Source organism: Squalius cephalus (genome assembly GCF_949319135.1).
Source record: "Squalius cephalus genome assembly, chromosome: 2".
Taxonomy (NCBI): domain Eukaryota; kingdom Metazoa; phylum Chordata; class Actinopteri; order Cypriniformes; family Leuciscidae; genus Squalius; species Squalius cephalus.
The window spans coordinates 8,059,152-8,203,330 of NC_137123.1; the positions used below are offsets into that span (position 1 = coordinate 8,059,152).

The window sequence follows — 144,179 nt, forward strand, 5'->3', positions numbered from 1 at the left end:
TAATGCAAGGGCTAGAAATCTATTAATCTTTTGCTGATACTTCCTTAGCTGTGTCTGAAACCGCTCACTCGTTCACTAATCCCTACATAGTGAATGGCAGTTGAGTGCACTACATCAGCAAAGAATTCGGACGCTGACATAATTATCACGCGCCAAAGAGCTCGGACAATTTGTCATAAACATTACCTACCCATCTTTAATATTTCCTTTTTTTGGCTGTATGAATTGTATGCAACAATTGTATGTATGTATTTTTCACGTTTATTGCGTTATTTGATTTAAAAAAAGATAATAAAATCACTTGCTTGTCATATTTATTTACTTTTTACATTTATATGTGAAAATAAAAGAGAACAAAACACTACACAACACATTTGTTTATTCAAATATAGATATAATGGTATATATAAATAAATAACCAGGCGTCTGGTCTTATAAATGATTGTTTTCTAACTCGCGTGCACCGTTGCCATGGTGACATTTGTTTATTTTTCATTCGCGCTCTATCGCCTTATCGCGTTGGATTGTGTTGGATTGTGGGAAATAGTGTCTCAGCAAGTGTACATCGTATGTACACTCGAATTCAGAGAGGATTGTGGGTAAAAGTAGTGAAGAATGTAGGGAATGATGTCGTTCACTCAGAATTCGGACACCACTACAAAATGGCCAACACCCTAAATAGGGCACTATATAGTGGATAGGGAGCGATTTCAGACACAGCTCTTGTCATCATGGAGAGCGCAGTTCACGATTGCATAGCAACGACAGACGCCACAGGAGAACAAGCGTTGTTGAAAGGAGACAGCGGCGCGCTCGCGCTTTCCACTTGTTTTTACACATCTAATGTGCGTTCCATTCGACAGGGTCCATACGCAGTGTTCACTGCTCCCCTACTCCCTGAGCACAGTATATCAGTTGAAGTGGACTTCATTGACAATAACCGCTCATTTGCAAACGTCATCAAAGAAAGTCAACGTGGTCGCGCATATTATGATATAACATAAATATATATAGGACTACATTCATATTTCAATTTTTATTATTATATTATATATTTACAATTATATTGCACTATTTTACAACTACCTAAAATAAAATCACTTTACTTCACAAACTAGCTAAGCTGCCTGCATTCACTGAGGTAAATTATAATCATCAAAAATAGTATATGTAATATTCACAACAATAACCGTTAAAAATACTGTCATTTGTATAACAATGGCGAAATGTATTGCACACATACGTAAACTCCTCCATCGTTATGACCGTTCTGACTGGTGATGACGTGGTGCGCGAAATGACAGTTGGGTGTGTGATCATCGCTCTCCACTTCCTGTGAAGTGATGTATCGATGTTCCCTTATTCCCTATGCCGTGCGCAGTGCCCTTCGAACTGAACATGTTCGCTCCCTTCGGATTAGAATCTAACTTAAGATGGCGGAATACCCTGTGAAGTCCACTTCGCAGTCCACAACGCACCTCTAGAGCGACGTTGTTGATTGTTTGAGCATGTGACTGCGCGTTTCTCCTTGTTTTCTATTGTTATGCGCAGCATATTTCCCGTACGCACAAACACAGCCACAGACAATTAATTGTTTGTTCGGTTATCGAAGAAGAGCATGATGTATTTTGTATAAAGTTTTTTTTTTTTTTTTTTTTTTTTTATTAACTGCTTTGAGGATTGGAAATGCACAATTCATGCATACAAATCTGTATATATTAATAAATGAAGATGATTAAAATAGACCAATGTAAAAAACGAAATTCACGCCTGCATTTATTAAGACAAACCTGGTAAAAACGAATGCAGTATACACTGACTTGGCTGCTCTGTGAAATGTAATACAACAGTGCCACCTACTGTCTAAATGCATTAACATTAAAAGGTGAAACTCTTGCATAGACATAGGTAAATGGGTTTGTCTATTAGCCTGAAATAAAAAAAAAATAAAAAAATTTCAGATCTTGTGCTTCCTCACACTGGAGTCCCGAGTTCATGTATAAAGTTTGGTTTCGATACGTGACAGAGTTCCTGAGATATGGACAACTTCCTGTTTGGCGACTACGCCGCTGATTTCGTTTGGCTGTGACGGGCAAACGCTTCCGAAAATCAAAAATCCTTCTAGTAACTTTTGTGAGGCTTGGTCCAAGGATCATGTACGTCCAGTTTCGTGAAGTTCGGACCAAATTTGTGACCTGTGAAACTTTAGTTTAGCTTTCTGTTCAATCCAATATTGCGGACAAACGACATGGACTCGTGATGTCATCTTCGCGAGCAACTTAAACCGGTACTGACCGTACGTTTTAAAGTTGGAACGGTGTCTCTGTCTCAAAGGGCCTAGGCGCAGGAGCTGACCAAATAGCTGGGGGGGGGGGGGGTTGCCAAATTATGTAAAATTTGTATCGATGTATCGATGTTCCCTTATTCCCTATGCCGTGCGCAGTGCCCTTCGAACTGAACATGTTCGCTGCCTTCGGATTAGAATCTAACTTAAGATGGCGGAAAACCCTGTGAAGTCCACTTCGCAGTCCACAACGCACCTCTAGAGCGAAGTTGTTGATTGTTTGAGCATGTGACTGCGCGTTTCTCCTTGTTTTCTATTGTTATGCGCAGCATATTTCCTGTGCGCACAAACACAGCCACAGACAGACAATGAATTGTTTGTTCGGTTAGCGAAGAAGAGCATGATGTATTTTGTATAAAGTTTTTATTTTTTATTTTTTTATTAACTGTTTTGAGATCTGGAAATGCACAATTCATGCATACAAATCTGTAGATGTTAATAAATGAAGATGATTAAATTAGACCAATGCAAAAAACGAAATTCATGCCTGCATTTATTAAGACAAACCTGGTAAAAACGAATGCAGTATACACTGACTTGGCAGCTCTGTGAAATGTAATACAACAGTGCCACCTACTGTCTAAATGCATTAACATTAAAAGTGTGAGGTGAAACTCTTGCATAGACATAGGTAAATGGGTTTGTCTATTAGCCTGAAAAAAAAAAAAAAAATTTTAAATCAGATCTTGTGCTTCCTCACATTGGAGTCCCGACTTCATGTACAAAGTTTGGTTTCGATACGTGACAGAGTTCCTGAGATATGGACGACTTCCTGTTTGGCGACTACGCCGCCGATTTTGTTTGGCTGTGACGGGCAAACGCTTCCGAAAATCAAAAATCCTTCTAGTAACTTTTGTGAGGCTTGGTCCAAGGATCATGTACGTCAAGTTTAGTGAAGTTCGGACCAAATTTGTGACCTGTGAAAATTTAGTTTCGCTTTCTGTTCAATCCAATATGGCAGACGAACGACATAGACTCGTGATGTCATCTTCGTGAGCAACTTACAGCGGTACTGACCGGATGTTTTAAAGTTGGAACGGTGTCTCTGTCTCAAAGGGCCTAGGCGCAGGAGCTGGCCAAATACCTGGGGGGGGGGGGGGGGGGGGGGGGGGGGGGGGTTGCCAAATGATGTAAAATTTTGGATTTTTTTTTATTTTTTTTATCTTGTACATCCTCACATTGGAGTCTCGAGTTAATGTACAAAGTTTGGTTTCGATACGTGTCAGCGTTCCTGAAATATGAACTACTTCCTGTTTTGGCGACTACGCCGCCGATTTCGTTTGGCTGTGACGGGCAAACGCTTCCGAAAATCAAAAATCCTTCTAGTAACTTTTGTGAGGCTTGGTCCAAGGATCATGCACGTCCAGTTTCGTGAAGTTCGGACTAAATTTGTGACCTGTGAAAATTTAGTTTCGCTTAAAGTTGGAACGGTGTCTCTGTCTCAAAGGGCCTAGGTGCAGGAGCTGGCCAAAATTTTTCTCCCGGGAATAATAATAATAAGAAGAAGAAGAAAACTTAAGAAGAACAATAAGTGTGCTGCTTTCAGCAAGCACACTTAATAATAAGAAGAAGAAGAAGAAGAAGAAGAAGAAGAAGAAGAAAACTGAAGAAGAAGAAGAAGAAGAAAACTTAAGAAGAACAATAAGTGTGCTGCTTTCAGCAAGCACACTTAATAATAATAATTGTTATTAGACCCACCCAGGAACGTCTCAGTGTTGATAAGTGGATCTGGTGTAATAGTGGAGGGAGATTCAGTGACTCTGAACTGCATCAGTGACTCAAACCCTCCTGCTCTGAACTTCAGCTGGTTTAAGGAGAATGAACCCTCAGCTGTTGGATCTGGACAGAGTTTCAGTGCACTACAGAGTGGACGCTTCTACTGTCAGGCTCACAATCAACATGGATCTCAGAGATCAGACGCTGTAACTGTCACAGGTGAAGCTTTTATTAACACACTTCATTCTTAGTTTTTAGATTTAATTATGATATTCTCCCTCTTTCAGTTCGTCGCGGGGCTGGTTGGCTCATCTGGTTGGGGATCCCAGTGGGATGTGTAGGAATATTCATCATCATCATCATCATCATCGTATTGTATAAAATGTAAATATAAAATGATCAACAAAGAGTAATATAATTAGCTTTTAATTAATGCAGAAGTACATTTGATTATTAAATGAAACAGTGAAATGGCTTGTTTCCATTTGTTTTTTAACAGTCAGAAGAAAAGGATAAACTGCAGATCTGCAATACACGAGTATGAGGTGAGACGGCCAAAGAACCACAGAATCACAGGCTACCAATAAATCAATTAGAGCTTCTTTATACACACAGAACATATATTACCACAATTTTACAGGATTGTATGTGAGAACACACACTATGGAGTGATTACACTTTTGATTGTCATGCAAAATCTCTTGTTTTGTGGTGATAGTCCTTTTCTCTGTTTCCCTGTAGAACGATGATCCCAGTGCAAACACATATGCAGCTCTTGACCTCAAGACCAGATCATCTGACCTCTACGACACACTCACAGTAAGAGAAATATCAAAAACTACATGTGCAAAAGAGCTGCATTCAGGGACGTCGTTTGGCCTATTTTAGGGGGGCTGAAGCCGCGTCAATTTCGCTGCAAACTTTTGCTTTTATGCGCGTCAATTTAGCTCTGGACGCGCAAATGGATTCAAAATGTCCACGCGTCCAACTAGACGCGGTAGACGTGAATTTGACGCGCTATTCGCGTTTGGTGTGAACGCACAGTAATGGTGAAAGGAAGATTGGTAAGTGTCGTGATACAGAGTGAAATTGTAAGTTGTTTTTAATTACCTGCTTACCTTTAGCTACGTTTTCTTGAGGTAAAGTTAAGGGGATATTTTGGTTTGCTATGGAAAACTCAGAGTGAACAAGCAAAATACAAGAAATGGTTAACTTAGCATGACATAAGTGTAGCTCTAGATGTGAGAGCAAAGATTTTGCAAACACAAGTTACAAATACCCTGGGGGCTAAGCCCCCCCTGTCTTCCAATCCTAGTGACGTCCCTGGCTGCATTCAAAAGTCAAGTAATCAATAATCAATGTGTTTTTCCCATAGACTGTCCATCCCAGACCTGATGTTCACCAGTCGGGCTCTTCTGAATATGACAATCTGTCCGTAAGTTTCTCAAGTCTTCTCAATTTCATCAACAAATAAAGAAAATGTCCTCAGTAGTCAATCAACTAGTCAATAGATACTAAACAGTCTTTTCTTTCTGTTACGAGATGGATTATACGAGTCGATTCACTGACAGAAATATATATATATATTCTCAGATTATTTGTACCATTTGTAGTGTTGATTTATGTAAATGTGTGTCTTATTTCTGTTGTAGCCACAGCAAGACGCCACAGTAAGATGAAGCACAATCTAAACTTTACTCAGCTTTTGTCCCATCACTGGACAGATCCACATCACAACTACTATACTGGCTTCATACCCAGCAAGCTAAACACATCCACTCAATAAACAGTCTTGACACCGGAGTCGTAGTTCAGATTTACTGAATAGTGTAAAACTGTAAAACAATATAAAAACAAAAAGAATACATAAACTGTCACAAATGATGAGTCCAACAATGTACAACAGGAAAAATTAAAACAAAATGTTCACACAATATAACGCAGAACTTTGAAAACAATTACTTTTATATGCACTCCCTCATAAACATACAAAATGCCACAATCAAGAATAATTAAACTCCACTTACAGGCAGTGCCTCGTTTAAGTGTTGTTGTTGCTATGGACTGATGGTAAATTCAACATGCGCTTGTTCTTTTGAACCCAACCCCCGAAACTGAATAATACCAATCAGTGCAGAATATATAAAGACCAGCAGGGGGAACAAAAACGCTAAGACAGGCAAAACCTTCTTTAAACGCATCTTCAGAGTTTCCATTCTGCAGAAAGCAATGGATTATATTTGTGTGACATTAATAAACAGTCAATGTGTAATTAATACATGAGTTTAGAGTTGTTTCTGTAATATTTTATACATTTTATCTGTGTATTAAAGAGTGCATGTGACAGATTTATTCCGTTTCAAATAAAATATTAAATGATAAAAAGGTATGAAGACTCAACATTCTGTTTCATATCTGTGTTTTAAAGTGTGTATTAAACTGGCCAAGGCACGTGATTTCAGAAAACAAGGCTTTGTTAGGTCATACAATGTGAAACAAAATTTAAAATTCTGATAATTTGATGCTAAAACAGTGGTTCTCAAACGTTTTTGATCATGCCCCCCTTTAAACCTTTAACAAAATCTGGCACCCCCACCTCAAACTACCAAATAAATTCACAAAAAGTTAAGAAAATTGAAAGATTTGTAACTGAAAAACCTGCAACGAGAAACACCTGCAATAGTTTCAATGTCACTGTGTCTACATGTGACGCGAGCAGCGAAACGCAACTGAAGACAATAGAAACCATCTGCACTGGATCTGGCGGGACAAGACAAATCCCAGACACGAAGCTGATGCTCACTTCTATTTATGACATACGCTACTTCTGACACGAAGAACAAATGGATTTGCAACGGTCACTTTGTCGCATCAAGTGTAGACAGCTTTTAACTGTTGCAGTGCTTACAGCAGAAAAAAAAATTATTTACAGTCTGGTGCAAAAAGTAGTTTTGGTCTATATAGCTAATTTTTCCCTTCATGACAACTGTGACAAATGTAATACTAAAAAGTTAAGGGTCAAGAGTCCAACTAAAGCAAATGCTAACCACCATCGTGGTGACTTTAAAATACAATTGTTGATTTCATTAAAACGGATATTAAATTAAGTCAATCTGGTTAGTAATAAGTGAAGCTGGTAATGCTGTTTGTGGAGTTGTTTAATCCTCCTCTGCTGAGATCTTCACAGATTTAATGTCTTCTTTTCTCTTCAGTTGATTTCATCGAGAGCCCTATTCGGACGGGACTAGTTTTCCAAACGACGTTTGAGTTACAATTCTTATCAACCTACGTCTGTGATTTCATGTACGGATTCGGACGGGACTAACATCTCTGTGTTTATTACCGAGGTAGGAGTGTCTGTGTTTTACATGTGGGCATTGCAGAAGATCACGTGTTCAGAATGCGTGGATTGCGTATGAAATATAAAGTAAAACGTCCTAACGTATTTAGTGTTTTGTAAACATTTTATAAAAATTGTAGTATAAAAAAACTAAACCTACATTTATCATCATGATTTTATAAATGGGTTCTTACAATAAACCCACTGGAATAAAAAGTTTTAACTTATATAATTTATACGTTATGTAATTAAGTGCAGAAATGAAAGTAATCTTACCTGAAACTGATATTACAGTAGCCAGTCTTAACAGTTTACGTGATTTGGCTCTTCTTGTTGATTTCATTTTTTTATTTCTTCGCAGTGTACCGAACACATCTACATCCATTATCGGTGCGCAAAAAGCAGAAACTTGAATACTGGCGCGATAGCGAGAGATTGTACGGTAGTTCACGTTGACCAAACACACAAGAAAAAGCGTTTTGGAAAAAAACATTTTCGGCAATCAGACATTCGCATTCGGACGGGATTAGATTTCTCTGAGGACCGCCGAGTTTGACGAAAAACAGTAGGTAATTTGCTCTGGAATTTTTACAGAGGTCGTGTGAGAAAAAGACAGACATGGCAGATTCGGACAGGATTAAAATCTCAAAGTACGTCTGTAGCCCTATTCGCACGGGATTAGTATTATCTGGGGACCTCGTGTGATTTAGAAATGACCCCCCCACGTCTGAATTTCATGTGGCGCATTCGCACGGGATAACCGAAGCCTGTGATTTTACTCGAATTTACTGACTTATCTCCCGGATATGATGTCAATAGGCTTGCTTGGAAATGACTTGTCGTTATTATAGGTCTAGCTGTATGATTTATCATAAACAGAAGAATGTTCCTCGCCGCATGCTGCTATGCAGTGGCGTAACTTTAAAAAGTGGGTGGGACGGGGGACGGGGGGATTTATGAATGCTAAATCATAAATCGATGTAGGCCTATGTACAATAACATTATGATGTCCAGCAATTGATTTAAATAGTGCATTGGGTTTAATTTGTTGTTTAATGAGAATTTTCACGTGAATAAATACATAAATCCGTTAGATAAAAAAAGTGTAGGCTATTAAAATGGTCTAGTGGTAGAACTTTTGCCAAGCGTGTCAGAGGTTCTGGGTTCTAATCCACACTCGTATAGGTTTTTCTTTTTTTTTTTCGTTTTCATACGTTTGTATGCATTTTGTTTTGTAATTTCACCAGAACGAATAGAGTCTCCACAACGGATTGAAGCGCACGTCCGAGTGAAGACTGTGCGCGAGCCACAAGAGAACACAGTATCCGCGCCACTGATCGCAGCGGCAACGAGCACTTTGATCACTTGATTTCAAAAACAACACATTTCAGCGCTAGATCGCCTCTTACAAACTAACTAAATGAATGCTCTGCTAGTTAACTGTAGATGTTTTATTTATTTGTATTGGTACATTCGTGCCGCGAGATGTTTCAAAAATGGTGGGGACATGTCCCACCCGCAAATTACGCCTATGTATGTCATTCATCTCCATCTAATCATGGTTTTCAGCTTTCTCTTTCTGATAATTGTATAGTTGTATCGTATCATGGTGTATAGCGATATGACCCAGCACCCAAAATACTATCAGAACACTCCAACACAGCCTCCATTCTTCACGAAAGATGGATAAAAAAGCGCACAGGAAACAAAAACCTTGAAAAAATTATATACACCCTGTTAAATCACAGAGATGCCGATTCGCACGGGACTAATATTATCACAGGACCTCGGTGTTCAGCGAAATATGGTAGGTCATTTGCGGGGGAATTTTTACTTTACAAATTACAGACATGGCCGATTCGCACGGGATTAAGATCACAGACAACCTCCGCAATTATTACAAATTACTAGAGGTCGCCAGGTAATACTAATCCCGTGCGAATAGGGCTTGTGAAACAGAAATTTCTCTAACGTCCCCCTGTGAAACTAGTCCCGTCCGAATAGGGCTTAAGACTGTGTCTGAAGTCAGTTGTAGTTCTTGTGTTTCTCTGTTCTTCAGTGATTCTGCTTGTTAACAGCAGGTGTTCATAATTAATGCTCAATCACCACTTAATTATCTCATTAACTTCAACACTGCTTCAATGGTACTTTAACTCTGTAGTGTGCACACATATGAACACTGAGAAGTGTTAATTTAACATGGGCGTTTTTCTGTGTACTATTACATAAATCTTACCCGTTTCATTTACATATGACTGACATGTATGAATCACATTCAGTTTATTAATACAATTACATAAATCTTATCTGTTTCATTTATATATGACTTAAAAATATGAATTACATTCAGATTATTAATTGGTTTATGTTAAAACTATGTAATGGATGGAAATTCTATATGCAATTTAAATACTGTAGCGACAATGGGTAGAAAGCAACCACCAACTAATCTTCTTTTTGAATATTAATTCAAATTCTCTACTTCTCGATGACTGAGGGGGGAAGATTTGTTCAGAACGTCTCATGATCATCACCGGTCTGACTAATTGAAGGAGCCCCCAGCACTAACACATAACTGGTCAATGGCTAGCTTTGTGGCCTACTACGGACTGGTTAAGATAAAGACAGTGCCCGCATTCTCCACCAATATAATGTAGGATATTTGTAATTTGTAGTGATTACAATTTAGCTCAAAGGAATTATTAATTAATTTATAGGGAATTCAAAAGAGTCACTTATTACAACCGAGCAAATGACTCGTTCGCGGTTCATTTGAACTGGCTGTAACTATCAACTCTGCAACGGATATAAATATCCGAACTATAGTGAAACACTATATAGTTAACAAGGTAACTTAGATCAGAAGTTTAAGACATTAAATTTGTAAGCAAAATAACACAAGTAATATTTCTCTTTAAAATACAAACAAGACTTTATTGATTATTCTAACACATACAACTAATATCTAACACAGACACACACATTCATACGCGTTGCAGAAAGAAAGAGAGTAAGGAAAGATTAAGTTTTTAAGAGTGAGTTTAAGAGTGAGATGATGTAATCCCAAGTTTCTATGCACTTATAAAACACAACCTGAATGAACCATCAATCATTAGTTTAACCCTTTTATCGTTTCCTAGGTTATTAAATCAGTATCAAATACACCAGTTCAGTTTAAGAGTCTGGAGGCAGTACTTGCTTGTCTTTGCTTTTGGGGATTCCCTTTTGTTGCGTGTAAAGGGTTTTCCCGGTCCGTTCTTTGGCTGGTCTCCGCGTGCCTGATGTCTGGGTCACGTGGTCAGCCACGTGGCGTGCTGGCGGAATGAAAGTCTTTGTTTGAAGTTGGCTTTGCAGAAGAAACGGGGCTCGAAATCTTGTCGCAAAACTTAACTTAGAACCGAGACTCACAACGGAAAAGAAAGGAAACTAAGAAAAGAAAGGAAATTGAGAAGAGTAGATGATGGCTTGAATGAAGCTGTTTAACCCATGTTCTTCAGATCTTGATTTGGGTTATTTCGTCTGCGCGTTTTACATGGTTACTGGTCTGTCTTAGATCTTCATCTCCCGCTGCATTTTTGGTTCTGCACTAAAACTCTAAACTTTGTTCTGGTGTTAAGATTTTAAACTCGAATGTCCGCCCAGCCTCCTGGATCAGTTCTAACCAATTAGACACTGTCTTTGTTTAGGAGGTGGCGTTCTCTTCACTTCTTATCATAAATCAAGCTTATCTGTGCTCTCCTTACTCTCTAAGCTCTAGCAAAGAGTACAGAGGCCACAGCTAAGACATTATTACTATTATAAGAATCCGAAACATTTTCCACAGATTTCAATCAAGCCATCCTTTGAATTAAGAACATACGATAATATTGATATGAAACACAACACATTTTCATTCAAACATCTAACAATAATAACAATTACATGAATTGTATGGCATCTAAGCATATCAGATACACCCATCTATTGTAGGAACAATATAGAATCATGTCGTTGCATGATGCTTGATCTATAAGTCCATTGAAAATTGTTCTTGAATGATTTTATTTATGTTATAGGTAAAATCTCAGCTCTGTGGTTTGAAACTATTTTACACCCTGAGGTCTATCAGAGGTCCTTAAGGAGGGGTCTGGAATGTTGTGGGCTCGAGCAGCTTCTGCTGTTATCTTGATCGGGCTGAATTGTGCTATCTCTGAGCCAATCATTCTTTTCCAAGCTATCTTACATTGACCAGTTCTTTCTTTAGTTGGGCTCATCTTCTTTGAAGCTTGCATGGCCATAAAGTTCTTAGCTGGGGGTTTTCGTTGGTCAACGGAGACTGGCTGGCTGGAGCCTTCTTTTATGGCTCTGGGGTTGGTGATTTGGTGTCTGGAATGTTCAGTTCTGTGAGAAATTATGTTTGAACAATTCACCTGGAAGATTCATTTGTGTTTGTTTCGCACTCAATCCTACAATACATAAATCTTATGTTTAGACTTTTTTTTTTTTTTTTTTTTTTGAGTGTGTTCACGTTGGCCTAATTGGATTAAATTGACATTTTTAATGTTTTTGTTTCGTTTACACTTTCATAGAGGACATCACAGCAAAATAACTATGTAGGGCTAGCACAAGATGGGAAAAGTTTTATTAATTCTTGTTTACTTGTGTTCATTTAATTTATTTTTATTTTAGAGCATTTAATGTGCTTCTTAACAATATTTTATTTATTACACACAAGTTAATTTTTTTTTTTTTTTTTTACCCATCAGCCCTCTGTGTCTAAATAAGAAATAAAAGTCCCAGAGTTAAAAAATGTGTAAAACGAGCCTTTGTGTGACTTGGTATGACTTGATGACTAAGTTGCGACTTGACTTGACTTGACAAAGAGTATGACTTGACTTGACTTGACTTGACCCTTACAACAGAATGACTTGGCTTGACTTTGACTTGCAATGTTAAGACTTGGACTTGACTTGAGACTTGAATTTAGTGACTTACTCCCACCTCTGCATAGCAGACTCCCCAGACCAATGTTAAATCTTAAAAGATTGAGCTTGGTCTGGTGATAGCCAGACTAACAGCGTACGTGAACGTGCTGATGACTTATGTGACTTATTATGTCTGCGTGAACAACTTGCGCAGTGGAATGCAAACACACATTGACGACAGGGAACATATGCGATAGGACCGTTCGGACCGAACGATACGATTGAACGAACATTTTATGGTCCTACGCCTTCCACAGATGACATATATTTATTAGGGATGTCCCGATCCGATCCACGGCAACGGTATCGTGCCGATACTGGCCCAGAACGCTAGATCAGATATCGGAGCGGAGAAAAAAAAAGATCCGATACCTATGATCCGATACCTATTAGGGGTGGAATGGTACATGTATTCGTATTGAACGTACAGTACGTTTGGTATGTGCGTCACGGTTCGGTGCATGGATTTACACGGAGAATACATGGTATAAAAATAAATAAAACTTGCATGCACATTAATTAATGTAATGCGGATCTACTGTTAGATACGCGCAGACTTTAGGGACACCTAATCTGTAGCCCCGCCTTTATGGCAAGCCAAGAGGCTCAAAAATACGCCATAGATTAATCGCGTTTAAAGGAGAACTCTGGTCAATTTTAACATTGAGCTCTTTTTTTTTGTAAATTTGGAGTGCTGTCAATATAGAGAACAACGACAAAAATCAGTGTTGCCTACACCTTGTTATCCTCTTTTTAAAATGTTCACCCTGTTGACTTCAATGGGGCAAGTTTTAAACCTGCTTTTAGCCTCTTAACATCCTTGATGTGTCATTACAAGTGCACAGCCAATGTGAGTGAACACAGGTGAATCTGACTGCAGTAGATGTGAAAGATATGAATAAAAATGATGTTATTTCAGCCAGCGCACATACCTGTATTTACATCCTGTTTTCGGTCGAAGTCCATAGTAATCGATTGTCGAGTTCACGCGCATAGGTTTAGTTACCTATGATCACGCGCGTGAACTCGACAATGTTAAAACATAAGGTGCAAGGGGACCAAAATCAGCAAATGACAATAAATAAATAAATAAAAATAACATAGCCTAGTTATTTCTTTCCCACATTTGAGTCATTATTCTTAAAATAAATGTAAATTATGCTTGCAACAATAGCTGTAGGTTAATTGGCCTGGATTGGCCAGCCGGAACCGGGAACACTTCCCAAAAATCCTGATGTACTCGTTACATCATGAGAAGAATGGCATCTACGCTAATTTTAGTGTCTGTGTTTATCCCGAGGTTTTCCTGCAGCCTGCCGGATCCAGGCCGTATCCAGATCTGACGAAGGACCTTCGCCTGGACCGATGACAACGCAGTGCTGAAGTGCCAACTAGTCTCTCCCTATGGAGGATCCCACTACCACTATACAGATAAGGCGTTGTCGGGAAAATTCGTTTCGCATTCCTACCCCAAAGCAACAAAATAAAATAAAATTCTTTATCAAAATTTATAAGGAAAGACAAGTACTTTGTTTAGGCTTGGCTTGTAGGGAATTCCAAACCTGCATATATTCAAACGCACATAACTATAGAACCCATTCTAAATGCGCATGTGAACGCCATCAGCGTTTCTCACAGGATCGCGTTTAAAGTCTGTGTAGAGGGAATGGTGTCGTCTTAGCGGCCCCTAATTTAATAACAAATGATCGTTGCGACGGAAGCAAATCAATCAAAACTAACTTTAGATGGAAATAACTTAACTCTGCTATAAAGCCAAAACAATCTCTGTTACCTTAAATTATACGCTTATCTCTGTAAAGCTGCTTTGAGGCAATCTACATTGTTAAAAGCGCTATATAAATGAAGATGACTTGACTTGACCGGCGACTCAAAACGGGGGTTGGAGGTAACGGAACAAAAAAAAATTACACTGCCTACGTAGCTTCTCTGCAGGGGCGGCGCCAGAGAATTTTTAATGCATGTGCTGAGGGGGTGCTATAGATCATTGACAGGGGGAGCTGCGCAAAACTTGGCCACTAAATATTTAATATTCAATTATTTTAATGATCACAATTAAAGTTTTATTAAATTGAACAAGCGCAACATTCAGCATTCAGCACAATCAAATATTCTAAAAGATGTAGGCTATTATTAATAATAATGGTATATCAACATAATATCTCCTTATTTCGACATAATATGTGTGCGTGCAACAAGCAAGATGTGCATTTGTAAATCCGGTGATGCGTGCATTGATTTTTATTAATAAACTAGTGTTTTCTGACTGCTGCAAAGATGAAGTTGACGATCGCCATATTCGTAGTGAACGCGCCTAGAGAGAAATGCACATAATAGATTACATAATCAGAGAGTAGCCTTTTTCTTTTCTTTTTTCATTTTGAATTATTTCGTTTAAAGACATTTCAAGCTTTGTGTATTTGATGTATTTCTCATGTCTGTGTGAGGCATACACTGAGTTTCGTTAAGTTAGGATGAGATGTGCTCCAGTTAACGTGCAATGCAAGTGACCGCGCGGGCGCCTCCATGATTATATTGTCCGTTATATTTTTTTTATATTTTTTATATATTCTTATTCATTAAATCCAGGCAATTGGTTGATGAAAAATTGATTAAAATTAAGATACAATTTATACAAAATGAAATTCACTTTAAAGAAAGGCTTTCTACAAAACAAAACTTAATGAAGTGGTCAAAATCATGTCTGAACCACTCCATGTCTCATATTGCGCATCCTATCTTATTCGTGCTGTTCACTTTTCATAAATCAACATAAATGGAAAAAAATAGCATTATAATATTTTAACAAATATGAAACTAAATGCGCTTATTTAATGGCTACAACAGTAGGCTATAGTAGGCCTACAGACTCTCTATTTGTACAAATTGCTGCACATTCATTTAATTCTGAATTTTGCACACATAAGTTGAAAGGCATTTGTTCAAATCAAGTTTACGGATAATTGTGCGTGCATTTATTAATCATTATGATACTAAAATCATAACAAAGTGGGCTATGCTATGCACAAAAAAAAAATTCCCCCCATAGAAAACCATTATAAGAACGCTTAATGTGGCTTAATGCAGATTAGAATGTCCCCTTATTATGTCGAAATAACGAGATATTATGTCGATACTACTTCTGTGTTCACCATGGTCTCCACATTCTTGATCAGCGGAAACGATTTTTGCTTGTTTGGGATCTGACTGGCCAGCGTATTTGAAAAAGTTAAGCAAACTTTGCTGTCTTTTTGACATTTTTCCCCTGAGTGAAACGATCGAGGCTAACAGCAATCTCAACTAGCACAAGCGGGCAAGTCATGTGTCACCCATGTTCACATGTTCCGGCGTGTTCCGGTTCAAATTAAGCCCTGTGTGACACCCTTTTAAAATGTGAAAATCCTATTATTTTTGCTTTATTGATTTGAATGTTCTTTAATATTTTCTTTAATTTCAGTTTATTATTTTAATACATAAAATTAATAATTCATTGGGAGCATACGAATTGGATTACCACAAATGATCCGTGCTGAATTCGTCTGGTCTGACTCAGTTTATCATTGATTGGGAGAGAACAGTTCAAACTTACTGGCTGTGGAAATCAGTGGGCGTGTCTCATTATACTATAAGCAAAACGTCGTAAAATAGCGCGTGCTCTGTGCAACCAAAACGGCGTTTTTTACGGCGTCATATGGCGAGATGAACGGCGTAAAATGCGGTGCTTTCCATGCACACTAAAACGCCGTCAAATACGGCGTCATTGACGTATTTTGCGCGTCTTTTACGGCGTTTGTAATTACAACGGCATATTTTACGGCGTCCAATACGGTTTAAAACGCCGTATTTGACGGCGTTTGGCTTTAAACGTGATTAATCTATGGCGTATTTCTGAGCCTCTTGGCTTGCCATACGCCTTAGCTCTGAAAGCGCGTCTATTTCGCTTCAAACGCTCGCTTTATCATTATACCGGTACGTGCGCGGGGCGTCCTATTCGCTTTGGACGCGCGAATTGATTCAAACGGTTCAAGCATCGAACTAGACGCGATAGACGCGAATTTTACGCTCTATTCGCGTTTGGTGTGAACGCAGCAAAATGAAGAGGCTGCGATGTCAAGATTGCAATGCTGAAATGTGTGTGTGTGTGTGTGTGTGTGTCAGAGAGGGAGAGAGGGAGAGAGGGAGAGAGGCACGGGCGCGATCGAACAGTGGAAACATAAAAAAATACTCCGTCATTTTGCATACAGGACATCATTAAAACTGCAAAAAGTGTTTAGCCTACTTATATTTGTGTAAAACACAACATTGTGCTTTTGTCAAACTGTAAACTCTTGTCAAACTGTAACCTACAACTGTCACGCAACCAAAATCACACAAACACACACACACACACACACACACACACACACACACACACACACACACACACACACACACACTGTTTAAAAGCAAAAATTATCTCATCTTTTGGACATTCATCATTGCATTAGTTTTCATTTCTTGTCTAAAACAGAGCACTAATCTGTTTATTTTGAAGTTACACATTCTACATTGATTAAAAAAGAAAATCAAATGTGTTTTTAATGGTAGTATTATTTTATACAGAAATAAATTATTTATAATTCAGATGAGAATAACGTTAAAGTTAATTAAAATTTTAAGGAAACAAATATATTGATCTGAAATATAGCTAATTAATTTTAATTTCATTCAGGTACAATTACCAAACATATCTCAAGGTCTTTTGAATAAAGGGTGACAGTCTTTCATTATCAACTGATGTTGTGGACTATATACTGGAGAAGTATTTGTTCTCCATCTGAGTGAGATGTTTTTATGTGGCTAATTGAGCAAAGTGCTTCCATATATTTTATTATTATTAGTATTAGTTCAAGAATAAAATAAAAATATCGGATTGATATCGGTATCAGCAAATAGCCAAAGCTGCGGCATCGGTATCGTATCGGAAGTGAAAAAGTGGTATCGGGTAATCCCTAATATTTATTGTCGCTTGACATAGTGAATGCTATCAGGATATGAGGAGACTTTCAACCGGCATAACAAAAAAAAAATTCTGCAGAGAATCACCAGCACCTTTAAGTTATATTTACTCAGAATATTAAATACATTTCAGCTTTATAGTTATTTGTCAAGTTGAACATTCATGTTCATTTAACCTAATTTGTTTTGTGTTTCTTAGTTCAACCAAATAAATCATTATATCCAAATTGTTCTTTTATTTTAATAGTAAATACTTAATTTAAAATATTTCAGTCATGTTTCGGATGACAATTTTGAATTCCCATTTAAGTACATTTTTACTGCAATTAAGAAGTTGCATTGGAAGACATGCGAACATTTAACTGCAAGTCAAATCATTTAAATATCTTAAGGTGAGGAAATAGCTTAATTTAAAAACTCCACAAACAGCATTAACAGCTTCACTTATTACTAACCAGATTGTGGTTATGATGATCAGTGTTTGCTTTATTTGGGCTCTTCATCCTTGACTTTTTGATTTACTTATGGCAGCTGTAACAGTGTGTTTATAAAACACATTTGTTGTGGCAAAGAAAGCCAAGGTGGAGTTAGATTAGATGATGTTGGTACTAATTGATAATGATATAACTGTCATAAAGTGGTCACACTAGTATTATTAATGCATACAAATTTTGTTATGTTTACTCTGTGATAATGCAGCGTTAGCTCCAGCAGTGTTATGCAATCTGATAATTTGAAGAATTTTAAAAATATGCCAAACAACCACAATCCACCACCTCCTGTCACTTCTCTCTTTTTTATTTTTGCCAACAAACTGAAGGCAAAAAGAACATCTCTCAAGGATGTCAAAAAATAACTCTCTATGGTCGAAGTGACAACATCCAGTCTTACTCAATATGTTTCAAAATTATTCAGAAAATGTTTCCAGGAAGAAACCGTGGCCAGTATAAACAGCCAGTTTTATTTTTATATGATTTATAAACATCTCTTCATATTAAACATCTCTTCAGTTTTAATATGTGAAAAAGCAAGCAAAACTGTAAATACGTTAATATCTGACAATATGTCAATAAATCTGAGATTCACTGATCAATTAAAGTGGTGGACCAAAAAATGATGACAAAAGTCATTAAACCCAAAATGCCTGAACAATAGGAGATGAGGATTCCTTTTGTTAAAGAATCTGGGGTTTAATGACTGTTTTAGATTATAATACATGCCATTGGATCATGATGAAAAGTTGTCTGAAGTTTCTCACACAAGGGCAGGACCCAAGAAAGAGGAAGGAACGATTTCTGCCTGCATGGGGATTTTAAAACTGTGTTAATCGTGTGAAATCAGTTTAACTCCTGCCCGGCATCAGACTCCCCAGAACACGGTAAGAGTTACAATGGTAAATATGTGAATATAGTCAGATTAATACTTCTGTGGAAACCTCTGGCCTATTCAACAGGAAATATTCTCATTGAAATCTAATGCATGGAAATGTTTTGGAAGCTAAATCATTTTTTTCTAATCATGTGTGTGTTAAATTGTAGTGATGTCAGTCAGAATGGCTCCTCATCTTCCTCTGGTGATTCTGCTCATGATTCACAGTGAGTCATTGGAGAATTAAACATAATTAACGTTACATAGTCACTTATTATATAAACCTGTTTTTTTGTGACTTTCTTTTGCTTGGATCTGCCAATCATTGAACCCCCTTTAATTTTTTGCATTAATCAGATATACATTGTCATTTATACCATGGTCTGTCTGAATACTTAATTCTTATTGGCTGAAAGATATGCAATAAAACCGTTTAATGGTAGTTCCTTGTCAGTTTAATCACTGTTCTATATTAATGCGCTGCTTTCATTAAACTCTAAACTTCATTGCTATAGAGAGATGCTGCACAGATGCAATCATTCACACACACACACACACACACACACACACACACACACACACACACACACACACACACACACACACACACGTCTCTCTCTCTCTCTCTCTCTCTCTCTTTCTCTCTCTCTCTCTCTCTCTCTCTCTCTCTCTCGATAGGCCAATTCATTCACATAAATGTTATAATTCAATCAAATAGTTCATATAAAAAATAGTTCACCCAAAAATGAAAATTAGCCCATGATTTACTCACCCTCAAGTCCTCCTAGGTGTATATTACATTCTAAATTAAATCATGGGCTTATTTGAATTTTTGGATGAACTATCCCTTTAATGTGTGTTTCAGGAGTTTATGGCCAGTATGATCCGCGTGTGAGTTACTGTCCTTTAGACATCTGTGCACTAAAGGACTCAACAGTGAAAATGACATGCAGTTTTACATACACTGGATATTATATTACGAAAGTGTTCTGGACCAAAGCTGCTGTAAAAAAGGGTGAAGAGTATCCAGATCTGTCTAATGACCCTGAATACAGTCAGAGGCTTCAGTATCTGGGAGATAAACAGCAAAACTGCACCGTCAGACTGAGTCATGTGACACTGAAGGATTCACACATGTACTACTGCAGTTTCATCACTGATCAATACAAATGGACTGGTAACCCTGGAGTGACTCTTACTGTCACAGGTGACTTTGATGAGGTTTATCTCTTCTTCTGTGCATTATGTTGAATAATAATCAGTGTATGACAGCAGCACTAGATATAATGTGTGTGTTGTGTTCAGATCTTCAGGTGGAGTCTCCTGAGAGAGTGACAGAGGGAGATTCAGTCACTCTGAGATGTAAAAGCAGCTGCGCTCTGACTGACAGAGCAACATTCATCTGGTACAGAAACTCACAGCCATTAACTGAGAGAAGAGACAGAAACAATGAACTCCTGCTGCAGTCAGTCAGAAGAGAGGATTCAGGCAGATATAGCTGTGCTGTAGACGGACACACTCACATCTCTCCTGCTGTTCAGCTCAATGTCATGTGTGAGTATCTTTTTATTAGTATTTAATTTAGTGTATAAGAAAATTATACAGTTCAGAGGTGGTGCTAAGAACTTTTTTAAGTGCATCAATATCTTTAATACCCTGTATTTTATTGATTTTTTTTTTAAATTTAACCTTAAATCTATACATTTACCCCTGGTTTCACAGACAGGGCTTAAGACTAGTCCTAGACTAAAATGTAAGTCTGAGCTGTTTCCACTGAAATAAACTTGCACTGACTGATCTTAAAAATATATCAGTGCCTTTTTAGTTTTAAGATGCACATCGGTAATGTTTTTTTCTAAGCATGTTTATAAAAATTACTTAAATGTCCTAATTGATCTATGGTCTAATCCTGGCTTAGTCTAAGCCCTGTCTGTGAAACCGGGCCTTAAAGTCTTATATTGTAGTCTTAACTAGTTATTAAGCAGATGTTATCAGTCTTTCTAAACATCTTCGTTATTATCTTGTCAGCACTTTGAATCGAAACCTGCAGACTGACATTCACATAGACATATGCACCCAGCCAGCACAGCCATGTGGGGCCCAAATGGGTTTGACCTGGGCTATCTAACAGGGACCCAGCCAGTTTTGTCCTCGGTTTCCATGTAGGCCCCACATGGGTTTGCCCAGATGAAATGAACACTGCTTAGTGTGCACAGTACAGGCTGTTAAATGTAACACTTAATCAGTGTTGGAGGTAATGAGATAATTAAGTGATTGAATAATGATTGTGTATTAATGATGAACACCTGCTGTTAACAAGCATAATCACTGAAGGAAAGAGAAACACAAGAGCTACTTCCAGCCACTGCCTTGGATGAAATCAACTGAAGATAAAATACATTAAATCTCTCAAGATCTGATTAAACAACTCCACAAACAGCATTACCAGCTTCACTTATTAGTAACCAGACTGACTTTATTTCTGTCAGACATCTACAGAAAAGAATTAAGAAGAGGTTTAGATGTTGATTACTTATTTGAAAGTAATAGTTTGATTTGATGTTACCACTGTGGCGATCAGTGTGTGCTTTAGTCAGGCTCTTGACTTTTTAACATTAGTTTTTCTCAGTCAGCTGTGTCTGTTTGTTATGGCGAGAACAGCAAGAGAAAATATAATCAGATGCTGTAAGCTGATTGATGATAAGAGTATAGTCATCATATAGTGGCTTAGCTCATTGATTATGTGTGAGGTTTATACTGGTAGTATGCTATTCATTTTTTTTATTGTTGTGAATCTAAAGCAAGAGAATAATATAATTTAATCAGCATCATAGCTCCCAGAATGCATTGCACTATGAAGCATGTCACCATTGTTGAGATTCATATGCTGATTCTTGATGTCTGTGTGCGAGTAAATCTCACAGGAGCCCAAAATATATAAATGGTGTGTTAAAAATCATTTGATGTTCTGATTAAATTCTATTATTCTCTTGCTGTAGATTCACAACAATAAAAAAAAAAAAGAATAACATACTACCAGTATAAACCTCACACATAATCAATGAGCTAAGCCACTATATGATGACTATACTCTTATCATCAATCAGCTTACAGCATCTGATTATATTTTCTCTTGCTGTTTTCACCATAACAAACAGACACAGCTGCCTGAGAAAAACGAATGTTAAAAAGTCAAGAGCCTGACTAAAGCACACACTGATCGCCACAGTGGTAACATCAAATCAAACTATTACTTTCAAATAAGTAATCAACATCTAAACCTCTTCTTAATTCTTTTCTGTAGATGTCTGACAGAAATAAAGTCAGTCTGGTTAGTAATAAGTGAAGCTGGTAATGCTGTTTGTGGAGTTGTTTAATCATATCTTGAGAGATGTGATGTATTTTATCTTCAGTTGATTTCATCCAAGGTTGTGGCTGGAAGTAGCTCTTGTGTTTCTCTTTCCTTCAGTGATTATGCTTGTTAACAGCAGGTGTTCATCATTAATGCACAATCATTATTCAATCACTTAATTATCTCATTACCTCCAACACTGATTAAGTGTTAAATTTAACAGCCTGTAGTGTGCACACTAAGCAGTGTTCATTTCATCTGGGCAAACCCATGTGGGGCCTACATGGAAACCGAGGACAAAACTGGCTGGGTCCCAGTTAGATAGCCCAGGTCAAACCCATTTGGGCCCCACGTGGCTGTGCTTGCTGGGCATCTATGGGGCACTATCATACACCCGGTGCAATGCAGCTCCAGGCGTGACGCAGGTGTTTTTTGCCAGGCCCGACGCAGTCATGATTTTCGCGTCCTGCGCCACGTTGTTTAAATAGCAAATGCATTTGCACCCATGGGCTGCTGGTCTGAAAACCAGGTGTGTTCAGGCACATTGCTGGCATGTTGCTATTTTGAGAACCTGAAATAAATTGAGCCATTGACCTACTGGAACCTGGTCTAAAGTCAATGGCATAATATTTTTTTTGTTATTTAAAGAGCGCGTTAGTAATGTGTGCGTATAGGCCGGTCCACAACACGCATACACTCTGTTTATTACAAACACAGGGATGCTGTGTCCATAAGGATATGATGGAATCCGACTTGTCCCGTAGATGGTCTGATTCAGCTTTAACATCGCGCATGAGCCGTTTGCTCTCTAGAGATGTGTTCAGACTTTCCACTTGCAAATTGCGTCATGTAAATAGCGAATCTGCCGTGACCGCAACTGGATTTTAAAGGGAATGGGAGATGAGACTTTGATAGTTTTTTTGCATGTTACGCCCAAAACACAGCCATGCTTTTGTGCTTTTAAAAATGTGAACGAAATGGAAAAGAGCACAGCGTGTCAAGACGAACTTGAAAATAGAAAAAGAGGCATCTAGATGTCTGTGTAATGCATTATGTTTAGATCGAAAACAATATCTTTGTCATCACCACTTTGCTAGGGTGAAGAATTTGGTAACTCTTTAGATTACAGCCCGGAAAGTACTACATAATTAAGACGAATTTACAGCGTAACTTTCGGTAATTATAGTGTATGAAGTACGTCCATGTAAGTATAAGGGAACAATATGCAAAATTTGGGGAATAAACCAGGAGAATTAAAAAATATATATTTATACCGTAAGTATTGTAGAACTAAGGGGTACTTATTCTACTATTACACTGTTAACCCTTGCTGTAAAAAAGGCCAAATTCTGACAATATCATACCATTTTCCATTAAAACAGTAAAATACTGTAGAAAACAAAACTAGCCTACAGGAATATACTGTGAATTAACATTGCTCAAAATCGACACTCAGAGGCTGTTTTCACAATTACACCCTATACCCTCATTCACTATTCCCTACATTAGTTCACTAATATAGTCCACTTGAATGAAAAGAAGTGAGTGAACTGAGACACTGATGAACACCTGATAAGCAGAATCACTGAAGGACAGAGAAACAAGAACAGAAAAAAGAGAAACACAAAAACTACAATTGACTTCCAGGAACACTGTGTGAAACCAGTTTACGATTATTTCTTTCATACATGTACAAAAGTTCTTGTTGAGAATTAACAGAGATATAGTTAATAATAAAGTTTGTTGTCACCATGATGGAGATCAGTATTTGCTTTAGTTGGTCACTTGTCCCTTGACTACTTACCATTCATCTCTCTCTGGCTGCTGTAACAGTGAGTTTATAAAACACATTTGTTATGGTAAGAAAGTGTCAAGAGGAAGATGATCAGGTGTTTTTGGATTTTGTGATGATGTCACAATCAGCCTGGACATGTCTGATTCTCTGATCTGTAGGATAATATAAAACTCCCAGCATGCACTGCTGCATGAATAAAAATATATATATATTGCCACAGTTGTTGAGATTCATGTGCTAAATTGTGATATCTCTGTGTTTCTAAAAGACAGTGTAGCTCTGTTTCTCTGGTTATGAATGATGTGTTAAAAAAAATGAATCATTGTAATTTATTGTTGTGGTTTCACAGTGGTGGTAATGTAACACTTTTGATTGAGAATGAATTCCTTAGTGAATGAACAGGCAATACGATGATTTCGTCATCATAATCATTATAACCGCAATCATTCATAAACTGTGTGTGTGCACAAGTGTGACTTGCAAAAACACAGCTCAAGCAGCAAAAGAAAAACTAATGTTTTAGCATCAGCATCCCAACTAAAGCAAGCACTGATCTCTATAATGGTAACTTCAAACCAAACATTTTCAATTAAACATCTTAATAACAACTTCTGTAGATGTATGAAATAAAGTCATACTGGTTAATAATAAGTGTAATAATGTGTAATGGCTGGAAGTCAGTTGTAGGTCTTGTGTTTCTCTATTTTCTGTTCTAACAGCAGGTGTTCATCACTAATGCTCAACAATCACTTACATATTCCCTTAATTATCTCACTGCAACACTGTCTCAATGTTACTTTTACTCTTTGTAGTGTGGATTTCCCTGTGGGGTTGAAAGGGTTAACAGTGTAAGATAAAAAGACACACCCACAAAATGTATTTTACAGTAATAAACTGTAAGTTATAAAACAGGTATATACTGGCAACACTGTTGCCAGTAGTTTACTATAAAATGTATTTTTTGGGTCACCATTGTGCAGAAGAGTAGAGCCTGTGCTTCAGTCCAGGAGAAGATCTACAAACATTGATGATTTGCTGCATGTTGCTTTATTTAACAGGCGGTGACTGTGTAGTTGCTGGTCCAGTGGAAATCTCTTTATTTACAAAAGTTTTTTTGTGGTTTCAAATAAAATAAGTTCACAGTAATACTTTGCTCACGTTATTAATGCATTATAAATTTTAGTTAATGCACTTAAATGACAGTTGGTCAATTTAAGGCAGTCGGTTTCTGCAAGTGAAATTAGTTAACTCGAGTTTTAGTGCATTTTTACAGTAAAGAACTGCACAATTAACAGTAAATTACTGGCAACAGTGTTGCCAGTATTTTACTGTAAAAAAACCCGGTAAGGTCTAACAGTGTATGGAAGAGCAAGATGAGTGAAAAAGGGTAACTAATTCATCCGTGCTAGAGGAGAACGATGCCGCTGTTGCAATAGTAGAAGCAACATTTTCACTCAAAAAACTATCAGAAAACTGAGCTGCAGTGAGAGGATGTATCTGGCGAGAGTAAAAGTCTCCTCTGTGGCGTTGTGCATTCACGTCAGTGATAAACGCACATAACGTTACACCCACACACACACACACACACACACACACACACACACACACACACACACACACACACACATTCACAATTACTCATTCTAACTCTTTCCAGATACGCTTAGAGCGAGCGCTTTTCTTTTGTTCCTGTTTTGTATGATTATTTTTTTATATGATTTACATATGGGTGTAAATGTGATATCTTGAGTTATATTTTGCATATCATGGACTATTGATTACTGCGAGCCTACAACACTCGACCTACATCAAAGACATTGTGATTCGTTATTGTAACCTCCAGGGACGTCGTTAGGCCTATTTTAGGGGGGCTGAATTCAGCCAGTGGGCATTCAGTGGGCATTCAGTGGGCATTTGATGTCAATTTAACATCAATATGACATCAAATTGATGTCAAAATTACGTCAAGAAATTGGTCAAAAATGAAAGTCAAATTGACGTCAAAGTGTCGATGTCAATTTGATGTCAAGATTTTGACCTCTGTTGATGTCATTTTGCCAAACAAAAAGGTGAAATGCATGGCCGTACACTTATTACCTGCTTCACTTAAACTAACCAGATTTACTTTATTTAATTTCCAGTTTAATGAAATCATATTTTGTATTTTAAAGTCACCATGATGGTGGTTAGCGTTTGCTTTAGTTGTGCTCTTGACCCTTGACTCTTTAATATAAAAATTGCTCTGCCTGCTATAATTGTGTGTTTATAAAGCACAATAGTTATAGTTGAAAAAGCCAGCAGAAACTGAGATCAGGAGATGTTAGCTGTGTATTGATGAAATCATCATGTAACTGCCTGAATGTTCAGTGTCTAATGCTTTGATTATATGGGACTTGTGGTTTAAAAGCGGTTTTATTCATGATACAAGTAATTTGATTCTACAGCATATCTAGCAGTGTTGTTTATAAAATAATATACTTGGTTTTTAATAACTATTTAGTGCACAACAACCTTTCATCTATGGCATTACTTAGACGCACACAGACATCAAGAAACAGCATATGAATCTCAACAATGGTGACAATTAGGGCTGCAACAAACGATTATTTTGATAATCGATTAATCTAACGATTATTAGAACGATTAATCGACTAATCATCGATTATTTCGCCGACTAATCAGTAAGATTGGAACGATTATTCAGCTTTTTCAATTAGTTAAAACACTGAGTTATACATATTCTAACTATAATATATAAAAAAAGAAAATCACTTCAGCTTTTGAAATGTTTTTTTTTAATGATCTTTGAGTCAACTAAACAGGTCATTCTCTTTAAGTTTTCAGATTTCTGTCCAACTCAAATCACACACAAATGCTCTAAGCATTGGTTAAATATTATGTTCTCTTTCAATAGAAAAAAATAAACAAACAAAAAATCAGCTGCATTACAGACAAACTTAAACTGCAAACAATTATTATAAGAATAAAATAAAATAAAAAAATTGACATGACAATTGAGCTGACAGAGACATTCTCATTCACCTTTTAATTTACAGTATAAAAAATTAGCTGACATGATATTCTTCATAACATCTCATTTTGTAAGTCTTCATGAATATGGAACAAAATACAGGCAAGTGATAAGACTGTAATACCTAATAATAAAAACAGCCCTGACTACTAAGCTCGATCAAGCTTTATTCTATGCAAAAATAAATCATCACATTACTGTAATTATATTATTATTGTTAATATTATTGCTATTATTGGTATTGCATTCTCTAATAAAGAGATTTACTGCTACTGTAGATATTTAGCTCCAGCTGGAGAACATTCACCTATAGCCTACCTCTCACTGGCTCGTCTTGTGCCGGGGTGTTTCCTCTTTAAGTGCTTTAACATGCATGTTGTGCTCCCGTGAAAAGCAAGTTACGCCTTGCATATATTGCACATGACAGCATTCTTGGTTTGAAGTTTTGTGAAACTTTCACACACCTTGCTAGTTCGGATTCGTTTGCACTCCGTCATAATTCGCGCTGTGTTTTCTTCTACCGCAATAGCATTTGTAACGGCTGCATTACACTCTAGCGCTACAGCGTCGTAGCGGTCAAATCGCGATATTGCAGGCCCTTACATTAGGTCACGTGAGATCAAACGACTACTCGACAACAAAGATATTTGTCGACAATTTTTTATTGTCGACGTTGTCGACAATGTCGACTAATCGTTTCAGCCCTAGTGACAATCAAACAAAATATCCAGATAATCAGATCAACTACAGCTGCATAATGTATTAATGCCGCAATGAATGCTGGGAGATATGGGTGAGTTTTAATTGGTGGTTCCCAGCATGCACTAGCCTGGCTAACGTCAGACCACTTTCTCTTTGAGACGTGGTCTGGGAACCACATGTTCATTTTCTCGTATTTGAGGTGTGGTTTACGAATGCCCAGAGCCGTTTATTGGGCGCTACAAATGTCTATCAAATGCGCCTGTACATAGCCAATTGTTTCAAATTATACCAGATGACGTATGTAGAGCGACAGATATTCAACGAAGAAGACGACGATGGGTCAGAGATTTATGTGTACACCAGAGAGTCCTGCACGGGTCCGATTTTGTAAATCCGCACCCGACCCGTTTTCCAACAGCAGCACTAATAAAAATCTGCACCGACCCGCTTAAAATAGAACCGACACCCGACTCGCACCCGAAATAAAATCAGTTTAGACTATCACATTATAGACACAATTACAAAAATGTTTATTGCCAGGTCATACATAAGTTATTGCACGACAATTAACATAAGGACAACTTCAGCCGAAGCTGTCAAAAGGCCGATACATGAAGAACATGGCTAACGTTACCACACAAATCGAACAGACGCGGCTACAACACTACATGCCACGCAATTTCGTCTAGCCTAAATCTGACAATTTTGGGTTCAAACACGCCCTGCACACCACACATACTTAACAGTGTTAAATATGAAAAATACCGTTCGATAGAGCTGCTTTGTTACCAGTTATCTGCGTGCTTCCTCGGGGATGAAGTTCCACATTTGCGGCTATCCAACACAAAAATGTTTGCAGCAAAGCCTTTCACAATATTTTCTTCAGATAACTCCAAATTTCTCCCACACACTGGACTTGACTTTTGATGACGTATTGTCGACAACTTTACAATCTCCACTAGCTATTCTTTTCTTCAACTCCTCAGAATCCATCTCGACGACTGCAAGCAGATCGCGCGCGCGGTTATGATGAATTTTTAAAAGTGGAAGTAGCCTAGGTAACGTTATAGATCCTGGGAGGGCGTGGCGCGTCGGCACAAATAAACTGATGTGGATTTTAAATTATTTTATCAACTTGAAATACAGGCATATTTTTGTAGATGTGTTCCTAAAAATATGCATATATTTTTACGTCTGTCATGTTGGATCCATAGATAAACAAACTGCTTCGGTGTGTCGCATATACTTCGTCATCGTCTTGCTGCTCCCTCCCCGTTCTGTGATTGGTTCCCTATTTCAGGGGAAAATTTAGTCCATGGTGTCCAGACTGCCTTGCAGCGTGAATAAAATCGCGTTGCTCAAGGCAGTATGGGGAAACCCAGGCTAAGCATGCACTGCAGCATGAAGCATTTCATTGATTGTCACCATTGTTGAGAGTCATACACTTATTCTTGATAGCTAAGCAATAATGTTGAGTTTAATGCATTAAATGTTTTTTAAAATCCTTTATTAATTTAAAAAAAACGTTATTCTCATGCTGTTAAATTAAATGGCTTCTATTAAAATACAACATTAAAATCACAAGTCCTATATAACCAAACATTAGACACTGAATAAGATCAGCGATTCAGGCAATTACATGATGATATATTCATCATCTTCAATAAACTGCCAACATCTCCTGATCTTCATGGCTTTTTTAGCTACAACAGTTGTGCTTTATAAACACACAGTTATAGCAGCCAGAGAAAATTTTATATTAAAGAGTCAAGGGCCAAGAGTACAACTAAAGCAAACGCTAACCACCATCATGGTGTCATCAAAATATGTTTAATATATTTTAAACTATTTAAATATTATATTTATTTAAACCGGAAATTAAATAAAGTAAATCTGGTTAGTTTTAAGTGAAGCTGGTAATAAGAGTACGGCCATGCATTTCACCTTTTTGTTTGGCAAAATGACATCAGCAGAGGTCAAATCTTGACATCAAATTGACATCAACACTTTGACGTCAATTTGACTTTCATTTTTGACCTATTTCTTGACGTAATTTTGACATCAAGATGCCCGCTGGGAAGCTACCCCAAAATGTCCCTAAGCCCCCCTAAATGATAATAAGAACAACAATAACAATTCGATTTATCAATAACCGTATCCTCATTCATATTTAGACGCAACAAATGATATATATCCAGCTACAAAAAATAGCCGAAAAGTCGGACAGAAGAGCTGTCAACTCTCACGCATTCACCGTGAGACACACGCAATTGACACTTTTCACGCCACACATCGATTTTCTCACGCACAGAAAAATCGCGAAGCAAAGAGGACACGGAGGCCGACAGACTAGACAGAGCAGGTTATGGTTTATGATATAAAAGAATCTCAGCTTTCAGATTCTGTCAATTTTATTACGAAATTCAAACAATAAATATCGTTTTGGCGTTTGTAAATGTTACGTGACAGATCCCTAGCGCACGTGAACCGATCATCTCTAGCTAATCGTAAAAAAACACGAACACTGTTGAAAGATACAGTAGTAGGCTACAACTTACCGAAATGTATATTCCTCATACATAATATCGATCAATCAGTGTTTTTTATCAGCGTGAAGAGGTCAGTAACATAGCTGGAGAACAATTATGTCACATTTACCTCAGGAAAGCCATTAAATGACCATAATAGGTTAGCACGTAGTTGGCAAGAAAAAAAGAGCTATAGAGAGTATTTTGCTAAATATGTGTTCTATATTACATATAGTGTATTTTTACTTATATCATTAAATAAAGTTGTTGTTATTATAATTAAAAAACGCATTATATTTAATTTGAGTTATTTTTAACCTTAAATAATACTATCTGATAGGGCTGTCTGTATGTTTACAGCATTGGGTGAGTTTTTATCTTGAGAAAAATCTTGAGTACCTAATATTTATCCAAATGAGTCAATATTAAATCAAATCACAATAATTGAATTGAATTGAAATAGTAAAAAAGCGTAGCTTACCAGAAATTGTACCATGCACCATAAAATTTACATATTATTTTACACTTATGCTATAAAGCCTGAAATGGGCACTTTTTGTGACAGCAACCCTATCATTTTCACCAAGCCTATCAAAGATATGGCTTAACTTCAGAATTTGAACTAAAATCAGTATTCTTATGATTGCTCTGAACATTTCTGACTAAGTTCAGCAAACATTAAATTACTTATTCATAAACGTAAAAAATAAAAAAATAAAAATATATAGGTGTGACGGGGTTGAGACTACAGGGTTGAAGATGGTAACGGGGTTGAAGAGACAAATACAGCTAAACATTGTTTTTTACTCAAATTCACTGTAAGATTTTCTATAAACACAAGTTACAAATACCCTGGGGGCTAAGCCCCCCCCCCCCCCCCCCCTGTCTTCCAATCCTAGTGACGTCCCTGATAACCTCTGTTGTGAGAAATGTTTTTTTTTTTTTTTTTTTGTAAAAGAATAATAGAAATATTTACACTAAATCTTTCTTGTGGGATGTTTTGTGAAGAAGGTTAATGCTTATACAATTTATTTTTGTGTAACTGGTGGCTTACGAGCTATCCTGGTATAAATAAACCAATAATTTATATTAAAATCTATATTATTTTACCTTTATAATGTGAGTGAATCTTCACAAATATCAGGCGCATTTGACAATAATCAGGGGCTTAAGCCACAAAAGTAGCTACTCACCAATTGCAGATTACAAGAGGACAATCTGTCCTTATTTTAGAGGACTTGTAGGAAACCACGCAATTCATGCGGATTAGGTGATGTTTTTTTGCGATTAACTTAAGGTTAATTTCTTCAATGTTTTGCAACTGCTTAAGGTTGAGTGATCATGACAGCATTTAGATTGTGTTATATCTAACGTTAATAGAAAACGTAACTGTTTTTATTTTTTCCCCCATCTTCAAGTTTGCAAGACGTGTGCCATTTGGAACCTCATTATGTTGTAATTCTAGGTTTGTATTACATTTACGTTGTCTTTGCCAGTCGTATTTTTACTCAGTGTAACAGCACGTATTTTTCAGTTCAGCTACATTCAATTTGACCAATCAGAGCCAAGCTTTTCAAGTCGAAGTCGAATCACACTCAAAGAGATGAATACTGCTATCAGAAATTACTGGTAAGTTTTAGTTGCTGTTTGCATAAATAAATAGCTCACTGTTTTTTTTTTTTTTCCTAGTTGGATAGGTCTCATGCATTTGCTAATATGACGTGTACGTGTAATACTGACGTTAACCGCTGTAACATGATGCTGATACTGATTTCTAGCAACTTCAGCACTAGTCAAAGTCTAAAGTCTTTGATAAATGTGTTTAAAATCTATGTGGAGAGATTTGTCTCTGTCTTAAAACAACTATAAAAAATTGTCCAATGCATCAATGCAAAAAACAGAATTATTATAACATGTACAACATGACATTAATTTTATTTGTATTTGCAAAATGAAGCTGTGTATTTATTTCTGATTACCTGAACATTTTGGCTTTATTGTTATTTTGTAAATGATCTTTGAAAAGTTAAAAAAAAAACTGACCAGCCAATTATGGAAGTGTGTGATTGGTGTTTATATTTGTTCAAGCTTGACAACCTTATTGCCTTTTTGATAACTTTCTATGGCTGCGTTTACACTTTTTGACATTAACATGCGACCTGTATCCGGAAGTTGTCCACTTACACATTTAAAAGGCAAGTGTAAACGCGCTTCTTTATTTGCAATCAATTTCCAATCAGTAGCCTACACACTTCCATAATTGGCTGGTCAGTTTTTTGCAAACTTTTCAAAGATCATTTAAAAAATCTTATTATAGATTAGGCTAAAGATGATAGATTTATTATAATGATAGAATGATGATGATAGATGATACTCTATTATTAATAGAGTTAAAGATGTTTAATTTATATCATCTTTTCTCTTAATCTGGTGTCCTGCTTCAGACCTAATCCGATCAGTTATCCAGATACAGAGGCTACTTAATGTGAACAAATGTAAACGCGCCATGCCTGACTGATATATAAATATGTATATATGTATGTAAATCTCTCTCTTTTTTTAAATATTAATATTTGTTGTTTTTTAGACCAGCTGCTATACAAGAAAAACTGAAATCCGAGTGCAGTGACAAGCAAAGAGTAGAGTAGTAAGTATGGTTTAATCTCATATCACCTCTGTTATAGAGATTTTTGAATCAGGCTTATTGAAAGGCTATTCGGTCAGTCTTGGTAGGAAAATGTTAGCAAAATGTCCATTTCAGGTGTCTAATTTGTGCTCATTCATGTAAAAACCTGTTTATTTAATTGATTTTTGGGAAAGCTGCAAGTCATTTGTCCTGGCTTACAATATTTTACACAACTTCTAATTTCCTTAAATCTTTTTAACAGAGGTGAAGTGTATGTGTTTCTGTACATCACTTTTTTTTGCTCTCAAAGTCAAAGAGGGCTGACTAAAACATTAATACTAAAAATAAAGATTAGCATTTGTTGTACATTATAATTATTATTCTTGTTGGCTGGGTATACTTTTTCAGTTAAACAGTTAAATTGCCCTTTTTTGCTGTGATACAGTGACATACCATAGACTTCACAGTTGTTCAAGAGATATTTTATTAACTCCTTTTCTGAATTACATTAACATTTTATATTGAATGTCTACTGTTAAAATATGAACTAAGCATTACATGCCATGTTAAAGAATTCCATTTTTACCAGGCGAAAATGACTTACAATTAAATGTATTAAATATGTACTTAAGTATGTTTTTAGAACAAAACAAATGTACTTTAATGCATTTATAATACATTTAACAGTACGTCTTTTTCACCTTGTATGTACGTACAACAGAGGGGAATGTCAAAACATCATACTGTGTTGTAATAAAACACGTCTAGGTTACGACCTCTGTTCCCTGAGAACAGGGAATGAGACACTGCATCGATGACGCTATGGGGAACGCCCTCCATGTGAACCGGTGTTTGAAAATCTGCAATTTACGGCAATAGAATTTAACTGCCGACAGCCTATGACACTACTAATGCGACTCAGAAGTATTAAAGAGGCGCCTAGAGAACATCGTTCCCCAATAGCATCATCGAAGCAGTGCAAGTTCCCTTTTGAAAGGGAACAGTTACTTTTTTAACAGAGGTTAATTTAGCTTTAATATAAAAATAAACTCCTCTTTTTCCCCTTTCACAGACACTGTGATCAAACAATTTCCAACACGTCTGAGGTGCGAGCACTGATTCGAAGGAAATGCAACGAGGCAAACTCAAAGACCAATCACTCCAATTCACTTGAAGGATGAAGATGGTTTGAGTTGTAACAGTACTGTAACTGTTTGCAGCTATTAATGACTGCACTTTATTGACTGTAGTTAGGTTTATTGACTTGAGTTAGTTGTTTTGTTGTTGTTTATAATTGTTTATAAATTTATAATTATAATTTTATGTTAAGGTTTTTTTTTTTTTTTTTACAGTTTACATATGCTGCTGTACTGATGTACACTGGGTGTAGTACGTTAAAGGGATACTCCACTTTTTTTGGAAATAGGCTCATTTTACAACTACCCCAGAGTTAAACAGTTGAGTTTTACCGTTTTCAAATCCATTCAGCCGAGTTTCTGATATTTAGAAGAATATCAGTAACCAGACAGTTTCTGGTCTCATTGACTTCCATAGTAGGAAAAAAAATATACTATGGAAGTCAATGAGACCAGAAACTGTCTGGTTACTGATATTCTTCTAAATATCAGAAACTCGGCTGAATGGATTCGAAAACGGTAAAACTCAACTGTTTAACTCTGGGGTAGTTGTAAAATGAGCCTATTTCCAAAAAAAGTGGAGTATCCCTTTAAAGTTTACTAGCATTCAAAGTGTGTGTGTGTGTTTTATACAAATATTTTTTACTGTGTTTTACGGAATGATAATTTTTCACTTAATTAAAATATATTATTTTCATACTGAATGGTTTTATAAAAATGTATTTTTATTAGAGGTGGGCATAGATTAATTTTTTTAATCTAGATTAAACTAGATTAAAATGGCTCATTTGAATTCTGCCGAAGGCATTCAGAATATGTGTGCTACCCAAATAATGACTATAAAAGTAAGTCTTTGAGAACGGGTTTCTCAAGCCAGGTGGCGCATTAGACCAGGGGCTCATCTCCTGTTTCCAAAATGCATCACAAACTGCTTGAGAAAGCTGTTCTACTCATAGACTGTAAAAGGTTACTACTGTACTGTTACCGTCCGTAGGCAACATTAAGTCAAGTCAAGTCAAGTATATTTGTATAGTGCTTTTCACAATACAGTTTGTATCAAAGCAGCTTTACAGTATTAAATTAAAATAATACAACAAGGTTTGTTTCTAGTGGAATTTATTGATTGATAAAATTAAATTAAAAATCCCCAAAATATCCCCAACTGAGCAAGCCAAAGGCAACAGTGGCAAGGAACCGAAAAACTCCATCAACTCATAGGCCTAACATTAGGTAGGCCTATGTTATTATCAACTACTATGGGCTATCAATTAGGGATGGGCGATATGGCCTAAAATCCATATTGTGATATACATTGCAGCCTCTTGCGATAACGATATATATTATAATAAAACCATTTCAGAACAGGTTACACAGACCCTGCTAAACAACTGCTATTTTTTTTTTTTTTTTTTTTTTTTTTTTTTTTTTTTAAAGGGTGTATGTAGTTTTGAGAACATATATTGTGCAAAACTGTAAGTATACAACATAAGTCTCTGCAGCTAGTGTACTTAAATTTTATTTATCTGCAAAATTAAGTAGGTCTAATGTTTATTATGGCTTGGAGCTTATGAAACCCCAAATTTAAAATTAGAATATTGTCTAACTGATGTCTTTTCAGTTAAAAATAAACACAACAACGATTCTTAAAATCGGGCGCTTTTAATAAAAAGAGATTATGTGCTACACCACTCACTAAGATATATTGGGAATAATACGCGCGCGCTGGTATTCAGTGATATTTCGTTTTGAATTTGAGGTGGTTGAACGGATTAGTCGTGTGTTAACTTACCGAACTGTTACTCCACACACTCTGTCTATATAGTTTGCTGCTGCTCGTCGGACGGCTTAAATCCGAACCAAGTCCAAATAATGGATGTTGCACCGATCTTTTTCACCAGCTTTCACTTTCAACCGTGTTTACTTAAGATGACGACGCCATACTGCCGGGTGTTCCTCGCGGCCGCGGGTAGATTGCGTCATATTGCTTGTGTAGCTTGAGCCAGCTCCCAACCCAACTTGGAGAATATAACGGCGATATTTTTTTTTTATCGCCCGATAAGAGTCTCGCGTTAATGTAGCGCGTTAATGCCGATAACGGCCAACCACTATTTTTTATTATACTAATAGTGGCTCTTATAGTGTTCTTCTAATACATTATTAATAAGCTGATATTATATTTCAAATATACTGGGAACACATTGATGTGAAGCTAAAAATATACTTAAGCTGTAGTTCTAAAACATATTTAAAGTGTATTAAAAATACAATTTAAAGAAGTGCCAGTCATTTGACCCTTTTTTTACGATTTTTTTTACAATGAAGGTATATGATCGTGATTATTCAGGAAATGCCCTTAAAATAACAGTGTTTTTCAGTTTATTTAATTTAGGATGTTTTACAGTTTTTTGGGGGGCTGACAGTCATTTGACCATTTTATCATTCAACGGTTTTGTTTCTGTTAAATTACAGATTATATTTGTAATTTTACATACATTTTAATATAATTTAAGAAAACAGAAAAAATACTGTATGAAAAATACAATCAATTTTCTGTATAAAAAATGTGAATTACTGTAATTTGTCATTAATGTCACAATACCTAAAATAACAGTTGAATTTTTATTTTACAGATATTATTTGTAATTTTACAGTGTTTTGAGTACAATTTAAAATGAAAGAAAATGATCGTCAAAAAATCACAGTTATTTTCTGTAAAATTAGGATTTTTTTTTTTTTACAGTGTAGTATATCACTTGCTAATCATTTATGAAAGGGCGAAGGCCCTATTGTTTCCGGAAGGATTTTTTTTTTTTTTTTGCCTTTTTGACACTTTTGGGGCCCTTAACATGCTCAAAAACTCTTGAAATTTTGCACACACGTCAGAACCTGCGGCCATCAGGGCCGGGCTGAAGTTGGTACCGGGGCGTGGCAGGGGGGCTCGACAGCGCCCCCTGGAATGGGGTCCGAAAACTTGGTCCATAAATCAAACACGCTTGCATGTAATAATATGAAACTCAGTACACATATAGATCTCATCAGGCCGAACAACTTTCGTGCTCCAAGTTTTACAAAAGCCCAACAGAAAGTCAGTTATTATACGTTGTTTGGAAAACGCATACAATGGAATGTGAAATACTCCTCCTAGGGATTTCATCCGTTCGCCACCAAACTCGGTGTGAATAAAGTCAAGACACTGAGGATGAATTCTTACTAACGGATTTTTGATATCTCGAACGGTTTGGCCGTGGCGAGGAAACTAATTTATGGCGAAAAAATGAAACAGGGAGTGTGTTATAACTTCTGCATACATTAACTAATCTTGATGAAACTTCAGCAGTGTGTTCGTTGTAAGAGGCCGATCACATGGATGTGACTATTGTGAGTAAAAGTTATAGCGCCACCAACTGGCAGCAGGAATGTGTCACTTTCAAAATGCTTTGAAATCACCCTCTTATTTTTACCCGATTTGCTTCAAACTTTATGTGTACAATGTAGACACACAGCAGATGTAGAACTGTGAAAGGATTATTAATATCTTAGATACTGTTGCCGTGGCAACGCATCAAACTTTTAAATTCTTTTTTTATGCTTTTGAGACTCTTAACATACTTGAAATTGCATGAAACTCGACAGACACATCACACTTATTATCCAGTAGACGTGCAAAGTTTCAGAAACGGGCGTGGTGAGGGGCTCAGTAGCACCACCTTTAGTCAAAAATGGGGGCTTAGTTTTACCTAGAATCACAAAACTTGGTACGTATATTGTTCTCATCGAGCCGGACAACTTTCTAATTTACAGTTATTAGCTGCAACCAACAGAAAGTCAGATATTTTGGTCTAAATATGGATTATATTTTTGCTAAATCAGCCTCTGAGTTTTTAGTTACTCCTCCTAAAAGGTTTATTTTATTCCCACCAAACTTTTTCAACATGATAAAAATATATTAATGATGCTAAATTGTAAACGGATATTGAATATCTCAAACTATTTTGCTATGGCGAGGGATTAAATTAATGTCAAAAAGGAAGCAGGAAACATCTCATCACTAAAGCAAACACCCATCACCATAACGGTGGCTTACAATTTGAGATTTTCTCCTTCAGTGATTCTGCTTGTTATCATCAGGTGTCTTCAATAATGCTCAACCATCACTCAATTAATCACTTAATTGTCTCATTAAATTTAACACTGCTTCAGTGTTACTTTAGTACCATGTAGAGTGGGACCATATGTGCTCTGAGCAGTGTTAATTTAACACAGCGGAATTTACTGTGTAGCATGTATCAGGCCTCCTCTCCTTTGAGAGTCATCCTGCTGAGACTTCCATGCAGACAGCATTGCAGATAGTAGTACAGAATAGGGACCCTCTTCGTTACAGAGAGTTTAGCCTTCCTCTGTCTGAGCTCTGCACTATGAATTATTCACATTTGAATGAGTTCTGGAGACCATGAGGGCGTGAGTGTACAGGCTTCCTCTGCTCTCTGAGTCATTCTGCTGAGGCCTCCGCCTCCCATAGGTCTAAACAGGTTTGTGGCTTCAGCATTAAGCGTGATAGCCTCCCTGGCATGGGGGTTGACTTCAGTCCCTCCAAAAGTAGCAGGCCAGGGCCCATAGGCTCTGAACCATACTCCCTTAAAGGAACCCCACTCTAAAATTGGGTTGTGGTATCCATACCTTTGAGCTGGTGCTCAGGCAGTGGCCGTAGAGAGGAATGCTACTGTTAGCCTGACGTGTAAGCACACAGCAAAAAGTCCAGTGTTAAATTAACTCTCCTGGGAGTTTATATGGCTCCAGAGTCAGTGTTAAAATATGAGTGTTAAATTAACACTCAAGAGTGTTAAAGGTAATGAGCTCATTAAGTGATTCATTGAGTGATAATTGACCAATATTGAAGACACCTGATGTTAACAAGCAGAATCACCAAAGGAGAAAATCTAATTTTTTAAGACATTTTTTGAGTGTTTGTTTTAGTTGGGCTCTTGACCCATAAAGCTTTAACTTTAAATGTTGTTTGGCTGTTGTATCTGAGTTATAACTCTCAGATGAACAAAGATAAAAGGTGATCAGGTGGTGTTGGTTATGATTTGATAATCATAATTTGACCTGAATATCAACTCTCATTTAGAGAGTCAGATTTACCTTGTTGATTACAGCAGCCTCTTATTCTACAACAAATGATTTTTATCATTATCAATATGATCCAAAATATTTCTTAAAAATTGTTCTGATAAAAATACTTAGAAAATAACTTTATTTGGACACACAGACATCAATAATCAGCCTGTGAATCTCAACAATGGTGACAATAATAAAGCATGTTGCAGTGCATTCTGGGTGCCACCAATCAAAACTCATTCATGGCTCCCATCATGCATTGCGGTATGAATAAATTATGATCTGAATTGTCTTTGTAATTTCCTTTTCCTAATTGAATATTCTGTTTGTCACCATTGTTGAGATTCATACACTGATTCTTGATGTCGGTGTGTGCCTAAAATAAATGTTTGTTTTATCAGAGATTAGACTCTATATGAGATCAGTGATTCAGGTGAAATTATGATTATGTCAAAACATAACCAACAAAACCTGATCAACTTTCTCTTTGTTTATCTGGTAGTTATAACTCAGATACAACAGCCAAAGTTAATCTAATGTTTACAGTTTAAGGGTCAAGAGCCCAACTAAAGCAAGTTCTGATCACCATAACGGTGTCTTAAAAAATTAGATTTTCTCCTTTGGTGATTCTGCTTGTTAACATCAGGAGTCTTCAATAATGCTCAATCATCACTCAATTAATCACTTAATGAGCTCATTAACTTTAACACTCTTGAGTGTTAATTTAACACTCATATTTTAACACTGACTCTGGAGCCATATAAACTCCCAGGAGAGTTAATTTAACACTGGACTTTTTGCTGTGCAGTAAGAGGTGTTGTGGCAAATTCAAAATCTTTCTTGGCTCAGGTCTCAAAGAAGTTTCTCAGAGTCGAGGTTCCAGGTCAGAAGAAATAACTTTATTGTATAAACAACAAAGGAGAAGCCAGCTGGACATCCTGAAGTTACAATATCCAGCACCCATTTTTTATACTTTTTTCATATCATCATGTCTCCAATAGATACCCTCAAATCTATCTCTTCCCCTCTGTCACGCCTGGTGACCTTGACATAATTATCTCTATTGGTCAAACATCTTAAAACCTTACATAATGGTGTTCTGTTTCATACAGTATTTTGACACCTTGCATTTCTTATGCAAACTGGGTATTTTTCCATTCTCTCATCCTTTTCAGACCTATTTTTTCATGCTTGTCATTTTCATTGCATCATACTTAGACATGAATCAAGGGAAAATTCTTCAACATATCCCCCCTTTGGGACTACCTTCATTTCTGTCCCAGAATGTATCTACATGAATAAGCCTCTCTCTGTTATCTATCAATCATGGCCAATATAGACCATCCATCTTTCTTATCAATAGGCCCACTCACGAAGGTACACCCTGGAGGAATAGTGAGACCAAACATCTCCGCCCCCACTTGACTAGAGCGGAGTAAAAGATCCCACCTTCCTTTTCTATTATCAGTCTTGAAGTGATAGATTACTTCAAACATTAGATTGTTCAGCATAATCAACATTTCTCAGTGTACAGACTTAAAGTTAGGATTGTCCCACAGTGCCAGAGGAACTGCACAGGCGCTTCCGGTGGCCTGGAGTGCTATCTGGGTTGCTCCATCGTTGCCAGAGGTGCCCTGGGCACTATCTGGTGTTGAAGCAGACAGCGGGTATTTAAACCACCAGTTGAGTCTGCCCTTGCTGGTCCGGCAATTGGTGACCGCGCTTGTAATTAATTTCTCTGTTTTACCCCGTAAAAACATCTACCAGTAGTCTGATGCACGAACTTTACTTTTGATTCATAAAAGCTTTAAAATATTAAAATAACTCTTTTATAGCGAGTATGGTGATTAGTAAGTGATAAAAATAGTAAAAACATTCTTATCTTTTCCATTTATATCTGGTTGCATTACCTCGTACCACGGGCAATGACCTGCTTCAAATCTTGTATCGTCCCCTCTCATTCACATATTCATATTTGTGACAGTTAGTGTGATTATATGTCAAAATATTCTCAGTAGGATTATAAGTGTAAAAAGAAAATAAACACTCAGGAAGGGGTCCTTTATAAAAAATCAAAGAAACAATTAAAAACCCCTCTAACTAACTCCCTACTCTACCCACGTTCTAATGATCTGTCTAATTTTACCCCAAAAATAAAATACAGTGTGGCTACCTCCCTCTCTATCAAAAACAGAGTCAAACAGTTGAGAATCAAAATAATAACAAGGTACCCCTTTCCCTACTCTTCCATGGTCAAGCATGCGCCCTTAAAATAGCATAATGAACAACGCGCAACGCGCACTGACTTTAGACTAGGTTTTTTCTGGTTAGTGGCGCAATTGTTTTATGGAACAGCAAAATAGCACCAGGGATTGTTTGCGCCGGAACACGCCTCCTTTTTTTGCTCTGAACCGCTTAGGGAGCGCAAGTTCATTCCCTAGTTTAGCGACGTGCTTCTGTGGAGAGAAAAGCGCGCTTTGCGCGGGTGCAAAATAGGAATGAAACATAAGTCGGTGTACAAAGTCAATTGCGCTGGGTGCAAGATAGGGCCCCATGTGTGAGTTCATGATGATTTAGTAAATGTGACATTAAATCCTCTAAACATTGTCTGTCATGTGAAAGTTATTGTGATTTCTGCTTTAGACACACCACAGAATTTATCAGTGTCATTCTTAGTTTGTAGGTTTAATTATGATATTCTCCCTCTTTCAGATCATCGTGGTACTGGTTGGTCCGTCTGGGTAGTGATCACAGTGGCATTCATCATCATCATCATCGTATTGTATACAATGTAAATAAAAATGTATCAACAAAGAGTAATATAATTTGCTTTTAGACTAATGCAAATGTACATTTGAATATTACACAAAACAATGAAATGGCTTGTTTCATTTCTTTTTGACAGTCAGAAGAAAAGGATAAACTGTAGATCTGCAAATCACGAGTATGAGGTAAGATGGCCAAATAACCACAGAATGATACTAATAAATCAATTACAGCTTCTTTGTACATGTATACAGCAAAATCCCCAGTGTTAAATTAACACTGCTCAGTGTTTATATGAGTCCACACTCACCCCTAATTTCCACCAACTGCTGAACGGCTGCGGATCCGCTCCGGAACGGCGGCGGAGTTAATAGGTTTCCATTGATGTCAATGTGTGTATTTTCACTGACTGCGGAACAGCTGCGTTCTGACTCCGGCGAGCCGCAGCCCTCCGGAGCAGATACGCAGAGCTTCTATTTTTGCCGGATGCCGGAGAGCTCCGCAGCAATTCAGCACATATATTGCGCGATCATACGTGAATTTGCGAGATCTCGTAGGTCCTCATGACTTCAGCTGTCAGTCATGGCTATTCCGCAACAAATCCGGACTTGATTTTAAACCGTGTTTTTGAGACTGTCTGGTATTGAAGGACGACGGAGCATGGAGCCGACACGCTGCTGGTGGAAATCCAGGGTAAGAGTGTTATAAGTAACAGTGAAGCAGTGTTAAAGTTAGTGGGCCCTATTTTGCACCCAGCGCAATTGACTTTGTACACCGACGTATTCCTATTTTGCAGCCACGCACAGCGGACTTTTCCCTCCACAGACGCACGTCGGTAAACTAGGAAATACACTTGTGCTCCCGGGGGTGGTTCAGCGCAAAGAGGAGGCGTGTTCCGGCGCAAACGTTCCCTGGTGCTATTTTGCAGGTTTAGACAACAATTCCACCACTGACCAGGAAAAACCTAGTCTAAAGTCAGTGGTGCATTGCGCATGTTATTCATGCTATTTTAAGGGCGCATGCTTGGCCATAATCAATGTAGCTTGTGCACAAACTTTGATTCTCTCATCTACACAGAAGCAGCAGTTTACATTTTTGCAAAGCATACATTATTCCTATATGATTTGCAAAAATGTAAACTGCTGCTCCTGTGTAGATGAGAGAATCAAAGTTTGTGCACACGCTACATTGATTATGGCCAAGCATGCGCCCTTAAAATAGAGCCCGACTAAAGCAAACACAGATCCCCATCATGGTGACTTACATTACAGTTTTCTGAATCTGCTTGTTAATATCAGCTGTCTTCAAAAATGCTGAACCATCCCCCCTCAATTATTCAATTAATTAACTCATTGGGCTCTATTTTAACGATCTGAAACGCAAGTGCCCAACTAAACCATCAATAAAAATAAAACAAAAACAAAACTTTTTTTTTTTTAGCATAATAATCACACTGTTCGAAAAGGGATAGATAGAAGCCCTAGGCTTATCAAGACCTATAAGTCCTAATATGTTTCCTATAGGAAATATATATGTAGAGAGTACCCTTTTTAACCTTTTCAATGAAATCAAAAGGATTTCACAGACATCAAGAATTAGCGTATGAATCTCAACAATGGTGACAAACAGATCACCTCTCTGAACATAAGATCATTATTTATTCATGCAGAAATGCATGATGGGAGCCATGATTGGGTTTAGATTGGTGGTACCCAGAATGCACTGCAACATGCTTTATAATTATCACCATTGTTGAGATTCACAGGCTGATTCTTGATGTCTCTGTTTTGTTTGTTTAGTTGTATGAGAATAACTTTTAAGAAATCATTTGGGTTACATTGTAAAAGTTAAAAATATTATGTGGTACAAGGACAGTACTGCTATAATTAATAAAGTAAACTTAACCCTGAAATTGGGCTATATATGAGTTCAGTGACTCAGGTCAAATGATTGTGAAATAATGATTATGTTAAAACACAACCAACACCATCAGATCACCTTTTCTGTTTATTCATCTGGCTGTTATAACTCAGGTACAGCAGCCATACTAGATCTAAAGTTAATGATTTAAGGGTCAAGAGCCCAACTAAAACAAACACTGATCAACATAATGGTGACTTGAAATTACGGTTTTCTCCTTCAGTGATTCTGCTTGTTAACATCAGGTGTCTTCAATAATGCTCAGTCATCACTCAATTATTCACTCAATTATCTAATTAATGTTACTTATAACACTCTTTTTAAATGTGGATTATATAAACTCTGAGCAGTGTTAATTTAACACTTGGGATTTTGCTGTGTAGAACATATACATATATATATATATATATATATATATACATATATATATATATATATATATATATATATACATATATATATATACATATATATATATATATATATATATATATATACATATATATATATATATATATATATATATATATATATATACATATATATATATATATATATATATATAACACAGGATTGTACATTGTTTTATGAGTAAAGACTCTGGAGTGATTACACTTTTGATTGTCATGTAACAATTTAAAATATTTTACATGATTATTATTATTTTTTTCAAAATGTAATATGGTGATAGTCCTTTTCTCTGTTTCCCTGTAGAACGATCCCAGAACTGATCCCAGTGAAGGCTCATATGCAGCTCTTGAGCTCAAGTCCAGATCATCTGACCTGTACAACACACTCCCAGTAAGAGAAATATCAAAAACTACACGTACAAAAGAGTTTGTGCATTCAAAAGTCAAATAATCAATAATCAATGTGTTTTTCCCATAGACTGTCCATCCCAGACCTGATGTTCACCAGTCGGGCTCTTCTGAATATGAGAATCTGTCCGTAAGTGTGAGATCCTCAGGGTCGTCTCAATATCATCAATAAAGAAAGAAAATGTCCTCAGTAGTCAAACAACTAGTCAATAGATACTAAACAGTCTTTTCTTTCTGTTACAAGATGGATTTTATGAGTCGATTCACTGACAGAAATATATATATATTTTTTTTTTTTCTCAGATTATTTGTACTAGTGGTGCAACGGATCATCATTGATCCGTGATCCCTTCGGATCAATATCTTCGGTTCGACACACACGTGATCCGCGGATTAATTTATGAAAAAAAAATTTTTTGCTCATGTTCAGTCCACACAGCGTGGTCATGACGAGCTGAGGAACGGAGGAGCTTGAACGCCCCGCGTCATTTAAATCCCCTGTATGGGAGCATTTTGAGCCGCGCGGAAAACGTGTGCATGCTAGAAATAGAACGGACGCCTATTTTTCACACGACACGCAAGCGTTTCCAGGCAAAATAGAATAGGAAAAGATGTTTATATGTCATTTTGACACGAATACATAATAAATGTCATTTTGATGTTTGAAAGTGTCTACACAGTAAAAACCCCATGCAGTGTTAAATCAACACTGCTCAGAGCACATATGGTCCCACTCTACAAAATTAACACTGAAGCAGTGTTGAAGTTAATGAGATAATTAAGTGATTAATTAAGTGATTGGCCATTAGTGGTGACACCTGATGTTAATAAGCAGAATCATTGACGGAAAGAGAAAAAACAATAACAGAAAAAAGAGAAACACAAGAACTACAACTGACTTTGAGTCATTACACATTGTTGCATTTATTATTACCAGTTTGACTTTATTTCTGTCATACATCGACAAAAGTTCTTGAGATTCAACAGAAGTTTAGACGGTAATGTTTAATGGAAGTTTTCTTTTCAAGTCACCATTATGGTGGTCAGTGTTTTCTTTAGTTGGGATCTTGACTCTTTTCATTTTGTTAATATTAGTTTTTCTCTGACTGTTCCATCTTTGTGTTTATAAAGCACAATTGTTACTGCAAGAGAAAACATGACCTGCTCACAATGGCCCTCATTTATCATTCTTGCGTAGAAATGGGCGTATATATTGGCGTAAAATTATGCTTACACTCCTCTCATCGCCTGATTTATGAAGCTGTGCGTACCTTTGAAATCCAGGTGTACGCAATACCTGCCCTTGATAAATGCCGCAGCTGAAAACGATCGTCATTAGAATAACACGCCCTTATATATTCAAGTCTCCGCTTCCCCCACGCCCTCATTTTACGCCATGGACACACGGAAGACGGCAAAGAAGAGAAACTTCTCGAACGTTGGATGAGCAAATGACCTATCACAATGCATTATTTTACAGCACTTGTTTTGAAACAATTAGCATTTAGGCTTGTTTGAGATGAGCAAAATCTGCGCAGAATCGATCACCGGTGATCAGCGCGAGATGCATGCCGGTTAGAAATGTGTCCGAGTGCGGTCCGCCTTGCTCTGATGTCATGCTGACGTATGTCAAAAATCTCTCGCGAGCGCAAGGCGCACCTGTCGGATTCTGCAGTCGAGCGCAGTTGCTCTCCACTGACTGCGCTGATCAAAAGCATGATGGGAAACGACTTGCTGACGACACAGCTTAATGCTCATTGGTTTAAACAACTGTGATGTATTGTTCTCTTTTAAAATGTTTGATTTTAAAACTCTGATATCATGTTTTATGTGTATACATTATGTGTGAATATTCCCAAACTATCTAACAGTGCGATCTCTATGGGTTATGCAATGTATTTTTTTTTTAAAAAAAGAAAAAAAAACATGTCTGTATTAGGGCTGGGCGATATATATCGTGAGATTGTTATGCGCATCTCATCAGTAAAGCCGGTTCCTTGATTAGTAGTAAATCGCCATCACCTGCTTTCAGATGAAGCGACATTTACTACAAAGAGCCGTAGTTAACTGACAAAAACTCCAGTGTTAAATTAACACTCAAGAGTGTTAAAGTTAATGAGATAATTAAGTGATTAATTTAGTGATGATCGATCTTTATTGAAGACACCTGATGTTAACAAGCAGAATCACTGAAGGAGAAAATCACAAATTGTAAGCCAGCGTTATGGTGATGGGTGTTTGCTTTAGTTGGGCTCTTGACCCTTACACATTCACTTTAAATTTTGTTTGTTTGCTGTTATTGGTTTATAACAGTCAAATGAACAAAGAAAAGTGTGATCTGATAGTGTTGGTTATGTTTTGACATAATCATGCTGTGATCTGAAAAATGAAACTTATTGAGATAGTTTGGTTTAACTTGTTAGGAGCATCACTGTGATTCTACAGCATATGATTATCAGTATTTTTCATATAACCAAAAATATTGAATAAATATTGTTCTGATCAAAACACTTTCAAATGAATTTGTTTAGACACACAGACATCAATAATCAGCCTGTGAATCTCAACAATGGTGACAATATTAAAGCATGTTGCAGTGGCTGCCACCAATCACAACTCATTCATGGCTCCCATCATGCATTGCGGTATGAATAAATTATGATCTGAATTGTCTATGTAATTTCCTTTTCCTAATTGAATATTCTGCTCGTCACCATTGTTGAGATGCATAGACTGAATCTTGACGTCTGTGTGTGCCTAAAATAAAGATTTTTTTTTAAAACAACTTTTAAGAAATCCTTTATATTATATCTAAAATTCTGGATATTTATGCAGAATCACAGTTATGCTGTAAACAACAACATAAATCAAAAACATAAAGTTCAAATAATGATTGTCATAATATAACCAACACCATAAGATCACTTTGTTTCTTTGTTCATCTGGCTGTTATAACTCAGATAACAGTCAAACAAAATCTAAAGTTAATAATATAAGGGTCAAGAGCCCAACTAAAGCAAACACCCATCTCCATAACGATGGCTTACAATTTGAGATTTTCTCCTTCAGTGATTCTACTTGTTAACATCAGGTGTCTTCAATAATGCTCAATCATCACTAAATTAATCACTTAATTATCTCTTTAACTTCAACACTCTTGAGTGTGGACTCATACACTCCCAGGAGTGTTAATTTAACACTGGAGTTTTTGCTGTGTACAAAGAGCCGTAGTTAACTGACAAGCTGAGCCATATCGCATTAATTATCGTTGGCGATACGTCCGCGATATTAATGCGATATGGCTCAGCTTGTCAGTTAACTACGGCTCTTTGTAGTAAATGCCGCTCCATCTGAAAGCAGGTGATGGCGATTTACTACTAATCAAGGAACCGGCTTTACTGACGAGAGGCGCATAACAATCTCACGATATATATCGCCCAGCCCTAGTCTGTATTAAAGAAAAAAGACTGATAAACATGTATTTGGAATGGAATTAAATAAGTAGGCTACTTTGGGTGTCTTGTTCATTATATTTATTTTCATATAAAAGCAACAGAACTTAAATTCCATCCAGTTTATTAGCAACACTGTGCACGAGCGTGAATCCCGCGATATCCATCTTTGATCTCACAGGTGTCAGATCCACTGCGAGAAGAGAGATCTGTCCGGCTTGCCTGCGCTTTTTTCACTCCTCCTCTCACTGCAGCCGCCTACTCTCGCCTACATTTCAGGCGAGGCAAGGCGCATCTCAAACAAGCCTTTTAATTTCGTATCACGTCACATGTATTGGGGTGTACAATAATGATGATGATGTGATGTGGAGTACCATTCATTCACATTAATAATTGCATGACAATTTGTAATATTCTTCTTATTATTTATGATTTTTATTATTAATGACGCTTATTGCTATTTAGAATAAGAATGTCGTTATTATTATTTTTATTTGTATTATTATTATTATTATTTAAAAGAAGAAGAATGTCATTTTTATTATTTTGTCAGTCTGAATTTTTTTTTGGTCATTGAAAGCCTTTAATTACTGAACAAAAAAAAGAGGTATACTTTGCCTGTAGTGTTATAAAGTTGTGGATGGTTGTCTTTTTAAAAAAGTCTTTTGTCTTTTATTTTTCGTGTTCGCATTTATGAGGAAAAAACATTGTTACGAGACAGTTATCCATTACGGACGTGAGCGCTCTGAAAGCGGCATGCTTTAAAGTCGGCATGAAATCAAATTTGACAAATCTTCTTTTTATATGTAATATTGTAGTGTTTATTATAAATGATTTATCTGTGCACTTCATTATTTTTTTAAAATTCATGTACCCTTATAATCTTTAATCAAATACATTACCCTTCCCTCCCCCCTCGAAACGACCTCTCTTCTCTTTTGGTCACGTGCCATGGCGAAAGGGTGCGGCCAGAGCCCATGAGGATGCGGCTATCGAGATGCACTCGAGGGTGAACGTGACTGATAACAGAGAATGTCTAATAAGGCTGATAACTTGACTTGACTCATCTTGGTTCGCGGGAATAATAAAATAAAATAAAAAATCCTTCATGGGAGGGTAACGGTGGGGAGTCCGGTGGAAAGAAATCCTCCACAACTGAATGTAAACTGGCATTCAAATCTGCCTCGATTTTGTTTGCAACGCCCAACCTCCAACGATCCAATCAATTTCCGAAGGACGAAATCAAGCCCCGCCCTACATTTTTTTCTAATTTCAGAAGTCGTTTCACTCGGATATACGTCACAACAAGGAAAAAATTACAATCTCAAGCACAAATCCTTTCTTTAAAGCGAATTTCGTTTTGTATTAATTGTATCTTAATTTTAGTCAGTGTTTCATTATCCAATTTTCTGGATTTAATAAATAAAAAGTAAATAGCAGAGATAATCACGGAGGCGCCAGCGCCTGAACTGGATAACGTTAGCTATATCATCCATGAACCGAAACTCAACGTATAAGGTAGACTACTCGCCTCACACACCTAAAAAAAAAGAAATATATCTATTATCTACAGAAATCTCTACTTTTAAACAGAACCATTCAAAACAAAATAAAATGATGTAATCTGTATGAAATGTGTATTTCTCTCCGGCGCGTTCACGACTCGCGATCTTCGCAGTAGTGAACGCGCCGGAGAGAAATACACATTTCATACAGATTACATCATTTTATTTTGTTTTGAAACAAATCCCTCACACTCAATTTTTCATAACTCGCCTGTTTTTATTGGTTTATTAAGCACAAACAGGCGAGTTATGAAAAATTGAGTGTGAGGGATTTGTTCACTTCACACAAAAAGATCTTGGAATGAGATGGCTAACTGTAGCCTAGCGTTTAGTCCACTGTCTAATTTAGAGATTTTTTTTTTTAACCGACTACCGACAACTTTAATCGGTTAACGTTGATACGGTCAACCATCGGTCAAACGGTCATCGGTTAACATCCCTATGTTTTTTTTTTTGTTTTTTTTTTTACAGTGGGTCATAACCTATCATATCTTTTAGTTTGTCAGTGCGTTTTGTGGTGTTAGGAATTGTTTTTCTGCGCATTTCCACACTAACTCAAAACGTGCGTACATGTACACCACCTCCTGAGCTGGCGTAGGATTTGAGAGTGCCGTACACCAACGTCCATATTGATAAATCTCAAAGTCACCGTGGTTTTGGGTGTACGCCAGGTGTACGCTGGAAATTTGGTGTACGCACTTTTGATAAATGAGGGCCAATATGTTTTGATGATAATGACATTTTCATCATGTAGTGATCTGATTCACTGATGTCATTCAGAGTCTAAATCTTTGACTATATGCTTGATGTCTCGTTTTATTATTGGTGATTGTAGCTCTGAGATTCTACAGTTTGAGATCCAACAGCAATATGAAACATTTTGAAAATACTTTGTGCAAAAAAGTTATTGTGTTAGAACACACAGACATCAAGAATCAGCATATGAGTCTCAACAATGGTGACAATAAACAAACTAGTGACAAACAGATCAACTCTGAACATCACAAAACAAGATACTAAAGTCAGAACAAAACAATAGCAAAATAAAAGCAAACAGAAAAAACAATGAAAATTACAGGACAATTCAGCTGCATAATTTATTCATGCTGCAATGCATGATGTGAGTCATTGATGCGTTCTGATTGGTGGCTCCCATCATGCACTGCAACATTAAGCATTTGTTTGATTGTCACCATTGTTGAGATTCATATGTAGATTCTTGATGTCTGTGTGTGATTTTAAAACTTTCAGATCATTAAAATATTGTTGGAAGTAACTACTGTAGTGAAAAAATCATAAACATGTGGATAATCAGTTTATAATGATGGGTGCCATCATTGAATCAGGTCACTAGTAATTTCATCATCAAATCATAACCAGGGCTGCATTTCCAAAAGCATCTTAACCCTCTATGGCATGACTTTTTGTTTTTTGGGAAAAAAAATCTTTCACCCCATTTTTTGGGAGCTTGGGGGTCCTTGATAACATATCCATCATAAAATGTGCCCCCCCTCCACCCCTGAACCAGATATGGGTTTGTTGCCTCAGGGCAACACTGTGCTACGAGGGTACTAAAACTCAAAGGTTTTCTACATAAGTGGAATAAGGGAAAACAAGCAATATGTGCATTAGAAAATGATTTATTTTGACAAACATCAATCACAAATGGTTTTAACCTATCACAAACATCAAATAATCAACAAAAACAACTATTACTACTAATTACAACTAACACCCCCCATAACACTTTATGTATACATTTTCATTTTCATATGAACATTTACACCAAACACTACACATACACATACATATGGAGGGTGTTAGTTGTAATTAGTAGTAATAGTTGTTTTTGTTGATTATTTGATGTTTGTGATTGTTTTTTTGTTTTTTTTATTGTTTTTTCTATGTTTATGTAACATAGGGTGCTTTCACACTTGCATTTTTGGTACACACCTGGGTTCGATTGACATCAGAGTTTGGTTTGATTGGATGAAAAACTCACCCTTTCCGAACCATACCCCAGTCTGAATAAAAAGTGTGGTCTGGTGTTCACGTGAATTGTGGAAGTGACGTATGATTTAATAAAACTTTGTGTTTGTGTGTTCTCACTCCCTTTTCTGGCAAACGTGACTGACGCACTGCATACTTTGGGGTGGTGGGGGGGGGGGGGGTTACTCTTAAGCAATTAAAATGTCTTTTCCGTTGTTTTTTTAATTTGTTTTTTACAGTTAAAATTACAGGAAAAAAATACAATCACAACTAACACCCCCCATATGTATGTGTAGTGTTTGGTGTAAATGTTCATATGAATATGAACATTTATACATAAAGTGTTATGGGGGGTGTTAGTTGTAATTAGTAGCAATAGTTGTTTTTGTTGATTATTTGATGTTTGTGATAGGTTGAAACCATTTGTGATTGATGTTTGTCAAAATAAACTAAATAAAATAAACCTTCTAATGCACATATTGCTTGTTTTCCCTATTCCACCTATGTAGAAAACCTTTGAGTTTTAGTACCCTCGTAGCACAGTGTTGCCCTGAGGCAACGAACAAAAAAACACAGTTTTAGTATATAAATAAAAACAAAATAAATCTTTAAACAATCAAACATACTTCTTTACATACTGATGCCCATGCATATATTTTTTAATAAAACAATATTTTAACTTAAACATGTTAAAAAGTGATATTTATCTTACTAATTGGTGGCACTCTGTAGCATGTGGTTTTGCTTCATTAAAGCACAGCTCCACCCCCCCAAAAAAGGTCACACCCACTTCATTCCCTCATTGCATTGAACAGACATGTCAGGTGATATTATATATTAAAAAAAATTATATAAAAAAATTTAAGGGGCGGTGTGAGGTCCAAAAATGTGGTTTGTTGCCTGAGGGCAACACCATGCCATAGAGGGTTAAGCCTTACTTGATTGCAGACCAACTGCAACAAATGGTCTGTACGATCAAATTAGACTTGCGATGCTTTCAGGAAACACAGCCAAAGTCACAGTTTCTCTTGCCACAACACATATGCTTTATATACACAGAGTTGGAGCAGCCAGAAAAATACTGTGTAGGTTGTGATATAAATGCAAATATAAATTTAATTAAAAAAAATATTAGCGATTTTCAAATACTGCACCTGTCAATAGAACGCCACGCAGCTGACACGCAACAGAAACACCACGCTCACGCCACACAGCCAGTGTGTGGCCGGCCTAAGTTGTTTTTCATTAAGTTAAAAAGAAGATATTATGCCTTGTGCACTTTAAGTTGATTTTATATATTTTAATTTAATAATTTAAAACTGTTAATAAACAAAAAGACCAAATTTATGTTTATTTGTCTTGTCTTTTTTTTTTCTTTTTTCTTTTTTTTTGCTGATCCGAAAAATTATCCGATCCGAGAAACGATCCGAACCGTGAGTTTTTTGATCTGTTGCACCCCTAATTTGTACCATTTGTAGTGTTGATTTATGTAAATGTGTGTCTTATTTCTGTTGTAGCCACAGCAAGACGCCACAGTAAGATGAAGCACAAGCTAAACTTTACTCAGCTTTTGTCTCATCGCTGGACAGATCCACATCACAACTACTGATGAAAAATGAGACGCATCTTCAGAGTTTCCATTCTGCAGAAAGCAATGGATTATATTCATGTGACATAATTAAACAAAGTGTAATTAATTAACAAGTTTAGAGTTGTTTCTGTAATATTTTATAAATTGTATCTGTGTATTAAAGAGTCCATGTGACAGATTTTCTCTTTTTTCCTTTTCAAATAAAACATTAAATGATAAAAAGGTACGAAGATTCAACATTCTGTTTCATATCTGTGTTTTAAAGTGCATATCAAAACTGGTCAAGTCACGTGATTTCAGTAAACGAGGCTCCGTTACGTCATACAAATGAAATTCTGATAATTTGGCGCTAAAACAGTGGTTCTCAATTTTTTGGAGTTTTGCCCCCTTTAATCCTTTTAAAAAAATCTTGTGCCCTCACCTCAGACAACCATATAATTTAAAGGTTGGGTAGGTAAGAATTGTCTAAAGAACTTTTTTTCAAATTGGCTTAAACTGTCTTTATATACCAATACATAATTAAAATGTAAGTACTTTGAAAAAGAGAGTATACAAATTGAGTGACTATAGTGTATTTAATCTTCAAAAAACACAGCTCATTAATTCCTACCGGGACGAAACAAGTGATTGGCTTGCGCGACTGTCACTCTCCGTCGCCATGACTACCGCCGCTATTACTGGCTCTGCCCAAGTGCGCGCAGTCGCGCACCCGTTTTTAGGTGGGAGTGAATGGAATTAATGAGCTGTGTTTATTGAAGATTAAATACACTAGAGTCACTAAATTTTTTATACTCTCTATTTCAGAGTACTTGCATTTTAATTATGTATTGGTATATAAAGACAGTTTAAACAAATTTGAATAAAAGTTTTTTTAGACAATTCTGACCTACCCTACCTTTAACAAAAAATTATGAAGAATTAAAGATTTGCAACTGAAAAACCTGCAACGAGAAACACCTGCAATAGTTGCAATGTCACTATGTCTACATGTGACGCGAGCAGCGAAATGCAACTGAAGACAATAGAAACCATCGGCACTGGATCCGGCGGGACAAGACAAATCCCAGACAAGAAGCTGATGCTTCTAGTTTTGACATTGATCTTTCTGACCCCTCCTCATCCCCTCTCCTGACTGAAAATCCTGTGGGTTTATTCAGTAATGTGTAAGATGTTGACATGTCTAAGATACAAATAAGATATAAACCAAAACTTAATCTTGAGCTATGAGTACTCACAAGAGCTCAAACTGTTTCATTAAGGGGATGACAATCATGATTCATCATAAAAATAATTCTCCTCTAAGGTGGGTAACACAATCCCTACAACAGAACCTGCCTTCTTTATACACAGCAAAATCCCCAGTGTTAAATTAACACTCCTCAGTGTTTATATGTGTCCACACTACAGGGTGTTAAAAATTAACACTGAAGCAGTGTTGAAGTTAATGAGATAATTAAGTTAACACCAAAGCAGTGTTGAAGTTAATGCAATAATTAAGTGATTAATTAAGTGATGATTGGCCATTAGTGGTGACACCTGATGATAACAAGCAGACTCACTGAAGGAAAGAGAAACAAGAACAGAAAAAAGAGAAACACAAGAGCTACTGACTTTGAGCCATTATTGCACTTATTATTTGACCAGTTTGACTTTATTTCTGTCATACATCTACACACGGTCTTATTTAGATTTAACAGAAGTTTAGATGGTAATGTTTTATGGGATGTTTCGTTTCATGTCACCATTATGGTGGTCAGTGTTTGCTTTAGTTGGGCTCTTGACACTTTATTATTTAACATTAGTATTTCTCTGGCTGCTCCAACTCTGTGCTTATAAAGCATATGTGTTGTGGCAAGAGAAACTGTGATTTGGGCTGTGTTTCCTGAAAACATCGCAAGCCTAATTTGATCGTACAGACCATATGTTGCAGTTGGTCTGCAATCAAGTAAGGCTTAAGATGCTTTTGGAAATGCAGCCCTGGTTATGTTTCAATGACGAAGTTACTAGTGGCCTGATTCAATGATGTCACCCAGCATTATAAACTGGTTATCTAATTGTTTTATTAATTTTTCACTACAGTAGTTACTTCCAGCAATGTATTAAAGATCTGAAGGATTTAAAATCACACACAGACATCAAGAATCTACATATGAATCTCAACAATGGTGACAATCAAACAAATGCTTAATGTTGCAATGCATGATGGGAGCCACCAATCAGAACGCATCAATGGCTGACATCATGCATTGCAGCATGAATAAATTATGCAGCTTAATTGTCCTGTAATTTTCATTGTTTTTTCTGTTGGCTTTTATTTTGCTATTGTTTTGTTCTGACTTTAGTAGCTTGTTTTGTGATGTTCAGAGTTGATCTGTTCGTCACTAGTTTGTTTATTGTCACCATTGTTGAGACTCATATGCTGATTCTTGATGTCTGTGTGTTTAAACACAACTTCTTTGCACAAAATATTTTCAAAATTTTTGATATTGCTGTTGGATCTCAAACTGTAGAATCTCAGAGCTACAATCACCAATACTAAAACAAGACATCAAGCATAGAGTCAAAGATTTAGACTCTGAATGACATCAGTGAATCAGGTCACTACATGATGATATTTTCATTATCATCAAAACATATTGTGAGCAGGTCATGTTTTCTCTTGCATTAACAAATGTGCTTTATAAACACAGAGTTGTAGCAACCAGAGAAAAACTAATATTAAAAAATGAAAAGTGTCAAGAGCCCAACTAAAGCAAACACTGACCACCAAAATGGTAACTTGAAAAGAAAAATCCCATAAAACATTACCGTCTAAACTTCTGTTGAATCTCAAGAACTTTTGTCGATGTATGACAGAAATAAAGTCAAACTGGTAATAAGTGCAACAACGTGTAATGACTTGAAGTCAGTAGTTCTTGTGTTTCTCTTTTTTCTGTTATTGTTTTTTCTCTTTCCGTCAATGATTCTGCTTATTAACATCAGGTGTCACCACTAATGGCCAATCATCACTTAATTAATCACTTAATTAACTCATTAACTTCAACACTGCTTCAGTGTTAACTTAATTATCTCATTAACTTCAACACTGCTTCAGTGTTAATTTTTAACACCCTGTAGTGTGGACACATATAAACACTGAGGAGTGTTAATTTACACTGGGGATTTTGCTGTGTAAGATTATTTATTCTTCTCCTTTTCCAACAGTCCCCCTCCCCAACATGTGACAGAGTACAAGATCACAGATGAGACTCATAGAAGGTCTTAAGTAGTACATGACAAACCCTAAAGGATCTCAGTCGCCTTAACAAATGAATATGACTTTAACCCTTCTTATAGTCTTGCATCGTATTGTCAGACAAGTTGAGCTTGTTGTTCAAATATACACCCAGATACTTGTAAGTTCTTACAATCTCAACTTCTGACTCTCGTATAAGGTGTTTGAACACAGATGTGTGTCCACAGTGTGTGTAAAAAACAGCCTAATGGTAAAAATACACCCAATACTTTGGTATAATCCCCACATATCATTATCAGTCTCTCAGAACAAGCTGTTTCAGATTTCCCTCTACTCCTACATAAGACTAGGGAAACTCGCCCACGGCACTGGTGACGACCTGCACTAGATCCCGCCCTGAGTGAGAAGCAGCAGTCTCACATTATAACTGTAAACTAAACCATACCTGCAACTAACCATCTCCATGCAGCATGTTCTGGCTCTGTCGGCATCCTAATACAGTTCACACACAAGCACCTTTACAACAGTTTATAGATTAACATGACAGTACAGGCTAGTCGATGAGATGAATAAACGTAACTCCACAACAACTAAGTTACATAAATGCATCCACTAACCATTGAGAAACGTCCATGTAGAGTCTAACAGTTGCAGCCTCTTCCTGAGTCTCTCCATCTGTGTCTGACTCTGGCACAACCATGTAAGGCTGCACTCGCTACTGGGTATTATTGACATTTTGCCTGAAAGAAATTCGTCAGTTATGTAGTTCCCACAGTATCCGAAGCTCATATAAAGGATTGGTCCGTGTCTGAATGGGGACGGGGAGCAGCAGCTCATTTGCATTTAAAGACAACCTATAATAAAAAAATCTGGGTGGTATTTTGAGCTGAAATTTCACTGACACATTCTGAGGAAACCAGAAATTTATATAAAAAATGGGCATAATAGGTCAACTTTAAAGGTGCATTGTGTAATATTTAGGAGGATCTGTTGACAGAAATGCAATATCATATACATGACTATGTTTTCAGTGGTGTATAAAGCCTTACATAATGAACCGTTATATTTTTATTACCTTAACTTATTTTGGTTGCAATTTGCAACCTCACCACTAGATGCCGCTAAAAATTACACAGTACGCCTTTAAAAGTACAATATGTAAGATTTTTGAATTAAGATATCCGAAAAAAACACTGGCACAGATATATGTATTTGTTCAGTTGTGTACTTACAATATCCTAAATGTTTCCAAGAATTTGTAAATCCAGAGAAATTCACAATTTTAAATACTGCCCGTCACTTGTCGCCTGTCAATGACGTAATATCCCTGGTTTCCGCTTGTACTGCCATAGTAACCATGGCGACAGACGTGGACAACTGCATAACGTCTAGCAACACGCTGTTGTTGTTTTGTTCAAACATTATGGACCATGGCAAGCAGACTTTGGGACAAAAGGAGAAATAAAATATCGGTGTGCCGTTTTCAAGATGCCGAGAGCTTCGCGACACACTTCTATTTGAGACGCCGCTCTAGAATGTGCTTTATTAGACAGGTGAGCAAATGTACATAAATCAAATCAATGTTATATAGATCAACATGAAGAAATGTTAGAATATGATCAGTATGATATATTAATGTTGATCTAGCTTACTGCTAGTCTCATTCAGCCAACCAACTAACACACAGAATAACATTATAACTTTCAACACACTCAAATGCTGTTTAGTGTGATAGTGTAACTGTTAGACCAAGTGAAACAGCGCTGCATTACCTCACAAGTTTAATTTGTCTACTGACCTGTGTGAGTAGTAATTCAGAAATTGCAGGTAGTTTGGTAGAATGAAATGTCCTTATTCCTTTATATCCCCAGGACCCGCATGTGTCACTGATATCTGTCTCTCATTAGCAATCGAGCCCTACTTCAAACCACAGTCATGTTAAAAACATCAATGTATTCACTCATCCATGAACATTATTTCCCAATAAACATTATTAGATCCATCGGCATGACAACAAGTTCCATGATTCCATGCTCATTCACTGCGTCATCAATCTACGCCTTTGTTATTGTTTTGAAGAGGTTAGCGACTCCTAGCGGCAAAAAACTACATATTGTACCTTTAACAAAAGGCTGCATCAATTCATTCAGTGAACTTAATATTTTTTATTTTATTTAGTGAAACAACACAAAAACTTGTGGTGCTGACAGAGGTTGGATTATCGTAGCTGTCAGAGGAATCTAGGGTTTTGATGAGGATTCAGTGATCAATAGTGTGATAGATGGCCTCTTCTTGAGCAGAATCCGCTGTTAAACTCTGATACACGTGACTCCGTCTACTGGCGTTCAGTTCTGTGTAGATCTGATCTTGTGTTTGTGCTGAAACAACATCTGTGTAGTAGGAGTCTGTGTCGACCGCTTCTGTGTTTGTGTAATCCAGGTTTATGGGTCTGTAAAATTCCTCTTTATCACGTTGAGCTTTGGATGAGTCTGGAAGCCTTATTCTCTGGTAGTCATCCTATATAAAATAAATAAATATAACTTATAAATTATAAGCAGATAACGGTTAATATATAATATACACTGCCTTCTTAAGAGTCTATGATTGGATCATTATCACAGTGATTATTATGTTTCTAGCATTTTATGTTTGCCAACAGTTCTTCTAACTCTAACTGATGGAGTGTGTGGTTTTCATTACTTAAACAATCATGCAGGAAGACACATAATGGCCAATATTCCAGGATCACAATGTCAAGATTCATCAGGCTCAGATTGTGAAGGAATGGTTTGGAGGAGCATGAAGAATCATTTACACACATGAATCTGCTCCTCTGAGTCCAGAGTTTAAATTCACTGAAAGTCTTTAGGATGAGCTGGAGGAGACTTTACAGAGAGCTGGACTCTTGCATTGACAATACAAGATCCTGACCAAAAACATCACAACAGTTATTTCCATCCAGAGATGAATCTTGATATTGTCATCCTGGAATATGGGCATGATGTTTATAACAATAGTATCTCAATGATTCTAAAATAACACTGATGTTAAAACAGCATTATTAATTATGAATGAGATTTGCTGTCGTCACCTGAACTGGGTTTGATATTGTCCTTCGGTGAGGAGCAGAACCTGATAAGAACATAAATATGTAATTATCAATTTATTGAAATATGCAGGGACTCTTTCAGAACTTGAACAGAAGATGTTTTGAAGAAAAAGACATGTTCTGTTAGTGCTGTAGTCTCACCTGAGTTACTGCGACTGCTGTGTTTCAGGACTTGAAACAGACCAAACAGAAAAACGAAAAGCAGAGCGCAAACACACATCAAAGCCACCATCATCATGAACCTGGAGTAAGACTCTGTTGATGCAAACCCACAATGAGTTGACTGAAAAAAGCAAAATGACATGTGTGTGTGTCTGTGTGTGTGTGTGTGTGTGTGTGTGTGTTTTGTAACCTCACCACCAGGTTCTTCCGGGAACAGGTCTGTGGTTTGTTCTTGTGAATCCTCTGCACAGAAAACAAAAGTGAAAGGACTATAGTTCATCATCTGATAGTTCATCATCTGTATCGAAACCTCAGCTGGCATTCATTCACCACACATTTGAGTGAATTCAGTTCTCACAGTGACTCATTATGAGACGTGTAAGAGGAAGACGACGCTGTATCACATCCCATCTGAAACCAGTCTGAGTCTCAGTGGCACCTCAAAAATCCCTGTAACTGTTGAACGGTCGTGTTTCTCAGTGCAAATGATACCGAACAGATCGAGATCGCATTAATAATCGATCGGGTTGATGACAAATATACAAAAAATGGATGCTTTTTTGTCATCAAGATATTAGGTGTCACAGTCTGTGTGACGAAACTGTATATTCCATGTCCTCATGGCTCAATTTACATGAGCTCTTAAAAACCACAGGCACAGTGAAAAAAGAGCTTTTTAAAATAGTTGTACATGGACTTTAATGTATTTTTTCCACAAAAGTTAAACGTTAGATGTTTAGACAAATTAAGATATTTAAGTCAAGTCATTTATATAGCACTTTTAACAATATAGATTGTTTCAAAGCAGCTTTACAGTGATAATAGGAGATTACAGTAACAGAGAGCTCTACAGCAGAGAACTTTACAGCAGCTCTAGAATAAAGTTATTGTCCAGCTAAAGTTAGTTTTGATTGATTCACTTCTGTTGCAAAGATCATTAGTTATTAACTTAGGGGCCGCTAATACGACACCGTTCTAACAGAAAACCCTACTCATCACATCAACTGCTCGTATATATTAAGGATATTCATTAGGACGGATAGTCTTCAGCTGTTGTGAATCTCACCTTTGCTGACAGTTATCCAGATCTCAGAGGTAAAGTCAGGCAGGAGATCGACATCTACACCACACCAGTACTTCCCAGAGTCTTCTGGAGCCAGTCTAGAGACGAGAGCCGTGAGAACATGAGCGCTGGTGTCGTCCAGAAGAGCCAGTCTCCCTCGTTCAGACCTCGTGTCTCGATGGGTCGTGTGAACACACTGAGGATCTCTCTGAGAAAACCAGCCGCTCATCTGACAGAAGAACTTGCTGTTATTCTCGTATGTTTCAGGGTATCTGCAGGAGACTGAGATGTTGCTTCCCACAGATCCAGTGACGGTAAGAGCCAGTGAGTTATTCATCAGACACAGCGCTGACAGAACAAGCACTGCTGACAGAGGCAGATTCAGAGTTATTAGGCTGAATTGTGGTGTTTATCAATGACACTGAAGAGTAAAAAGTGCAATTCTTACTGATTTAGAGTTATGACAGATATCATACCTGAGAAACTGATGGAGGAGACGGTTCTCATGACTGTCCACTTGAACATCGACTCCCACTACCTGTTCTCACACTACATACTAGATAGATATTGTGTGTGTGTGTGTGTGTGTGTGTGTGTGTGTGTGCGTGTGTGTGTTTATAGAGTTACACTTCCCTAATGCACATGGATAAACACAAACACAGTGTCAGAAGTATGATCTGAAAAAACAGCTCCCTCTTCAGGACAGTGGAGGTAAAGTCTGGCCATGCTCAATGTTACACCATCCATCCATCATAGTGGTGCCTGATGCTTTTATATAAGGGAATTCAATTACATGTTAATGCCCCATCCATCCATCCATCCATCCATCCATCCAACCACATATCCATTCATTCATCCATCATATTGTTTCCTGATGATATTATAAGGGAAGGCAATGGCATGTTCCTCCTCAAATAGGTGTAAATACTGAACATGAATGTAAACACACACAGTTTGATCTTATTTTGTAAACACTGTCTTTACAAATGAAGAACTACTTGTCTTAAAGAAAGAAGATCACTTTTCAGGAAGCTGAAAAACACCATCTAATCATGTTGACAGGAGGTTTCCCTTCACACTGAAAGTTTCATTTGATATTTGTAATGTAAGCTCTATAGTCATGCTTTTAGATATTCTTTAACCAATCCTTTAGAGAGAGTGTTTTATCTTCTTCTATTTGCAAGTGGTTTCATTCGGGTTATTCCTGTCTCGGTGTGGGGAAGGTTGCTCAGACTTTAAAAAGAGGAAGGAAACAACTGTAAAAGAGCAGATGAAAGTTTTCAGCTTGCATTCGCACTTCCCTCTCCTGGAGTCTGTTTACAGCGGCTGAAACTACAAAACGGTAAGAGATTCACTTGTTCAGTAATTAATATTGTCTAACTAATTAATCTCCACACAAGAAAATGGAAGTGAGAAACATTTTCTTTCATAATGACCTCTGTTAGATGACTCGTGTTCCTAACGTTATTTTTACGAGTTTCATCCGTGGAAATTGTAAAGTATTTGTATCATTTTTGCAGTGTTTATAATGCAATAAACGGCTGTTATTATAGTTTTGATGAAATGAAAGATGACATATTGAACTGTTGTGTAAATTATTTAGTTTCCTGTGATGTCACTGATAACTCTTGCTCTGGTGTTTCTGCTCCTGATTCCAGGTGAGTCTCTCCTGTAAATGACATACGAGTTCATTACTAACTAAGAGTAAAAGGTTTTGGCTAGTTAACATGGATCAGTTAGCACTGCTGGTGCCCCAGGAAACATAGCACTGGTAAAATATCTACTATAATGGAGGGAAATTTCTGTGATTTATTTGTTGCTTCTAAAATAAATGGTATTATTCAGGTTATGCTGATATAATGCTGATATAAACTGCTGAAGCTGCTAACATTTAGAGCATAACGTTTTTCATGGTTAGTGTTCAATTTTCTGCTTCCTGCATTCCACCACCTTCTGTCTGATGGCTGTAGGTTTTACACAGATCACATCATAAGTGTAATTCTTCATTTATTAACAACAGTTTTGTAAACACCTGTTTAACTCATAGATGGACATGTGTGTGCTTCTATTGTTGTTTCCTATCCTTGTTGCCTTGTGAATGTTGTGTTTCAGGAGTTTGTAGCCAGTTGGATGGTTGGGGTGTGAGTTACAGTCCTTCACACATCTGTGCACTAAAGGACTCAACAGTGACAATGAGCTGCACTTATACATACCCTACTGGACGTCAGATCATGAAAGTGTTCTGGACCAAAACACAAGATAGAAAGAAAGATGAAGAGTTTCCAGATCTGTCTAATGACCCTGAATACAGTCAGAGGCTTCAGTATCTGGGAGATACACAGACGTACTGCAACATCAGACTGAGTCATGTGACACTGAAGGATTCACACATGTACTATTTCAGATTCATCACTGATAAACCTGGTGGAAAATGGATTGGTAATCCTGGAGTGACTCTTACTGTCACAGGTGACTTTGATGAGGTTTATCTCTTCTTCTGTGCATTATGTTGAATAATAATCAGTGTATGACAGCAGCACTAGATATAATGTGTGTGTTGTGTTCAGATCTTCAGGTGGAGTCTCCTAAGAGAGTGACAGAGGGAGATTCAGTCACTCTGAGATGTAAAAGCAGCTGCGCTCTGACTGACAGAGCAACATTCATCTGGTACAGAAACTCACAGCCATTAACTGAGAGAAGAGACAGAAACAATGAACTCCTGCTGCAGTCAGTCAGAAGAGAGGATTCAGGCAGATATAGCTGTGCTGTAGACGGACACACTCACATCTCTCCTGATGTTCAGCTCAATGTCATGTGTGAGTATGTTCTTTAAAGTTTTCTTTCCAAAGCCAGTAGAGTTCACTCGTCCCTCCTTTTCTTTAAAAATTATAGTATTTAGGGCTAGTCTTTAAAACATTTAAATGCTCACTGTTTCAATAGTACAGTCACAAAACATTGGGGGGGGGGGGGGGGGGGGGGGGGGGGGGGGGGGTAAAACACTCAGTTTCAGTCAATCTCATGTTAATCTTGAGTACCTATAGAGTAGCATTGCATCCTTCATATCTCCAAAAAGTCTTTAGTTTTATTATATTTATAAAAGAAAGATAGGCTGTACCGAGTCTTTCCGGAAAAAAACGAGCGGCTGGAGGCGTGCCGTGTGAGTGGAGCTAAAGAATCACGAGCGCTGTTCACTGTTTACTTGCTGTGCTTGCGCGCCGATAGCTAGTAACAACACACAGACATTTGAAGCAGTTTTACTCACCGCCAATGCACGACCGTGAACCTTTATCTTTGGGACTGCTCCATCCTTAAGCATTAGACAATCTGCAAATCCGGCGTCGAACTGGGCCTTGTTTATAAAACGATCATCGTCGAAATGCAGGGAACAAACAAAAACACTTGCACAACTCCGTTGATGTTCTGGAAAAACAAACTCCATCCACTGGTCCCTTAACGCTGGGTTCTTTAGGAATCTGTGCAGGGTTGTCTTGCCCTGGCAACCAAAAACAACTTTCTTTGGTGACATTGTTTATTTCTTTGGTGGATTTAGGGAAGTCCTTTGACTGCAGCGCAGCTGATGACTTCCCTAAAGCCGAGCACAGCGCTTTGATGGGCGTACTGCTTTCGCTCTCTCGCTCTGGTCTACGGGTGCGCGCGTGCCCTTCCGGGAGAAGTGCCCTTAGGGCCCGTATAAGGAAATTCCGCCCCATCTGACGTCACACAGGCCCATACTCGAAAAAAACTTTCCGAAACTTGTGACAAACCGGAATGACAATTTTTGGCACAGAAATACTCCTTCAAACGTGCAATTTAATTTTTGAAACTTTGTCCATGTTTAGCATGGGAATTCAACTCTTTAACAGTGTAAAAAACTCAGTATGCATAAAATAGCATGTCACCCCCCCTTTAACAATATGTGTGGTTTTAACATTTTGTGATATATTCAGTTATATTCAATGTTAATCCTTTGTCATGGCAACACAACACCATAAACACAACACACTAAAACAGCTGTTCAAATAATGGTTTAAACACATTTAAAGCTCAAATAATGCACATATTTGAACAAAATACTGATTGTAAATGCTTTATGAAATAATAAGATTCACATTTATGCCTTTAAATCCTCAAAAATTAGCCTCATTCACTTCTATTGTAAGTACCTCAACATTTTTTTTTCTCTTTTTTAAAGCTACACTGTGTAAGATTTTCTCCCATCTAGCGGTGAAATTGTATATGACTACCAACTGAATATTACTTTCTAGCCCCTCCTATTCCTGAGGGAGTTTTAACTCCTACGATGGCCGTATTATTTTTTTATTTAAGTTAAACAATCGTTTTTCATCATTGATGTGAGGAAAAGTATCCTAGACGTCGTTCTAGCATTATCCACAACCATGCTATAGTTAGCCAATCAACTATAAAACTTTGAATTTACACAAATAGGCTGAATTACCTCTGTCGCAAGAGCGCCTATTGAGATCAGAGGAGTGAGGTTTACTCGCACAGCGACTACTAGCTGGCCTCCGTTACATGTGGTGTGGGGGAAACCGTAGTACCCCGGAAGAAACCCACGCTGACACGGGAGAAGATGCAAACTGAAAGGACTCCTGCTGTGAGGCAACAGAGCTGACCAATGAGCCCCTGTGCCGCCCGGATTCATGGATAAGGACTGTTTATTTCTCTGAATCTCCTGCATCGTGCGCTTACTTGTGATGAAAAGTCTGATTTATTTCCGCGAGCCAGTTCATTCAGACAGCTGGTTGAAAAAAACGATGCATCTGTTCCATACGTCATCAAGCAATGATGGCACTACGCCATCCTCGCTAATCCTCTGCAGACTTCGACAGTGGGGTCTTTTTGAGTAGGACATGCTACTTTAGCTTGTGTGTTTTGCGTCATTAACCGGGAACTAAAGTTCGATTCCGTTTGATTAATGAACTGGCTCGACTGGTTACTTCCTACCGGCTCAAAAGAACAATTCGTTCAAGAGCCGAAAATCACTAGTGCTTTCTACAGCCACACCTAACAATTATGTTACTAACTACAATTTTTGTCATGTAATTTGGAATCAGTAACCGACTATAGTTTGTAAGTAATCTATCCAGCACTGATTTACTGACTATCACACACACACAGAAAAAAATGTGTTCATAAAACATAAGATGCAAATTTTCTGTTTTGATAAATTCAGTCCATATTAGCAATTTTAAAAATGTGTAATACGATTTAAAAATAATAATCTGATAATTGTTATTAGACCCTCCCAGGAGCGTCTCAGTGTTGATGAGTGGATCTGGTGTAATAGTGGAGGGAGATTCAGTGACTCTGAACTGCATCAGTGACTCAAACCCTCCTGCTCTGAACTTCAGCTGGTTTAAGGAGAATGAACCCTCAGCTGTTGGATCTGGACAGAGTTTCAGTGCACTACAGAGTGGACGCTTCTACTGTCAGGCTCACAATCAACATGGATCTCAGAGATCAGATGCTGTAACTGTCACAGGTGAAGCTTTAATTTTATAAAGGGTTCAAGACAATTATAGTATGTAGCTTTGAGACTTAATCTGAACTCAAATTCTTCATCTTTCAGTACATCGTGGTCATGGCTGGCTCGTCTGGTTGGGGATCACAGCATGCCTAGGATTCTTTATCGTCATCATCATCATCATTCTGTTTATAATGTAAGTTTGATTAAAATCATTCTCAATTACAGTGAGTGTATGAATGTAATTCACTTTCAGACTAGTGCAGGTGGAAATGCCTCATGTAATGTGAGTAGTAATGAATCTTTAAAATGCAGCTTACAAGTTTAATGTCTGTTAAATCAGGAGAAAACGAAGAGGTGCTAAAGCTGAAGACCTCACAGAAAAACAGGTAAATCTTCCAGACACAACATATGAATAGTCTAGTGAGACGGTGTAGAAACTCAATGTCCTCACTGTTTCGTGTGTTTGAACTTGAGGCTTTAATAAACTCTCAGTGATATCATCACAGGTAACTTTTTGCATTCACTCAGCTCGTGCAGTAGCAACTAACTCAGACTGTACAAAACCACAACATGACTTCCTCAGTCCCTTAAAGGGATACTACCAAATTCTAACAACACTACATCCCTCCCTTTCTTTCAAATGAAATGTCCTCCCTTGGTTTTAGCTTTACTTAAGTCTGACAGGACTTGGATTAACAAACATAAAATGCTTTTCCCAAAATGGAAGTAGTTACGATTCAGTCCTATGTCATTAATTCAAAATCAAATATATAACATTAAACAAATAACTGAGAGTAATATCTCTAAGCAATTCTGAAACATGTTACAGTACAGTCGTTGAATCAGCAACGTAAACATCACTGTGATGAGAGGCTGTAGTGGGAACTTATCAATACTTCATCACTCTTCATAGCCTTCGCTACAGTTCAGTCACAAGTCTTTGAGGAGGTCGTCTGTTTACCCTCACAGGGTATCTCCTCCTGGCTTCAGGGTTAACATGTTCAGGATTACCTGTGTGTTTGCTAACACTGTCATCATCACTGTGGTTGTTGTCCTCTGTTGTGAATGGGACTTCCGGTTTGTGTTTCAGAAGTTTGAAGTGTGATCTGTGCCTTGCGATTTTGTGTTCATGTCTCTGTGCAGTGACCATTGTTCCTTTCACTGTGATGACTTTGTATGGGTTAGGGTTGAATGGTGTTACAAGTTTTCCTCTGTTGTATTAGGACAACATCACCTTCCTTGAGTTCAGAGTGTGATGCATTCCTCCTTTTGTCTGCATAATGTTTCATCCTGTCTTTTTTTAATCTGTCTGTTAGACGGAGAGCTTCATCGTCGGGAGTATGAGAGATGGATGGTAGCTTTATTGCTATGGGTCGACCATAAAACACTTCAGCTGGAGGCCGGTTGGTGGTGTGATGAGGTGTTGCACGGTAGTTCCTGAGTAACTTGTACAGCTCCTGTTTTCATGGCTTGCCTTCCAGCGCAGCTGTGTGTATTGCTTTGGTCAGAGTCCTGTTGAATCTTTCAACTTCAGCGTTGGCCTGTGGCCAGTAGAGGGTGATCTTCCTGTGGTGGAAACCGAGATACCCTGCAAAATCTGAAAAGTCGTTGCTTGAAAATGGAGGGCCGTTATCTGGTATGCCCACAGTTGAAAAGATTTTGTCCATGATAGGGATGAGTTTGCATGCTGATGTGGATTTCATAATCTCGACAAAAGGAAATATTGAGTATTCATCCAGGATGACCAACAGGTAGTCACCTGAAGGGAAGGGTCCACAGAAATCCACTGAAACAGTTTTCCAAGATCCATATGGGAGTTCTGACATTTGTAGTGGCTGATGCGCAGTTTTGGGTGTGGACGATTGACAAGGAAGGCAGCGGGATATCAATTCTTCGGCTTGTTTGTCTATTCCTGGAAACCAGACTTTTTCTCGGAGCAGCTGCTTAGTTTTGACGATGCCTTGATGCCCTTCATGAGCAAGTGCAAGTGCTCTGGGTTGCAGGGTCCGCGGCATAACAAGTCTGTTGCCCCTGAGAACGAGGCTGCCTCCTTCCAGAGTTGTAAGCTCTTCTCTGATGTTGTAAAATGTTCTCAGGATTGACAAATCAAATTGTGTGACATTGTCATGCAGGCTTTTCCAGTTCTAACAGAAAGACTCGGGAGAATTAATACTGTGACAATGAACATTTATTTAAGAGCTCAGCAAACAATCAAATTCTTTGGCGTAGGCCCCGTCCGTAACTCGCATTCCGAGGGTACGGAATCTGCATATCCTGCCTGAAGACGAAGGCAGGGGCGCAGCTCACCCCCAAAAATTAGGTGGAGTAATAATCCACTGAGACGGGGCCCACCCCCAAAGAAAGGTAGAGGAAGTATACCCACCCGTCGTGAATCCTGAAGTTCCTAAAATAGAAAGAAAAAATATTAGAACTTATGCGTGTTTTTTTTATTTTTTTAATATACAGGCCATCTTTTGATAGGTCACGTGGGCCACAGGCCATCTTTTGATAGGACACATGGGCCACAGGCCATCTTTTGATAGGACACATGGGCCACAGGCCATCTTTTGATAGGACACATGGGCCACAGGCCATCTTTTGATAGGACACATGGGCCACAGGCCATCTTTTGATAGGACACATGGACCACAGGCCATCTTTTGATAGAACACATGGACCACAGGCCATCTTTTAGTTCTGTCATATGGACCACTGTCCATTATATTGTTACAATCACGTGAGCCACAGCCACCTTTGGATCTGTCACATGGGCCGCAGGCCATCTTTTTGTTCTGTCGCGTGGGTCTCAGCCACTTTTGGATCTTTCGTCTGATTGCAGCAATTTAATTTGCTACGTGGCTGCTGGCCGTCCAGTCGATGGACCACAGCCATCATAATACATGCAAAGCCACTTGTCCAGACACCACCACCAGTGTTTAAATAGATATGTACCTGGACTGTTACTGGAGAGCTTGCTGAGCTTCGAGGATAGTTTTTAAATCTGGTCTTATTTAGGACTCAAGTGCAGAGGAAGACCATTTGCCCAGCATCTTGATAGCTGGAGAAGAAATGCCACGTTCATCTGCTGAAGTGGCTGTCCCGATCCTGAAGGGATGACCAGTATACTGGGAGGGAGATAACTGCAGATTTTGAGGACAGAAACTAGATGAGCCCTGAACGAGGCTTAAGAGAGAGATGCTTCGTTAGGTAGGAAAATAGGGGAAGTGATCAGAGGATCTAGGGCGGGTTTTTAAGGATTTAATCATAGATGAGAAGGGACAAAATGTTTTGCTTATTTAAGAAATTGTTAATGTGAAACCAGAAACTTGAGTCAGTTGGAGTGCACCACAGCGAGATCGGAGTGTTTGAACTGAAGTAAATTCCCCTGGATGCATGAGCCTAGCCTCACTACGTCAGACTTCTTACTTCCGCTCAATTTCAGTTCGCTTCTGTGTGCAGTCTGAGATAGCGACCTATCTCTCAGATTTCCTCCGGCTGCAAAACAGCCGGCCAAGCAACGAACAGAGGGCGGGCTGAGAGCCGTGACGTAGATACTGATTGTACCGTGGATGCGTAGATTTACTTCACACAATCTGCGAAAGTCGTTCACAGCCATGTTCACCCCGATATTTTGCTCGATGGTTTTGTTTTCGCATCATACATGTGTTAACAGTGGAAATTAGATGCGGCTGAGCCTGCGCATAATACACGTCATAACCAAACGTTATGTGAATGGTTTACGGGTACCAGTGATTTTAAACTTCAGACAAGCACCCCCACCGCGATAAAGAAAACGCTTTTCAATTATGCCCTTCCAGACTCTGTCTACGAAGCAAAGCGAAGTAGCAGAGTTTGGTTTTACCAGGCTAGCATGAGCCATGAATGCTGTTAAAACGTGGCTACAATCTGAACATGAAAAGAGGAGAAGAGACCATTACAGATGGAGGTAATAAAGGGGGGTTAAATGGATTTCACTTCCTGTAATGTTGCTTTTAAAGCATAAACAATATCTGCAAAATTACAATGCACGAAGTTCAAGCATTGAATATTTAATTTAAAGATTGCTTTTTAAGGACTACAACAACGCTGAGAGGGACTGTGCGGCCTTCCTTCTGGATTAGTGGCATCACAAATCCTAAAGCTACATGAATCCAGCTCCCGGAATATGATTTGTAGCATATCGGGACAGAATGAGCTAATCAATAACTAGAAGATAACTACGCATAAGCTACATAATTCATCAACTAACCATCCGGAAATGAGGTCTACATGTTGACTCTTCTTGATTCTCTCCATCTTTGTCTGACTCAGGTTTGAATATAAAGCTAAACGTTTTTGAAATTGTCTGTGAGGTAATCAAAGCTGCAAAACGAGCTGTTGAAACTCACCCCCTGTGCCGGGAGCAGCAGCCCGACTGCATCCAAAGGGACAGACAAAAACCATGCGCTTTACTCACCCTCAATGACAATTCCAGCATAGAATATTAGCATATATTTGGGGCATTCCAAGCCAAACCCCTCACACACATCCTGGGGACACTGAAGACCCACCACACATCGATTTTGTAATTGTAGACGAGGAAGGAACAACCGGCCGTGATCAGGATGGGAAATAAAGGAATCTGAAAAGAAAAGTTAAACATTATAAACAATTCTGCAGAATATAAGCTTTTAAGGTGTAGGGAGCCGCACCTTCAGTATACGGTTTAGCTGGATTAAGCAGAGCGACTAATTTACATGATCACTGTTAGAGGAGGCAGTGTGATGAAAAGGTTAGCTGAAGGGCAGAGCCACCTGAAGACTAAAGTGCGCAGCTATGGCATTGCAGTGATCAGAATGTGCTCACGCAACCTTAATCATGAATTTGGAGACTACTGATTGCCAGATAAACATCTCAGGAATAGCATGATCGTCTAACAAGAAGATCTGCCTTAGTGATGCAACCTAGCTTCGTTAGCACATACAACATAAGTTTTGTCACCACTTTGAACCCAAAGATGTTAGCAGCCACTATAGAATAATTTCTGTGAAGCGCGAAGGAACGAAGCCTGAGCAGGCTCGGTAATTCATTTGACCTTTGCTGTTCCAAATGTCCAAAATCTTAACGGATATGCACCCTTCGTCTAGCTGATCGGATCGCTTAATTAGCACTGAGTGGGCCAGTGATAACAGACGAGAAATGAGCCTGCCTTGAAGAGATACATGGTGTGTTTTTTTTTTATTTTTTTTTTTTTATAATAACCATTAAATCTTAATCTTATTAATCTTAGTACGATACTTACCTGAAATAAGGTGACAGCATACCGATAAGATACAACCTCAGTCACTCTTGATATTCTGTTGTTGACTTTGAGCATATAATCTATTTCTCAGCTGTGCAGCACACACCTGACATTACTTTCGAGTTACTCTTGTATGAGTGAAGTTTTATTCATAGCCGAGAGATCACTGGCCATGGCAACCAAGGGAGTCCCTTGAATAGAAAAATAAGTGAACATTTAAATCATACAGATGAGTAGCCTAAATATAATGTCACTCGAGTCTTCTTGACTGTGATTGTCTGGTGATTGGTTTGAATTGTATGGTCTAAACTTATAACTGTTAGTTCTACTGTGTTAAGCACGTTTTAGTCTGTGACATTTGACCTGAGCATCCTAGTCTGCCTTTGTACATTTAATATCAACTACCTATAATGTAAATATTTCTATGACGCATATCGGTGGATTAAGTAGACACCAAGAAAATTTGTATTACCACGATTGTACCATATTTATGGTAGTGAAGAATTTAAATATAAGTATTAAAAGAGATATGAAAAAGAAAACAGTAGAACAGTTGTAGAGAATTATCAGCACTGTAAATGTATCATTTACTTCCTATGTATTAAATACCCCTGCAACATATACCCACATAAGACCTACCCTTCATAACCATGTCTACTACATACGCATAGCATCCAATGACCACCGTCCACCTTGCTTTAAAGGTCAGCTTCTTCTTTATGATATGGACATATTTACATGTATCATTTTCAAATTTTTACAACCCTTTTTTAAATTATAACTTTCCTGGCGGTCGGGAAGTGATTTGGCTAAAACATCTCCATAAATGCCGAAACAATAACAAATCAGAGAAGGCGTAAAACAAGTTACTGCTCCTTTAAGATAGAAGCACTCTCACGTGTTGAGTGAGCATATGAGGAGCGCGGACTGTGAATATGCATAAAGCCGATTTAATAACTTAGTTGCTCTTAAGCTTATTTTAAATCTATTCAGCAACCCAGTCTTTAGTATTTTGCAACCACCCATGAGTGCGTAGGATCGACAACTCTGAAAATAGATTACCACTGCACTCGCTGAGAAATCAGTTACGTGAATCTTTGTTTACACTTGCTACAACCATTCAGCGAGCATCCAGCCCTACTTTTTAAAGCGTTACAGTTAGTATGTTGCGTTGCAGACTGCTGTACATGTATCGGCAATTTAAGAAAACTACACTTCGCCACAGTCGCCATTTGATCTTTACCACTGATGAAGGGAGCAAGTTTATACTTACCTGAATGAGTTTAATAATGGGGACATGTAAACAGTGGCCGCTGGAAGCGCCTACCAACATAAAAGCCTTGAAACTGGAACTTGAACTTGAAAAATCCTGTGAGGAGATCGACTCTCATGAGATTTAAAGCCGCCACGTCCTTGTTTCCTACACAAGCATGTCGCACTCGCGCACAAGTTGCTGAGATCAAATCAACGATATGACTGGTGTTGTTATGATTGGAATCGAAACGCGACTGAGTGAACGCCGGTGTTGGTTTCTGCGAACTGAATTGAAGCGACAGCATCTGCTGGTTGAAGCGACAGCATCTGCGAACTCAGACATGTGTAAGTACCACCCTTTTATACTGGCTATTAGGATATGATTGGATAGATGAGAAGGTAATACATGACGCGAACGATTGAGTCTTCCTGGCAGAACTTACGCTAGCTTAATTTATCTGAGTGAATCACTTTGACAAGATGTTGTAGCAGTGGATCTCCTAAAGTCTCTCTCTTTACTTCTTCAAGAGTCATTGCTTTGGGTACTGCATGTGCTGAAATGAAGGAGACATGCATTTCTGTGTCAAAATCGTCTGTGATGCTGGGTGTGTGAAGTGTTTGTGGATGACGAGACATGTAGTCTGCCGGGTTCGATTTTCCAGCTTTGTGGACCACTTTGAACTTGTAAGGTTGCAGTCTGAGGGCCCACCTTTCTATCCGTGCAGGAGGCTTGGACTTTGGGTTGTTGAAGATGAGTTCTAGCGGTTTGTGGTCCGTGATCATGGTGAATTCTAGGGGTGCACGATTCAGAAAATTTCACGATTCGATTCGATACCGATTTTTAGTCTCAAGATTCGATTCAAAATCGATTTTCGATTCAAAAACGATTCTCGATTCAAAAAACGATTCACAGTATGTAAATGTAGTTGACTTTTTCCTGTGTGATTGCAGTAGACATACAATTTAAAAGAAAAGAAATAACAAATTAAATGAAGTTTGATATTACTTTGTCTTCATAAAAACTTTTGCAACTAAACAGTGCAAAGTGCCAAGCTTTGGCCAGCTTTCAAATACATTTAATTCAAGTTTAAATTAAAACTTAAATACATTTTTTTTTTTACATTTAGCTTTAAAGTGCTGTAGTCAGATCAAACAAACAATACTGCTAAATGTAGTTTAAGAAATAGGCTATTGACGGCAAAATAGGCTACAGAATATTTCGTTCTGTATTGACAGGTGCAATTTTTGAAAATCGATTAAAAAAAATCTGCATTTATGTCAAAACCTAGACTTTCAAACATCAAAATGTCATTTATTAATATGAATATTCGTGTCAAAATGACATATAAACATTCTATTTTGCCTGGAAACGCTTCCAACACGCTTGCGTGTCGCGAGAAAAATAGGCGTCGGTTCTATTTCATGCACGCGTTTTCCGCGCGACTCGGGCCACACCTGAGACGCGCGTGTCACGCAGGCTGTGTGCAAGCTCTAACCTGTTAATGGGAGCCGAAATAAAAACAGACACACCACACAGCCAGCCAGCCTTCCTTCTGCTCCGCTTCTGCTGCACTTCTTCTTTTGGCTATGACAAGAGTGTGCAGGCGTAGTGCAAGTGTGAATTCGATGCTGCGCCATCTATGGGAATGGCAAGCTAAACTCATTTCAGGACAATACCAAAAAATATATATTTCAATTATAAAAAAAAAAAAAACAAGAATCGATTTTTGGAATTCTATGAATCGATTTTGAATCGGTAAAGTTTGAATCGCGATTCATATGTGAATCGATTTTTTTGCCCACCCCTAGTGAATTCAGCTCCATATAGATACAGATGAAAGTGCTCGCAAATCCAAACGATAGCCAGCGCCTCTCGTTCCGTTTGGGAGTATCGCTGTTCTACTGGGGTCAGAGCCCTGCTTGCGTAAGCTACAATGTATGTCTTGTTTTCCACTTTATCAGTCTGCGCCAGGATGGCACCAAGACCAACTGGACTCGCGTCCACGATGACATTTGTCTTTCTCTCAGGGTGAAAGTAGCTGGATTACTGACCAGCCTGTCTTTCAGTTGGTTGAGGGCCTCTGTGTGTTCCACTTTCCATGACCACTCTGTATCTTTCTTTGTGAGCTCGCGCAGTGGCTGGGTAATTGAGGAGAAGTCCGGGATGGAACGAGCGCTGTAGTTGGCCATTCCCAGTAGGCTGCGGACTTCACTTGGATTGGGAGTGACGTGTGTGATGGCTTGTATTTTCTTAGGGTCGGCTGAGATACCGTCCTTGGAGAAGACGTAGCCATAGAACTCCAGAGACATTTTGTGGAACTCACATTTGTCCCTGTTGATTGTGAGATTGAGGTCGTGGAGTCGTTTGAAAACTTCTTCCAGGGAACGGTCATGCTCTGCAGGGGTGGTACCAAAAACAATGATGTCATCACTGAAGTTCCTGACTCCCTGTATTCCATGGAGCACATTTTGGATTGCATGATGGAAAACCTCTGCTGCGGAAGAAATTCCAGAGATGAGTCGTGTGTATCATCTCAGTCCAATATGTGTTGAGAATGTAGTGATGTATCTGGATTCAGGTGCTAGTTCTAGTTGGTGATATCCTGCGTTGAGGTCCAGTTTTGAGAACATGGTCGCACCATTGAGATCATGCACGATGTCATCCACAGTATGTCATGCACAGCTGTATTAGGCAGGCGCATGTCTATGCAGAGGCGTATTTTCTCTGGGTTTTTTGGTTTTGGTGATGCCACGATGGGTGACACCCATGGTGTTGGATCCTCTACTTTTTCAGTAATGCCTTGGTCCTCCAACCGTTGTATCTCCTCCTCTACTTTCTTCCTCATGTGAAAAGGAATGCGACGGTGGGGCTGGACAATTGGACGCACACTTTGATCAATGTGCAGTTTGACTTGGAAGGTTTTCAGCTTCCCTATGCCTGAGGTGAGACTTGGATATTGCAGGAGCAGCTGGTATGCTTTAGACAGGTTCTGTGGAATTGGCTGAGTGCAGTGCACCACATGTATGAGTCCCAGTGCAGTTGCAGTGGCATGGCCCAGCAGTGAGCCGTAGTTTCCTTCAACGATGCAGAATGCTGCCTGAGCTGCTCATCCATTAGCAGAGACCGTTGTGGTGGCTTTGCCATGAAGGGAGAGGTTTTTTTTTTGCACCATAAGGATAAATTATTTTGCTTGACTGTTCAAGTTTGAGTTTGGTTTTCAATACGCTGTAGGCTTTTCCATCCAGGAGGTTAGCTGAGGCTCCTGAATCAACAAGAACATCAATGCTTTCACCAGCTATCGTGACTGACCTTACTGGCGGTTCCCTGCCCTCTGCATCTTTTGTGACGAAGACGTACTCCTCATCTGTGCTTGAGTCAGTAGCAGCTAGATGACTGATGGGGGCGGTTTCAGCATCGTTAGTAAGAATGGTTTTAACTTGTCTGCGTCGGTTAGGCCATCTCGTCTTTTGTGTGCTCTGTGTTGGTTTCATTTTCTGTCCATGTTGATTTTGTTTTACCTGTTTGTCGGGATTAGAGAGACAGCAGCGGGCGTAGTGGTTGGATTTCCCACATGCTCGACACTGGACACCTTTCGCTGGACATGCCGACTGACCACCCTGATGAGGAAACAGACCTCCACAATTCCTGCATTTCATCTTTGGCTGATTTTGCTGTTCCACGTTCGCTGTTTTGGGCCCAGAAGTGATCCATCTTTTGTTTCTTGTGTTGGGCATGGCTGCAATTTGTCCCGTTTCATGTTTGTTTTCCATGCCAGAGGCCAAAAGCTCTGGCAAGATCCAAAAGTCCTTTAAGAGTCATGTCTGGGTCCCTCAGTGCCCTTCTCCTGAGACATGATGATGTGCAGCTGAGTATTATCTGAGACTTTATTTGTTTGTCCACATTAGTGAATTCACAATTCTGAGCTAACTGTCTCAGTCTGGTATGAAATGTATCAGCAGTTTCACCTGGGTTTTGTTTTGATTGTTGAAATTTGTAGATTTCATATTCTACATTGTGACTTGGACTTAAGTATTCGGTGAGTAACTGTACTGCCTTACCAAAATCATCTTGTTGTCCTTTTTCAGGAAAAGTATCAAAGATATCCTGCACTTGTTCTCCAGCATAATACAGAAGCATAGCCCTTTTTCTTGTTGTATCAGTTATGGCAGCTGCAGTGAGAAACATTTCAAATCTCTTTATCCACTTTTTCCATTTTGGGGAAAGGGAGACTGGTTCTGCGTTTACATCAAAGAGGGGGAATGAGGGTAGTTCAGCCACGCCAGCCATTGTTGTTGTAGTTTTGTTTCTCTTTTTTTTTTTTTTTTTTTTTTTCGAGCGTTAAGGTCCTTTCACACTGGACGCGATTTTGACGCACGAATAATTCGCGCGATGGTTTTATTTGATCAGCTGTTTGTGTAATGAGCGATTCCACACCGAACGCGAATGTGCAGCGGCAAAAAAACGACTTTTATTTTTTTCGCTTCGATGTCGATTTTTTTTTAAACTTTTGCGGCGACAGAAAAGGCTTCAGCCAATCGCATACTACAAGGACAATGATTGGGTGGCGTAGCATTGCCAACCAGCTCGGTTATCACGACTGTGAGTATGTTGTGTGATAGTTTTCGTCGTTGTATAGTCCTGTGCTGTGTTGGCTAGAAGGCTAAACTACATTTGGGATAGAAAGCTAATCGTCAAAGATAGAGATAGAGACCGTGTTTACGCAGCTCATGTGATGGGTTTTGATGCGAACTATTCGCACACGAACTATTCGCTTTTTCGTTACGCATCCGGTGTGAAAGGGCCTTTACTGTCCAGTTATGTCCATGTGCGTCTTGTTGCTAGTCCTTTGTTTTGTTTCTAGCATTAGCACGTCTCTCTTGACTGTGGTGTTGAGTGATGCTAACTAGTGGAGCTGGCAAGATGGGAGTTTAGTCCGCAAGATATCTTTGCTCCGGAGGTCTTTCTGGATTTATTTATTTATTTTCCACTCGGCTGTTTACTCACGAGTCCGTTAGCGACACTGTGGCTCTCCTGTGCTTCAGCAGGCAAGGCGGTCGTGTGCAGGAAGTAACTCCGTTGCGTGGATTCCTTCACAAAAATTGCGCAGCATCCTTGTCGCCATTGTAGAAACTCAATGTCCTCACTGTTTCGTGTGTTTGAACTTGAGGCTTTAACCCTCTGTGGTCGACAAACGCGCCCCCGCGTTTTGCTGGGTTTTCTTCACATTGTAGCACTATAAACTTAAATTACTCCGTCATTTATGGTCATACAGAAAAAAGAAATATAAAAAAAGAATCTGTGATATTTCTACTTTTGTATGTGTCCACTTACAATCAAATCAAAACACTGTGCTTTTGTAAAATAAAGAAAATAAACAGGGTGTGCGTTCTGCCTCTCCGTCGCGGTGAACTTTTTTTCCGTGAGCACGTCTATAAACTGAAACAAAACTCAGCGAATACTTGTCACACATTTATGAGCCATATACCTTTATAAACATTTAAGTGTGTACTTTTAAATGATCGGATTCAAACTGAAAACAAATATTCTCTGTTTAAGTAATTTGTATAAAACCAACAAGATGTCCAGCTTCTCAAACGCTTCCTAATTATTTTTAATTTGAACACGCCCACTCACGCAAAAGAGATTGACATGCAAATCTCCACATGGGACGCGAACGCGCTCATTACCTCAAAAACAAAGCAGCAAAACACTTCACAAGTCTCTGCTTTTCATCGAGTTTGAAAGGCGCACCGTGAGCTTACATTGGATTTAGGCTACCTCAGAAGAAGAAGAACGCGATTTGAAGACAAGAAAGATGTAAGGTAAGAAATTCTTACATATTAGTTTGTTATTGTTGCATAAATGTCATATTGCAGTTGAACTGTTGTTAGATATATGTTGAATATTATAATATTTAGACCCGTGCTTACTGTTACTGTGTTTGTGGATATCTGCTCAAACATAGATATGTACAGCGCTCGCAAAATCGCCTGCCCGACGTCCCGGGGCGTTGTGTTTTCCAGTTGGGCTACCAAAATGCATAACCGGCCTGCCCGACGGGCTATCTGAAATAGTGTTCGCTTCAGTCTTTTTTATAATCAGATTCAGCGCGTTCTTCATCTTCAATCCGCAGCGGCGCGCACGTCAGAAACAGAGAGGACAGGGTGTGTGTGTGTTCATCTGAGTCTCATTGGTCTGTCACTCATTGGTCTGTGGTGCTCGTCAATGTCAGAATATTTGAGATGACCAATCAAATCAAAGTAGGCGGGCTTTATGTTCACAAGAAGCTGCTGAGCGCGAGTTTGAGCAGAGCGACTGACGCTTCAGTTTACGGTCAAGTGCGAGATAAGATGTAAGTAGCCAAACTAAACATTTCATATTTAACAGCTTTTTTAGGTCATAAATGTGAAACGAATGACAAAAATAATCAGGCAAATGAATATACTTTTGTCTAATTTCGCCATTTTGAACTGAAAATAGGCCTGTAATGTGACTAATAATTAGTTTACTGTCATTGTGAGGGGACATTAGCATTAACAAAGCCGTTTTCATCATAGGCACAAGATTAATAATGAATGTGTACATGTTGAGAATTAATATACAATTTGTATCCTTCAGTAAATTAAAAAAGTTCAGCTTTAGGTAGGGAGAAGAGATGGCAAGATGAGGAGACTGAGAGAAAAAGAGAGAGTGATGGATAAGAAGTGAGAGCAGGTATCATCTACTGCCTGCTGACATGGTTTTAAAGCTATTTCTTATCCTTTTTGGGCCTTCAAACATCTTGAAATGGACATATCAGAGAAATAAAAAATTTGAACCCCCTAATAACTTTAAATGTAGGACCTCTTTGATTATAAAGCCCTGTCTACGGCCCTGTATTAAGAATAAGATCAATAATGAATGTGTACATATTGTGAATTAATTTAATAAACTTAGTTAGGCTACCTAGCTTTCCTAGTAGCTTTCAGTAAATTAACGTGTCTGAGAAAATGATTCATAAATCAACCTATCAGTTGACCCTTTGTTTACTTTCTTCACTGACAGACAAAAATGAAAAGCCTATATCAGTCAAAGCTCAGCTTTAGGAGGGGAAGAGACAGAGAAAGAGAAAAACAAAGAGAATAGGAGTGTGATGCGAAAAATAAGGAGGAGAGAAAAATAATCAGCTGCCCACTTACATGGTTTTAAAGCTATTGTTATCCAATTTTTTTTTTTGCCCTTCAAAACATCTTAAAATGCACATCAGAGAAATCAAAATTTTCCCCGAACCCCCCTAACTAGCATACAGATCTGGCCTTTAAAAACGCGCGTTTTCTCCCGCGGCATTCGGCAATTCGTCTCGTAGAGTCTCGCAGAATTCTGCAAGTGCTTTCGGAGGGCGCTACTTACAAATTCCCTCAATGTGTTTCGCTTCACAGAATATCCACCAGGTGGCGCATAAAAAACAACTTTACATTAGATTTTTTCTTTTACTTCATTACGTCACGATTGTGAGAAAACATCCACAATAAAATATAAATTATAAATAGTAATAGACACAAATATTTACAGTAGGCTGTCATTGCTGTGGTTTCCAGGAGATGAGTGCATGCAGAATATTTAACATTGCTTTTATTAAAACAGCAAAGTGACGTTCTTGCCAGTAGCGCATAACTTTTTTGTACAACTATTAAGATGATTGTGCATGCAATGCGCATTTATATAAGTGCAACAGAGAATTTAGTGTGAGCATAATACACGTGACTCTGCCTGTAAAAACCCAGCAGTATTTTTTATATATATACACAAAATCATCCTAACATAATGCAATTAAATAATGCGACTTACCCAGATTCTTAATTCGTGAAGATATTTCTTGTGTGATTGTTCTTGTGCAGATATTTCTTGTGAGGTAATGTTGCAGCTCAACGCGTAGCATTTATATTTTGGGCGCATCTGATTTGCCATTACATTATTAATAAATATTTTAATTGAACTGTCTTAATGCATTAAGCATAAAGATTTTTCCACGTTAGTCTCAGAATGTCCGGGGTTGGTTTGAGGTCTTGCCGACAGTTTGTAAATCTTCTAAATATTCATATTCACAAATTCCATACAAAGGGTGATCAACAGTTATGACTTCTAAAATAAAATAAAAATGACCAGATAAGAGGTATCTGATTGACAGTTTGACAGATGTTGTTTTAAAAAAATAATTACAACATTATGGGGAAGTGGTATTAAATATTCGATAACACATAGCCTAATACAATTATTTTAAGTATGCATTTTGTTCAGTTTTGCTTATACAAAATGTTCCCTGTTTTTTATATAATTAATTTAATCTGAGATGTGCGTTATATCGCTTTTTGATCATTATTTGTGTTGTCGAATTTTGACACAGTTTCATTACTTGTTCATAATAATTTGATTCATAATTATGTCGTTTTTTTCTAAAAGTAAAAGTAAAAAAACTAAAAGTTTTTCTAAAAGCAATATTCTAAAGAGATACAAAGACAGTGTACGTGTACCCACCAGATTTCGCCATGAGTCATTTTGTACCCACCACTTTTAACTTCCGTTGACCGTTTTCAGTGGTTATGAGGAGCAATATGAGAGAAAATTTTTGTAATCATTGTCTGACACAACAAAAAAAAAATTATAATATTCATTTTATTTTAATTTTCGTGTTCGCATTTATGAGGGAAAAAACAACGTGTCAGTTTACGGTTATGGACGTGAGCGCTCTAAAAGCGGCACTAAAAGACTGCTTTAAAACTTTCACAGAGACCTTAAACAGAACAGCTGCCTTTCTTTAAATCGAATTTCGTTTTGTATTAATTATGTCTTAATTTTAATCAATGTTTCGTGAACCAATTGCCTGGATTTAAGAAGTAAATATAGCAGACAATCACGACACCGGCGCCGGCGATATCTCATAAATGAACCGAAACTCAGCGTGTAATGCACATTCACATTTACAGTGTATTTAGACACATTTAGACGCATTCATAATCATTACTTTTACCGGTTCTTTGTGGCAAGCTTTATGCGTGCGGTCGTGCGATTGAGTGCGGCTATATTATAGTAAATGCTCATTACTTAAAACAAAGCATAAGCCTCTTCCTGGCATGCAATGGAATCTACAATGTCAGTTGGTTATATCAACATATGTCAAATTAAGTTACGCGATATCAACAAATTAAGCTATAAACATTAATTTGAAATAACTTAAAGCGTATGTATAGTATATTTGCTTAAATAGCATTTAAACAAAGGAACTGCAAGGGATTAAAACCCCGCCCACACGCTGGTGAAAACTGGAAAAACCGGTTTTCTTTTGATTCCCTGAGAGGAGATCGATTAGCATTGGGGGTTGAATCGGCAGACCTGGGGGGTGGGTGGTTGTAATTTCTTGACTCTGTGCAATTGGTAGCAGCTAAAACAAGCAGCTAAAACAAAGACTGTGCAATTAATTACATTTTGGAAATAACTTTCTTCATGTCGTTTTATTTATACACTGTAAAACATTTTTTTTTTTTTTTTTTTTTTGAATTTGTAAATATTAAATATGTTTTACAAACAATTGGTTTACAAACTCTTGGAGGTTTGTGGTTACCATCATTCAGAAGAGTGGTGCTTGTGTTTAGACTTGTGTTTTACGTGATTAAATCAGGAAGATTACATTGGTTTCTGTCCACACGGAGACGCATTTAAGACGATTTAATCAGGAAATGGAGGCACCGGCGCGATATAACTTGCATTGCTCGTGAACTGAGCTCGTCTCATAAATGAACCGAAACTCAGAAATGTATCTAGAAAGCTTGAAATGTCCACTTTTAAACAAAACAATTCAAAACGAAAAGAAACAGACAACTCTCTTTTGTAAGTGTGCATTTCTAGGCACGTTCACAATATCTGCGAAGATGACGAGTCAGCATTGTCAACATCTTTGACTGACACATAAAACACTAGTTGATTAGTAAACAATTAAAATGTCTCCTTGCTATATTTGACACATGATTACTTTTGCCAGTTCTTTGTGGCAAGCTTTATGCATCCACTGTAAAACTTTTCACTGTAAATTTACAGTAAAATACTGGCAGCTGGGTTGCCAGCCACATACTGTATTTTTACAGAACTAGTACTGTAAACAGCATTTACAGTATTGTACTGTAAAACGTTGTACTGTAAATTTACAGTAAAATACTGGCAGCTGGGTTTCCAGCCACATACTGTATTTTTACAGAACTAGTACTGTAGACAGCATTTACAGTATTGTACTGTAAAACATTGTACTGTAAATTTACAGTAAAATACTGGCAGCTGGGTTGCCAGCCACATACTGTATTTTTACAGCACTAGTACAGTAAACAGCATTTACAGTACTCCACTGTAATTACCAAATACAGAATATACCACATATTTTTACAATATTAAACTTGTCTACAGCAATAAATTGTATAGTAGTCACACTAGGAAAAAGAAAACAACATTTTCTGGGTTTTAAAACATTTATTTTGGTTAAAAGCAAAGATCAGAAAATTGCCTTCTGTGAACATGTTGGCTGAATTTTTTTTAAACATAAAATGCAATTTTAACACTTAACAACAAACAGATAACACTTAGCACTTAATTAAAGGGATAGTTCACCCAAAAAATTAAATTAGCTCAAATTTACTCACCCTCAAGTCATCCTAGGTCTATATGACATTCTTCTTTCAGACGAATACAATCGGAGATATATTAAAAAATGTCCTGGCTCTTCCAAGCTTTATAATGGCAGTGAATTGCTGTTTCTGTTTTGAAGTCCATACAAGTGCAAACGAAATCCCATTCAAAGTCTTCAAGTTTTCGCAGAAGTGAGGACACCTGTAGGCTTACAGTGTTCTTTTTTTGCACAACTTGGCCAGTTTTGTTTGAAGTTACTTGTCCTTTCTTTGTTTTTGATCCACGTTCAGGATTGATGTCAGGAAATCGTCTAAAAGGCAGAAAAGAAAGGAAAAAAAACAATGAAATATTATGGACTGAGTTTATATATTTTGACAGAGAGAGACAGCACAAAAGATGTGTAAATAAAAAACAGATATCGGTTTTAACGACTAATCTGTTTGGATAAAACTGAACAACATAAAAAAAAATGCAATGTTGGATGCTGTGATCAATAACTGATATTTTTTCTGCCCTGGTTAAAATACATCAACTCAATGTGTCTGTTTACATGTGCACTGTCAACTAACTAAACTTTTGGAAGTGGGGTTGCCAGATTTAAAGTTTTATTCTACAACTTTTAATATCATCCCCTCATCAGGTCCCATCAGAGTATCAGTGGAAAGGCAGCCATAGACTCTGTTTATATAGAGCACACATTGCCAGAATCCAGCCCAAACCTTTGTGACAGAAATAATTTAACTTTAATTGCAAGCCTTGCAATGTTTATTGCATACATGACTACATGATAATGTTAAACATGACATTTACCAGACTAAAATGCATGTTTGCACCCAAAAATGAAAATTCTGTCATTATTGCTCACCCTTAAGACTTTCGTTCGTCTTCGGAACACAAATTAAGATATTTTTGATGAAATCTGGGAGGTTTCTGTCCCTCCATTGACATCAATGTCATTGCAACTCTCAAAGCCCAGAAAGGTGGTAAAAACATTGGTAAATAGAACATATAACTACAGTGGTTCAACCTTAATATTATGAAGTGACGAGAATACTTTTTGTGTGCAAAATAACCCCAAAATAACCTCTTCTCTTACATGTCATTCTCCTACACTGTTTTGTGAGGATGAGTAGGCCGGAGTGTATTAAAGGGTAACTCTCGCCAAAATGCAACCTAGGGTCTTTTTGTTAATCTACCAGAGGCAAACTTTCATTTAAAAGCATAATTAGGATGGAAACGCCACTTAAGTTTGACCGTATTTTCGTTTTCGGTCTAATTGCCTTTTGAATGGGAGTGCTTGGACTATGATAGCATTAAAAATCGCTATTTTTTAAAACACTAAGGAGGCTCGACACAACATGAAACTGTGCTCGAAGTATCACCAGGGGCTCTACACATGAACTCCAGCATTGAGAACATTGTTTGTGTACACAGAGTTTACCAAAAATAAAGATTTTGAACAACTCACGGAAGCTGTGTCCGCCTGCATTTTGACAGTCAAAAATAGTCGATCTAATAACTATATTCTAGAGCTGCTGTAAAGCCAAAACAATCTATGTTACTGTAATTTCCTATTATCACTGTAAAGCTGCTTTGAAACAATCTATATTGTTAAAAGCGCTATATAAATGAAGGTGACTTGACACTGTTTACACTACGTCAACAGCGTAGGAGAATGACGTGAAAGTAGAGATTGTTGAATAATGTCGTTATTTTTTTGTATTTTTTTTTGTGCACAAAACAGGTTGCACCACTGTAGTTGCATGGATTATTTAAACAATGTTTTTACTACCTTTCTGGGCCTTGAAAGTTGCAAAGACATTTCTGTCTATGGCTGGTTCAGAAACCTCTCAGATTTCATCAAAAATATCTTCATTTGTGTTCTGAAGATTAACAAAGGTCTTACAGGTTTGGAACAACATGAGGGTGTGTAATTAATGATAGAATTTTCACTAATCCTTCAACTGAAAACAACTTGCACTGACATATCTTAAATATGTGACTGCCACTGTTTTGTCTCAAGATGCACACCAGTAATGTTTTTTTTTATTAGACATTTTTATAAAAGCTGCTTAAATACCCTAATTTTATTGAGGCCTAGACCTGTCTTAAAGGGTTAGTTCACCCAAAAATGAAAATGATGTCATTAATGACTCACCCTCATGTCACTCCAAACCCGTAAGACCTCTGAACTCTTCTGAAGACATCTTAAGATATTTTAGATTTATTCCGAGAGCTTTCTGTCCCTCCATTGTAAGTCAATGGACGTGTCACTGTTCACGTCCATAAAGGTAATAAAGACATCATCAAAGTAGTCCATGTGACATCAGTGGGTTATTTAGAATGTTTTGAAGCATCGAATATACATTTTGGTCCAAAATGAACAAAAACTACGACTTTATTCAACATTGTATTCTCTTCCGGTCTGTTTTCCATCCGCGTTCACGAGTCCATATTGACGCACCAGATAACACGTCAGCAGCGTCAATGTGGACTCGTGAACGCGGATGGAAAACAGACCGGAAGAGAATACAATGTTGAATAAAGTCGTAGTTTTTGTTCATTTTGGACCAAAATGTATATATTCACTTACAATGGAGGGACAGAAATCCTCTCGGAATAAATTTAAAATATCTTAAGATGTCTTCAGAAGAGAAACGGAGGTCTTACGGGTTTGGAGTGACATGAGGGTGAGTCATTAATGACATAATTTTCATTTTTGGGTGAACTAACCCTTTAAGCTAAGCCCAGTATGGAAACCAGGGCCATATTGTTCATACCAGTAGTCAGTCAGCTTAATAAATACTGTCAAGACAAGTCACAATTCAGTCTAATAGTTATATGAATGGCAAATATGCTAATGACTAACCTCTGAACAAACTCAAGGTGCTGCCTCTTCCTGGTACTGCAAGCTGAAGTTATAGGAGGAGGCAAACAGCGCTGCCAGGCCAGCGATGAAGCTAGGCTGTGATCCTTTCCACACACACCTTGACCTTCCAAACGTAATGTCCAGCACTGGTTGCTTAGAGATTGACCTGTAATTGAAAAAAAAATAAATAAAATGAATTAATAAATAATATTAATAATTAAAATAACTATTGTGGGTTCCACTGTGGTTCGATGTAGTTGTCTATCTATTCATAGTTCTATAAATTAAAATTTTCACCTAAAAATTAAAATTGATTAGGGTTAGAAGAACACTAAAACGCACTGCCATATTATTTTGCTTGTTTTAAGCATAAACTCACAAAATTTTTACTTATTCTTTCAGAAAACAAGACACTTTTTACTTGTCAATGAAATGCTTCTTCATGTAAGAATTTTAGATATCTGGACTGGAAACAAGAAAAAAACACTAATTAAGAAAAACATATTTTGCAGTGGAGTGAGTAAATGATGGCTTTTCATTTTAGGTTTAAACTTAAACCTTTAATGTTTACATACCAGGAAATAAGGCGTGGACTCTCTGGCAAATGTAGATTGCTGGACATCAGCGTTGCAAATTCCTGAAACAATTTTTAAAAAGGACAGCACAACCATGATCAACAGAACCAAAACATAAAACATATATTACAGATTAATGAGATTTGTTGAATATCATCTACTTATCTGCTTGAAGGATAACACCGTCTAACTTCTCTTTGAATTGTTAGGCAATTTGTAGGAACATATGGCATGGCAATCAGGAATACTACATTTGAAAACAGCATTAACATGGATTTTTTTATGCTAGCAAAATTGAAAATTCTGACAATGATTCAAAAGCACGATCACAGAACTGACAGCATTTGATAGCATTTTTTTTTTTTTTTTACCACATAGACTATAACTGTAACACTACTTAAAAGCACTTACATTAGCACTGGACCGTCATCAGATTACAAAGCCTGAAACGAAAAATATATATCAAAAGCAGGTCATGCAAATAACATGGTATATGTTGCCTATTATGTGAAATATCGAAGTTAACGTTAAATTACTTGGTAAACAGGTGGAACAGAGTGAATTGTTTGCGCGGCCGCGGTAGAAAACCGCGATCGCAAAATCAAACCAAATAAGCATTTGTGAAAACAATGTAGAAATGCGAACGCAAAAAAACAAAATATATTGGCTTACCGTATCACTCAGTTGAACAATTTTCCATCTTCTCAAACTCTAAATCCCACTAATCGTCACAGGCGCAGGTTATTCAGATGACAAATTCTTCCATCCGTCTTCATGTAACATTAATGTCGCCCATTTTCTGCTGCGTCACAGACAACTAATGTTTCAAACACGAACCGAAGCTCACAAAAGCTTAAAAATTGCTCACAGATTCGCAGACACTGTTTATCTTGTTAACAGGAATGATTATTCTGTTCAGTTGAATCCCGCTGACAAATCAAGTTTGCCTGTAGTAGCTACATGTCGGCTCGCGTCACATTTGAACTGAATTGAGCGCGAAAGAAATCAATCCCACAATGCAGTGCTTTTACAGTATGATACTGTATTACGAATTTATCGGGTTGAAAACAGAAATGTGCTGTATATTTACAGCTGTTCTGTAAAATATACAGCCTAATACTGTATTATGGAAATACAGTACAATTCTGTAGGAAATTCGCTGTAAATTTACAGTAAAGTTTTACAGTGTCCGTTAACTATCGAATATCGTGACTCATATTTTGTACCAGACCATTTATGGTTGTTCATATTGTTCAACAAAGTTCTTGATAAAAAAAGAAAAGAAAAAAAAGAAGCTACTGTGCCTAATATTATTGTTGTATAGCGCGCAAGGTTTATGCGCATACTTTAAGTCTTCTCCGTTTTTAGTGTATGTCTGTGGCAGAATTACAGTGCCTGGTCTGGTATGTATACTAGGCTACATCGTTTTGAGTCGGTTTCAGTGGTTTAGTGTGTACGCAGATATTTCTTGAGACGACGCCATGTTTTTATGTTTTTATGCACTTTTACTCTTTTAGTTTTGTTGCAATTTCACCAAAAGCTTATAATTAGGAAATACACACAACACGCTAAACTTGTATTCTCTATATGTTAAAAATGTTGTAAAAAATACGTATTATTCTTATATAATAAGAATAACAATATGATACATTTATATTGCACTCGAAATGATTTAGATATGGAAAGAGGAATTCTTCTCAACTACCACCAATAAAGTTTTAAAATTCTTCTTTAGAAAATATTATATTTTGATGATTCTGCAAGTTCAGCAGACAGTGAGGTTCGGGTTTGTTCCGATCAGAGCTCGTGAGTGGAGAGCGCATTTCTGAATATTCCGCTCCACTCGTTCATTCCGCTCAGGGTCCACGGCCTCGCTCAACACAGATGTCCTGTTGCCTGGTTCGAAAATATGTGGAATACGGGCTGCTTTCGACTAAAAGTTTTTTTTTTTGTAGTCGACTAGTATACTAGGCTAGTTGTTCATTTAAGTAATTCGTGGACAAATCGCCCCTTTATATTAATTTAATTAGCCTACTTATGGATCATGAGCGTTTACGTAATATAGCCGCACTCAAGCGCACGACCGCACGCATAAAGCTTGCCACAAAGAACCGGTAAAAGTAATGATTATGAATGCGTCTAAATGTGTCTAAATACACTGTAAATGTGAATGTGCATTACACGCTGAGTTTCGGTTCATTTATGAGATATCGCCCGGCGCCTCCAATGTCGTGATTGTCTGCTATATTTACTTCTTAAATCCAGGCAATTGGTTCACGAAACATTGATTAAAATTAAGATATAATTAATACAAAACGAAATTCAATTTAAAGAAAGGCAGCTGTTCTGTTTGAGGTCTCTGTGAAAGTTTTAAAGCAGACTTTTATTGCCGCTTTTAGAGCGCTCACGTAACCGTAAACTGACACGTTGTTTTTTCCCTCATAAATGCGAACACGAAAATTAAAATAAAATGAATATTATATATTTTTTTGTTGTGTCAGACAATGATTACAAAATTTTTCTCTCATATTGCTCCTCATAACCACTGAAAACGGTCAACGGAAGTTAAAAGTGGTGGGTACAAAATGACTCATGACGAAATCTGGTGGGTACACGTACAATGTCTTTGTATCTCTTTAGAATATTGCTTTTAGAAAAAACTTTGTTTTTTTTACTTTTAGAAAAAAATGACATAATTATGAATCAAATTATTATGAACAAATAATGAAACTGTGTCAAAATTCGACAACACAAAGAATGATCAAAAAGCGATATAACGCACATCTCAGGTTAAATGAATTAAGCTCCTCATAACCACTGAAAACGGTAAAAAAAAAAAAATCGAACCAAAAGTCAAATTAATATGGACTGAAGTTAAAAGTGGTGGGTACAAAATGACTCATGACGAAATCTGGTGGGTGCGTACCCACCGTCCCCACCGAAATCGACGCCTATAAGGGAAACATGATAGTATAAAAAGTACTGTGTGTAATGCAGAAAAGCGCATTACAACCATGTTAAAACTATTTAAAACGTTAAGATGCAAAAATGAACTAAATGTAAAATTAGATAATGATATTGCGCAAATGATCTCGGTCTCTTTAAAGGTCTTCGCAAATTATTGTGTTATAAGACTCAGTTATCATAGCCTACATCACGTCTCTTCTACTGTAAGTACACAGGAAAAAAAAAATAAGACAAATGATGCGCGTTTGAGTCGGATTTTTATGAAGAATATGTGACTGTTTATGTAACTGGCAAAAGAAAACATTGTATTCGTCATACTTCGTCAACTCAGTATGGCCACATGAAACACGACTGCCATCTACAGGTTTTAGTATTTCCTGCGTCCAACACCTAATCCCCCTTCTGCACGATCCCGCAGAATTTCGGAAGTGCTTGTGGCATTCTTTTCTCTGAGACGCGCATTTTTAAAGGCCACATCTGTATCTCACATTCAGGACCTCAGTGATGAAAAAGCCCTGCCATCTCCATGTTAATGAAACTAGTTAATAGTGAGTATTAGACCCTAAACTAAAGAGTTACTTTTATTTTATTTTATCATACCCTCATTGAGGGCTGAGCCACCGACACAGACTGATTCATGTTCATACTGGTCACACACATTTCAGTTCAGTTAGAACCAGATGCATATTTGTTGATATTTGTGTTTTGAAAAAGTTTTTGATTCATTGTTTTGACTCATAACCAATATTCTACATTAAAAATTGTAGTCTTTTTATATGGGCTAGTAAAATTCATTTCGGGCTACCAAAATCTGAAGAGTGCCTGCCCGAAGGGCTACCAGCGATTTTGAAATTTTGCGAGCCCTGATGTATATGGTAACCATAATGTTTTATATTTGAGCGCGATCGCGTTTGAATGTATCATATTTGATACATTCGAAAAGCAAAATGCACCAAACGGCTTCATGTTTTTACTATTATCTCATTTCATATCATCATAATGAATGGAAACATTTGAAGTAACATGATAATCAATATATTTTTCTCTAGCTTAGTTGTTACTGAAATATTTTGGAAGATTTATAGGCTGCTATGGTTATTGTTATTATTATTTTATGCAGCACTGCGCATAGCCTATGCCTACAAGGCACAACAAACCTGGTGTTCATTATATTATATATTGTTGGAAACATTTGTGTGTGTGTGTGTGTGTGTGTGTGTGTGTGTATTCTGTGAATTTTAAAAAGCAATTTTATCCAGAAAAATCTAAAATGTATTCCCAAAATCGTGCAGGCCTTTCTCTTGATATCAGTATGTTCACTTTTTTTTTTTCAGGGCCCAGATGCCACTCCTGCTGACTTCAACATTCACATGAGTCTCGTTCATGTACATGTACATGAACCTGGTAAAGTGAAAATCAAACACCTTGGAAATGAAAGGTATGTACAATGTTTTTAGGAATGGCACAAAGGTCTCTGTCTTTGGATAATTGTTTTCAATGAGTGCTTTTTTGTCATTTGTTGTGTATCTTTGGATTATGTTGTGTTGTAAATAAATCAAACAATCTAAAAGCCATTCTTTTTTAAATCTCCTCATTCTTTGTGAAAGGTTGCTCAGAATGACAGGGCCTGATAGCTCCTAATAGGGCCGTTAGGGGAGTGTCTTTGTCTTTCTCAGGTGTGAGCTCCCGTATAAAGCTTTGTCACACAAAACACGTCGTAGAATTTTTAAATCAATATATTGTCTTATCTGAATGAGCAGTCAGGGTGATTTTCACATCGTTTTAGAGCAAATATTCTAGGCTACGTGATACAATTTTCAAAAGTCTTGTGAAGAAATAATCAGTATGGGTTTCATGACCTTATTTCAGTAAGATTTTTTTTTGTATTTTCGCAAACCACGCATAAATGTCATTATCTCAAAACTACAAACTTTTACACACATGCTGCTGATATATTATTGTAGCAGAGTTTGTGCTGAATACAGTGTAATTAGACTTTAGCCATGAAAATGTCACAAGTAACAGAAATAAGCACAAATGTCAGAGCATTTCAGAACACCTCCAGGACCCAGAAAACAGCTCAGACCCCAGAGGGTTAATAAACTCTCAGTGATATCATCACAGGTAACTTTTTGCATTCACTCAGCTCGTGCAGTAGCAACTAACTCAGACTGTACAAAACCACAACATGACTTCCTCAGTCCCTTAAAGGGATACTACCAAATACTAACAACACTACAGACGGGGCCATTCACACAAAACGTGAGAGACAAGTCAGTGGAACAAGAGACAAAACCCCCCAGAAAGTCTAGAGATGTGTTTTTAAAAGTTTACCGCATTTTAATTTCAGTACCATGTTTATAATGGTCACACATGTCGGTCTAGCACGCGTTTACATAGAAAAACAATGGAAAATTAGTGCACTGAAATGGAAAAACGTGTTCTGTGTGAACAGCCTTTAAATGTGAATGATAAATAATATTTAATTTTCTTCCGTTTCAGGACAATCTGTACTCTACCGTAACAGAGAGAGACGTTCATGTTTCTGAATCAGCCGATTGTGATGACGCTCAGTACGCCAGTGTTACTTCCAGCAAACCCAGAAGAGACGGAAATGCTCCTGAATGCAGAGATACTGAGGAGATCCAGTACGCAACTGTCCAACATCACAGAAAGACCGAGACGAAGAGAGCAGAGGAGAACGAAAGCCACTACGACAATATCAGGATTCGTCAGCCTGATTCTGTCCTGAGGTGAGAAGAACGAGCTTAAAGAGACAGTTCACGCAAACATAAAACATTTGCCATCAACTCGCCCTCATGTTACTTTTGTGTTGATGAAAGGAGAATTTATAGTTCTTTAAATCTGGATTTTTTGGCGCAATTTTCCACCGGACAAAATTGCGATTGTTAACTCATGATTTCTGTTCTGTCTGTGCGCACCAATCTTGCACTTCTATCTACTCCTCAACCAGACCACCTAGAGACTTCGGGTTTTCGGCATTATGTTAAGGAAGGTCTAATCTCGGGAACGCACAAAAAAAATCCAGGAAAAGATTTACTATCTCTTAGTGTTGTGATCCCATGACGTCAGAAAATTGCGCTAAAACACTCACTGAGTTTTTATTACTTGTTTTTTTTTCTTAATAACTTTGTGTCCCACTAATGTTTCAGAAACATCTGAATTGTTTAATGACTTTAATCATCATGTATTCTGATACATAACATGATTGTTGTTTTATTTGATGTTTTTAGGCTATCAAATGTGCAGACTGTGGAAGAGCCGTCTGTGATCTACAGCCGTGTCAAATGAGTAAATGAGACCATCATGAAGACAAAGGCCAAAACAATTAAACAATATTCTGAGAGGCCTGTCAATTTAGCATGCTAATTCACTCAGTTATTTATTATTCATTAAATCAGGTGAATACAGTGTCTGTGATCTTTTTCTCATTACAAGAGCAGAATACAAAGGAAAGAACCAAAGAACCGACAACACATGTTTAGTGAGACTAAAAACATTTTGTGATGTCACTGCTTGGTAATTTGTTTGTTAAGGTCATTTGAACGTTTGACTTCATGTGTTTTCTGTAAGCAAATAAAAAGGCTGTATCAGTTTTACCAAATTCAAGCTTGTGTGCATGTGGTCATTTCTGGGTCATTGTAGACCTAAGCTCAGAATAACCTACTATATGTGATAGCTGGGTTAATATTAATATTTGGGCTATTCTAACAAACGTGTGCAACAGTGGATACAATTAAAGCTTTGATGAACACCTCAGTCTATTAAAGTCACCAGTGATGATTATTTGTAGAGCAACTTCTGTGTACGTGTGTTAAGACGAGGTCAATCATGTTGGTTTAATCAGCTTGACTAAAACAACATTTAATGGAGCCCCTAAAGTCACATGGTGGTGGAAATTATATTTCAATGCTTTTGCGTTTTCTCTCAAATCCTTTGCATTCCCCATGCATGAAACTTTTGTGAGCAAAAGCAAAAGCATTGGAATATAATTTCTCCTCCCATCTCATACTTTTGAATCTCCATGTCCTTTTAGGGGTTTTTGTATTAAGCAATATTAGCTAAGAATTGATTTTGAGCGATGACGTACATTGAGACACATTGGGCTGTGCATGTGTTCTTCATTACGGGCTGGCACTTATGTGTGGGTGAACTGATTCTGGATGAGGTCATTTCCTGTCCCACCCACCTCTACTGGCCACCACTTCCTGTCGCTATTCTTCTATTCGCCAATAAACTGAAGGCAAAAATTATCTTGAGGATGTCAAAATACAACTTGTCTGTCTGCGGTCAAAGTTTCGACATCCAGTCTTACTCAATATAAGTTCCTATCTTGCTAGTGTCTTGCTCAATAATTCTACAGAAAATGTTTTCTAGGAAGAAAGGCCATAAAAACTAAGTTTAAAAACCCACTTTTATTTGTATTCTATATATATTTATGAACATCACCTCACTCTTAAAATGTGGAAATGCAAGTGAAACTGTAAATATGTCCTATATGTTAATAAATCTTTGTAGAAGAGCAATACAAAAGTGGTGGACAAACTTCTTCATATTCTTAAACATTTTGGGTTTAATGACTTTTTAGATATCAATAAATGCCATTGGATCATTATGAAAAGTTGTCTAAAGTTGCTTGTGTGGGCAGGAGTCAAGTAAGAGGAAGAAACATTGTCTGTCTGTGCAAGTATTTTAAAATAAACACGGTTAACCACGAGAAATTCATCAGTACAACGCCTGCTGGAGAGACTCACCAGAACACGGTAAGAGTTACGCTGGTTACTGTGTGAATATAGTTAGATTAATACTGTTGTAGAAACCACTGACCTAATCAATTGGAAATATTCTCAGTGAAATATTATTTATGGAAATGTTTTTAAAGCTAAAGATTGTTTTATAATGCTCATTGTGTGTGTTATCCCTGTAGTCCCAATCCTGGTCTTTGAGGACCCCCAATACTGCACATGTTTGATATCTCTCTTATCTGACAAACCCATCTAAGGCCTTGGAGCCTTTAATAACGAGCTGATGAACTGAATTAGGTGTGCTTGATTAAGGAGACATCTAAAATGCTGAGGATCGTCCAGGATTAGGAACAACTGTGTGATTCTGTATTATTGTTCTTGTAGTGACAACACTGATAATGGCTCCTCCTCTTCCTCTGGTGTTTCTGCTCATGATTCACAGTGAGTCGCTCCTTTAGTCTCTCATCAAAGTCTTTCTTTTTTAAATCATGTCACCCTGCTAAAACCCCTTTCACAAACACATTTTGTGGGGAAAAAAATCATCCAAATAAAGTAAAAAATAAAGGCAGTCAGAGCTAAAATTAAAAAGAATAATAACTTCAAATAAATTTTAAATTATTCTCACTGAAATTAATGTACAATATAAATATGTGCATTAACCCATTTAATCCCAAATTTTTCCCAGACACAAAAATATCCAAATCATGTGTCATTAGTATCCCTTTGAAACAATCAATCATATTTTTTTTACATTTTCATGGAAAAGTGTGTGAAAAAGTGTGTTTTATGATCGGTCGCAATTGTGACCGGTGGGATACTGTGTTGTATCAACCATTGTATTGATTTAATATAGGTCTATTTGACCTGTGCAGTGTGTTTGTGTGTGTTTTTGTGTGTGTGTGTGTGTGTGTTTTTTTTTTTTGTGTGTGTGTGTGTGTTTGTTTGTGTGTGTGTGTGTGTGTGTGTGTGTGTGTGTGTGTGTGTGTGTGTGTGTTTATGTGTGTGTGTGTGTGTGGAGATCAGACATCAGAGGAGACGTGACCGTGTGTGTGTGTGTGTGTGTGTGTGAGTTTCTGTCTCTCTGTGTGTGTGTGTGTGTGTGTGTGTGTGTGTGTGGAAATCAGACATCAGAAGAGACGTGACTGTGTGTGTGTGTGTGTGTGTGTGTGTGTGTGTGTGTGTGTGTGTGTGTATGTGTGTGTGAGTTTCTGTCTCTCTGTGTGTGTGTGTGTGTGTGTGTGTGTGTGTGTGTGTGTGGAAATCAGACATCAGAAGAGACGTGACTGTGTGTGTGTGTGTGAGTTTCTGTCTCTCTGTGTGTGTGTGTGTGTGTGTGTGTGTGTGTGTGTGTGGAGATCAGACATCAGAAGAGACGTGTGTGTGTGTGTGTGCGTGTGTGTGTGTGTGTGTGTGTATGAGTGTGTGTGTGTGTGTGTGTGTGTGTGTGTGTGTGTGTGTGTGTGTGTGTGTGTGTTTATGAGTGTGTGTGTGTGTGTGTGTTTGTGTGTGTGTGAAATTATGTAGAAAGTAAGGTAGAACAGTTAGCCTATGTGTATTAGTATGTAGATACAATGGGTTATCCCACCGGTCACTATTGTTGCCGTTGACATGTTTGTGAGTTCTATGAACACATTAAACAAAGTTGAGTAATTGCAAATGCATATATCAATACTAGACACCTTAAACATGATGTGTACCAAAAATCTATGTCCTATCTTTATGTTAACATACTTTACCACCCTTTTCTTTGGGAGCTTTCTTGCTGCCATCCTCTTCTCTTGGCGCAAACAGGAAGTAAACAGCTCTGGTCATGTGACAATTTACAGTAAACATGCGACACTGCACATATTTCATTGAGACCCTTTATTATTGCAATATCTGCTGGAAATGCATTGATAGATCATTTAGTAACATTTTTATAGCCTTAGAAATGAAACACTTTTTTACGGTCACTATTGTGACCGGTGGGATTAAATGGTTAATAATGATTATTTGAATGTTTTTGCAATGTCAGCATTTCATGTGTTCTGCAAAAAAAAAAAAGAATTAAAAAAATAAAAATGTAATGAACATGAAGGGTCAATAATTATGAAACAATCGTTTTTTGTGAACTATCCCTTTAATGTGTGTTTCAGGAGTTTGTACCCAGTTGTTTGATTGGGGTGTGAGTTACAGTCCTTCACACATCTGTGCACTAAAGGACTCAACAGTGATAATGAGATGCACTTATAAATACGATGATGATTATAAAATCAAGAAAGTGTTCTGGACCAAAACACTGGTGAAAGATAATGAAGAGTTTCCAGATCTGTCTAATGACACTGAATACAGTCAGAGGCTTCAGTATCTGGGAGATAAACAGCAGAACTGCACCGTCAGACTGAGTCATGTGACACTGAAGGATTCACACATGTACTATTTCAGATTCATCACTGATAGTGGAAAATGGATTGGTAAATCTGGAGTGACTCTTACTGTCACAGGTGACTTTGATGAGGTTTATCTCTTCTTCTGTGCATTATGTTGAATAATAATCAGTGTATGACAGCAGCACTAGATATAATGTGTGTGTTGTGTTCAGATCTTCAGGTGGAGTCTCCTGAGAGAGTGACAGAGGGAGATTCAGTCAATCTGAGATGTAAAAGCAGCTGCGCTCTGACTGACAGAGCAACATTCATCTGGTACAGAAACTCACAGCCATTAACTGAGAGAAGAGACAGAAACAATGAACTCCTGCTGCAGTCAGTCAGAAGAGAGGATTCAGGCAGATATAGCTGTGCTGTAGACGGACACACTCACATCTCTCCTGCTGTTCAGCTCAGTGTCATGTGTGAGTATGTTCTTTAAAGTTTTCTTTCCAAAGCCAGTAGAGTTCACTCGTCCCTCCTTTTCTTTAAAAATGATAGTAATTGGGGCTAATATTTAAAACATTTAAATGTTCACTGTATCAATAGTACAGTCACAAAACATGAACAATATGTGGGATTTTAACATTTTATGTTATATTCAGTTATATTCAATTTACTCCCTTGTCATGGCAACGCCACACCATAAACACAACACACTAAAACAGCTGTTCAAATAATGGTTTAAACACATTTAAAGCTCAAATAATGCACATATTTAAACAAAATACTGATTGTAAATGCTTTTATGAAATAATAAGATTCATATTTATGCCTTTAAATCCTCCAAAATTAGCCCCATTCACTTCTATTGTAAGTACCTCAACATTTTTTTTCTCTTTTTTAAAGCTACACTGTGTAAGATTTTCTCCCATCTAGTTGTGAAATTGTACATGACTACCAACTGAATATTACTTTCCAGCCCCCCCCCCCCCCCCCCCCCCCCCCATTCCTGATGGAGTTTTAACTCCTACAGTGGCCTTATTATTTACAAGGTAAACAATCCTTTTTCATCATTGACGTGAGGAAAAGTATCCTAGACGTCGTTCTAGCGTTATGCACAACCATGCTATAGTTAGCCAATCAACTATAAAACTTTGAATTTACACAAATAGGCTGAATTACCTGTCGAGAAGAAAGCAGGCAACTTTTTAAAATCTTTGCTCCTCATGAGCTCTTTCCATCTTGGAAAAGCCACTCCAATATTGACTTTGGTCTTGTTGATTTGCCTGTCACGTTGTCGTTTTAATTCTCTCTTTCGCTTCCTTGGCGACTCTGTTACATGTCCTCGAGAATAGGCGTGATCCTCCATCTTCAACAGACTTTCAAATCTGCCGACAGTCGCGAGTAATCTCCCCCTCGCATTCGTCACGGTGCCACCGAGTGTAAAAGCGTGAAAGGCGAAGCTTGAATTTCCAGTTATGTCCATCTTTTTTATTTTCAAGATGTACGCGCAACACGGCTGCCGCCATTTGAGTGACTTGCTCGTATGTATTCAAAATGTCAGATTCTACGATTACGAGAATACTTGATTAGTTGGTGTAAGTTATTACACATGAATGAGCACATATCATTTTGAAAGAACAAAGTGTTTTTGCTAAGAATCAACTTAAAAAATACACAGTGTAGCTTTAAAGAAAACAAAACAAAAAATACAATACTTTTGTTGTGTAATCAGTATTATGCAACAAATGTTTGAAAAAAAAAAAAATGTGTTGCATAATACAGTCAGAGCTGTAACTGATTATATGTTTTTATACCAAGCATATCTTATTCAAATTAATGCGATAAACAAGGCAATGTGTGTAATGTAATAGATTACTGTTAGGGTTATGTTTGGTTTAATTCTGTTTATATGAGTTCCCTGTAATTGTTAGTTTTCATAGTTGTTAATTAGTCAAACACCTGTTCTCTGTTCTGTTGATTATCCTCCCTTGTGTATATTTAATCCTTCAGTTCATTCAGTTCTTTTTCCCGTATTGTCTATGTTTTAATGTAGATGTGTTCTCCTGAGTTTCTCCCTGGCTATTATATATATTAGGACTGGAGCCTATCCCAGTTTCTTAGGCCAGAGGCAGGGGAACGCTCCCTGGACAGATGACCAGTCCATCACAGGGCTCACACACACACAGGCAATTTTTGACTGTCCAATGCAACTAACCTGCATGTCTTTGGACTGTGACCCCTCCACCCGGGTCCTACTCGCCCCGCTCTGTGCGGACCTCGAACCCTAGTCTCCAGTGTGAGAGTCAGGCGCTCTAAAAAGGAGGCTAAAGACTGCTGCCTCTAGCGTCTGTGATTAATGAACCGGCCTGACCGGTTACTTCCTATCAGCTAAAAAGAACAATTCGTTCAAGAACCGAACATCACTAGCGCTTTCTACAGCCACACCTAACAATTATGTTACTAACTACAATTTTTGTCATGTAATTTGGAATCAGTAACCGACTATAGTTTGTAAGTAATCTATCCAGCACTGATTTACTGACTACCACACACACAGAAAAAAGTACTGTTTCTTAATATTTCTTATTTCTTAATAAGTGACATGACCTTTTGACTCAAGGATCCATGGATTCATGTTGTTTATGCTAAATTCTGCCCCTACTACTGTATCTGTATGTAAGAACAGAAATAGAAGTGCTTTGGTGGGGCGAGTGACGGGTGATACTATATGTTTCTCCTGTAGATCCTCCAGTGAAACCTGTGATCTTCATCAGTCCAGCTCGTGTAATAGTGGAGGGAGATTCAGTGACTCTGAACTGCATCAGTGGCTCAAACCCTCCTGCAGTAATCAACTGGTTTAAAGGAGGAACGTTTGTAAGATTTGGAAGAATCTACAGCATCTCAAAGATCAGCTCTGATGACAGTGGAGAATACAAGTGCAAGTCCACCAATGAACATGGAGAGAAATACTCTGATACTGTGACTTTAAACGTCATGTGTGAGTTAATGATAAAACTTAAGATGCAAATTTTCTGTTTTGATAAATTCAGTCCATATTAGCAATTTTAAAAATGTGTAAATTTTAAAAATAATAATCTGATAATTGTTATTAGACTCCCCCAGGAGCGTCTCAGTGTTGATGAGTGGATCTGGTGTAATAGTGGAGGGAGATTCAGTGACTCTGAACTGCATCAGTGACTCAAACCCTCCTGCTCTGAACTTCAGCTGGTTTAAGGAGAATGAACCCTCAGCTGTTGGATCTGGACAGAGTTTCAGTGCACTACAGAGTGGACGCTTCTACTGTCAGGCTCACAATCAACATGGATCTCAGAGATCAGACGCTGTCACTGTCACAGGTGAAGCTTTTATTTTATAAAGGGTTCAAGACAGTTATAGTGTCATTCTTAGTTTGTAGATTTAATTATGATATTCTCCCTCTTTCAGATCATCATGGTGCTGGTTGGCTCGTCTGGGTAGTGATCACAGTGGCATGTGCAATATTCACGATCATGATCACCATCATACTGTATACAATGTAAATAAATATGTATCAACAAAGAGTAATATAATTTGCTTTTAGACTACTGCAAAAGTACATTTGAATATTACATTAACAATGAAATGGCTTGTTTACGTTTCTTTTTGACAGTCAGAAGAAAAGGATAAACTGTAGATCTGCAATACACGAGTATGAGGTAAGATGGCCAAAACCACAGAATGATACTAATAAATCAATTACAGCTTCTTTGTACATGTAGAACACATATATTGTCACGTACTGCTCTGAGACACGAAGGTTGAGGATCCAAATGCAGTTTATTTGAACAGAGGGTAATCCAAAGACATAATCCATAAAACAGGCAAGAGATCAAAAAAGACACACAGGGGTCACAGGGTCACAGGGGTCACAGGCAAAAAGGAAAATCCAAGGACAGGCAGAGATCAAAACCAAGAACATGGGAATAACACACACAGACACAGGGTCTCAGGGTCACAGGGGTCTCAGGGTCACAGGGGTCACAGGGTCACAGGGTCTCAGGGTCACAGGGGAAACAGTGTCACAGGGGACACAGGGTCACAGGGGTCACAGGGGTAACAGTGTCACAGGGGACACCGGGTCACAGGGGTAACAGTGTCACAGGGGAAACAGGGTCACAGGGGACACAGGGTCACAGGGGAAACAGTGTCACAGGGGACACAGGGTCTCAGGGTCACAGGGGTAACAGTGTCACAGGGGACACAGGGTCTCAGGGTCACAGGGGTAACAGTGTCACAGGGGACAGAGGGTCTCAGGGTCACAGGGGTAACAGTGTCACAGGGGACACAGGGTCTCAGGGTCACAGGGGTAACAGTGTCACAGGGGACACAGGGTCTCAGGGTCACAGGGGTAACAGTGTCACAGGGGACACAGGGTCACAGGGGAAACAGGGTCACAGGGGACACAGGGTCTCAGGGTCACAGGGGTAACAGTGTCACAGGGGAAACAGGGTCACAGGGGACACAGGGTCTCAGGGTCACAGGGGTAACAGTGTCACAGGGGACACAGGGGTCACAGGGTCACAGGGGTCACAGGGGACACAGGGGACACAGGCAAAAAGGAAAATCCAAGGACAGGCAGAAATCAAAACCAAGAACACGCGAATAACACACACAGACACAGGGTCTCAGGGTCACAGGGGTCACAGGGTCTCAGGGTCACAGGGGTAACAGGGTCACAGGGTCTCAGGGTCACAGGGGTAACAGTGTCACAGGGTCACAGGGGACACAGGGTCTCAGGGTCACAGGGGTCACTGGGGTAACAGTGTCACAGGGGACACAGGGTCTCAGGGTCACAGGGGTCACAGGGGAAACAGGGTCACAGGGGACACAGGGTCTCAGGGTCACAGGGGTCACAGTGTCACAGGGTCTCAGGGTCACAGGGGTCACAGGGGTAACAGTGTCACAGGGGAAACAGTGTCACAGGGGACACAGGGTCTCAGGGTCACAGGGGTCACTGGGGTAACAGTGTCACAGGGGACACAGGGTCTCAGGGTCACAGGGGTCACAGGGGAAACAGGGTCACAGGGGACACAGGGTCTCAGGGTCACAGGGGTCACAGTGTCACAGGGTCTCAGGGTCACAGGGGTCACAGGGGTAACAGTGTCACAGGGGACACAGGGGTCACAGGGTCACAGGGGACACAGGCAAAAAGGAAAATCCAAGGACAGGCAGAGATCAAAACCAAGAACATGGGAATAACAGACAGAACGCTCAGAATTGCAGTACAAACACTAAACAAGACTTTGCAGAGAATGAATGTGAAAACCAGGCTATTATAGGGTGAGTTAAACAAGGTAATGAGACACAGGTGAATGTGATAATGGATGAGAGTCTCCCAGGCACTCTCACTGGTGAACGTTACACACACACACACACACACACATATATATATATATATATATATATATATATATATATATATATATTAGAGGTGGGCATAGATTAATTTTTTTAATGTAGATTAATGTAGATTAATTTTGAAATTAATCTAGATGAATCTAGATTAAAATGGCTCATTTGAATTCTGCCGAAGGCATACAGAATATGTGTGCTACCCAAATAATGACTATAAAAGTAAGTCTTTGAGAACGGGTTTCTCAAGCCAGGTGGCGCATTAGACCAGGGGCTCATCTCCTGTTTCCAAAATGCATCACAAACTGCTTGAGAAAGCTGTTCTACTCATAGACTGTAAAAGGTTACTACTGTACTGTTACAGTCCGTAGGCAACATTAGGTAGGCCTATGTTATTATCAACTACTATAGGCTATCAATTAGGGATGGGCGATATGGCCTAAAATCCATATTGTGATATACATTGCAGCCTCTTGCGATAACGACATTATAATAAAACCATTTCAGAACAGGTTACACAGACCCTGCTAAACAACTGCTAAATGTTTTTTTTTTTTAAAGGGTGTATGTAGTTTTGAGAACATATATTGTGCAAAACTGTAAGTATACAACATAATTTTGCAGATAAATAAAATTTAAGTACACTAGCTGCAGAGACTTAAATAGGTCTAATGTTTATTATGGCTTGGAGCTTATGAAACCCCAAATTTAAAATTAGAATATTGTCTAACTGATGTCTTTTCAGTTAAAAAGAAACACAACAACGATTCTTAAAATCGGGCGCAGACAGAGATTATGTTCTACACCACTCAGATATAGCCTATTGGGAATAATACGCGCGCGCTGGTATTCAGTGATAGGCTATGTTTCGTTTTGAATTTGAGGTGGTAGAACGGATTAGTCGTGTGTTAACTTACCGAACTGTTACACCACACAGTCTACGTCGGACGGCTTAAATCCGAACCAAGTCCAAATAATGGATGTTGCACGGATCTTTTACACCAGCTTTCACTTTCAGCCGTGTTTAAGATGACGACGAATATGATGCGTTGCAGCCGGGTGTTCCTCGCGGCCGCGGGTAGATTGCGTCATCATAGCTTGTGTAGCTTGAGCCAGCTCCCAACCCAACTTGGAGAATAGATTAACGGCGATATTTTTTTTATCGCGCGATAAGAGTCTCGCGTTAACGCAGTGCGTTAACGCCGATAACGGCCCACCACTAATATATATATATATATATACTCAGGATTGTTCATGGTTTTATGAGTAGAGACTGTGGAGTGATTACACTTTTGATCGTCATGGCCGCAATTTAAAATCTTTTAGATTCATTTTTTTCTTCAAAATTTAAAATGGTGATAATCATTTCTGTCTGATTTCACTTCTCTCTGTTTCCCTGTAGAACGATCCCAGAACTGATCCCAGTGAAGGCACATATACAGGTCTTGACCTCAAGTCCAGATCATCTGACCTGTACAACACACTCCCAGTATGAGAAATATCAAAAACTACATGTGCAAAAGAGTCAAAAGTCAGATAATCAATAATCAATGTGTTTTTCCCATAGACTGTCCATCCCAGACCTGCTGTTCACCAGTCGGGCTCTTCTGAATATCAGAATCTGTCCGTAAGTTTCTCAAGTCTTCTCAATTTGAGAATTTTGAAAAAAAAAATGTCCTTAGTAGTCAATCAACTAGTCAATAGATACTAAACAGTCTTTTCTTTTGTTACAAGATGGATTATACGAGTCGATTCACTGACAGAAATATATATCTTTTTTCTGAGATTATTTGTACCATTTGTAGTGTTGATTTATGTAAATGTGTGTCTTATTTCTGTTGTAGCCACAGCAAGATGAAGCACAAGCTAAACTTTACTCAGCTTTTGTCCCATCACTGGACAGATCCACATCACAACTACTGATGAAAAATGAAACACATCTTCAGAGTTTCCATTCTGCAGAAAGCAATGGATTATATTCATGTGACATTAATAAACAGTCAATGTGTAATTAATAAATGAGTTTAGAGTAGTTTCTGTAATATTTTATACATTTTATCTGTGTATTAAAGGGTCCATGTGACAGATTTTTCTCTTTTTTTCCTTTTCAAATAAAACATTAAATGATAAAAAGGTACGAAGACTCAACATTCTGTTTCATACCTGTGTTTTAAAGTGTGTATTAAACTGGCCAAGTCACGTGATTTCAGAAAATGAGGCTTTGTTAGGTCATACAATGTCAAATAAAATTTTTAAATTCTGATAATTTGATGCAAAAACAAACTTTTTCAAACATCTCAAACTTTTTTGATCATGCCCTTCACGACACATTGTTCACATTTTTCCAAAAATGTATGTAAATTCAGAGAAATTTTAAAGAAATTTTAAAAAGTGCCCATCACTTGTAACTTTGCCGCCTGACAAATGACGTAATATCCGCGTTATCCCTGGTTTCCACTTGTACTGCCATAGTAACCATGGCGACAGACATGGACAACTGCTTTACGTCTAGCGGCACGCTCACGCTGTTGTTGATTCGTCCAAACATTATGGACCATGGCAAGCAGACTTTGATATCCGTCTGTCTCTCATTAGCAATCGAGCCCTACTTCAAACCACAGTCATGTTAAAAAACATCAATGTCCAAACTTTTGACTAAGTGTCAAACTCATCTATAAACATTTCCCAATAAACATTATTAGATCCATCGGCATGACGACAAGTTCCATGATTCCACGCTCATTCACTGCGTCATCAATCTACGCCTTTGTTATTGTTTTGAAGAGGTTAGCGACTCCTAGCGGCGATAAACTACATATTGTACCTTTAACAAAAGGCTGTATCAATTAATTCAGTGCACTTAATATTTTTTATTTGATTTAGTGAAAACAACACAAAAACTTGTGATGCTGACAGAGGTTGGATTATCGTAGCTGTCAGAGGAATCTAGGGTTTTGATGAGGCTGTTGATGAGGATTCAGTGATCAATAGTGTGATAGATGGCCTCTTCTTGAGCAGAATCCGCTGTTAAACTCTGATACACGTGACTCCGTCTACTGGCGTTCAGTTCTGTGTAGATCTGATCTTGTGTTTGTGCTGAAACAACATCTGTGTAGTAGCAGTCTGTGTCGACCGCTTCTGTGTTTGTATAATCCAGGTTTATGGGTCTGTAAAATTCCTCTTTATCACGTTGAGCTTTGGATGAGTCTGGAAGCCTTATTCTCTGGTAGTCATCCTATATAAAATAAATAAATATAACTTATAAATTATAAGCAGATAACGGCTAATACATAATATACACTGCCTTCTTAAGAGTCTATGATTGCATCATTATTACAGTGATTATTATGTTTCTAGCATTTTATATGTTTGGCAACAGTTCTTCTAACCCTAACTGATGGAGTGTGTGGTTTTCATTACTTAAATAATCATGCAGGAAGACACATAATGGCCAATATTCCAGGATTACAATGTCAAGATTCATCAGGCTCAGATTGTGAAGGAATGGTTTGGAGGAGCATGAAGAATCATTTTCACACATGAATCTGCTCCTCTGAGTCCAGAGTTTAAACTCACTGAAAGTCTTTAGGATGGGCCGCTAATATGACACCGTTCTAACAGAAAACCCAACTCATCACATCAACTGCTCATATATATTAAGGATATTCATTAGGAAGGATAGTCTTCAGCTGTTGTGAATCTCACCTTTGCTGACAGTTATCCAGATCTCAGAGGTAAAGTCAGGCAGGAGATCGACATCTACACCACACCAGTACTTCCCAGAGTCTTCCGAAGCCAGTCTAGAGACGAGAGCCGTGAGAACATGAGCGCTGGTGTCGTCCAGAAGAGCCAGTCTCCCTCGTTCAGACCTCGTGTCTCGATGGGTCGTGTGAACACACTGAGGATCTCTCAGAGAAAACCATCCGCTCATCTGACAGAAGAACTTGCTGTTATTCTCGTATGTTTCAGGGTATCTGCAGGAGACTGAGATGTTGCTTCCCACAGATCCAGTGACGGTAAGAGCCAGTGAGTTATTCATCAGACACAGCGCTGACAGAACAAGCACTGCTGACAGAGGCAGATTCAGAGTTATTAGGCTGAATTGTGGTGTTTATCAATGACACTGAAGAGAAAAAAGTGCAATTCTTACTGATTTAGAGTTATGACAGATATCATACCTGAGAAACTGATGGAGGAGACGGTTCTCATGACTGTCCACTTGAACATCGACTCCCACTACCTCTTCTCACACTACATACTAGATAGATATTGTGTGTGTGTGTGTGTGTGTGTGTTTATAGAGTTACACTTCCCTAATGCACATGGATAAACACAAACACAGTGTCAGTATGATCTGAAAAACAGCTCTTCAGGACAGTGGAGGTAAAGTCTGGACATCCTCAATGTTACACCATCCATCCATCATATTGGTGCCTGATTCTTTTATATAAGGGAATGCAGTTACATGTTAATGCCCCATCCATCCATCCATCCATCCATCCATCCATCCATCCATCCATCCATCCATCCATCCATCCATCCATCCATCCATCCATCTATCCATCATAGTGGTGCCTGATTCTATTATAAAAGAATGCAATTACATGTTAATGCCCCATCCATATATTCATCCATCCATCCATCCATCCATCCATCCATGCATCCATCCATCCATCCATCCATCCATCCAGATATTCATTCATTCATTCATCCAGATATTCATTCATTCATTCATTTATCCACAAATTCATCAATCCATCCATCCTATAATCAATCTTTTCTTTCTTTCTTTCTTTCTTTCTTTCTTTTTCTTTCTTTCTTTCTTTCTTTCTTTCTTTCTTTCTTTCTTTCTTTCTTTCTTTCTTTCTTTCTTTCACCCACACAATTATCAACCCACCCATCCATCCATTCATCCATCATATTGTTTCCTGATTCTATTATAAGGGAAGGCAATGGCATGTTCCTCCTCAAATAGGTGTAAATACTGAACATGAATGTAAACACACACAGTTTGATCTTATTTTGTAAACACTGTCTTTACAAATGAAGAACTACTTGTCTTAAAGAAAGAAGATCACTTTTCAGGAAGCTGAAAAACACCATCTATCATGTTGACAGGAGGTTTCCCTTCACACTGAAAGTTTCATTTGATATTTGTAATGTAAGCTCTATAGTCATGCTTTTAGATATTCTTTAACCAATCCTTTAGAGAGAGTGTTTTATCTTCTTCTATTTGCAAGTGGTTTCATTCGGGTTGTTCCTGTCTCGGTGTGGGGAAGGTTGCTCAGACTTTAAAAAGAGGAAGGAAACAACTGTAAAAGAGCAGATGAAAGTTTTCAGCTTGCATTCGCACTTCCCTCTCCTGGAGTCTGTTTACAGCGGCTGAAACTACAAAACGGTAAAAGATTCACTTGTTCAGTGATTAATATTGTCTAACTAATTAATCTCCACACAAGAAAATTGAAGTGAGAAACATTTTCTTTCATAATAACCTCTGTTAGATGACTCATGTGTTCCTAACGTTATCTTTAAATGAGTTTCATCTGTGGAAATCTACTAACAGTGAAGATTGTAAAGTATTTGTATCATTTTTGCAGTGTTTATAATGCAATAAACGGCTGTTATTATAGTTTTGATGAAATGAAAGATGACATATTGAACTATTGTGTAAATTATTTAGTTTCCTGTGATGTCACTGATAACTCTTGCTCTGGTGTTTCTGCTCCTGATTCCAGGTGAGTCTCTCCTGTAAATGACATACGAGTTCATTACTAACTAAGAGTAAAAGGTTTTGGCTAGTTAACATGGATCAGTTAGCACTGCTGGTGCCCCAGGAAACATAGCACTGGTAACATATCTACTATAATGGAGGGAAATTTCTGTGATTTATTTGTTGCTTGTAAAGAAAATGGTATTATTCAGGTTATGCTGATATAATGCTGAAATAAACTGCTAACATTTAGAGCATAACATGTTTCATGGTTAGTGTTCAATGTTCTGCTTCCTGCATTTCATCACCTTCTGTCTGGTGGCTGTAGGTTTTACACAGATCACACCATAAGTGTAATTCTTCATTTATTAACAACAATTTTGTAAAGAAAAACAAGTTTTAATGATAGTGTATGGTCCTGTTTAACTCATAGATGGGTATTTGTTTCCTTCTGTTGTTGTTTCCTATCCTTGTTGCATTGTGAATGTTGTGTTTCAGGAGTTTGTAGCGCGTGGGGTTGGAGTGTGAGTTACAGTCCTTCACACATCTGTGCACTAAAGGACTCAACAGTGATAATGAGATGCACTTATACATACCCTACTGGACATCAGATCAAGAAAGTGTTCTGGACTAATAAAAATAGTGAAGAGCCTCCAGATCTGTTTGAGGACCCTGGATACAGTCAGAGGCTTCAGTATCTGGGAGATACACAGACGTACTGCAACATCAGACTGAGTCATGTGACACTGAAGGATTCACACATGTACTATTTCAGATTCATCACTAATAAACCTGGTGGAAAATGGATTGGTAATCCTGGAGTGACTCTTACTGTCACAGGTGACTTTGGTGAGGTTTATCTCTTCTTCTGTGCATTATGTTGAATAATAATCAGTGTATGACAGCAGCACTAGATATAATGTGTGTGTTGTGTTCAGATCTTCAGGTGGAGTCTCCTGAGAGAGTGACAGAGGGAGATTCAGTCAATCTGAGATGTAAAAGCAGCTGCGCTCTGACTGACAGAGCAACATTCATCTGGTACAGAAACTCACAGCCATTAACTGAGAGAAGAGACAGAAACAATGAACTCCTGCTGCAGTCAGTCAGAAGAGAGGATTCAGGCAGATATAGCTGTGCTGTAGACGGACACACTCACATCTCTCCTGCTGTTCAGCTCAATGTCATGTGTGAGTATGTTCTTTAAAGTTTTCTTTCCAAAGCCAGTAGAGTTCACTCGTCCCTCCTTTTCTTTAAAAATGAGAGTAATTGGGGCTAAAATTTAAAAAATTTAAATGCTCACTGTTTCAATAGTACAGTCACAAAATTTAATTTTGTGGATATTTAATTTAACTAATCAATCAACGATACTATTGATCAGCATTACCAAACATGGATGTTCCATTAGAAACAAACATTGATGTATTGTTTTAATTTATTACTGTGAAGCTGCTTTGATACAACCTATGTTGTGAAAAGCGCTATATAAATAAACTTGACTTGACTTGACTTGACAAAACATGAACAATATATGTGATTTTAACATTTTATGTTTATGTTTATGTTTATATTCAATTTTACTGCCTTGTCATGACAACGCCACACCATAAACACAACACACTAAAACAGCTTTTCAAATAATGGTTTAAACACCTTTAAAGCTCAAATAATGCACACATTTGAACACAATACTGATTGTAAATGCTTTATGAAATAATAAGATTCACATTTATGCCTTTTAAATCCTCCAACATTAGCCCCATTCACTTCTATTGTAAGTACCTAAAAAAAAAAATTCTCTTTTTTAAAGCTACACTGTGTAAGATTTTCTCCCATCTAATGGTGAAATTGTATATGACTACCAACTGAATATTACTTTCCAGCCCCTCCTATTCCTGAGGGAGTTTTAACTCCTACAGTGGCTGTATTATTTACAAGGTAAACAATCCTTTTTCATCCTAGACGTCATTCTAGCGTTATCCACAACCATGCTATAGTTAGCCAATCAACTACAAAACTTTGAATTTACACAAATAGGCTGAATACCTCTGTTGCTAGAGCGCCTATTGAGATCAGAGGAGTGAAGTTTACTCGCACAGTGACTACTAGCTGGCCTCCGTTACATGTGGTGTGGGGGAAACCGTAGTACCCCGGAAGAAACCCATGCTGATACGGGAGAACATGCAAACTGAAAGGACTCCTGGGGCTCAAACCGGGGACCTTCTTACTGTGAGGCAACAGAGCTGACCAATGAGCCCCTGTGCCGGCCGGATTCATGGATAAGGACTGTTTATTTCTCTGAATCTCCTGCGTCGTGCGCTTACTTGTGATGAAAAATCTGATTAATTTCCGCGAGCCGGTTCATTCATTCATTTAAAAAAACGATTCATCTGTTCCATACGTCATCAAGCAATGATGGCACTACGCCATCCTTGGTAATCCTCTGCAAACTTCGACAGTGGGGTCTTTTTGAGTGGGACATGCTACTTTGTCTTGTGTGTTTTGCATCATTAACCTGGAACTAAAGTTCGATTCAGTTTGATTAATGAACCAGCTCGACTGGTTACTTCCTACCGGCTCAAAAGAACAATTCGTTCAAGAACCGAACATCACTAGCGCTTTCTACAGCCACACCTAACAAAGTTACTAACTACAATTTTTGTCATGTAATTTGGAATCAGTAACCGACTATAGTTTGTAAGTAATCTATCCAGCACTGATTTACTGACACCACACACACAGAAAAAAGTTTTTTTTTTCGCTTTGGATATTTCTTAATAAGTGACATGACCTTTTGACTCAAGGATCCATGGATTCATGTTGTTTATGCTAAATTCTGCCCCTACTACTGTATCTGTATGTAAGAACAGAAATAGAAGTGCTTTGGTGGGGCGAGTGACGGATGATACTATATGTTTCTCCTGTAGATCCTCCAGTGAATCCTGTGATTTCCATCAGTCCATCTGGTGTAATAGTGGAGGGAGATTCAGTGACTCTGAACTGCATCAGTGACTCAAACCCTCCTGCAGAAATCAACTGGTTTAAAGGAAGAACTTTTGTAGGATCTGGAAGAATCTACAACATCTCAAAGATCAGCTCTGATGACAGTGGAGAATACAAGTGCAAGTCCATCAATGAACATGGAGAGAAATACTCTGATGCTGTGACTTTAAATGTCATGTGTGAGTTTATGATAAAACATAAGATGCAAATTTTCTGTTTTGATAAATTCAGTTCATATTAGTAATTTAAAACATTTGTAATACAATTTAAAAATAATAATAATAATTGTTATTAGACCCACCCAGGAACATCTCAGTGTCCATCAGTCCATCTGCTGTAATAGTGGAGGGAGATTCAGTGACTCTGAACTGCACCAGTGACTCAAACCCTCCTGCTCTGAACTTCAGCTGGTTTAAGGAGAATGAACCCTCAGCTGTTGGATCTGGACAGAGTTTCAGTGCACTACAGAGTGGACGCTTCTACTGTCAGGCTCACAATCAACATGGATCTCAGAGATCAGACACTGTAACTGTCACAGGTGAAGCTTTTATTTTATAAAGGGTTCAAGACAGTTATAGTATGTGGCTTTGAGACTCAATCTGAACTCAAATTTTTCATCTTTCAGTACATCGTGGTCATGGCTGGCTCGTCTGGTTGGGGATCACAGCATTTTTAGGATTCTTCATCGTCATCATCATCATCATCATTCTGTTTATAATGTAAGTTTGATTAAAATCATTCTCAATTACAGTGAGTGTATGAATGTAATTCACTTTCAGACTAGTGCAGGTGGAAATGCCTCATGTAATGTGAGTAGTAATGAATCTTTAAAATGCAGCTTACAAGTTTAATGTCTGTTAAATCAGGAGAAAACGAAGAGGTGCTAAAGCTGAAGACCTCACAGAAAAACAGGTAAATCTTCCAGACACAACATGTGAATAGTCTAGTTAGACAGGGCCATTCACACAAAACGTGAGAGACAAGTCAGTGGAACGAGAGACAAATAAACCCTAGTTTGAAAAAGTCTAGAGATGTGTTTTTAAAAGTTTACCGCATTTTAATTTCAGTGCTGTGTTATAATGGTCACACATGTCGGTCTAGCACGAGCTTACATAGAAAACCAATGGAAAAGTAGTGCACTGAAATGGAAAAACGTGTTCTGTGTGAACAGCCTTTAAATGTGAATGATAAATAATATTTAATTTTCTTCCGTTTCAGGACAATCTGTACTCTACCGTAACAGGGAGAGACGTTCATGTTTCTGAATCAGCCGATTGTGATGACGCTCAGTACGCCAGTGTTACTTCCAGCAAACCCAGAAGAGACGGAAATGCTCCTGAATGCAGAGATACTGAGGAGATCCAGTACGCAACTGTCCAACATCACAGAAAGACCGAGACGAAGAGAGCAGAGGAGAACGAAAGCCACTACGACAATATCAGGATTCGTCAGCCTGATTCTGTCCTGAGGTGAGAAGAACGAGCTTAAAGAGACAGTTCACGCAAAAATAAAACATTTGCCATCAACTCGCCCTCATGTTACTTTTGTGTTGATGAAAGGAGAATTTATAGTTCTTTAAATCTGGACATTTTTTTTCTTAATAATTTTGTGTCCCACTGATGTTTCAGAAACATCTGAATTGTTTAATGACTTTTATCATCATGTATTCTGATACATAACATCATGATTGTTGTTTTATTTGATGTTTTTAGGCTATCAAATGTGCAGACTGTGGAAGAGGCGTCTGTGATCTACAGCCGTGTCAAATGAGCAGAGGTGGGAGTAAGTCACTACATTCAAGTCTCAAGTCAAGTCCAAGTCTTAACATTGCAAGTCAAAGTCAAGCCAAGTCATTCTGTTGTAAGGGTGACTTGACCCTTACAACAGAATGACTTGGCATTCAAGTCAAGTCAAGTCAAGTCAAGTCAAGTCATACTCTTTGTCAAGTCAAGTCAAGTCGCAACTTAGTCATCAAGTCATACCAAGTCACACACAGGCTCGTTTTACAAATTTTTTTAACTCTGGGACTTTTATTTCTTATTTAGACACAGAGGGCTGATGGGTAAAAAAAAAAAAAAAAAAAAAAAAACTTGTGTGTGATAAATAAAATATTGTTAAGAAGCACATTAAATGCTCTAAAATAAAAATAAATTAAATGAACACAAGTAAACAAGAATTAATCAAACTTTTCCCATCTTGTGCTAGCCCTACATAGTTATTTTGCTGTGATGTCCTCTATGAAAGTGTAAACGAAACAAAAACATTAAAAATGTCAATTTAATCCAATTAGGCCAACGTGAACACACTCAAAAAAAAAAAAAAAATGTCTAAACATAAGATTTATGTATTTAAATTGCATATAGAATTTCCATCCATTACATAGTTTTAACATAAACCAATTAATAATCTGAATGTAATTCATATTTTTAAGTCATATATAAATTAAACAGATAAGATTTATGTAATTGTATTAATAAACTGAATGTGATTCATATATGTCAGTCATATGTAAATGAAACGGGTAAGATTTATGTAATAGTACACAGAAAAACGCCCATGTTAAATTAACACTTCTCAGTGTTCATATGTGTGCACACTACAGAGTTAAAGTACCATTGAAGCAGTGTTGAAGTTAATGAGATAATTAAGTGGTGATTGAGCATTAATTATGAACACCTGATGTTAACAAGCAGAATCACTGAAGAACAGAGAAACACAAGAACTACAACTGACTTCAGACACAGTCTTAGATGAAATCAACTGAAGAGAAAATAAGAGATTAAATCTGTGAAGATCTCAGCAGAGGAGGATTAAACAACTCAAACAGCTTTACCAGCTTCACCTATTAGTAACCAGACTGACTTTATTTAATATCCGTTTTAATGAAATCAATAGTTGTATTTTAAAGTCACCACGATGGTGGTTAGCATTTGCTTTAGTTGGACTCTTGACCCTTGACTCTTTAATGTAAACTTTTCTTTGGTTGCTATACTTGTGTGTTTCTAAAGCACAATTGTTGTAGTTAAGAAAGCCATGAGATCAGATGATGTTGGTTGTTTATTAATGATGAAAATGTCATCATTATGTAATTTCCTTAATCCCTGATATTATGCAGTATCTAATGCTTTGATTATATAGGACTTGTGTTTTTAATATTGTTTTATACATAATAGAAGTCATTTGATTTTATAGTATATCTAGCAGTGTTGTTTATCAAATACCTATTATTTAAAATAGGTTTTAAAAAAAATACTTGGTGCACAAAAACTTGAATCTATGGCATTACTTAGACAAACACAGACATCAAGAAACAGCATATGAATCTCAACAATGGTGACAATCAAACAAAGTATCCAGAAAATCCAGCTGCATAATGTATTAATGTCGCAATGAATGCTGGGAGATATGGGTGAGTTTTGATTGGTGGTACCCAGCATGCACTGCAGCATGAAACATTTCATTGATTGTCACCATTGTTGAGAGTCATACACTGAAAAAAAGTTTAATGCACTAAATGTTATTTGACTATCAACATTGCTCTCATGCTGTAAATTAACATGGCTTCTATTATATAACAACATTACAAACGCAACTCGTATATAATCAAAGCATTAGACACAGAATAAGATCAGAGATTCAAACAATTACATGATGATTAAACATCCAATATCACCTGATCTAATCTTCTCATGGCTTTTTTTGCCTCAACAAATGTGCTTTATATACACACAAATGGAGCAGCCAAAGAAAATGTAATACAAAAAAGTTAAGGGTCAAGAGTCCAACTAAAGCAAATGCTAACCACCATCATGGTGACTTTAAAATACAATTGTTGATTTCATTAAAACGGATATTAAATTAAGTCAATCTGGTTAGTAATAGTTGAAGTTGGTAAAGCTGTTTGAATTGTTTAATCCTCCTCTGCTGAGATCTTCACAGATTTAATGTCTTCTTTTCTCTTCAGTTGATTTCATCTAAGACTGTGGCTGAAGTCAGTTGTAGTTCTTGTGTTTCTCTTTCCTTCAGTGATTCTGCTTGTTAACAGCAGGTGTTCATAATTAATGCTCAATCATCACTTAATTATCTCATTAACTTCAACACTGCTTCAATGGCACTTTCACTCTGTAGTGTGCACACATATGAACACTGAGAAGTGTTAATTTAACATGGGCGTTTTTCTGTGTACTATTACATAAATCTTATCTGTTTCATTTATATATGACTTAAAATATGAATTACATTCAGATTATTAATTGGTTTATGTTAAAACTATGTAATCCAAATGGATGGAAATTCTATATGCAATTTAAATACATAAATCTTATGTTTAGACATTTTTTTTTTTTTTTTTTTGAGTGTGTTCACGTTGGCCTAATTGGATTAAATTGACATTTGTAATGTTTTTGTTTCGTTTACACTTTCATAGAGGACATCACAGCAAAATAACTATGTAGGGCTAGCACAAGATGGGAAAAGTTTTATTAATTCTTGTTTACTTGTGTTCATTTAATTTATTTTTATTTTAGAGCATTTAATGTGCTTCTTAACAATATTTTATTTATTACACACAAGTTAAATTTTTTTTTTTTTACCCATCAGCCCTTTGTGTCTAAATAAGAAATAAAAGTCCCAGAGTTAAAAAATGTGTAAAACGAGCCTGTGTGTGACTTGGTATGACTTGATGACTAAGTTGCGACTTGACTTGACTTGACAAAGAGTATGACTTGACTTGACTTGACTTGATTTGACTTGACCCTTACAACAGAATGACTTGGCTTGACTTTGACTTGCAATGTTAAGACTTGGACTTGACTTGAGACTTGAATTTAGTGACTTACTCCCACCTCTGCAAATGAGTAAATGAGACCATCATGAAGACAAAGGCCAAAACATTGAAACAATATTCTGAGAGTAGGGCTGTCAATTTAGCATGCTAATTCACTCAGTTATTTATTATTCGTTAAATCAAGTGAATAGATGTCAGGAATGCAGTGTCTGTAATCTTTTTCTCATTACATGAGCAGAATACAAAGGAAAGAGCCAAGAACCAACAACACCATTAGTGAGACTAAAAGCATTTTGTGATGTCACTGCTTGGTAATTTGTTTGTTAAAGTCATTTGAACATTTGACTTCATGTGTTTTCTGTAAGCAAATAAAAAGGCTGTATCAGTTTTACCAAATTCAAGCTTGTGTGTGGTCATTTCTGGATCATTGTAGACCTAAGCTCAGAATAACCTACTATGATAGCTGGGTTAATATTAATATTTGGCCTATTCTAACATACGTGTGCAACAGTGGATAAAGCTTTAAAGTCACCAGTGACGATTATTTGTATAGCAACTTCTGTGTACGTGTGTTAAGACGAGGTCAATCATGTTGGTTTAATCAGCTTGACTAAAACAACATTTAATGGAGCCCCTAAAGTCACATGGTGGTGGAAATTATATTTCAATGCTTTTGCGTTTTCTCTCTAATCCTTTGCATTCCCCATGCATGAAACTTTTGCGAGCAAATGAAAAAGCATTGGAATATAATTTCTCCTCCCATCTCATACTTTTGAATCTCCATGTCCTTTTAGGGGTTTTGTATTAAGCAATATTAGCTAAGAATTGATTGTGAGCGATGACGTACATTGAGACACATTGGGCTGTGCATGTGTTCTTCATTACGGGCTGGCGCTTATGTGTGGGTGAACTGATTCTGGATGAGGTCATTTCCTGTCCCACCCACCTCTACTGGCCACCACTTCCTGTCGCTATTCTTTTCGCCAATAAACTGAAGGCAAAAATGATCTTGAGGATGTCAAAATACAACTTGTCTGTCCGCGGTCAAAGTGTCGACATCCAGTCTTACTCAATATAAGTTCCTATCTTGAGTGTCTTGCTCAATAATTCTTCAGAAAATGTTTCCAGGACGAAAGGCTATACAAATTAAGTAAAAAAAAAAAAAAAAAACACTTTTATTTATTTATAAAAAAATTACACTTTTATCATATAATTTATTTATGAGCATCCCTTCACTCTTAAAATGCTGAAATTCAAGTTAAACTGTAAAAACGTCCTATATGTTAATAAACCTTTGTACATGACCTATCAAATTGGTGGACACAATTCTTCATATTGTTAAACATGTTTAATTACTTTTTAGATATCAATAAATGCCATTGGATCATGATGAAAAGTTGTCTAAAGTTGCTTGTGTGGGCAGGAGTCAAGAAAGAGGAAGAAACATTTTCTGTCTGTGGGAGTATTTTAAAACGAAGTGTGTAACCATGAGAAATTCATCAGTTCAACGCCTGCTGGAGAGACTCACCAGAACACGGTAAGAGTTACGCTGGTTACTGTGTGAATGTAGTCAGATTAATGCTGTTGTAGAAACCACTGACCTAATCAATTGGAAATATTCTCAGTGAAACATTATTTATGGAAATGTTTTTAAAGCTAAAGATTGTTTTTATAATGCTCATTGTGTGTGTTATACCTGTGGTCCCAATCCTGGTCTTTGAGGACCCCCAATACTGCACATGTTTGATGTCTCTCTTATCTGACAAACCCATCTAAGGCCTTGGAGCCTTTAACCCTCTGGGGTCTGAGGTGTTTTTGGGGTCTTTGAGATGTTCTGACATGCCCTTACATTTGTCCTTTTTTCAGTTATTTATAAACATGTTAACCTGTTAAGCTGCAACGCCACTTTTGAAAAATCCCCAGAAATGGCATACCCAAACTGAAACAGATACAGTTCATGAACCCTTTGCACTAAAAGCACAAGTATGATCTCATTTGAAAGCTGACACCTGGCAGTTTATTGTAAATGTATAATTAATTATTGTCATAATGAAAAAAATTGTTATAAATAGCTTCAAAGTTTTGTAAAGTTATTAGAAATTAATTTTTATGAAACATCCTCATGAAAATAAAATAGAAGTTGGCACTGGAGCAATCTAGAAATGCACTACAGCTAAAGCCACATGTCTAAACATTTTATGTTTAAAATCTGAAGATAATAAGTCCAAAACTCTGTATTTAGTTACATGTTTTCCAAGACCATGTCAAATGACTTTATTTTGATTTGACGCTAAAATGCTGCTGATGTTTAGTCATCTTCTAAGTCATCCATTCAGTCTTATTGTCTCTATTGTTTTGTGGTGCAAACGAGCCCAATTCAGTCTCAGTCTCCCCCTGCACACATTCACACCTCTCCAGCCTGGTTATGGCTCGAAATATGCATTTCTTTTGTCTGCATTATAGTTACTAACGACTGGCTATTCACAGGCTATTCATAGGGTTTCAATCCCTAATTTCTTTTATCAAAGTTCTTACTTAACATTTAAAAACTGGATCAAATGCCCTGCTTGAATAATGAAACATTTCAGTAAGCATATTTAGAAAAAAATCACAAAAGGATAACTGCTATATGTGGCAGGTGCACCTAGAGCTAGCTAGCATGTTAGCTTAGCACACCATCAATACACGACAATTTATGAGATTAAAACCATGTTTGTGCTTCAAACTTAATTTATAACGCAAGTCGAGTGTTTTAAATAATCTTCTGTGATATAATTTCGCTTCAGATAAAAAAATCAGACAGAAAATATATATTTTTTTTTATTCTGCACAATGATAAAGTCTATATAGATTAGCATTACATTATAAATATAATCTATTATTATGGAAATACCTGACATTACTCGAAGAACACAGGTAAACCAAATATCATTTCAATCATGTTTATTGTCTTCAAAACGTCTTTATCTGCATGTAACAGCGATCTCGGATAGCTTTGAATGTGTTCGAGACTTCCTGGATTGTCACATGATCATGGCTCTTCTTCATGTTCCATATATGGACTATTATTGTGCATATAGCGCCCTCAGGCTGTTGGTATGGATTGAAAACACAATACATCACAGTATCCAGCGCTCATAATGATTACATCGACGCATTTGGGCATAAATTCAATAAATATAAATATTATTCCTGTCTATAGAAATCTGATGAAAACTTATGAAAATATATCAATATTTCTCCAAATCTGCACATTTTTGAGCTAAAGCCCTGAAGGACGTTGTTTTGTGTATCGCTGTCATGACGACAGCACGGGAGTTTTTTATGAATGAAAGCGGCTGACGCGCATAATTCATATTAAAGGTATCGACTCATTTTTTCATTTCATAACTCCTGACACAAATTAAGACATAACTGTCACTATAAGTTTTTCAGAATACAATAGTGGTCAAATACTGAAACTTGAGTCTTATATCTTTTTAATGATGTATAGTTTGTCAATGTATAACATTAAATCTGATAGTAATTTTTAACTAAATAAAAAAAAAAAATGCTTCAGTGCGCCGACGCACTGGTGAAGCTTAACAGGTTAATGGCAAAGGTGTAAATTCACTCTATGTAGCACAAATGGGGGTACCATAATATGTGAAAAAACATGTATATGTTTGAATTTTTAAGAGAATAATGTTTATGCGCGGTTATTGGAAAAAATTAAAATTAAAGTTTCTAAAATAAGGCCACAAAACACCTACTAAATATGTGTCCACAAGGCTTTTGACTAATGGATGTCGTCGCCTAGAGTTTTTTCTTCAAAATGATGTGAAAATCATCCTGCCTAATCATTCTCATAAAACAATACATTGATTTAAATTTTTTAAAACACATTCTGTTTGGAAAGGCAATATGCATAATGGGCGTCAACTAGGGCTGGGCGATTTAAATCGCGATATTGTTATGCGCATCTCGTCAGTAAAGCCGGTTCCTTGATTAGTAGTAAATCGCCTTCACCTGCTTTCAGATGGAGCGGCATTTAGGGCTGAGGAGATAATTAAGTGATTCATTTAGTGATGATTGAGCATTATTGAAGACACCTGATGTTAACAAGCAGAATCACTGAAGAAGAAAATCACAAAATGTAAGTTACCATTAAGGTGATGGGTGTTTGCTTTAGTTGGGCTCTAGACCATTATATGTTTACTTTAATATTTACTGTTGTTTGTCTGCTGTTATTGATTTATAACAGTTAAATGATAAAAAAAGGTCAAATGTTATCTTATAGTGTTGGTTATGTTTTGACATAATCATGCTGTGATTTGAAAAAGGAAACTTCTTGAGATAGTTTGGTTTAACTTGTTAGCTGCAGTTTAGTGATTCTTCAGCCTATGATTATCAGTATTTTTCATATAATCCAAAAATATTTCATAAACATTGTTCTGATCAAAAGACATTCAGATAAATTCATTTAAAACACAGACATCAATAATCAGCCTGTGAATCTCAACAATGGTGACAATAATAAAGCATGTTGCAGTGGCTGCCACCAATCACAACTCATTAATGGCTCCCATCATGCATTGCGGTATGAATACATTATTATCTGAATTGTCTATGTAATTTACTTTTCCTAATTGAATATTCTGCTCCTCACCATTGTTGAGATGCATAGACTGAATCTTGACGTCTGCGTGTGCCTAAGAGAAAGATTTTTTTTGTTTTTTTCTAAAACAACTTTTAAGAAATCCTTTATATTATATCTAAAATTCTGGATATTTATGCAGAATCACAGTTATGCTGTAATCAAAAACATAAATCTACATCAGAAATAAGGGTCTTAATGAGTTCAGTGATCAAGTTCAAATGATGATTGTCATAATATAAATAACAACACCATCAGATCACTTTTTTTCTTTGTTCATCTGGCAGTTATAACTCAGATACAACAACCAAACGAAATCTAAAGTAAACATATAATGGTCTAGAGCCCAACTAAAGCAAACAATGATCACCATAACGATGGCTTACAATTTGTTATTTTCTCCTTCAGTGATTCTGCTAGTTAACATCAGGTGTCTTCAATAATGCTCAGTCATCACTCAATTAATCACTTAATTATCTCATTAATTTAACACTCATATTTTAACACTTTACACTCTTGAGTGTGGACTCTTATACACTCCCAGGAGTGTTAATTTAACACTGGAGTTTTTGCTGAGTAGCCTATCAGCCGACACAGAAATTAATAAACAGTTAAAATGTCTTATTGCAATATTCAGTCCCTCCAGAAAAACGCAATTATGCGATCGCATGATTCCATGCATAATCAGCCAAAGTCCGCATATTTATGCGGGGGACGCATTTTTTCAAATACGCCGCACTTTCGCCGCATAAATTGCAGATTTCCGTGCACAAAATATGCGGGCTTTCATGATTTCATAATCCCTGCATTTTCGGTGCAAAAAGTCACATATATCTTAGCAGAAAGTTTTACATTTACTTCACACAAGCGCAGCCATTTCCCCTGTTGCCATGGGAACGTTATGAAGTGACGTAATTACGCGACATTATTGAAAAGCTGCAAACCCCGATGAAACCATGATGAAGCCCGCAAATCGTTCTCATTTGCCAACAAACATAAGCGCAAAAGACCGCGCAAAGCAGTTTCCCAGTGTGTTACATGACAGTGGGGGCAAATTATTTTGCACTCCGTGCAACTGCGTGTTGGACCACAGGCGGAAGTCTACGCTGGACAACCACTTTGCCACCGCCAAACATTTGAGGATGGTTAAAGCAGCAGCGGAATCTACACCGAGGCGTCAACTTCCAAAACAGTTGCTAGGGCTGAAAGAATCAAGGTCAGTAGCCTATAAGATTAAAGCTTATAAAATTATGAAATTATTACTAACAGTAGTGTAATTTCCCATGCAAGATGATTGATTTTGGCATGAAAGAATTATGTTTTATTTGCAGAAACACTACTGTTCTGTGAAAGGCTTACTGTAAATGATTCAGTTTTATACTGCAGTTTTCTGTAGGTTACACTGGACTTTGTGTGTGTGTGTGTGTGTGTGTGTGTGTGTAAATGATTCAGTTTTATACTGCAGTTTTCTGTAGGTTACACTGGACTGTGTGTGTGTGTGTGTGTGTGTGTGTGTGTGTGTGTGTGTGTACATAATACAGCCTAATGATACAAAAGTATTTTTCTGTTTGTACTAGATTTGTGAAAGCTGGGTTGCCACCTGCACTGCCATCAACATCCCACTGTCTAAGAGTGACCACCCTGTACTGAGGAAATTTCTGAATGAAAAAGTAATCAACGGCGGCGCCATTCCAGGGTTTCACCAGCTTCAAGAGATGTATTTGGGAGCAGTATATGAGAGGGAAAAAGAGGACCTTAAGACACTTCTTGCCAGCAAACCTCTTGCTGTGATTTTCGATGAGACTCCAGATGTTGAGGGGAGATGTGTCCTGAATATCCTCCTTGCACCACTTGAGAAGGATCATTCTGGGAGGATCTTGGCCTACCTTGCAGATACTGTTTTCCTTGAGCAATGCAATCATTCCACTGTATCCATGGCTGTCGTAAGGTGCCTTCAAGAATACAGCATTAACAACGAGGATGTGATTGTGTTCGACACTGATAATGCAGCCTACATGAAGAAGGCATTCACAGCAGCTCTGCAGTTGTTGTTCCCCAACTCAATACACATCACATGCATGGCACACATAATGAATCTCATTGGCAATGCCTTCCGCAAACCTTTTGTTCAGTTGAACAGCTTCATGTTAAGTTTCTCCCAGATGTTCTTCAATGCTGGATCACGGAAGAGAAGATACCTCTGCTTCATGACAAACAAGCTGCCAGAAAAAAAGGCGGTCATGCCTCCAAACCCCTGTGCAACATGCTGGAACTCCTGGTTCTCTGCAGTGCAGTACCACGCACAGCACTTTGGACTGTACAAGGAGTTCATAGAGCTGGAAATCGAGGTAAAAACTTCCTTCAAATAATTCCTCAATACAATTAACACTTCCTTTTCTTCATCTGTTAACCCCATTTGCACATACAAACATGAAGAGTTTAGTAAGATCAAAGTAAAAAATTTAATGGCATTGAACATATTGTATGTTTGACCTAATTCCTTTCTTTCTATTTGTGTTTTTATTAATAGGTGTGTAGCAGAAGTGCTCCACAGTCTGTGGAGAGACTCCACGAGATGCTTCAAGACCACGACCTAGCTCAGTCCCTGAATGTCCAGATCAACATCATGGCTGACAAGTGCAAACGCTTCCTAAGTCTTCTCGATATCTTCCAGAGCAGACGTCCTGTGACCACAAAGATCTTCAATTATCTGGAGGATCTGCAGGTGGTCTTTGCTGCCAACAAAGAGCTGCAGTATGAGGCGTGTGCCGAATACTTTGAAGGGTTTAACTTACCTCACACCACAAAGACACAGATCCTCTGCACAGTTGGTCAGGCATATGAAAACGCTGAAGAAAAGCTCAGCAAGTATATGTCACATGGGCAGCCGGCCATTGAGTTTCTCCAGGAGGTCAGGGTGTTTGACCCTCGCCACATCGCATTCCTAGATGACTCTGTAGCAAGCTACAAGGCCATTCTAGGTTTCACTGAAGTGCAGGGTGATGAATTTGATTCTTACTTCAAGACTCTTGGTCCAGCAGCACTCAGAGCTGCACCATCCGGCGTGGTGGATTTGGATGTGTTTTGGGATGGCCTACAGGAGAGACTTCCTGTGCTGAGTTCCTTGGCCAAGCGGTACAAAGATGCTGTCTCAAACTCAGCTGATGCTGAACGCAGCAACAGCATCTACAAACTGGTGTTGTCTAACCGAAGAAGATCAACTACCAACCAAAACCTCAAAGCCTTGGTCTTCCTTTACCATAATCAACGAGTCCGCAGTGGAGCATTTGAGAGGGAGGAGATGGTGGAGGAGATGGTGGAGGGGAAGGAGATGGAGGAGATGGACGTTGAGGGAGAGGGGATGGAGGATGAGGATGGCAAATGATTGGCCAGTGTTAGAGGCTACGTAGTTAGTTTTATTCAGGAGTTTATGCAACTTTACAGTTGTAAGATTGCACTTTTTTGTTAGTAGTATGTAAATTTACGTTACTGTAAGACTGTACTGTTACTGTACTGTACTGTTACTGTATTGCTTACATTACTGTGGATTGGAAGCACTTATTTTAACAAGATGTCTGTTTTGTTCAACTACCTCTGTAAAACAGGAAGCACACATTTTATTTTTTTATATTTTATTTATTCATTTTTAAGCTACAGAACTTGTTCGACTCAATGTTTTGTAAGTTTGAGCCATGTGTTTATTAAGGTCTGAAATAAAACAAGATGAGAACTTAAATATTCCCAGCACTTTATGCGATGTAGTATGCTTGATCATAGGAAGTAATAAGAAATGACTCTTTACATTAAAGTAGTAGCCTAGTGAGAACAGGGTGTTGGGGGAATCACTTTTTTCTCTCTTTTTCATCAAACCGCAGTTTTTGCAAGTTCCCGCAGTTTTTGCAAGTTCCCGCAATTTTTGCAAGTTCCCACAATTTCATTGCATAAAATTGCATAAAAATCCCGCATATTCAATCGCATTTTTTAAGAAAACGTGCCGCATAATCAAGGATTTTTGCCCGCAACAATCACAAAAAAACGCCGCGTTTTTCTGGAGGGACTGAATATTTTACATGTTCATAATCATTACTTTTGCTGGTTCTTTGAGGCAGCTTTTTTAGGTTTATGGCCTTTTGGAAAAGAGCTCTTCACGTACAAACACCGTTTCACCAAGGCACAGCGGCCCTTCAGCACATAAGAAAAAAAGAGAAAAAGCACGGACTTACTAATTACGAAACTTTAATGTGGTTGAACAGGTGAAACAGTCACAAATTCCTCTGCAACTCAAACCTTCTCAGTACGAGTTATGAAGGAAGAGAACAGCATTACAGTTTTCAGCGCGTCCTCCTCTGATTGCTGTGTTGTGACTGAAAACTCATTACTGATAATTAGATGAGATGGGAGAAACTGTACTTCTCTTTAGTTTCATACAGATTACTTTGCAGGAGAATATTTGTTTTGAATGAGAATTGTTTTATTTAAAAGTAGAAATTTAAAGCTTTCTTTAGACGCATGTTTCATGGTTGTGTGATAAGTATTAGCTGAGTTTCAGTTCATTTTCCAGACGTGTTTCAGAAAGATTTTTGCGGAGACAGAGTGAGCTGAAAGCGCACCCTGTTTATTTTATTTATTTAAAAATAAAAACAAGGTTTTGATGTTAATGTGAGTGTACACAAAAAAATAAGACCCTCTATAGTTTATAATCATGTATTTATTTTATTTATATGACCATAAATGACGGATTTTTTTAAGTCTATGTTGCTGCTATGTGAAAAAAATCCACCAAAACGCACCGGCGCGTTTGTCGACCTCAGAGGGTTTTAATAATGAGCTGATGAACTGAATTAGGTGTGCTTGATTAAGGAGACATCCAAAATGCTGAGGATCGTCCAGGATTATGAACAACTGTGTGATTCTGTATTATTGTTCTTGTAGTGACGTCACTGATAATGGCTCCTCCTCTTCCTCTGGTGTTTCTGCTCATGATTCACGGTGAGTCGCTCATGATGGAGAATATTTTGATGTTCTTTAGTCAATCATCAAAGTCTTTCTTTTTAAAATCATGAGTCCGGCAGCACCCTGTTAAAACCCCTTTCACAAACAAATTTCTGTGAAAAAAGAAAAAAAGAAAAGAATCATTAAAATAAAGGTAATCAGAGCTAAAATAAAAAAGAATAATAACTTTAGATAAATGTTTAAATTCTTCTGATTGGAATTAATGTACAATATAAATATGTGCATCAATAAGGATTATATTAATGTTTTTAATGTTTAATGTGTAAAAAAAAAAGAATGTAATGAACACGAGCGGTCAATAATTATGAAACAATCATTTTTGTGTGAACTATCCCTTTAATGTGTGTTTCAGGAGTTTGTAGCCAGTGGGCTGATTGGGGTGTGAGTTACAGTCCTTCACACATCTGTGCACTAAAGGACTCAACAGTGATAATGAGATGCACTTATACATACCCTCCTGGACATCAGATCATGAAAGTGTTCTGGACCAAAGGCCCTGTAGAGGTTAAAGAGCCTCCAGATCTGTCTGAGGATCCTGGATACAGTCAGAGGCTTCAGTATCTGGGAGATAAACAGCAGAACTGCACCATCAGACTGAGTCATGTGACACTGAAGGATTCACACATGTACTATTTCAGATTCATCACTGATAAACCTGGTGGAAAATTGACTGGTGTTCCAGGAGTGACTCTTACTGTCACAGATTACTTTGGTGAGGTTTATCTCTTCTTCTGTGCATTATGTTGAATAATAATCAGTGTATGACAGCAGCACTAGATATAATGTGTGTGTTGTGTTCAGATCTTCAGGTGGAGTCTCCTGAGAGAGTGACAGAGGGAGATTCAGTCACTCTGAGATGTAAAAGCAGCTGCGCTCTGACTGACAGAGCAACATTCATCTGGTACAGAAACTCACAGCCATTAACTGAGAGAAGAGACAGAAACAATGAACTCCTGCTGCAGTCAGTCAGAAGAGAGGATTCAGGCAGATATAGCTGTGCTGTAGACGGACACACTCACATCTCTCCTGCTGTTCAGCTCAATGTCATGTGTGAGTATCTATTTTATTTAGTATATAATAAAATTATACAGTTCAGTTAATGCATTATGTTTAGATAACAAACCTTTGTTAATAACCTATTTTTCATCACCACTTCACTAGGGTGAATAATTTATATTAAGTGCAAGAATTTATATTAAAATCTATATTATTTGCCATTTATAATATGAATGAATCTTCACAAACATCAGAGGCATTTCACAATAATCAGGAGCTTAAGCCACAAAAGTAGCAACTCACCAAATGCAGATTACAAGAGAACAATCTGTTGTTATCTTCACTGAGCCACTGGTGCTGTTCTTAATCACAGACATCAAATACAGAAACTTTGACTATTTCAGTCAGATACAGAAGGTGGATATAAAGTTTTGAGCAAGTGTACCATGTAGTCACACACAGACATCAAGATTTTGCATAGAAATCACAACAACGGTGACAATCAAAACAAAGAAAAGCTTCATGCTGCAATGCATGATGGGTGGGTTTATAGTACAAGACTCATCCCTGATTCCAATGCTTTTCTTTTTTTTTAATTGTCACTGTTGGGATTCATATGCAAAATCTTGCTATAAATGCCAAATATAAACCCAAAATTAAAAACACAACATAGGATGCTCATTTTGTGATTATTTTGTCATCAACAAGGAGCTGATAACACCTGATTGTGTTACACACACACAGCTACAGCAGCCAAAAAACAGCTAACACAAGAAGTACAGGGACCAACTAAAGCAAACACTGCCCACTACAATGGTGACTTCAAATAGATGCTAAGTTGTCTAAAGCGGTGCGTGGTTTCTTTTATTTTCATGATTTTTGGACAAACACACACTGTCTGTGAGATACTTTGCAACTACATGTGAGCGGAGGCTATTGCCACCTAAGATATAGAATATGTTTTGTAAATGCTCCCAACTACAGGGTTTCCAAATAAATGGAAAAAACAAGCAGAGATGTGTACAATCTTTATTTGACACCAAAGTAGTAAAAGGATAATCATGCAAAAATTATAGGAAAAAATACACAAGTTACAAATACAACAACATTCACACAAACGAAAAAGAATAAATCATAAAGTGGCCACCTGTAAAATTGGATCTTGGACAGTCAATATCAATATCAATATCAATATCCCTTGGGATAAGTCACATTTGGGAAAGAGAAAGAAAATTGAAAACAAAATATCCAAATAAATTAAATTCAAACCACCTCAATTCACACATGCAAATGTATAACCAAAAATCACAATCCACACAATAAACAACAAAGTATAAATGGATTAAATAAATCCTCCCAATCCCAGCAGCAAATAGCCCATGGTAGTTGTAAGTAAAGGAATTGACAGTAGATATGAGCGGTGGCAATAACCACCCATCGTGAAACACGCGTTCACACCGAGCTCACTCAAATACTCGCTCGCCTCAACACACACTCATATAAAGACTCGTTCACATCAAACGTGTTCACACAAACATGCGTTCACACGAACACACGCTCGCATCAACACACACGCACACACATAAAACCCCGCTCACACAACTGTGCGCTCGCACAAACACACGCTCGCATCAACACACACGTGCGCTTCTAAATCACAGTAGTCCGTGGTGGGACTTGAGCGCGCACCCTCTTCAGTCTTCACAGCACAGCACCACGGGTCGCAGTAGCGAGCCGCCACACAGCAGCAAAACAACAGCGGGCAGATTTCTATAAAATAGTTACTCCATTTGGTCAGTAACCACGCATAGGCCTACACTATATCTAAAATTACATCTCTGGTTAACAAACAACTTACAAAATAGCCTACCATATAAACTTACCTGCAGCACAATTGACTGGCCCTCGGTGAGAACGGTGAACAAACCACCAATACTGCCTCGATCACACTATATAAACGAGTCATCATTAAAAACGGCGCTATTAAAAAATAATTGCAGCAACATATCAATGCAGTAACATACCTTGATATATGTTAATGCAATTAAACATCCACAGGCCCACGGCAAAAGTTAAAAAAATGGATTTCCAACTTATGCAGTTCTACAACACTTAATACACGCTCAATGCTTGATGCATAATAGATTGCTCTTGCGACACAAAAGAATGCAGCCTGCGTACCATGCCGGAAGGAAAACGGAAGTAAAAGGAAATCTCCGCATTTTTAAAGGGGCCGTGAGCTTAACTTCCGCCCAGCTCCATCCACCTACACAGAATGGAAAACCCTAGAAGGGTCACCCCCAGTGTTCGAATTGTGTCAAAGCTCTTGGGGGGTCCCCCACCCCCACCCCAAAAAACGTAATGATATAGGCCTACATATTGTCATTTATTTATTTCATATAATACTATAATTTCATTTACTTAACTTTTAGTGTTTCAGAACATGTTTTTTGCAGCTGAGCATTAACTCAGTCATAAGACTTTTCTCCACCCAAAATCTATCTAATAATCCGGGTTTTTCCTGGCTCAAAATGAGGTGTAGGTGCTAAAACCACGATCATGTATTTTAATAAGATAATTAAATGTGTGTTAAAAGACCATCATATAGCCTACTGTGTTTCCCACAGTATTTTTGTAGGTTGAGCTCGGTACATCTGAGGGTCCGGGGGGTCAAAAGAAAATTTTGTACATTTTAAAGATAAATTCATTAATCTGGTGCAATTTGAGTCCCCTGAATCTGCTGTTAAAAATAAATAATCCACCCGCCAACCTCCCGAACCTATATGATATTCTCTGATTTAGATATCTGCATCTGATCATCACATTTCAATTATTCAAATTCTCAGTGTTAAGCATGATAATATGATAAAACGCTTATCTATAGCACGAAATTTATTTCTCGTACCATTTATTCGCCAAAAATAGTTTTTGTGTGCATATATAGCACTTTATGGCGTGTAATACACACGTACTCCACACCACTAATCCTACCCAAGGGGTTTGCAGTGCGTATCATTTACACGCAAAAAAACAACAACTATTTTTGGCGTATAAATGGCACGATAAATAAAATGTATCTGTTTATAAATCCAACAGTCTGTAAATTCCTTCAGAAAACAACGTGTGGCGCACTTGAGCGTCTTTTCAGACGCAAATCAAATTTGAATGACTTTCTAATGGGAGCGGCAGCGCAATAGCCTACTTTGATGAAAAAAAAAAATATTACCTAATAAATTATGTTTCTATTATTTTAGATTTAATGAAAAACCAGGGGACCCCCCCGAGGTAATTTTTTTGGGCCTTATGGGGGGTCCCTTGATGCTTATGGGGGGTCCCGGACCCCCCCAGCCCCCCCTCAATTCGAACACTGGTCACCCCATTACATACAGATGGAAATTACATTGAAATAAACGTGAGTTTTAATTTAATGCATGCTGAGAGTGATTATTTGGTCCAGAAACAGTATAAATAGTCTAAATGAGACCTTGAATGACTTTGAAAATTACCACATTTGAGCTAGTTTTTAACCTTGTACGGAGGATCCATGAACGTCTATATCGGACGTGCAGAACACGTCAAAAAAAGACGTCATAAAAACTTTCATTCTGGCTCATCAGTAGACGTCTTTTCAACGTACGCTTTTGTGACAAAGACGTTGAAAAGACATCTTTTGAACATAATTTTGCTTGGCTGTGATCTCCATCAGTCCATCTGGTGTAATAGTGGAGGGAGATTCAGTGACTCAAATCCTCCGGGTCTGAACTTTAGCTGGTTAAAAGGAGGAACGATTGTAGGATCTGGAAGAATCTTCAGCATCTCAAAGATCAGCTCTGATGACAGTGGAGAATACAAGTGCAAGTCCACCAATGAACATGGAGAGAAATACTCTGATACTGTGACTTTAAACATCATGTGTGAGTTCATGATGGTTCAGTAAATGTGACATTAAATCCTCTAAACATTGTCTGTGATGTGAAATTTATTGTGTTTTCTACTTTAGACCCACCACAGAATTTATTAGTGTCAATCTTAGTTTGTAGGTTTAATTATAATATTCTCCCTCTTTCAGATAATCGTGGTACTGGTTGGTCCGTCTGGGTAGTGATCACAGTGGCATTCATCATCATCATCATCGTATTGTATACAATGTAAATACAAATGTATCAACAAAGAGTAAAATAATTTGCTTTTAGACTAATGCAAAAGTACATTTGAATTTTACACAAAACAATGAAATGGCTTGTTTCTGTTTCTTTTTGACAGTCAGAAGAAAAGGATAAACTGTAGATCTGCAATACACGAGTATGAGGTAAGATGTCCAAAACCACAGAATGATACTAATAAATCAATTACAGCTTCTTTGTACATGTATACAGCAAAATCCCCAGTGTTAAATTAACACTGCTCAGTGTTTATATGAGTCCACACTCACCCCTAATTTCCACCAACTGCTGAACGGCTGCAGATCCGCTCCGGAACGGCGGCGGAGTCAATAGGTTTCCATTGATGTCAATGTGTGTATTTTCACTGACTGCGGAACGGCTGCGTTCCGACTCCGGCGATCCGCAGCCCTCCGGAGCAGATACGCAGAGCTTCTATTTTTGCCGGATGCCGGAGAGCTCCGCAGCAATTCAGCACGTATATCGCACAATCACACGTGAATTCGTGAGATCTCGTGGGTCCTCGTGACTTCAGCTGTCAGTCATGGCTACAGCCGTTCCGCAACAAATCCGGACCTGATTTCAAACCGTGTTTTTGAGACTGTCTGGTATTGAAGGACGACGGAGGCAGTGTTAAAGTTAATGAGATAATTAAGTGAATAATTGAGTGATGGTTGAGCATTATTGAAGACACCTGATATTATTAGACACCTGAGCATTATTGAAGACACCTGAGCATTACTGAAGACACCCTATTATCTCTAGCCTTGGCTACTGTATATAGACCTCCAGGGCCTTACACTGATTTCCTAAAAGAGTTTGCAGATTTTCTCTCAGATCTATTGGTCAACATCGATAAAGCATTAATTGTTGGAGATTTTAACATACACGTAGGTAATTCAAATGATGCGTTAGGGGCTGCGTTTACAGATTTATTAAACTCCTTTGGGGTCAAGCAAAACGTTACCGGACCAACTCATCGTTTTAATCATACACTCGATTTAATTATATCATATGGAACCGATCCAACCGATATAGATATCATTCCACAAAGTGATGATGTCACTGACCATTACATGGTAACTTGCATATTATGTACTGCTGTAATATGTCATGCGGCGCCGCGTTATCGACCAGGCAGAACAATCCTTCCATCCACCATAGATAAAATCTGATCTGTCTCAGCTGCTCAGTGAACCCAAACAAACAGATGAACTAGAAGAACTAACTAGCACTATGAGCACCATTCTCTCCAGAACATTGGATATTGTTGCACCCATTAGATTAAAAAAGGTCAGAGAGAAAAGTAAAGCACCATGGTACAACAATACTACGCATGTTCTAAAGAGAGAAACCCGTAATTTAGAGCGTAAAAGGAAACAAACTAATTTAGAGGTCTATAGAATCGCGTGGAAAGACAGTATGTCACGTTATAAAAAGGCCCTAAAAGCGGCCAGGGCTGAGCACCTCCGCAAACTAATAGAAAACAACCAAAACAATCCAAGGTTTTTATTTAACACCATGGCTAGACTAACAAATAAACAGACGTCACCTGAACAAAATATCCCGTTACAGTTTAGTAGTAATGGTTTCATGAACTTCTTCACTGAGAAAATAGAAAGCATCAGAACCACAATTGTAAACGTTCAATCTTCAATCGCGCCTTATAACTCAGCCTCAATTATCACCCCGCAAGAACAATTACAGTGCTTTACAACTATAGAACAAAAAGAGTTAAATAAACTTATCACGTCATCTAAAACAACAACATGTTTATTAGATCCTATACCAACTAAACTACTGAAAGAAGTGTTACCTATAGTGGAAGAGCCTCTCCTCAATATTATTAACTCATCTTTATCTTTAGGTTATGTTCCAAGAACATTTAAACTGGCAGTTATAAAACCACTCATTAAGAAACCACAATTTGACCCACATAATCTAGCAAATTATAGACCCATTTCAAATCTTCCATTTATGTCTAAAATATTAGAAAAAGTGGTGTCAGCTGAACTGGGCTCTTTCTTGCAAGAAAATGACATCTATGAAAAGTTTCAGTCTGGTTTTAGGCCGCATCATAGCACTGAAAGTGCGCTCGTTAAAATCACAAATGATTTAGTATTAGCTTCTGACCAAGGCTGTATCTCAATACTAGTTTTACTTGATCTTAGTGCTGCGTTCGATACTATAGATCACACAATACTCTTAGATCGACTACAAAATTATGCTGGTGTTCAAGGACAAGCATTAAGCTGGTTCAAATCATACCTATCTGACCGCTACCATTTTGTCTATTTAAATGGAGAAAAATCTATCATAACTCCAGTAAACTATGGAGTGCCGCAGGGATCTGTGTTAGGCCCTCTGTTATTCTCAATATATATGATGCCACTTGGAAATATTATAAGGAAACATGGAATTAGTTTCCATTGTTATGCTTATGACACTCAATTATATATTTCATCAAATTGACAGAGTGTGTTAAAGATATAAAAGATTGGATGACGCGTAATTTTCTTTTATTAAATCCAGACAAGACAGAGGTACTACTTATCGGTTCAAAAAAACGCCCACAAAACCTCTCACAATACAACTTTAACATAGTAGGATGTCATGTTACTTTATCCTCTCCACCCCTCCACCAAAGGAGGGAGAGCATTTTCACATTTAGCTCCAAAACTCTGGAATAGCCTTCCTGATATTGTTCGTTGCTCAGACTCGCTGTCCCAGTTTAAAACTAGATTAAAGACGCATCTCTTCAGCCAGGCATTCATATAATATTTTTAATCTTACAGTTAAATCCGGCCTCTAGTTCATAAACACCAGAGGAGAACTGGCCCCCGACTGAGCCTGGGTTCTCCCAAGGTTTTTTTTTTCTCCATTAGGTCACCTGATGTAGTTTTAGGTCACCATTAGGTCACTTGATGGAGTTTTTTCGGTTCCTTGCCACTGTTGCCTTTGGCTTGCTCAGTTGGGGATATTTAATTTAATTTAATCAATCAATAATACTATTGATCAGCCTTACCAAACGTGGACGTTTTTTTCCACTAGAAACAAACCTTGTTGTGTTATTTTGATTGAATACTGTGAAGCTGCTTTGATACAATCTGTATGGTGAAAAGCGCTATACAAATATACTTGACTTGACTTGACTTGACTTGACTTGATATTAACCCTCTGGGGACCAAAAACGCGCCGTCGCGTTTTGCTCGTTTTTTTTTTTAGCAATGAAAAATAAACACAAAATGCTCTGTTAATTTTGATCTTTAATTTTCGTGTTATACATCAATCGATCCTGTTCAGTTTCTATTTTTTTTTCTGTATACTCACAATAAAAATAAAGTGTTTTGCTTTTTGACAAATAAAGAAACTTTAACATGATGCGATTTCTGCCTTCTCTCTGTCAGTAAACTCCCATTTGAAACGCGTTCGAAAATGATCTATAACTCCGCGAAAATTCAGTCAAACAGGCAAACAGACCCACGGGCATAAAGCTTGAGATCGCTTCTTTTAAATGAAGTCATTTATATAAAAAACAAATCTTATCAGCTTCTGTAATCTGTATAAAAAGAGAGCGACTCCAGTCGAGCTCTTTACGAGCTCATTGACTTTAATTCGTTCACGCCTACTCACGGAGCGCGCTATTCACAAGATAATGTGCTAAGCCATCTATGCAAAACAGGTAAACGCCCCCAAGTAAATGCATTAAACGCTTCAAGTTTCATCATTTCGTCACCTGCGCGTTGGGAAGATGACACGGTACACCGGTGCGGAAGCCCTTCAGTTCATCCTGGATACTAGCGACGAAGAGTCCAGATTTTCATCAGAAGAGGAGCGCGACTACTCTGATGACGACCGTTTGTATTTTGAAGAGCGACTTGTCCAGCCGTGGATAGAATTTCGGATGAGTAAGTATTTATTCTTACTTGCATTAGTTGACAAGCTATTCAAAACATGAGCTTACATATTATACTGGGTGGACTTGCCATCCAGAGTATTGACATTTGATATCTACATATATTCAACACGATCTAATGAAAGTGCATATCTATACCATGAATTTAATATCTCGTACCATTTCAATGTCAAAAATGTTTTGTTTTGTTTTTTTGTGTACATATGCTACACCCCTTGGTTAGGAAATTTGTATTTGTATGTGTAGCCTAAATGATATGTTTAGATCATTATGTATGAAAGATAGAATTTAGAAATTATTTTAGAAAGTAGGCCTAGTAGGTGTTTAGATAATATTTTGACTATATAAATGCTGCCTCATTATCATTAACGATGCATGCTCGCAAATATCAGTTGTAAATGTGCTGAAATGTGTAAATATACCCAGTTAAACGTGCACAAATGTGTTAGGCTAATGTTTGCGGTGTGCCTCTCCGGTAATGGCCCATTGACACGCATATAGGCTTATTGCACGCGTCTAAAATTATTTACATCAGTTATTCATTATAGACTAATGCTACTATAGTTATATTTATGTAATAATATTCTTCAACTTTTTTAAAAGGAATGTAGCTTCATCACTACCTCCGCCTGCAACTCGGAGTGCGCTTAGCAACACAGTCAGAAATCAGAAAGAGTAAGTACATATTTACCCACTATTTTACAGATGTTAGTTCAATTTTGTTTATACTTAGTGTTAATAATATGAGCCTGTATGACTTTATTATTTATTTTTGGAGATTGGTTGATGTTACATATGTTTTGTAACTTTTTTTAAAAGGAATGTAGCTTGTTCACTCTCGCCTTCCACAGCAACGAGGACACGCAGCAACAAAAATCAAAAAGAGTAAGTACATATTTACCTACTATTTTACAGATGTTAGTTACATTTTGTTTATATACTTAGTGATGATACAAATGTAGCCTATATGTGCCTGTTTGCAACAAATGTGTTGTTATGCATGCACAATATAACAATTATTGATTGGTAATGTTAATATAAAATAGCTTATATTGTGTTGCTTTATCAGCATTGCTAAATGTCCATCAGTTATGCATGTGCTGGAATAGTACTCTGTAAAATATATGATAAAAATAGTTTTCAACTTTTTTTTAAAAGGAATGTAGCTTGTTCACTCTCGCCTTCCACTGCAACTCGCAGGACACGGAGCAACGGAAATCAAAAAGAGTAAGTACATATTTATCTACTATTTTTTTATCTACTACTGTGGCTTTGCAAAAAATGTGTTATGCATGCACAATATTACAATTATTGATTGGTAATGTTAATATAAAAGAGCTTATATATTTTTTGTTTTATCAACATGCTGATTGCCCTGCCCTGACATGCTGATAGTACTTTGATCAACCTTTATTAACCTTTATTAATATTATTATTTTTATAGGAATGTGGCAAAGAGGGCCAAGACAAACATTCAGAGATACCTGCCTTTACTTTTGTTTTTACAAAATTACAATAAAACAGATTGAAAAACAAAACACTTGAATCTCCTCATTCTTTGTTCAGGCTGCCTCACCTGATGGCCCATTAGCACTTGGGGGAGCGTCTATGTCACACCCCTGGTCTGAATCTCATTAATATTGATGACCCATTACCACTCCCACGCATAAACCTTAAATCAATGTAGTGTTTTATGTGAACAATTAGGCAGGATGATTTTTACATAATTTTGAAGCTAGAACTCAAAGGGACAACATCAATTAGTCAAAAGTCTTGTGGACACATATTTAATACGTGTTTTGTGTTCTTAAATCAGCAACTTTCATTTTATTTTTTTCCAATAACCACGCATAAACATTATTCTCTTAAAAATACAAACATCTACATACACGTTGCTCGCATATTATGGTAGCCCTGTTTGTGCTATATAGAGTGAATTTACACCTTAGCCATTAACATGTTTATAAATAACTGAAAAAAGCACAAATATCAAGGCATGTCAGAACATCTCAAGGACCCTAAAAACAGCTTGGTCCCTAGAGGGTTAACAAGCAGAATCACTGAAGGAGAAAACTGTAATGTAAGTCACTGTAAGGACCACCCATTGGCCCAACGATGGAATCCAACGGCCTGGGCGAAGGAATAATGCGTGTATGTCTTTCCAGCGCTCCAGTGAAGTTCACTAAATTTATTGGAATTTAGTTTCAATATTACTTTAACTTTACGCTTAATCTGACTCCAATTTCAAATGATAATCAAATTTAGATTGTGTTTCTGATTAGAAAATAGTCATAAATATTGATTATGTATTAATTAAGATCTTTGATTATTCTGAGTATCCCATACTTTCAATTATTAATTCACTAAGGGACCCGATGCCACACAGAGTCACACGCCCCGGGTTTACGTGGATCTCACGGACACAGCCTCGCCAGTCTGATCTTGGTCAGAGGGTGCAGGGTTTGCTAATACCTCTTAAGTCGGTTGCCTACTGCTCACTCATACAAAAAAGTGCAGTTTATTTAGGCACTTCCGTACAACTTGCCAAGTCAGTGATAGACAGAAATCAAAAGGTCTTCAAATGACGTGCCTACTGCTCCGTTCATACATGCACCTTTAGTTTGACCTATCCTGGACACAGAGCTGCGGTAGCACCAGCCTCCTCATAATCTACTAAAATAATGATTTCAGAAAACTTCAGAATAAATCAAGATGTAACATTTATTTGTCAGGTGAAAATGTATCCTGCCAATTACACAAGTAAATGATTAAAAGCCAATTCAGAAATAATAAATACATGACATAATTTACTCAAAGATGACTTTAAAAGTAAGTAATGCTTTCCTGACCGAGACCAGGGGCGATTCTAGGATTTTCATTTTAGGGGGGCTCAGCCCCCAATGAGGGTATGATTTAAAAAAAAAAAAAAAAGTTAGTTTATGGTCTAATGTTCATTATTAACTAGTTTCATTCATTCATCCAGTAACATGCATATGGCACGGTTTTATAATCACTGAGGTCCCGAATGTGAGGTATTTAGGGGGGTTCGGGGGCATGGTCTAGAAAATTTTGATTTCTCTGATCTACATATGTGCATTTTAAGATGTTTTGAAGGCCAAAAAAATTGGATAACAATAGCTTTAAAACCATGTGCGGGCAGCTGTTTTTTTTCTCTCCTCATCAGCATCACACTCTTTTTCTCTTTTTCCCCTCCTAAAGCTGAGCTTTGACTGATATAGGCTTTTCATTTGTGTCTGTCAGTGAAGAAAGTAAACATAGGGTCAACTGATAGGTTGATTTATGAATAATTTTCTCAGACAAAGCTACCAGGAAAGCTAGGTAACTAAGTTTATTAAATTCATTCACAATATGTACACATTCATTATTGATCTAGGCCTAATATATGGCCATAGACAGGGCTTTATAATCAAGATTAATTGTCATAAATTTAAGTTGTTATGGGGTTAAACATTTGTATTTCTCTGATATGTGCATTTCAAGACGTTTGAAGGCCAAAAAAGGATAAGAAATAGATTCACACTGAAGCTGAAGGCTGAAGCCCCCCTAAAAAGGGCCTAGTGACGCCCCTGACCGAGACACACAGTGGTGTGTGAGTGTTTTCCAATGGGAAAACACTGAAACAGCACTGTATGGGGGATGTTCCTGGTAAAGGGTCCCTTAGACTGCTCTGACACCTAGCCTTAAATACCCAGACCAGAACAAAAGGGTTATACAAATATTGTTTAGAGTTGTTTGGGTCAATCCATGTCCCCCAGGGGGTAGCACCTGGTTTCGGGAGATATCACCCAGAGAGGGGAACTGAATTCTCCTAAGTTCTCAATCTTTCTCATTAAACCAATGACTGCAATGAAATTAAGACCATTTTACCAATCGCACTGAGACACTTAAAATGATACCAAACATGAAAAGGAAAAACAATAGATTCACAAGATACACCATATGTGATATATACACATTCTTAATGAACTTTCAGTGACTTGAGGAGGGAGTGGGGGGATGAGTTGAGGTCAAACAAGGAGACAAAGAGATAAGTTTGGACAGGACAATCCTGTCCTGTGCTCTGTCTTTGCTATCTTCTGTGAGTGTGTTTTATGGCTTTATTGCAGGGTGAGTCTTTGTTTTAGCAGGAAAATCAGTCCTTACATCACCATTATGGTGATCAGTGTTTGATTTAGTTGGGCTCTTGACCCTTACATTTTTAACTTTAGATTTTGTTTGCCTACTGTAACTGAGTGATAACAGTGAGATGAACAAATAGAAAAGGTGATCTGATGGTGTTGGTTGTGTTTTAATATAATCATTATTTGACCTGAATCACTGAGAACATAATTTCTGGGTTAAGTTTACCTTATGGATTATAGCAGCACTGTCCTTGTAGAGCATGCCATTTGTAGCCTTTTCAATGAAATCAAAATGATCAAATCAAGTACCAAAAATGTAATGTAGGCACACACAGACATCAAGAATTAGCGTATGAATCTCAGCAATGGTGACGAACAGATCACCTCTGACCATAAGCTCATTATTTATTCATTCCGCAACGCATAATGGGAGCCATGAATGAGTTTTGATTGGTGGAACCCAGAACTCACTGCAACATGCTTTATAATTGTCACCATTGTTGAGATTCACAGGCTGATTCGTTATGTCTGTGTCTAAAAAAAAAAGACTTTTCTTTTGTATAAGAACAACTTTTAGGAAATTATTTGGATTACATTGTAAAAGTTACAAATATTATACTATACAAGGACAGTGCTGCAATAATTAATAAAGTAAACCTAACTCAGAGATTGGGCTCTATATGAGTTCAGTGATTCAGGTCAAATGATTGTGAAATAATGATTATGTTAAAACACAACCAACACCATCAGGTCAACTTTTCTCTTTGTTCATCTGGCTGTTATAACTCATGTACAGCAGCCATACTAGATCTAAAGTTAATGATTTAAGGGTCAAGAGCCCAACTAAAACAAACACCGAAAATACGTTTTTCTCCTTCAGTGATTCTGCTTGTTAACATCAGGTGTCTTCAATAATGCTCAATCATCACTCAATTATTCACTTATCTCATTAACTTTACTTATAGCACTCTTTAAATGTGGATTATATAAACTCTGAGCAGTGTTAACCCTCTAAGCGCCAAAGTCGCAAAATTGCGACAAGACGTCATACTTAATAAAACAGGCTGTAGATCCTAATATGGTGTAATATCTCATTTGTATTCCCTACCACTAGATGGCAGACATGTAATACTTCGATTCAAGACCAAAATGACGTCATGTTCCTATTCAAAGTGTTGGAGGAAACAGCAGAGCAAGTGAGCGATCGTGTCATTGATGCGGAAGCAGTTCAGTTCAGAGCGTCTGAGTAAATTGTGAGATTTGTGAGAGAAAATGGCTAATAAAAACTTGTACTGTGGTCCGTGAGGATGTGTTCAAATGTTATTCGCCGATTCTGACTCTGAAGAGGAATATTTGCCTTTTGGAAATGACGATCGGCCGTCTAATGATCGCGCTTCTCCCGGTACATCTTTGCCGCGCAATGGTGCCGCCCGCGCTTCTCCCGGTACATCTTTGCCGCGCAATGGTGCCGCCCGCGCTTCTCCCAGTACATCTTTGCCGCGCAATGGTGCCGCGCGTGCATCTCCCGGTACATCTTTGCCGCGCAACGTGCCGCACGCGCGCGCATCTCCCGGTACATCTTTGCCGCGCAATGGTGCCGCCGTGCAAGGTGCGAGTGTTCACGAAGCACAAACAGATCATTTTGACCATTTGCCCAACGGGGATGGGGGTGGCAGGGGTGGACGTAAGCTTAGTGTACTCTTTTCCTGATCATTTGGAATGAGGATAAAAAGACAAAAAAAAAAAAAAAAAAACACTCTATATATTTTTTTTTCCTGAATATTACTGATGAACTGATCCAAAAGTAGGCTACTGTTCACATGTGTTTTACTACTAAAGTATTGTAATATAGTAATAATTTAGTACTTTCTCCTATTTTATTGTTGGTTTCCTCTTATGTAAATAAATTCCAACATCAATTCAATATCTACTATTTCCTGAATATTACTGATGAACTGATCAAAAAGTAGGCTACTGTTCACATGCGTTTTACTATATAGTATAGTAATAATTTAGTACTTTCTCCTGTTATTGTTGGTTTCCTCTTTTCTCATCATTTGGAATGAGGATAAATAAAAATAAAACATGCAAATAAGTTCAAACATCAGTTCAATATCTACTATTTCCTGAATATTATGAAATTCAAGAGGGCCGCCCCCTGATGACGTCATAATATGCAAATTAGATTAGTATATTTACACCCCATATAAACTTTCAGTCATCCCCAACATTTTTCTAATTTACAGTAGATCTCTATATTTAAGCCCTTTCAAGCCACAAGCTTTTGAAATTTTGATGTCAAAATCCAGCATTTTTTCAAAAAAAAACTTGGCGCCTAAAGGGTTAATTTAAAGCTACACTGTGTAATTTTTTAAGATGATTCTTAGCAAAAAACACTTTGTTCTTTCCAAATGATATGTGCTCATTAATGTGTAATTACTTCTACCAACTAATCAAGTATTCTCGTAAGCGTAGAATCTGCCATTCAGAATATATACGAGCGAGTCGCTCAAATGACGGCAGCCGTGTTGCGCCACCATCTTGAAAATACATTAGCCAAAGATGGACATACCTGGAAATTCAAGCCTTGCCTTTTGCGTTTTGACACTCAGTGGCACCGTGACGAATGCGAGGGGGAGATTACTCGCGACTGCCGGCAGATTTGAAATAATACGCCACCGTAAGAGTTAAAAAGCCCTCAGAATAGGAGGGGCTAGAAAGTAATATTCAGTTGGTAGTCATAAACAATTTCACCGCTAGATGGGAGAAAATCTTACACAGTGTAGTTTTAACACTGGGGATTTGGCTGTGTAGAACACACACACACACACACACACACACACACACACACATATATATATATATATATATATATATATATATATAACACAGGATTGTACATTGTTTTATGAGTAAAGACTCTGGAGTGATTACACATTTGATTGTCATGTAACAATTTAAATATTTTACATTATTATTATAAAAAAAAAATTCAAAATGTAATATGGTGATAGTCCTTTTCTCTGTTTCCCTGTAGAACGATACCAGAACTGATGCCAGTGAAGGCACATATACAGGTCTTGACCTCGAGTCCAGATCATCTGACCTGTACAACACACTCCCAGTAAGAGAAATATCAAAAACTACATGTGCAAAAGAGTCAAAAGTCAGATAATCAATAATCAATGTGTTTTTCCCATAGACTGTCCATCCCAGACCTGCTGTTCACCAGTCGGGCTCTTCTGAATATGAGAATCTGTCCGTAAGTGTGAGATCCTCAGGTCTTCTCAATATCATCAATAAAACAATAAAATGTCCTCAGTTGTCAATCAACTAGTCAATAGATACTAAACAGTCTTTTCTTTCTGTTACAAGATGGATTATACGAGTCGATTCACTGACAGAAATATTTTTTTTTTTTTCTGAGATTATTTGTACCATTTGTAGTGTTGATTTATGTAAATGTGTGTCTTATTTCTGTTGTAGCCACAGCAAGACGCCACAGTAAGATGAAGCACAAGCTAAACTTTACTCAGCTTTTGTCCCATCACTGGACAGATCCACATCACAACTACTGATGAAAAATGAAACGCATCTTCAGAGTTTCCATTCTGCAGAAAGTAATGGATTATATTCATGTGACATAATTTAACACTCAAAGTGTAATTAATTAACAAGTTTAGAGTAGTTTCTGTAATATTGTATACATTTTATCTGTGTATTAAAGGGTCCATGTGACAGATTTTTCTCTTTTTTCCTTTTCAAATAAAACATTAAATGATAAAAAGGTATGAATATTCAGAATATTCATATATAAATATTCTGTTTCAAATCTGTGTTTTAAAGTGCATAACAAAACTGGCCAAGTCACGTGATTTCAGCAAACGAGGCTCCGTTACGTCATACAATGTTAAATGAAATTCTGATAATTTGGCGCTAAAACAGTGGTTCTCAATTTTTTTTGGTTTTGCCCCCTTTAATCCTTTTAAAAAAATCTTGTGCCCCCACCTCAGACAACCATACACTAAAAAAAAAAAAAAAAGTGTCTAAACATAAGATTTATGTATTTGAATTGCATAACAAATTTCCATGCATTTGGATTACATAGTTTTAACATAAACCAATCAATAATCTGAATGTGATTCATATTTTTAAGTCATACATAAATGAAACAGATAAGATGTATGTAATTGTATTAATAAACTGAATGTGATTTATATTTGTCAGTCATATGTAAATGAAACAGGTAAGATTTATGTAATAGTACACAGAAAAACGCCCATGTTAAATTAACACTGCTCAGTGTTCATATGTGTGCACACTACAGAGTTAAAGCGGTGTTGAAGTTAATGAGATAATTAAGTGATGATTTAGCATTAATTATGAACACCTGCTGTTAACAAGCAGAATCACTGAAGAACAGAGAAACACAAGAACTACAACTGACTTCAGACACAGCCTTAGATGAAATCAACTGAAGAGAAGAGAAGACATTAAATCTGTGAAGATCTCAGCAGAGGAGGATTAAACAACTCAAACAGCTTTACCAGCTTCACCTATTACTAACCAGACTGACTTTATTTCATTTCCGTTTGAATGAAATCAATAGTTGTATTTTAAAGTCACCATGATGGTGGTTAGAGTTTGCTTTAGTTGGACTCTTGACCATTGACTCTTTAATATAACATTTTCTCTGGCTGCTATAATTATGTGTTTATAAAACAGGAGCAATCTATTATAGTGACACATACATTAACGTTAAAAAATTGCTATGATGAAGTTATATATTTACAAACCAAGAGATGAGATTCAACTTTGTTATGTGAACATACATTTGTTTCTTCGCTTTAAAGAACAAATAGGTAAAAACATAAGCACAACATTTTACATTCTCAACTTTCATTCTATATCCTTGTGATTATTGGTCACTTTTATTGTAACTATGCAATGAATATGTCCTTTAGCAAAACACCTGATGAGCACTGACACTTTTTTGAAAAAGGCATTAGGCAGACATCAAGTACAGTTTATGAAGCTGAAAAGAGAAAACAAAACGCTTTAACAATATGGAAAAAGATAAATCACTATTTTCAATATTGGTTCTGCATATATCAAAGAGATCCTGAGGAGGAGTGGGACTTCACATGAAGACTTTCAGAAACTGAGACAGAGCAAAGGGTGCACCTCGCTGGACACATCCTACGCATGCCCAAACAACAACACCCAAAGACAGTTAGGAAGTGGACACCACCAGGAGGATGCAGGAGACAGGGAAGACCAAGGAAGACACGTAGACAGATGTTTCACGAAGACCTGAAGAATGTCAGTGTCCCATGGGAAGATGTGAAGAACTTGGCCACGGATTGAATACGTTGGAGGACACTTGTTGCCCAATGTGCCCGGCACAGGACTTGATGATGATGTTGTGAGTTTATCCATAACTGTGGGAAATGTTTTCTGTAAAGAGTGTTGCATAATTAAATGTTAAAAGCATTTTTATGTATTAAGTTCACTGATATGT

At 37.6% G+C, this 144,179-nt stretch overlaps 4 protein-coding genes and 3 long non-coding RNA genes across 9 annotated transcripts; 4 read left to right on the forward strand and 3 right to left on the reverse strand.

Annotated features, from left to right (window-relative positions):
* The first annotated feature begins 4,177 nt into the window (after positions 1 to 4,177).
* LOC307144659 (uncharacterized protein) lies at positions 4,178 to 93,296 on the forward strand. Its single transcript, XM_079847211.1, has 5 exons — positions 4,178 to 4,279; positions 66,297 to 66,387; positions 66,535 to 66,580; positions 92,294 to 92,544; positions 93,046 to 93,296. Coding segments are annotated over exons 2-5 (357 nt in total). The 5' UTR covers positions 4,178 to 4,279; positions 66,297 to 66,385; the 3' UTR covers positions 93,104 to 93,296.
* On the reverse strand, positions 57,858 to 61,287 carry LOC307144642 (uncharacterized protein). Of its 2 annotated transcripts, none has more exons than XM_079847189.1 (6): positions 61,183 to 61,287; positions 60,710 to 61,069; positions 59,839 to 59,886; positions 59,623 to 59,736; positions 59,464 to 59,504; positions 57,858 to 58,889 (listed from the first exon to the last, which is right to left on the reverse strand). In XM_079847189.1, exons 1-6 carry the CDS (start codon positions 61,229 to 61,231, stop codon positions 58,632 to 58,634), a joined length of 870 nt encoding a protein of 289 aa, XP_079703315.1. In that variant the 5' UTR covers positions 61,232 to 61,287; the 3' UTR covers positions 57,858 to 58,631. The 2 variants fall into 2 exon arrangements, with proteins under 2 accessions (XP_079703315.1, XP_079703314.1); XM_079847188.1 differs by having other exon boundaries at positions 58,525 to 58,889; positions 60,710 to 61,072; positions 61,183 to 61,236.
* Positions 83,385 to 87,897, reverse strand: LOC307144689. 2 transcript variants are annotated; one of them, XR_013818809.1, is made up of 5 exons: positions 87,497 to 87,897; positions 87,236 to 87,267; positions 86,825 to 87,071; positions 86,250 to 86,415; positions 83,385 to 83,690 (listed from the first exon to the last, which is right to left on the reverse strand). It is a non-coding gene; the product is annotated as an uncharacterized lncRNA (long non-coding RNA). The 2 variants fall into 2 exon arrangements; XR_013818810.1 differs by lacking the exon at positions 83,385 to 83,690 and adding an exon at positions 84,293 to 84,342.
* A 6,925-nt stretch (positions 93,297 to 100,221) lies between the features above and the next one.
* LOC307144684 lies at positions 100,222 to 103,926 on the forward strand. The gene is made up of 5 exons (XR_013818806.1): positions 100,222 to 100,264; positions 100,353 to 100,443; positions 100,558 to 100,603; positions 103,702 to 103,788; positions 103,867 to 103,926. It is a non-coding gene; the product is annotated as an uncharacterized lncRNA (long non-coding RNA).
* A 4,658-nt stretch (positions 103,927 to 108,584) lies between these two features.
* LOC307154725 (B-cell receptor CD22-like) lies at positions 108,585 to 113,073 on the forward strand (the record flags this gene model as incomplete). Its single annotated transcript, XM_079864811.1, has 8 exons — positions 108,585 to 108,849; positions 108,948 to 109,196; positions 110,934 to 111,188; positions 111,305 to 111,547; positions 111,635 to 111,728; positions 111,876 to 111,921; positions 112,228 to 112,478; positions 112,722 to 113,073. 8 exons carry the CDS (start codon positions 108,585 to 108,587, stop codon positions 112,777 to 112,779), a joined length of 1,461 nt encoding a protein of 486 aa, XP_079720937.1. The 3' UTR covers positions 112,780 to 113,073.
* Positions 113,074 to 122,146: 9,073 nt separating this feature from the next.
* On the forward strand, positions 122,147 to 124,037 carry LOC307154726 (uncharacterized protein; the record flags this gene model as incomplete). The annotated part of the gene is made up of 2 exons (XM_079864812.1): positions 122,147 to 122,779; positions 122,962 to 124,037. The coding sequence occupies 2 exons, from the start codon at positions 122,147 to 122,149 to the stop codon at positions 123,814 to 123,816; spliced, it is 1,488 nt and encodes a 495-aa protein (XP_079720938.1). The 3' UTR covers positions 123,817 to 124,037.
* A 3,418-nt stretch (positions 124,038 to 127,455) lies between these two features.
* LOC307153500 lies at positions 127,456 to 128,638 on the reverse strand. Its single transcript, XR_013820163.1, has 3 exons — positions 128,465 to 128,638; positions 128,324 to 128,389; positions 127,456 to 128,210 (listed from the first exon to the last, which is right to left on the reverse strand). It is a non-coding gene; the product is annotated as an uncharacterized lncRNA (long non-coding RNA).
* Between the last annotated feature and the right edge of the window lie 15,541 nt (positions 128,639 to 144,179).

Excerpts from the sequence above, each read along its gene's own strand:
- LOC307144642 (XM_079847188.1), bottom strand. The coding sequence starts at position 61,231 with ATGTTCAAGTGGACAGTCATGAGAACCGTCTCCTCCATCAGTTTCTCA. Across the intron at positions 61,073-61,182 it reads CTCCTCCATCAGTTTCTCAG|CAGTGCTTGTTCTGTCAGCG; the intron begins GTATGATATCTG and ends TGCCTCTGTCAG. Across the intron at positions 58,890-59,463 it reads CAATATCAAACCCAGTTCAG|GATGACTACCAGAGAATAAG; the intron begins GTGACGACAGCA and ends TATTTTATATAG.
- LOC307144659 (XM_079847211.1), top strand. Across the intron at positions 66,581-92,293 it reads AAGACCTCACAGAAAAACAG|GACAATCTGTACTCTACCGT; the intron begins GTAAATCTTCCA and ends CTTCCGTTTCAG. Across the intron at positions 92,545-93,045 it reads CAGCCTGATTCTGTCCTGAG|GCTATCAAATGTGCAGACTG; the intron begins GTGAGAAGAACG and ends TGATGTTTTTAG.